This window comes from Lepidochelys olivacea, assembly GCF_965140295.1.
Source record: "Lepidochelys olivacea isolate rLepOli2 genome assembly, chromosome: 8".
Lineage (NCBI taxonomy): Eukaryota > Metazoa > Chordata > Testudines > Cheloniidae > Lepidochelys > Lepidochelys olivacea.
The window spans coordinates 24882382-25026560 of record NC_140418.1 but is presented as its reverse complement, the minus strand read 5'-3'; the positions used below and the strand labels follow the sequence as shown (position 1 = coordinate 25026560).

Here is a 144179-nt window from a genome sequence, read left to right as displayed (position 1 = left end):
AGTTAGGGCCTGATTCCGGGAGACTCCCAGCAAAACCAGAGTGGTTGGCAACCCTAATAACAGGCTCTCCTTGAACAACCAATTCCTACCCTAACCCGTGTCTTATCCAGACACAGGCAAAGTAAATGTTCTGAGTATGATGCAAGTGATATGTAGAGTTGCATGTCATTCTGCTGCTAACAGGATATTTTCATATCATATCTGTTCTTCAAGCTCATAGTCTGGTTTCCATAAACCAGGACCACCCAAATATTTCCCAATTCCAACTTTCTTTGATACCAGCCTCAGAGCTCCAGCCAATTTATATAACACTAACATAATATTTATAACATAACATAATATGAAACATTTTTTGCAACTTTGTTGCAACTTTCAGAAAAGAACTGGAGAACTGTTGGATTCTTTAATATTTGCCTCTTTTAGGAATCCACAGGAGTCAATTGCTTTCTTCCTTGCCAATAAACTGCCTTCTGTCATATCACTGTCCATTCACATTGCTGATCAGACTTTGGTGTGGATCATGCAGTTAGTTCGGCTGGAGCTACATAAAGCCCGTATTCAGCAAATCACTTGAGCACGTGCTTAACTTTAAGAACATACTTAACTTAGATGAATTTAAACACATGCTTAACTTTAAGAATGTGCCTAAGTGTTTTGCTGAACGGGGATACATTTAAATACATGCTTAAGTACCCTGCTGAATCTGGGCCTAAACTCTGAAGTAGATTCACTTCATTATATTCTTCATTTCTTTTCAAACACTGATTTCAGCACATGGAAGAATTTTAATTTAACTGTTGCCTGATTAATCAAACTTCAGAATATTCACTTACATATTTGTGTAATATATAAACATGTTAACATAACCAACATATTGTCTTCAGCACTTCTCAATTTTTTATCACCCAGACATTCACGTCTCCATGCATTCATAATATTCCATTAAATGATATGGCAGTCTGAAATTCTGTTGTTCTGCAAACCCTGAGAATGTTTCCTTGGAGATGGGACATATCGTTTTGTTAGGATCATAGCTTCCCTGTCATAGTGTTCTTCTTTCTCCTAAGATGTGGTGAGGTAGGAGATGATGACTTTGAAGAAGGAAACGTAGTAATCATTACAGTTGGCCTAATAATAATAGTAAATTAGAATTATTTTATGTAGAACAAATCATGGAATTCATGTATGTTCACAAATATTTGCTAATTTTTCATCCCTCCCTATAAACAGTGCAAATAATGAAAATATTCACCAACTTTATTTTCAAAAGATAAAAAAAATAAGTTGTCATTTGTCAGCTCTTGTAACCAGAGCGTCTTCAACTTCAACTACAGTGAAACACTGGGGTGAAATCCAGAGGCAATTTTTCCTTTATATTCTACACAAAGAAGAACACAATCACCAACCACTACTTAGCTTTGCCATGTCTGAAGCTGATGATAACTCATGTTGGGAAGCAAACATGTTGTTTGACACTGAACAATATGCCATACAAACATTCAACAGGTGTCTTTTCATTAGGGCTCTGGTGTTGTTCAGCAGTTCTGAAGGAAACCATCTATTTTCATAGTTGTTAAACTATTTTATGCAGCTTTATTCAGTGTCCACATAAAATATCTCAACACTTGATTGGTTTATGGCCAGTATGAGATGAATCAATGATGCTTAAAATAAGATAATTTGCAAAATTCTTGGCCACAATACTGCAGACAATTGTGTTTTTCATCTTTGTAATATACAAAAGCTTCCCAAATGAAGAGCAAAAGTAACTACTCAATTATACATCCTCCTTTCCCTCACCTCTTTTTCCCTTGTTTGTTTGATTCCTTGAATTTTGAAAAAGTGGTGCCTCTGGGATTCACTGCAGTATTTTAATTGGCTGTAATTCATAAAACGAGAGACCCAGATATTGGTTCTAGTCATTCTCCTGTCCAAACATAGCAATCCTTTGCATGACTTATAGAAAGCATTGAGAGTTGCTCAGTTATTTAACATTTGTTTTTAATAAGAACTTGCTCCTGTATGTTAATCACAGTCCCTCTGAATTGCAAATCAAATTCTGTAGGGGATTACATACTTACTTAGACTATAGTTACGTGAAAGCCCATAAACTGTGTGATTCAGGTTAAAATTGAAGGCTCAATATTGGCTTCTTTTTTTTTTTTTTAAGGAGGAATGTTAGGGGGAAATCTTTGCAAGTAGACCAGTGCTTTTATAAAATCTGAGAATAGCATTGCACAGAAAAAAATGTAATTTTCAGGAAATGTTCTTCTTCCCACCACTAAATTATGCATTGTTCAAGTAAACCATGGAAAGAGGGCTAGTCCGTACCTCCTAGCCTCTATATATTAAGTGGTTGCACTGCTGAATCAGCATTGTTTCTCACAAATTACAGGATTCAGAGACGATACAACTACTTTTCTAGTAGATTAACCTGTGGCAAAGAGCACTAAGCTTATTCTGCAGGTGCAGGATGGAAAATCTACAAGTGTTCCAGTATGAACTGATCCCAGTGTCATCATGCATAACGTTGCTCGAAACTAATGGGAAATGTCACTCAAAACAGTCTACACTTAAAAATTAGCTTGACCTAGCTACTTCACTCGGGGCTGTGAAAAGTTTTGCGCCCTGAGCACCATGATTAGATCAGCCTAACACCCCCGTCCTGTGCAGATGTGGCTAGGCCAACAGAAGAATTTTTATGTTGACCTCGCTACTACCCCTCTGTGAGATATATTAACTACATCGATGGAAAAGCCCCTTCCTCCAGTGTAGGGAACATCTAGACTCTGGCGCTACTGTGGGATAGGTGCAGCAGTGTCGCTGGGTGGTGCTGTAGCAGCTGTAGATTTGACATACCCCACGGTACATTGATACCTTCCAGGAGCTGAAGTTTTTGTGTTCCAAATCTTCATATTACAAGGCTAAAAAAGCCCACATTTTTGGACACGGAGGGATGCACTTTAGGCACTTTTCCCATAGACATTTCATCTGAGCCTTAATCTATTTAACAATACGCTGCTTCCATTAAACGGGCATTTTATTAATAAATACTACCTGGACATGCTTGAAAGCTTTTATGGTGTTATAAAATGTTTCATGACTGTTCATTTTATAGATTTGTGCTAGTCTCACTCTAACAGGATCCTCCTAACTATAAAGAGCTTTAGAAACTTATTGAGCTTATATGATAACAAATATTTGGTGGTGAATCAATAGGTCATTTTGTCATGAAGAATAACGTTAAATAGAATAGGCAAAGGTTACTATTTTCACAGCATGGCATGTCTTTTATGGAAGATCACCTGCTTCTCTTATGCATAGCTGCAGCTGGTTACAACAATACGGAGGATCTCACAAAAAGTGTGGCAGGTAAATAGGATGAACATAGACTGGCCAAATCCAGGCTGAACTGGAATGCAATGCAGCAACTATAGCTGACTTCAAGTGAAGTAAAAAAACAACCACGCAGTGGGCTTCTGACTAATAAAGAAGTTGAGGAGATAGTGTAACAGAAGCTTGCCGATCCCTGATATAGATGTTTTATGTTGTTTTGTTTTACTAGCAGATTGTTGGTAAAAGTTGGGAAATTGAGTCACAAGTCTACCCAATTTAGGCTTCATCAATTTTCGCCTTTATTTATACAATTTCAGACAGAATTAATGTCACTTACTGTGTCTGAACATATATACATACATTCATGCCAGGCAAATAACAGACAGGATAGAACTGGCACTGGGAAGTTCTTCCCCCTTCCTTGATAGTCATCACCTTCTCTGTTCCATTGGTCTGGTTCTTCAATCCCATCCTTCAGTTTCTGGTCTGGTGTGTCTCCAGTATGAGGCCATGTTCACTTAATCTGTAACATAGAACTGTATGAAAAAGCTAACTAATCTTTATCCAATTGCCTTTTATCACATTAACACTTTGGGTTTTAGGTAGCCCGTATATTACACATGTGCAAGCTGCAATTAATTAACTTCTGCATTTTTCATGCTGGTTTTTGCACTTTCTGAGTCATGTCATTTTATCACCCTGTCCTGGGTCTTTCTTTTGTTACAGGCTTGTCTGTGTTTACCTCAAAACTTCCAGCACAATATGTTACATTTGTTCTGTTATCAATAACATCATTTTAAGGAGCTTAGCAATTCTACGTAAAAGAAGATTTGGGAAAACCACACTTATACCATCAAGATCTTTTCCTGAGTGTTACCTCATCTGTACTCATTCACTATCCATAATTACAAATTATTAAAATAGATCTATCAAAGCTTTTAATTTTACCATTTAGCAATCCTTCATTTTATATTTCAATGTTATAAATCAGTATATGTTATCTCTTTTATCTGTTTGGGAAGGGGATTTTGGAGAGCACACTATGATTCTTTAATGTCAGCATTTCTTATCCTCTTTAAATATGGGTTTTCCATACAAAGTCCAGTTTTGTTTGTGAATCATTAGAAAGAAACTTCATTTGAGTTTTTCTTGTGCATGCATTTTGAGGGGTGTCTCAATTTTAGGCCTTGATATTTAGTTGCTTCTAATGGTACCCCAGCAACCATTTTCTCTGTATTTTTAACTAATCTTGTTTTAATAATTAGTATTGTATCAGGTATTTTCATGCAGATTACCCCCAAAAGAGATGAGAATCCATCAATGCTTAAAGAGAGATATTGAAGGATAAGGAGATTCTGAAACTTAACTCACTATTCCTGGTCTCAGACAGAAGAGGCACAGTATAGTCAGAAAGCAGGATCTCCTGCCTAGTTATTAGCATCTATGGATGCGGTCACACCTAGTGGATATGGTTCAGTGGGTGACAACTCTGCCTAGTGGAGGCATTACTCATGGCAACAACTTCACCTGGTGGATAAATGCAGAGAACAGTAGGAGAACCTGGGCCCTCCCACTCCACCAGGTTCCGACCTAGTTCCTGGGAGGCTGGTTCGGCTGCTTACCTGTAGGTGTCTTGTGTCAGCTTCAAGTTAGCTTACCAGGGTCACTTCCTACTTCAGTCTGCACCCTATCTGGCCATTGCCCATCCCTGGGAAGAGTTACCTTCTGGGTTTCTAGCCCCAGTCCTAGTTGCTGTGTGTTGTGGCTCCTCTGCTCACTGACTCGGTGTGGGCTTAGGTCATATTCTCCACTGGAACTCCCAGGGCACATCCTTCTCCCTGGTTTACAAGCTCCTGACTGAGCTGCCTGGCTGGCTTTTAAACCCTGCCTCCAACTCCACCATGCTCAGCACAGGTGGAAGGGTGGAGCCTCCATAGCCCAGAGTTGCTCATTAAACCCCTCCTATCCAGTGAAGGGCTTGTACGTCCTGTCACACATGGACACAAGTGTCCTTGCCCAGTAAAGTGTATAATCAAAAATGCAGCAGATGAACAAAGGGGAACACAGAAAGACCAGGTACATTTGTGAGTTGGCATGGAGTGTAGGTGACAAACAGCAGAGAATGAGGAGAGGGATCATCCAGTATCACCTTCTAAAAAGAAAGAATGAATGAAAGAGACTAGTGAAACGGCATGATCAACAACTTAGCAATATTAATTATGTGACAGCATTATCAACACCTTAGCGATTTTAATTATGTGACAGCTTCCAACCCACCTCTTCAAACAATTGTCTTTGTCATGTTAATTCATGACAATTAATTCACCATAGCTGTAATATTTGAAGTGTGAATAGATGCTGTTTAAAATGAGTACTTTCAGACTTGATTCCCTGTTTGAGTTGTAGAGTTTAAGGCCAGAAGGGACCACCTGATCATCTCGTCTGACCTCCTGCATATCATGCCACCAACACACCCACACTAAACCCAGCAACTGTCATTAGATCAAAGTATCACAGCCCATTTATGGGTTGTACATATTTAAACAAGGGGCTTCTAACAAAATGCCTCCCTTTAGCCACGCTTAACCCCATGTCATGGGACATGCACTTACAGAGAAAAGGGATGAGTGACTGAGAACTCTATTCATTTGACTTCCCATTTAAACAAATACACTTTCTCATAACCACAACCAAAGCTGAGGCACACCAGCTGTTATTCAAACTAATGTTAACTGCCACTTGCTAGAAATGTTTCTGCTTTGTTATTAAGAACTAGACTTACTGTTCAACTTCTGTAATTTAAGGGTCTCTTCCCTTTGAGATTGCCTGACACATGGCACATTCCACAGGCAAAATAATTGCTGGTCTGAATTAATTTTATATACACATGTGTTGGGATGGTGCCAAATTATTATTAATTGCTGTGATTGATACTAATAAATGTGGAAAGCATGAGTCTGGTATGGCTTGGTATGTCTGAACCTGAGCAGGATCTCTTAGCATTAGATGAATGAAATGGAAAATTACTAGAGGTGCTGAAACTGCACTGGAATGGTTTATAACGGCTTGATGGGCATGTATGTTTCAACCCCGAACTTTGGAATATCAGCAGAGAACCAGCTCACAAAGTAAAGAACACATAAAATCATTTGATTGGTGGGCTTGGTGCAGCTGACCTGGGTCAAAGTGACCAGTTCAGATGGCATCACGCTGAGAGCTTCAGTGAATGACTGATGAGAGGGTAAACAATGATTAAGCTTTGGTCTGTCTGTGTCCGCTTTGCAGTCCCTTCCAAAATATTAATTAGGGTATACTAGTTATAAACACCCACAAGGCATACTTCTGGGACATGTGACTCCTTTGAGAACAAAAGGTATAAGTTCTAAGCAAAGTAAATTAGTTAGATTAATTCCCCAATTAACATCTGAAGAGGATCATGATGCTGTGAGATAGAGGGCTCGGAGCTATGTAGGCTCCGCTTCAAGGGGTCTTTCTGGGATCCTAGAACCAGAGGGCTCAGATTAACCAAGACTCTGCTTCCGGGGAACTTGGACAGACCAAGTGCCTGAGAGGGGAAGAAAAAGAAGAGAAGGAGTCTCCATCTAGAAATGGTAGATATGCCTGCTTTGTTTGCCAATCAGGATACTGCGTAGAGCTAACATACTTACTAAGGGTTTATGCTTGGTGAGCTAAGACTTATAGGAAAAGATGTGTACTATGTAACCTTAATTGCTTGTGTGATTCTTTCTCAAATTAATTACTGTGCATTAAGCATATTTGTTTCTGCATTCTCACTGGTACCAGTAACATCTGCCCAGCTGTGGGCCATAAATGATCCATTTCAACACCATGGGATAATAGTCATCTCAGGCAGGGATGAGTCAGCAATATCCAGAGGCAAGGTGCTGGAGGGGAGAGGGGGGAGAGTAACTGGGCAGGAATCAAAAGTTGGGAAATCCCTCTGACGCTCCCTTCGACATGGCTACCAGATTTTAACAAAGGACTCCCAAAAGTCCCCTCCAGCGTATGACTGCAGTTCCTGCAAGGAGATTGGAAACATTCTGTCACTCCCAGGAGACAGTCCATTAAAATGTTAATGTAAATGACAGCTCTCCCAGTAAGTGGATGAAACATTAAGAAAAAAATCACAGACCTAGAATTCTTTGCTAAAGAAATTGATAAATAATATTAAATAATGAAATAGAGAAAAACACAAGTTGTTTATGGACAATTTGTGAATCTAAAAAGAGGTGACATTGACTAAATTATCCTTTATGATTTATTACTCAGGATGGATTGCATCAGCCAATCCAGAGAAGCAGAAGCACATTTTTGTGTCCATTCTAACCATGGGGAGATGAAAAGCATTTTCTTCTTTAGGGAGACACCTTTACAGCAAAAAAAGTTTAAAAAGGGGCCTAGTATCTGTCAGTTAGGAGTGTTTTAATATGGAGGATAATTACATTGACAGTTATGAAAGTGCTTACGTTTCTTTGCTAAATATAGGCAAGGGCTGTTGAATGGATAGCACAAAGAAAACCAGAAACTGCCTGTTTGACTTCTTCCCCACAAAGGGCAATCATCTTTGTGATGCAGAATATATACTGACACTTAAGCCCTGATCTTGCCTCCTGTGTTGCATGCAACTGATCAGCTTCATCCATGTGGTGTTGCATTGAAATTAACTTGACATTAATGATCCTCCATGCAGAGGCAGCTGTCCATCTGTACATTACACAGCACAGGACTGAGGCTCTACTTTAGATCTACCCACAATGGACTATTGAGTGAGATTAGAGTAAAGCTAGCCAGCGTGATAATAAACTAGAACACCTGGGGAAATGCCTGTGTGAGGGGAGTGTGAGCTGAAGACAAGCCAGGCACATTGACCAAATCATTGACAAGGGGGTTGAAAAACAGACCCTTCCCTGCTTCCCAGGATCTCTCGCCTCTACCGTCAGTCCTAACAAATTTCTAACAGGTTGTCTTTGACAAAAAAGGGGTAGGAGATGGGCATTGCTTTCTAGAACCACACTGCAACTAAGCTGAGGTGTCTTATCTTGGGAGACGTTTTAATCTAGATAGATTTGGCAAATCATTTCTTTTTGAGCTATAATGTTTTCTCTGTTTCTCTCTATAAATCTTAGACTTTGTGTAATTAATCTCCTCAAAGAGAGCAAAACTATCACCCTCTTGGGAAAAGTAAGCAAGGAGGTAGAGTGCCTGGAGCATGTCTCTTCTCATCAGGTGTTTCATAAAAGGATTCAGACTCAAGGGAGAAGTCCACCAGCCAAAGAGGTACTTGAGTAGTAAGGGTGCTGTGGCAGGAGCGCCTGAGAGCAACACAGTCTCCATTTTAGGAAGAGAACTCCGTTCATGTTACTGGAGTTTTGATTATATGCTTGAATTTGGCCCATATATAAGACTACATTCAGCAGTACTTTTAACTAGCAAAAGAGGAATAGCAAATAGTATTTCTATGATTAAATACTAAATATATTTGCAACTTGGTCAAATTATCATTGCTTTTGAAACTTTACCATCACATTATAAATAAAATGATGATTAAAAGGGATTGGAACTCAACATACTTAAATAGTTTTCTGCTCTAAAACTCTTTTATAAAACATTTTTAAAAGGTTACTGGCACATGAAAGATAGAGAGCTTACCTGGATGTTAGGCACCATGCCTCAATTTGCTTTGCTTGAGTTTAAGGCTAGTCCTTGGTAAATGAATAAAAAGAGACCTTGAAAAATAACTCTGGAGATTGATTTTGTTATGTTAATCCCAGTCCTTCCAGTATAAGTTGTGCAGATAGAAGGAGGAGTGAATAAATAATGTTTTCCTTTGTGCTGAGAACTCAGGTAAGTATACTTTATTATTGTGTGTTTGTGTTTACATTGAAGGGCATCACTTAAGGCAAGATGATGACAGTTCAAATTGATTTTTACACATTAATTTTATCTTCCCCAATGTTTCTTTTTTCCAAAAAAATATGACACTCTCTCCATCTTATGCTATGACATTTAACTTGCATTCATCACATTGGAAAGTTATGTAGGCAACACTCCAAAACTGCTTTAACTTTTATTGGCAATGCTTATTAGTGATAATTTCTCCATCAGGTACCTTTCTACTATCATGCATCAGCAATAACTTTCAATACCTAACAGCCACTGGGCAGTTGGCCCAAAATGTCCTTCAGTCATTTACAATGACCTGATTTTAAAAGTGCTCTGCAGCTGTAGCCCTCACTGAAGTCAAGGAAAGCTGTGGTGCTCAGCACCTTTGAAAATTAAGGCCAAAATGAGCTAGCTGGCATTTAGCCCATAGTACATTTTCAGCTGTATAAAGGATTTCAGTTTTGCTTCCAAAAAGATTGTCTTCCTATGTGCCTTCTTTTTGGCATGCAGTTCGGTGCAAAGCACCAAGTGGCTTGTCATGATCCTGCCATTTGTAGAGCTCAGTTATTTGTATTTTGGGGTCATTTCCCTAATGGATTTAGAAGCAATTAATTATGGGGAGAAGGCTTTACTGGACTAGAGTCAGAGTTTAAAGCTTTTCTAACAATGCATTTCTGTAGGTCTGTGAACTTTCTGGTCATAAAAGGTGAAAACCTTGACGACTGAAGTCCTGTTCGTCTATAGAACAGATGCAGCCAAGACGATAGTAGTGCTTGCTTGCCTTACACTGCCCTGCCAATATTCAACAAATTTAATTTGGAAGGCCCACTTCTTGGAGAGAGAAGGTAGTTCAATCTCCAATGCCCTTTTAGTCCTTGATTTTTCTCCTTGGAATCGCGAAGGTCTGAAAGTGCCGGACCCATTCTCACAAGTAGATACATGAATAGAGAACAGTGCTGCAAATTCATGATAGCAGAGTACACTGAATAGTAAAAGTAATGTCAGGTTACATACTTCTGGAGGGAAACTATCTAAAAATAACGCAGAAAATTCCAAGTGCTTGGATCTCTAATTCATTAATGCCATTTTATGTCCTGCAGCCTATGCAAAATGACCTTCAAGCAGCTGGAAGATGGCCATTGGAGAGTTCCCTCTGTGCAAGAGAACTCTGAGCATGTGGAGATCTGGTGGAGGCAGTTCCTGAGCCAGTCATCTTGCACAGACATGGCAGGGGAAGGAAAGGGCATGCTGGGGATTTTAAAGGATAATATTTGGCTGGAGGAAGAAGGGGTGATATAGCATGATGGAGAAAAACTCTGCTACACTTGATCATCCAGTGGCATAATGTCCCTGAGTAATAGAACTGGTCAGAACATTTTTGAAGAAATGAGCAGAAACCCTTCATGGGAAAGTGACAGTTTCAACTATATTTACAATGGGAAGGTTTCAGAGATCTCAAGTGCACTATCTGGTTACTTCCAGAGTACAAGAGAGACCTAAATTGAAAACCTGACCTTTTAACCTGAAAACTAACCTTTTAACACAATTCCATTTTGTAAAATGTTTGTTTTTTGTTCTGAAACAAAACATTTCAAAGTTCAAAACCTCAAAAGTTTTCAGGAAATGCAACGGTCTTTCTCTGTCCAGTTCTACTGAAAGACCTCTTGCTTGTGGGATAAGTTTATCACTGCCCTTGTGCAGCTGAGAATTTGGGAGTCTCAACCATCTCCTTGTATCCTCCCTTCTCCACTTTGTCTGAATCAAGCCCTAAATATTTATCTCTAGTTCTGTTCTTTCTGGGATAGCCAAAAGGCTGACAACGCCTGGATGATTTTCTCTTTTCTCTTCGAACATCAATATTCAAGTTCATATTCTGGTAGGTGACCTGCCTCTCACTCCATCTCTCTCCAGTCAAGGAAAAGCCCTGGAATTCCTGAGATTTGAAGGCAGCAAACAGCCAAGGCTGGCTACATATTAACAAACTGTTACCTAGCAGCTCTTGGGGAACCAGTAACCCAGCCTGTCTGACTCACGAAAAACCCACCCACCCCCGCCTCTACTTGAACCAAATCTGCATCAGAAGAAAGACTTACGAAAAGAAATGAAAAGGCAGGGGGAGACACACTTAAACCCTTGGAATAAGGATGACAGAATTAAGGAAACTGCACTAGCCTCATTTGCAGTGAAGATTGGACAAGGCGGCATCTCCATTATCATACAAAATGGAGAACAGAGATTCCAAGGCAAGAACAGCATGGACCTCTGGGACCAGAAAAGCAGAGAAGCACGGTATGATGGGGGATTTCTGCTCCAGATGTTAATGAACCCACGCCTGCACACACCCAGCTCAGTAGTTATCAGACCAATTCTCGTAATAAATCCTTTATTGGTATCCAAAATAGTAATGCTCCCTAATTGCATTATGAGCTCCCTCCAAGGAACAGAGCCCAGAGCCAGGAATGATCAACTCCCATATCTAGCCTGAACAAAACAACTTTGGTGTTCTCTCTTGTTTACACATAAACAAATCTAATGTTCTCCCTTGAACCATTGTTGTTTCTCTACAAAAACTCCTACCCATGCTCAAGTAAGTGTTCTGATGCCTGGATCCAAAATCTGCAGCAGTTTCATTGGGACTTCATCTTCTCCTGACTGATCATTCTGGGGGGTCTGCCTGTCTCCAGCACTCCGGACCCTCAGCTACCACCACTACCTGGGACCCCCAATCTATTCAAGCTTCACAGAATGGTGAGAACCCCGCTTTTGCTCTCTTTCACTCTCTTTCTAAGTATAGCCTTCAGACCCTGACTTGTGTGATCAGTTATAGTTTTCTAAACCTGACTTTTATAATCAAATTTAAGTTAAATTTAATATTATAACAGTTTTGTTTGTTTGGCTTCCCTATGGTTATTACCTGGCAATAAATAACTTTCACATTTAAGCTGGTTGCTTCTCTCTCTCTCCCCCTCGTGGGTGGTTTTTTTGGTTTCCTCATTCACTCTTCAGTAACACTCCTTGTAGCTAAGCTAAGAGTTCCCTGCAGCACCCAAAAATCCTGTGGGGTTTGCTCATCAAGTGGGTTACTTCCAGAACAATTGTAACATGAAAGTGGGGATAGAGACGTGCTGAACCTGGGACATATGAGGGTGGCAGCTTGGAAGTGCTACTCGACCCAGTCTGCTGAGTCCAGGGGCATATGAGGGGGTCTCATCATGCCAGCTGAAGGGAAGGAGGTGGCAGAGAAGCCATTATGTATGTGCCAGTGGAAAGTAGGATTCTTGTGTCTGGCTACCCTGGTTTTGGGGGAGGGAAGCTTTGCACTGACAACATGTAGAAAAGGGGCATGTATGCAAGGTAGAATCTGGGTTTATTCCTTTATCAAGCACTACTGTTAGGAAAAGGAAATAGCATTGTACTGATATGGAAACTGTAATACAACGATAATTGTATATAACTTAACCTATTTTCGAGGCTCCTTTCCTCCCTCCTCCCCCATACACTGCACTCTGGTCTTAATAGGCTAATCATCCTTTCTCAGGCTAGTCAAATTAATTCATGGGCATCCGACATGCCTTTTTAAATCATTTTGACAGTATAAAAAGGGGCATTCTCCCTGAACTGTACTCAGCTGTTTGATTTATTAAGAGCGTGAGAGTGACTGTCCTCTTTCTCTGGGATAATAGCCACTGCACTGATACAGCAGTACAGGCTTGGTAGCAGTAAAATAATGAGGCTGTATGGTAGACGTCATTTCAAGAAATAGAATCTCTGTGTCTCTGTAGTAGAGCAAGATACATAGTGAGAAAAAATATTTGTGAACATTTTGAGGACTTCTAAATAAAATTTTGCTTCCCCCTTTTCTTCTTTGTTCTTCATGAACATTTGGGTGAATGCTATTTTGTTTACATGCATGCTGATCAAAAGAAAATTTTAGCCCTGTAGCCAAGATTTGCTTAATGAAAAACTTGAAATAATTTCAATTGAAAGTGGAAGTAGCTTACAAAGTTTAGGTCACCCAGTCAGGGAAAGAAACAATACCATGTGAGTTACATGGTCATAATACAAGTACTGAATACTTGAATAGTCAAAAAGTGTAGAGTCCTGCTCTACCAGGAACTGTAGTGACAAAAGCAGCAGCATGGCAGGCCTCTACTCAGAGGAGCCAGCGTCCAGCCTGGGCAGCTCCTCCAGCATGGCTATAGGACTGCCAGCCTGGTCCGCTGGAGTGAGTAACAGGCTAACCAGCAGCCACTTGCACACATTAGCGTTACCAGGGTTAGCTGCTGGTGAACCTGATGCCCACCCCAGTGGGCAGGACAAGGGAGGGTACAGTCACACTGGAGAAGATGACCAGGTTGCGTGTTGGCTCCTCTGAGCTGTGGCCCAACATGCTGTTGCTTTCACTATTGCAGTTCCTGGTAGAGCTCTTCAACTCCACAGATATCCACTTTATATGCATGGATACCCACATCTGTAGAAATACATGTTGTGTCTGTGCAGGGCTCTAAAATGTGTAAATTTTGTGCTCTCTAGAGGATGAAATGTGCTTGTCCAAATGAATTAATGGGTGAATGAATTAACAAAAAATAACAGTTTATTTGATGGTAGGTTGGGAACAGAAAAACAGCTAAATTAACCAAATAAAGTATTCATTGCAAATTGTTTGCACAGTTCCATTCCTTAATATCACTGTAGTCCATTTGCATGTAACAGTTAAATTAGCAGAGCCTTTTTTCCCCTTTTAACATGTCTAGCTAATGTTGGCTACATCAAGTAAGGACGTTAAAGTAAAGTGAACTAAGCCATGTTCACTACATTAATAGCATACTTACAGTTATCAAGTGAACAATTGTAAAGAATATCCAGTGAGTACATAAAATATACAGTATGTCAAGTTAACTAAGAGAGTTTAGTGAAATAATATAGTGAACAGGACATTCCCTGATACATGAATAGGCAATATGGATATTGTAGTATTACTCTGTTTATACTTACAGTACACCAAACAACTTAGTGTTGGTACTGGATATTCAGACTGAAAGCAAACAGTTTGTTAAAATAGTTGTGTTACTATTCATGCACATTGACAACTGATACAATTCAGTTTCAACATCAGGCTGGTATAATATAAGTAAGGGGCTAATCCAGCATGCTATACTAGACATTATCTTTATAGCAAGATATAATATAAAGAAGAGTATGATCTAGTATAATTGAAGAAGGAGAGGAAGAATTGTGAGTTATCCTCTTTTACTAACCAGAGCCCAGATCCAGCATTGAAATCAATGGGATTGCTCATGTGTTTAAAATTAAGCACATGCTTAAGTGCCTTGTTCAATAAGGGCTTGGGTATATTTTGAAAACTTCCAGGCTCTTAGCTTTTATCTATAAGTAATGCAGTTGCATTTGAGTTCTTTATCGTGTCAACTACAAATGCTTGGGTAGAAAATGGAGCAACTGCAATAGGATGGGCATATCTATTAAGAAAACCAGCTATGTATAAGCAGCAGAAGTTTCAGAAGGCCAAAGTGGATGAGAGGTTGTTGTGGCTCAAACTACTTAAGAGAAATCCCTTATTCTTTGTCATGTGATTTTTAAGATGCAACATTTCAAAGCTTTCAACTTCCATATTTGGTGGAACAGAGCAAGCCAAGACCTATTCTCCCTGTGGTGAAAGCTATGAAACCCCATTAACTCTGAGAGGAAGAGTTCTCCTGACGTGGCACTGAGGCTGGGGATAAGGTGAATTGAGTTCAATTCCCTCTGTTGCCTCAGACTTTGTACACTACAGCATCTAGCAGAGCCAATGGGGGGGGGGGGGGGGGGGCAGGAGGGCCATTAGGCCTGGGCCTCAAGCTCAAAGGGGGCCTCATATTTAGACACTTGTTAATTTTTGGGCATATAAGAAGTTTCACAACTTGTTTTTATGTGCATCCCTATTGGGCCAAAATGTGACATACTCTCTCAGCTTACAGCTGCAAATTTAAGCAAATAAGAGATGTGATTTGGTAAAAGAAATCCTTTTTTTTGTTGCCCAATATAGATTTTTGTCATATTAAAGAGTTTAAAATGTTCATAAATAATAATAAAAATATATCGGTTCTGATGGCACAAGATTAGACCATGTGTTGTCATTTTTTATGTTTATTAAGGCTAGGGGCCTCAAAAGCTGGAAGTTGCACTGGCCTCTCTGGACCTCTGTGCCTCTGGCACAATGGAGTCTGGATTTCTGTTGAGGCTTCTTGGCTCTTTCCTACTGCTAATAATGTTGTTGTTGTAACTCGAGGGGATGGAAGACTACGAGGGTCGATGAAGCCCCCTCGCACTAGGCCCAGGTGTCCTTGCCCCCCCACCCCCCAGCCTGGAGGCACTCACAGCAGTTATGCTGAGGCTCTGCAACAATATGTTGCAGAGTCAGACTGCCTGAAACTAAGCAAGGCCAAACAGGGCAGATATGGAAGAACAATGCTGAATAAAGCAGCTTTATGTATGTATGTAAGAAATGATACATAGCACAAGGGCACTAGCTGGGAACTGGATTGGCTGGCTATATGGATACTTAGGGCAGCTTGCTATTGGATAAGTATGCTAGGAAAAAGGATGTATAAAAGCCTGTGTAATTTCCTGCTCTGTGTACAGGATTTGAGATCTTATTCTCCCTGTACCATTTTGCAGCTGCAAATAAACTTTTCTGCTTCTCCACCCCATTGTGATTATTGGGTGTAGCACACCGGGTAGCGAACCAACTCCAGCTGTTGTTTAGCCTCTCGGCACTGGGTGCCGGCAACATTGTGGTAGATGGTTGTAATCAACTCAGGCTCTAGAACAGGGATCAGCAACCTTTGGCACATGGCCCGGCAGGGTAAGCCCCCTGGCAGGCCAGGCCGGTTTGTTTACCTGCTGCGTCCGCAGATTCAGCCGATCGCAGCTCCCACTGGCTGCGATTCACTGCTCCAGGCCAATGGGGGCTGTGGGAAGCGGCACAGGCTGAGGGATTCTCCCTGCAGTGAACTGCGTCCAGTGGGAGCTGCAATCGGCTGAACCTGCAGACACGACAGGTAAACAAACCGGCCCAGCTCACCAGGGGGCTTACACTGGTGAGCCGCGTGCCAAAGGTGGCCGATCCCTGCTCTAGACCCCTAGATTCACCTAAATGTATACAAGGTTTGCTACTGTAACGCACACACCTCCTGGGTGTGGTGTTCTGTCCCATCTAGTGGCACCGAGACCACTTAAAGAGAGAGAGAAAAAAAATGAATCTGCTCTACAGTCTTAGCTAACAGCCAGTTGGCTTTTAGTTCATGCTGTAGAAGCTCATGTACTAAGCTCCTGAGGTTCCAGATTCGATCCCACTCACCAACGATCGGGGTCTGTCGGCATTACGCTACCAGCTTCTCCTAAATAAAGGCTAATCTCATGGTAGATTGAAGCTCTCATGGCTTCTCTGGATTACACGAAACATATGTTTCTTCTTTGTTTTATTTTAACAATATTGTTTCACTCTTTAGTGTTCTGCAATTAGTTAAAAAGAAAATGATAGGAATGGACAGCTTTAGTCTCTAAGGTGCCACAAGTACTCCTTTTCTTTTTAATAATAATGTTATTCTTCAATTATATAGCCATTGATTCAGGTCTGTTCCCTGTGTAAGTGCATGTCTGTAAATGTGTTCTTTGTTTCAAGCATGACTGCACAATATACTATTACTACAATGCTACTGGGGATTCTATAATTAAAGGGGAATTTGTCTCACAATGGAACATGCATGTAATTTTTCAGTCTACATACCAAAATCGTTAGTTTCTGAATTTTCTTTTGTCTACCAAATTTTTATGAAGAAATAGTAAAATATTCTGAGTAGACAATCCTCCAGCCATCTCTTCCACTTACAGTATGAACTTTTCTCATGGCACTCAGGCTCCGTGCACAACATTATATTTCAGTTTTGCCTACCTACCACCAGCCTCCATTGGTGGGTCTGTGTGGTGTACTCCTGGGGGAATGAAAACAGATCCCCCTGCAGATTTCTTTGCTTCTGTTTAAAAAGTGAGGGAGAAGCAAAGGGAAGCGCCCAGGGGTGGGTGGGTGGGTGTGTGTGGCTGGGAATGCCCATGGGCTTAGTTTGGGGGGCATTGCTCCCAAACAGACGTGAAGCATGGAGGGCCCACAGGGTCACATGCCACTGCCCCTCCTTTTTCAGTGGGGCAGCTCTGCACTCACAGAAAAGAGGGTGCTTCTCAGCTGAGCTCCCTACACTTAGACACCCCCTGTTTCACCCCATCCACCTTCACTTGGAAGTCCCTGCAGAGTCCCATTGCCCCTGCACTTTGAACCCCCCAATGATCCCCAGTGCATCCAGATCCCCCACTGAGCTGCTGGCACCCAGATTGCCCCACACAGAAACTTCTTACTCCCACCTGGATCCCCCCACACTAAGTCTCTCCGCACTTGGATCCTACTGCAGGACTGAGTGTGTCTGCCCACATCTCCTATGCCTGGTGCAGAGGGGCAGGGCTCCAGGGTGTTTCTGGGGCAGGCCTGGCCCTTTCACTGTCAGGGTCGGGTGCAGTCTCACTGCCGAGTCCCTGTCCTGGGGTGGGGGTGGAGGGAGGCTGTAGGGTGATCTCCCAGTCTATGCAACCAGTGGCCTGTGCTCCCCACTGTCATGCTGGAGCGTCCACATTTATTGGCAAATAAAATGCATGGAATTTTAAAATATTGTGCACAGAATTTTTAATTTTTTGATGCAGAATTCCCTCATGAGGTACTGTGCAGCTATGAGGTGGGTGCTGGACAGTGAGGGGTCTGTGGGCGGGGGGCCCTGGATGGGAAGTTTGGTGTCGAGGGCGCTGGGCAGTTGTGATTGGAGGCCAGTGTGGGAGGTCTCTGGGTAGGGGACCCTGGGCATAGCGGGTCCAGGGGGGTTCTGAGCATAGAGGACATCAGTGAGGGGGTGCTGGGCATAGGAATCCGTGGTAGAGGTCTTTGGGCAAGGGAGTGCTGAACATAAGGGCGGGGTACTGGGTAGAGGGGGCAGTGTGGTGCGGGCCCACCCCAGAGGGGAAGGGGCATGCTGGCATCACAGGGCTGGGTGGGCCATGTGCATCTGGCAGCTGTGGGTTTGTAAATGGTGCCCTCATGCTGGGCTGCATGGAGTGGGGCCACTCCTAGCCGTGCCATATCCTGCCTCATGCCCCCAGCCAGCCCCTCACTCTGGGGACTGACCCTCCCCCGCACCATGCCCCATTGCCCCCATGGGAGTTCACAATATGTTTGGCGCCGGATCCACAAAAAGTGATTCCGGCCCTGAATATAGGCTTCAAATTATGTTAACCTCACTTCCAAAATGTATATTGGTATGAAAACAAGATTAAAAGCAAGGTAGTAAAAGTAGATTAAAGTATATCCAGCAAACCAAATTAAAGTTATATTTTAGTTTCCTTCCTCAAGCTTTTCCTTCACCAACTCGAACCATCACTGGGGGATACACCCAGCAACAGTGAATGACTATTGCAGCCAGAGGACTGAGCTCTTTAACCAGTAATTCTGATTTAAAGAAATGTTTCATGATCTCTGTGTGTATATAAAGTCTGCTGCAGTTTCCACAGTATGCATCCGATGAAGTGAGCTGTAGCTCACGAAAGCTCATGCTCAAATAAATTGGTTAGTCTCTAGTACTCCTTTTCTTTTTAAAGTCACTTTAAGTCCTCAGATGTGATTGGGGGAGGGGTGAGAGTAAACCTGTAACACTTTGCTGGATGGTTAAGAGATGTCAGCACATCCTTTTTGTTATTCAGTGGTATATTTAAGTCCTGATCAATACAGGCTGATGGAATTTGGGAAATGGTACACTGAGCAACTGTGACAACAGATGTCAATGCGAAAGGGCAGCAGCTCAGTTCAGAGGCCCCTTGACCTAATGAGAAGGCATGTATGTTTGGGTGAGTAGCAGCTGCAATTACTCTCCCTTCCAATTTTCTAGCCTTTCTATCAGTGCCAGTGCATGAGGACAGGTTTCAGAGTAGCAGCCGTGTTAGTCTGTATTCGCAAAAAGAACAGGACGACTTGTGGCACCTTAGAGACTAACCAATTCATTTGAGCATAAGCTTTTGTGAGCTCATGCGCAAATAAATTGGTTAGTCTCTAAGGTGCCACAAGTCCTCCTTTTCTTAGTGCATGAGGAGAAAACCCTGAAATCTCTCCAGTTCCAAAGCTCATCCTAAATAATTGCATGCATCAGGGAGGGAAAGGCAACTTTCGAGGACAGTGGAACATGCAAAGCAAAATCCAGAAAAGAAGAGGAATGCGGCAGACGACAAATACATAAAACAAGAAATGGGCTCCCTTTGACCCTGTATTGTCTGTGCTCTTTGACTCTTATTTGAAAATTATTTGGAAGTTATAGTCTGAGGCCTTTCTAGGGAATCTTTCTTTTTTCAAGTAAATCCGTAAGGTGGAAATATTTCTAAAAGGTGATTTCTAGATATTCTTTTTTGTCCCCTATTGGCTCTGTTATTTATTTATAAACAAATGCCCAAATGGAATGTGTTCTTCATCTGTAAAATAGGGCAATAATCCTACTTATCAGTGGGACGAATGCTGTACTATGTCAAATCTCCACCATGAGTTGTTGTTGGGGACATAAAAATCATCTCAGATTCCACCCACACTTTGTTCAAATCATTCCCAAAATACATTTATACTCTGAGCCTCATTCAAAGATTCCCATTGGCTTCAATGAGCTTTGGATCAGGCCTTTTATCCATGTGTGCCCCTTTTTCTCTTTCAACCCCCCCCACCCCTTTTCGCTTGTATGTTCTACCCTTTACTTTTCTGTCAAGTTAATTTTTTATATCCTGATCATGTAACTTGCTCCATGCAGGTGGACCCTGCACACAGCACCACTGACTTCCCTGGAGTTCTGTATATGAGCAGGAGTCTCCCCATGACAAGCTTATTGCAGGATTGACACATTAAGGGATGGTTATATAGAGGGGGGTGTTATTTCACACTGAGTTTGAACATACTGGCTAGTGTGTAGTAGGTAACTTGCAGTAAGAGCGTGCACACGCACTACTCCCTGTTTCACTTCTGTTTCAATCCATATAATTGTGTACACATGACAGGGACTTTGTGTGGAATAAACATGCAACATTCTGGGTGTGTATCCCATGGTCCTTTGCCTTGCTTTTGGGCAGAGTGCATTCTGGGACTTTTCTCCCAGCGCATTGCAAGATACATACCAGAAGTCATAGAATCATAGAAGATTAGGAGGTCTTCTAGTCCAACCCCCTGCTCAAAGCAGGACCAACCCTGTCTTTTAGTGTTTCCTGTGAAACACAGAGCACATTTATGGATGCAATATAATAATTACAGGGCAAGTTAAAAGGAGAGGTAGCTCTAGGGAGGTTGTTCTAAATGGCAGAGAAAAGAAGCAGCAGGTCACAGAAATGAAAACAGGAGAAATGTAGCTGCAGTGCTCGGAACACCTGCCTTTATGTGTTGGATCATATTAAAGAAGTTCTGTATTAAAATCACAAAAGAGTTTGATTCCCCATAGTTTAAATTCCAAGGTATTACTAATTAAGAGGTCTCTTGGTGTTTGGTACTGTTTCTCTCCCTCTCTGTGTGAAACTTGCAAGCTGCTAATTGTGTTAGTACATTCTAAGATAGAGTCTGTTCTCAAAGCAATACTTTGTAACAACAACTATTCACACAGAGAAGGACTCAAAGCGATACTTTGTAACAACAGAAACAGCACACAGAGACTCCCTGCCCTTTTGTTATATTTATCTCGCTTTTTTAACAATTGTGATTAAAATAGAGATAGAGGATGTATGTGGATGGATGCTTGGTGTGGATAATAAATGAATGATCAGGGAGGTGCCAGCCTAAGAATCCAGTGTCTATCGGCCGAAGAAGGCGTCAAGTGGAAACAGCCAGAGGACCCCCGGAGCGCAGACTGGAATCCACCCAACAGCCTCAAGAATGGGAGAATCGAAGAACAAGATAACATCTGGCAGAACAGAGCTGTCAGGAATGTGCCATCTGCTGATTGTTTCAACCATAGCATGATGAAGCAATTCCCACAGACTCGCATAGGAATAAATTCCTATAAAAATTGACTCTAGAAACTGAGAACTTTGGGGTCTGATTCTGCAAACCAACTTCCAGGAGCGTCAGATGTGCATCTGACAAGGCCCTGCTCCCTCCTCATGTCCAGGCCACCTGGCCAGTGGCTTGGCATGAGCAACTCTAAGGCTGGTAACTATGATAACAACCTTGCAGAACTTGTGTGTGTATGTATGAATGAATGTGTGAATAAATATGAGATTGAATGGAATGTTATAGCTATAACTAACTGCTTACTATGATTCTTTCTTTATTCACAATAAATGTGGCATTTTGCCTTTTCCCCTTTAATAATATCCTGCTGGTTTTTATTTTATTAGTATAACATATGCTGCAAGGTTGTACACTAACTAATATTTGTTTATTCCACAGGCTATTTATAGACTTTGTGGCTTCCTTTAATTGCCTGAACCCCTGTACTGGCTGTAGGTAAGGGGCATGACAAAAACCTGTGCTAGAAATTAAGGATGAGTCACAAACCCATGATTTCAGCATTTGCCAGGATTCATCTGTGAGTGTTTGCAGAAATTTCTGAGACAACACAGCCTATTGATAACCCATTAAGATCTTCGCTCCAGAGAAACAACAAGCAATTGATTCAAAACTTGCTCTGCTTTTAGCTGATGCTTCTGGGTATCGACAGGGCCCCACAGAAACATACTGTAAAATGGAGTAACAATAAAACATATATTTTATTTGGAAAATGAACATTTAAAAGGAGAAAAGAGAAAAATGCAGGATTGAGAAAGCTAATCTTCCCAACACCATTCTCCTATTAGTGTGGCTGCACTAATATGTCGACTCACAACAGATAATATTGCACTGTGTCTTGCAAACTTGAAGGTCACTTTAAGATTGAGCATATGGGGAACAAACAATTCTGGCTAGGGGACATATGGCATGTCCGTGACCTCTCCTAGTTTTTCACTAAAGGACCACTTGGCAAAATGCAAGGGGAAAAAAAAACAGTTTAACTCAGCCAACCTTTCATAGCTATTGAATTTTGGCATGGGGTATGACAGTGGAGCCATGAAAATGAATGCCAGCAAGAACCTGGAATAGGTATCTTGGCTGTTGCAACCAATTAAGTAATTCACTAAGCTCATATTGAAATGCTTTGTAAAATGTAAAAGTCAAGGAGTGCCAGCAGAGTCAGTACATTTATAACATCCCATCTCTATTGAAAAGAAGCATCATCTTGAGTGCTGCTGGGCAATCCTAAAGGAAATCTGAATAATTTCCAACTCATAGCTTTATCTTTCTTCATCAGTGCCAGCAAAGAGTAAGCCTGAGATGAAACTGAGCCAAGTACTAATGTGGCCTCTTTCAGCTCTGAGTTGCTCAAATACCAGCAGTCTCAAGAAACCAGAGTGACATCACCTGTTCACCTCCAAATTACTTAAGCAAAATACAACTTGCTGGATTTCCCTCAGTGTTCCTGATCTCACTCCTGCCCTCCCAACACAGTTCCTTACCACATCACCAATGAGATTTGTTCAAGAAAACATTTCTTAAAAAACAACTCCAGCATATGGTGTTATAAAAGGATATACACTGTGAGTTCAGACAGAAGTCCAATATATAGAGAATAGAATCTATATATTTTTAAACAAACACAAATAGGTTTTTTATAAAAAAATGTTAGTCTCTAAAAACTAAACTGAGTTGCCTTCAATTGGCATACCAAAGATCCCACGTTTCATGTAAATGAAGCAAAAATGTAACCTGTTGAGCTGCACTTTTAACCTTCACTTAGTGCCTTTGGTATCCCATTCAGCATGACCAACATTTTAGCTGCACTGCTTGAGATTTATACACAAAAGGCAGCACTTTTTAGAAACTAATATTCTCCGCACTTGCTAAGTAATGTATCAAGTTAATATCCACCCAGAAACTGAAAGCTACTTCCTTGTACTGGTGATCGTTATCATTTCCACAACTTCAAGGCACTGCCTCTGTGATGAACAGAATATCTTTGCATTAGCCAGAAATATTATTCCAGTTGTTGAATGCTAACCCTCCACTTAGACCAGTTATTTACATAGATTTTTAATGTTCTTGGTGGGGAAAAAAAAGATTTCTGATTGTATTGGAAGAGGAAAAACCTGTATGCTCTTTCCCCAGCGCATTGAGTGCTTGTTGAGATGTTCCAGGTTTATTTTATTTGCTTTTATTTGAACAGAGGAATCATGGAGGCAGCTGTGGCAGTTTCTCCACATGACCATCAGTGCTACTAATGTGTTTCCACCTCACCTAAAGAGAATACCATGTTAGCAGTGACCAGGGTAGCTCAGTCTCCGTCCCATTCAATCCTCAGCCTCCCTGAAACTTCCATCAAGGGTGTCAATTTGTGTAAATGTGAGAGCAGACTTGGGGAGAATAGGACTGATAACATCCACACATTTTCACATGCTGTGGGCCACCAAACAGATCTAACAGTTTTGAGAGCTACTGTTAGTTTCAATTTGCATCTATGACCCAGAGGCAGAATGTTCCATATGCTGTTATCCTTAACTCAGCCATTCTCCTATCTCGGATAATTGTCACAATGTTTGAGATCCTATCATGTTTCTATCCACAATTGGATCTACCTGTTTTCTCCTCTTCTCTCCCCCCCACCCCCCATCTCCTGCTATAGTAGCTTTAACATCAAGAGAATAGAAATTAACTGATGTTGCTTGATTTAATATCACTCTAAAAAGCTTTAGGGCCTTGATCACTTTGAGTGATACTTTATTTGGTGTGTAGTCCCAATGAACTGACAGGAACATTTGTAGTATTTAGCACGGGTAGCAGATTCTCTCCCTTAATTACCAACTGATCATTTGTTCAATGGCATTTGTATGAAACATTAACTTCCTTTGAATAAGGATGAAATTCTTCATATATTTTTAATTAAACTGAAAGACTTCCACATTTGCATAACATGTTTTTTTTCCTTTCTATTTTGTATATCTTTGCCTATTCTTTTTAACAGTTTTAATGAGTTCTTATTCTTAGCCAGGAAACCTGCACGGCTTCTCTTTACTGTCTCTGAGCAATTTGTTGTTCTCCACAGTCTGATCCTCCCTGACAGTTTTCTTGACTCTATTTTCTGTGCACAAAGAGAAAAACAAGCACTTCGGTCTAGATTACTTTCATTTTAGATTAGGGAAAACAGCAATACAAAGTGAGAACAAATATAAAATCTTCATGAGAGAGAAAGCAGAGTATCTGTACAATTGGTAATGTAAAACACTCTGTAAATTCTTTCATCTCTAATCCTCTTGGAGCCCTGTCACTAGCGGAAAGGCAGTTGGAGAGACTTTTCATTTTATGGTGTAGGCAGGATCGTTGTGTAGATAAGGTCCAGGATTGGGATTGAGTAGATCTAGGTTACTTTCTCTGGCACGGGCTTCATGTGTGTCCTGAGGCACATCATAGACATTCTCCGTGTCTCTGTTTCTCATCTGTAAAATGAGAAGATTAATACTTCCTTTGTCTCTCTTGTCTATTTTGATTTTTGCTCTCTAACAATACCTGCACAGCAAAAGAAGAAATATCGGCCTGATATCATTCAACTATTACAACATGTGCCTTAAGTTGTTATAATAACTTCCCAAATTCAGCAAAGCACTTAAGCATATGCTTAAGTTTAATCAAATGCTTAAATCCCATTGACATCAATGAGGCTAAATTACCGTTACTGAATAAGGATGCTTTTCTGAATCAGTGCCCAAGATTGCAGGGCATTAAATACCTTACAGGGGAGTATAACACATACAAAATAAAACAGTGTGGTAGAGATAACATAATAAGAATATGAAATGTCCATAGCAAAATGTGTACACTAGATTTGTCTCCAAATTAAGGTAGAGTTGAAGATGAGGTGAGAACAAGGATATTTTCATTTGTTTATATTTATTTTGTGTTGCCAGCCCCAAACTTTAAACACAAATGAACTTTACCTTTTTGATGTTGCATGGACATATGCTGCTGTTCTGGAGATAGTTTCAATAGTTTGCAATTCCTTTCATCAACATGGTTCAAAAATTCCCACCAGAACCTGTTATTTTGACTCAAGGGCTACCTGACATACAGATAATAATGTTCACATTTTTGTTTGATGACTTGATGTTATCTCCTGCGTTCCTTGTACATTTCAAGGTAAATAATTTATTGTGAAACTGATTTTGTTCTCAGCAAAGAGGTATAATGTCTCACTTCATTTTAGCTCAGTTTCACACTGGCAAAAAATGTGCTTTTTGTATGAAAATTCTATGTTCACTGTTCTCTTTGAACTGGGTCACTTCTTCACTTTGTGGATCTGACCACTGATGTCAGGGGATCAGGCATTTGCACTCTGCATAGAGTTTATTCACTTAGCTGTGGAAGACTGCACAAGCCCCTCTGCCTTATTTAACCCTTCATTGTTCCCTCTGGGTGAGGGGGCTATGAGCAGAACACCTGCACAGGGGGCTCTCTTCAGTCGGTCAGTAATATTGCCACTTCAGCAGGATTCCTAAAAGTAGCAAGATGTCTAACTAATGTCTATAGAGATACTGCAGAGAAGGAGATATCCAAGAGAACACCCTCAGTGCCCTGAGCATCAGCACTGTGCTCTCTGCTGCATCTCCACCCTTGTGAATTCCAAAATCATGAGTCAGGCCCCTAAAAATCATGAAATTGTCTTAAAAACCAGAAAAAAAATAGTTATTTTAAAAAAATGTGTCTTCTGGTTTTCAAAGCTTTGGGATTCATGTTTATAGTTTTTCTCCATAGCCTTGTTGTCTAGAGTAACAGGTCTATAAACCCTGCACTAGCCTGGAAGGGGTTAAGGAGCTACTCTGGGATGGCGTGATCCTGCCTCTCTGCACCTGTATATCATGCCAGGACTGGAGGGGGAGTTAAAAGGAGGGAGTCCTCGTAAGGGAACAGGCTATTGAGCTTTTCCAGCCTGAAGACAGGGCTGGCAGCCTGCAGAGCTCCTGCCCTCTCAGAAGAAGGGTGCAGTTCCCCTAAAAGGGAAAAAGAGACTGAGACTTGCACTGGAGACCCAGTGAAAGCTGAAGTGGACAGTGATACTGAAGCCAGAGCCCCATATGCTGGCCGGAGCTGCCTGAAGATTCTTGCCCTCCCCCCCCCCACCCGCTTTCCTTTCCTTTCCCTTATACCCTTATTTCACTTCATTTGCTGTGTGCTATGTGTTGTTACCCGTGGAGCCACAAGAAGGCAAGAAATAGCCAAGAGGTCTTGGCCAAGGGGCTAAGTGCCCGGCTGCTAGAAAGACATTCCCCCTCCTGCAGCACCTGCTAGAGTGTGAGTAATCAGAATCACACGTGAGTGCTCCCCAAGTAGCCCCTAAAGGAGGCACCTTATCACAGACTGATCAAGACAGCTACAAACTTGCTTTTTTAGAATATGAATGTTGAGATTCTGATGCGATAACATGACGGCAAGACAAGAGCTGAGACTTGGAAAAAAAAGACCAAATATTATGAAATTCCCAATAACATTTTGAGTGTTGGTTCACATTCTGCCTCAGAGAGATTGTATATGTGTGATAAAACCGAACAAATAAAAGTTAGAGATAAAAGCTACCCACTTGTCTAAACTAGCTTCTAGAGCTGAGGCATGGGAATCTCTGAGTGTATGTCATGGGATTCTGTTAATTTAGATTTTAAAAATAAAATTATTTTCTAATCATAGGAAAAAGGGGTTCAGGAACTGGAACTAGTTTGCTAACCCTAAAAAAGTAATTTGTAAAATCTTGTACTCCACTATTTTACTTATCCCTTAGGACTGCATCTTTTATAAACGTGTTTTTTTCACCTGCTCTTCTAATTACTCTTCCTTATCTAATACACAATTATTGTTTTCCTCAGGGATACAGCTTTGGAATAACAAGAAGGAAGGTTTCCATTTGTTTTGAAGTATATTTTGAAAAATTACTGAGTATCTCTAGAAAACTGGTCCCTACTGTAGCTATAACAAAATATATTATGTATGAATTCTCTTTTTATGTTATAAATTGGATGGCTTTTGAGTGGTTAGCGGTATTGTTTCATTTACATATGGATTAAATAGCCCTATACATGTTAATGAGTTTTTTATTGATATAACTAGAAAATCAATTCAGTCCATTTTTATTTTTTGAAGTGTTCAGGGAACATAAATATTTGCTGGGCAACAGGACTGTGTCAGCCCATTCAATGGAACTGTAATAAATAATTTACACATAGTAGAATTACTTAATTGCACTACCACTAGAAAAGATGTAGGGAACTTCTGTTCTTTAAGGACAGGTGACACTCTGAGTTGGTGAAGGGTATTTAAGAACATGGCTTTTAGATATTCTATGTCTCAAATAGCAATTTTGATTACCGATTTAAGTTCTTCTTTTTTAATAATTTCTAACATACTGCTTCCTAGTTTTATGTGTCATCATTCTTTCTGATATTTTAACACTGGATAAAATGTAGGCATCTGTGAAAAATTAACCATGTCACATTATATTGCTCTTTTGTAACATGTTGAAGTGACAAAAGGAATCTTCCATGAATTTCAGATGACTAAAGCCTGAATACATCCTTTTTACAGGAAAGACAATCCTTTAACTAAATAATATTACTTAGAAAATATAGGGCTAAATCCTTGTACAGAGTTTTGCCACTGACTCTAATAGTCATTGAATTGGCACATCAATGTGCTTTATGCAGACAGCACCCTGGTATATTTTAACTACCTAATCCCTACAACAGCCCTGTGAAGTAAACATATATTGTTGTTATTCCCATATTTAAAGATAGAAAAACTGATAGATAGGAAAGGTTAAGCCCAAGGTCACATAGTGAGTGAGAACTTCATCACTTCTAGCTCATTCCTCCCATGTGTTCCTTCCTCAGAATGCTCCATCACAGGAGCTCCCAAATATGCATCTTATAGGGTTGGGGTGAATTTTGAGAACTTTCAGAGGGGCAACTGCACCTGTACCACCCCCCTTTTTGGCCCTGCAAGGACACTCCCCTTTTAGGGTCATGGCCCCAGCCAGCATCACTCTTGGGCAGAGACCTGCATCGCTCTCCTCATAACTGGGATTTCTCCAGGCTGCACAGTTCCCTGCCTACATTGTGTAATCCCAGCAAGCCAGACTGCCTAGACAGGCCAGTGTCTTTGTGCTTTGTCCACTGAATTCATCCAATGAAGTGAGCTGTAGCTCACAAAAGCTTATGCTCAAATAAATTTGTTAGTCTCTAAGGTGCCACAAGTACTCCTTTTCTTTGTGCTTTGCTTTCTCCTCAGAGGCTATAAACAGAGTAATTGCCCACAGTTATATGTTACCACACTGCCATTTCTAAGCAAGCACATGTACTCTTAAAGTGGAAGCATTACAGAGAAAATGTATTAAAAACGATAAAGGAACCTACACGCATGCTAATAATCTTATCAGAGATCACCCCTGCTCCTGCCAACTTCAGAAGGAGTCAGTTCGTCAAACCCCCGCCAAGGAGTTCTTCTGTGGTTACAAGTTCATAAAGCTTTTTCTCAGAACAATCACTGCCACGGATATATCAATCTCTCCTTTATATGGCTTGAGTGTTTGATCTTCAGAGTCTGGGGCTAGGTAGTCAGCAGACAATGGTTCTCTCTTCAGGGTATAGCTTCAAAAGGTTGGATGTTTGAATTACTGAGGTGGAATTTTGTATTCACCTCTCCCCAGGCATTTCCTAGAAAACCCACTTAACTTTGTTTGCAAAAGGTCATTCTTATCTAACATGTTGTTTCAAATAGTCTTTTCAAGTTCATAACACTTCCCAGGATTTACATTGGTCACATCTTCCCTCTAGAGAAGTTCCATACAATCCTACAGTGATAGATAAATTTTGTATTTTTAATACAATGGACTCCAAAGCTCATAAAACATAATTTAATAAGGTTTTTCAAGGACATTGCAGGAAATAGCTCAGGCTGTCACATACCCCATACACTCCCTGGTGGATGAGACAATACAAGAATATAAAGCACCAGACTCACAACTACTGACATGTTTGGGCAGAGCTATTCAATCGCTGTTTCTTGGGACTCCTCTGTCACGTAAGAGAATGGCTGTGCTGCTGTTGGTTTTTTCTACTGTGCCTGCTCCTAAACCCTCCCCCTCTACATGTCCCTTCCTACAGATATTACTATGAGAGACAGATTGGTAGAAGCAGGATCAATTTCTGTTGTGCCACCACTATATATTTTCATGCTGTAAACACTACCCATCATAAAATCTGTGAGAGGTGGTGTGAACCTGGGCCATGGCTGCACTGGGGCAGGAGTTCCTTGCCAAGGCAGCTACTCCCAGCGCAAAGGATAGACCGCCTCCAAGAGCAAATAGTTGAAGTCAACAGTCTGCAAGCAAGCCACAGTCTGAACATTGATCCAGAGCAGGGATCGGCAACCTTTGGCACATGGCCTGCCTGGATAAGCCCCCTGGTGGGCTGGGCTGGTTTGTTTACCTGCCGTGTCTGCAGGTTCGGATGATCACAGCTCCCATTGGCCGTGATTCACCGCTCCAGGTTAATGCGGGCTGCAGGAAGCAGCGCGGGCCAAGGGATGTGCTAGCCGCCGCTTCCTGCAGCCCCCATTGGCCTGGGACGGCGAACTATGGCCAGTGGAAGCTGCGATTGGCTGAATCTATGGATGCAGCAGGTAAACAAACCGGCTTGACCCGCCAGGGGGTTTACCCTGGCGGGCTGTGTGCCAAAGGTTGCCAATCCCAGATCCAGAGTATTCAGCAAATATTTATGAATATTGGAAATATTCCTAGAAACAGGATCATTTCACAAATGATCCACAAATAATAATAAAATTATAATACCGATAAATTGCTGGATTATTTGTTAGCAATAAATAATTCAATTACTTTTCCCCAGCTCTAGAATGTTTGGACATTATTTATTTATTTGCTTGGGTATATTGTTCTGTTCTGCTCAGTGTCTTACCACCATTGGATCTGAGTGTCTTAGATAGCTCGGGTGCCAGTAAGTCAGTATGTGTAGCACCTAAGAAATAATTCCGTAAGACAGTGAACAGGTCCTTCTGGTGGTGAGCATGGCTTCTAAAAAGAATTGCATCACAGTTAGGAAGAAGCATTTCTCCAGGATCTAAATGCCTGCACAGTCAGTTAAAAAGAACTCATAAAACTACCCGTGATGGTGCCATTTAGTGATTCTCAATAATATTAGAAATTTCCTTTGGGTCTTCATTCAATCATATTGTTGGATCAATGTTTTGGCTTTGTGTTTGTTTCTTTATGCAGGATTCAGGGTATAATTGATATTTTCCTTTGTTTAAGAGGAATTCAGGGACCACATTTATACAAGCATATACATTCACAATTATTTATAGAGAATGGGGGTGAGGGACTTTTTATTGCCCATGTCAATTTCCTAAGCAGATATCTGGGTTATATTGTTCTGCATACTTATTCAGAAATAACTGCAGAGCTGATATTTCTTTAATTCCCTGAGGGGACTGTCAGATCCCATCCTCCCAACTTCTTCCATTAATATAATCAGAGTGTGGGAATAATGTTGTGTTACTGTTCCGTACATTTTTAACAAAATTATTAGTACTCCTCACTACCAGTTGTCAAGATCCTATATTTCTATCATTTGTAAGGTAAGCTTGTGCCTAGCTAGTCTGCATCCAAGATTCCCTGACATTCTGAAGCCCCTTAAGAACCCTCCAGGGTACATTCTGCTTTTGTGTGTATCTTCCCTAACGAATAGTTGAAGCTTCATGAGAAACTTTGAAAAATTATTGAAACTAGAGAATATGGAGGGGGAAAATATTCACAGATTGGTTCACAAAGTTTAAAATAAATTCACTGTGTCCACAAGCAAACTCCTTTGTTTTTGCTTTCTGTAAACATTCAGGTGGTATGAGCATTCATGGAAAGGAAATGTCAGACTCCAAACCTAGTGAGGATTACTACTGTATCAGGGAAAAGGAGGTGTGGCCATAAATAAAGATGGGACTTTATTTGGCACTACATCAGGCCAATCTAGGATGTTTACAGCTGGTATAAGTTAGGACAGCCTCATATCTGCCCTAACACAGTGTGGAAATAGCCTGCCTTGCTCAGAGCTGACACCAGGATCAAAAGAGGACAAAGCCACTTGTGCACATATGTGCCCCGACCTATGCTATAGCTCCATCAATGATAGTCTAGGACAGTGGTGGGCAACCTGTGGGCCATGGGCCACATGCAGCCCATTAGGGCAAGCTGCTGGTGGGCCGCCAGACCATTTGTTTACATTTGCATGGCCGCTCGCAACTCCCAGTGGCTGTGGTTCACCGTTCTTGGCCAATGGGAGCTGCAGGCGGCCATGCAAATGTAAATAAACAGTCTGAGGCCCCACAGTGGCTTGCCTTCATCGGCCGCGTGTGGCCCATGGGCCTCAGGTTTCCTATCACTGCCCTAGGATCTAGTCCACTAGCTCCTAAAAGTTCACCTATTATTTCTCAAAACTTATTTCATACTATTGTTTCAAGGGATAAAATTAAGTTATTATTATAATTGTTGTTAAGTGCAGAAGATTCAGTATAGCTGTAAGGAACAACAAGAGTTGCCACTGGAGTTGTATTGGTTGTGTGTGACTGTTGGGGGAGGGAAAGTGGACCCAATAAAATGCATATGTCATTGCCGTTGTCATATGAATATATCATTGCCACAAGAAACCTCATTCTGGCAGCAGATTAAAGAAGTACAGCTTTTAATAGAATAGCCAATAGGAAACTGAGAACTAATAAGGCCTCTGATAGACTTTTGAGGTTAACAAAATGGAAAAGGCTGCTGGATTTGTTAAACTCTTTCCATTCTAGCCTTAGCCCTCCATGGCTTTAAGTGTGAAAATAATATAAAAACCTAAGGGACCTTGTGGAGTGTTCTTTTCAGTACAAGCTTGCAGGTTGTTTCTCATATAAAAGAGACATCCTGACATAATGTGAAGAGTGCTGACTTTGCAAGACTTCTTTTCACACTGTAAAGGAGCCCTTATTGAACAAACTCTCTGCATTCCAAGAAGCCAGTTTATAACCCATCTAAGTTAATATTTTTATGGGGAAACCTGCAATTAGTAACCAGTAACCAGATAGATGGATTATTTCATGTATGTTCATCATATAAATGTTAGGAATGAAATGACAAAGGATCAGCCTTTTTCTCTGTGAATCAATTAAGGTGATTTGTTTTCTAAAGCTCTACCTCATCCTCCAAAGAAAAAGATGGCATTGATCGTTCATCTTACAGCTCTCATCTCTAAACTGTAAGGAAAAACAGAATGGTAGTAGGATAAAACTAGGTCTTATCAGATATAGATTTCATTATGCTAGCAGCACAAAGCATGTGCCTGGTGTGAAGATGAATACTTTTAATGTGTTTTGATACTGAGTGAATTAAAGCTTTGTTAATTAACTTTCTTTCTTTCTTTGATACTAGATATTAATTTTATATAAGGCAAAATGAGAGATGCTTTTGCACTCTTGCTGTCCTCAGATTTTTTTCTATAAAAGAGGCAATCTTATTTACTTTTCTGAAGAAATTCACACTTGGGAGTGAATTATTCAAAAGGGCGTTAACTTGTAAACAGAACTGTAGCGCAGTGTTCACACATTAGTACTCAAGATGCCCGAAAGCACATGAACTTTCTCTTCTACAAGAGAAATCACTGCAATTAAAATTAAAAAAACCCAGCAACCCTCAATGATGTGTCAGCTGGGAATTCAGAGCTTTCCATGCATGGAATTCTCTGTATATGCTGAATGTGAGCACCCAAAGTGGTTATCATTGGGAACGTTGCTCTTGATTTTTGTGGGAGGAGGATCAGGCCAATAACTGACATAATGATACTTATTAATCTGTGAAGGCTTCCATGAGATTTAATTAATCATTGTTTGAAAAGCAGTTTGAAATCTTGTATTAAGGATCACACAGACATTTTAAAATATTATTGTTTCGCCTAGACTTTGGTTAGGACTGGTCTGATTTGGTTTGTGCTTCTTGCATTTGCTTTATTCTCATTACAAATGCATCTGTATAGTTGGATTCTGCCCTCTCTGGGTGAGGATTCTTCATGAAATGGTTTGTAAAATCCGTTATTTATTTACCATGGATGACACCACCATCCACCCAGTCACACCGGCCTGTAACTTGGTTTCATTTTTCACTTGGTCCTATCACTAGACCGGCATATTCAGGCCACTTATAAATGTTGCTGATTTTTTTTTACATATTGCTTCTAAATCTGGCCTTTCTTCCATGGCCACATAGCTTAAATCCTTGCCCATGCTTTCATCATTTCACATCTTAATTACTGCCACCTCCACGTTCCTGTCCTCAACTATTGCTACCTTGTTCCTCTCCAGCCTATTCAGGATGCTGCTGAGGGAGAATTAATGTGAGCAGGTGGTAAAGATGGTGGGTAATGAGATCAGAGAGGCAGGTGGGATGAGCGAGCCCAAAGCAAGGACAATTTTGAACTGAATTTTCATTTATCATTAATAATGGTAAAAACGTAAGTTCAGTCACTCTGTGTGTCTGTGGTCAGCTTCCCATCTCTAAAATGGGGATAAGAATAATGCTCCTTTGTCTGCCTTTTCTACATAATTTCAAGTTTTTTAGGACAAGTTCTCATGCTATTCATCTGTAAGCAACTGGCACAATAGGACCTTATCTTGACTGGGGGCTGTAGGCATTATCGGAATACAAATAACAAAGAAATAATTATTCTTGGCCATGCTCTTACCTACCATATGGACATCCTTAGAGATGTCCCAGTGCAACAGTGGCAGCCTGTGCCATATTGGGCTTGAATGTATTTTAGCAAGTGTATTCAGTCAACAGACAAAGCACTTCCCTGGAAGACAGCTGGCTATTTTCTGTTGCAGTAGATCTCTGTGGAGAGCAGAAAAACCTTCATTGAGCCCATTGAAATATCACTTTGCTTGTTGCTTCATGTTTGCTTTGGTAGCCTGACATTACAATACAAAGGTTACCTTTGAGTCTGTATTGAATAAGCAGCAGAGCACAAGTTCAGAGGAACGGGTCTATTCCTGCTCACTCTGGGACAGATTCTATTTCCCTTACTACTGCTGACTAGTATCTTACTCTGTGAATAGTCCTAGTGAAACTAATCAGGTTCCTTGAGGAATAAGTTAGTACTCAGCCCAATTAAGGCTACCAGGATCCTGGCTGTTAGGCAGTGTTCGAGATGGTTGTTTGTTTTTCCCCCCCTTCCTGTAGCTATACATGCTGAGATAAGGTTACTCAAATCTCATGCTTCAGGTGTAATATGGTTACCACAAGGTCCTGAAAGGGATATTTTCTTCACTTGTATCACTGTACACACTTGAAGGCTTGATGCATTATTGAAATGGGAATGTATTAGCTTTTATTTAAAACATTTATTGTCTACTACTGGAAAAAGGATGTCAGGCTTGATGATGGTGAGTGATCTGTTCTAGTATAGTAAATCCTAAATCATAATAGTTTTATTTTGGTCAATATTTGGCCTGATTTGCTCCTGCCTTTCACCTTGTGTAGTCATACTTTCAGATGGAGAATCAAACTAATATCCTTTTTTAGACCAATACATCCATTCCACTGGTTCTCAAGAGTGGGGTGAACCTAAAGTGGTGATCTACTTTAAGGCCTTGATCCTGCAAACACTTCTTCAAGAGCCCATTTTCTCATTTTGAAGTCAAAGAGCCTATTCACATACTTAAATTTAAGCACATGTATAAATGCTTTCTGGATTGGAGGCTAAATCATTATTATTTCACAATCTAGGCAGTTTAAAAATAAAGCCTTCTCGAGAGCAAACCGTAATACTGTTCTAATATGCTTTAAGCTACTTTTAACAAAGTAACCACAAGGATACTGGAGAGTGGAGTGCAGCAATTTTATTGAAAAAGTCCACTAGTGTGTGCAGTTCCTTTATTAAAAGGTTGTCAAATACATTGGACAAGGAACAATTGATGATCAAGAATTAGTTATACCTTTCTATACATGTTTATTTCCAAAACTATACAAACAGTGGAAAACTGTCTTTATGTCTCCATATAATCTATTAGTAATTGTGTAATAACATACATATACAGCTCTCATTGCAAATTCCAAACCCATTTTCCTAGAGTTGACATTTTACATCTTTGACAATAAAAAAAAATGTCAGTAATATTTACATGTGCTTAACGTTGCATAATTGAGCATCATACAGGTTCTGAAAACCACTGGCTAAATGAGTTTCAAGATTCACCCAGGTGGGTTAAATAGTTTTTAATACACATAAGCTATGCACATATGATTTATTAGCAAAGACACTCTTCATTTCCTTTTATTGTTTCAAGATTACCTGTAAATTGTGTGCTAGCCGGGGTTAGAATCTGTATTTTTGGAAAGGTACACTCAGAACAAAAAGCAGTACTGACTAATATTGCTGTTCAGAAACATGAATGGGTGGTGAATGATAGGTGTCTACATAGTGCAAAGTATAATGAACCAAAATGAACCTGAAGTTTACTTAGAGAATAAATATTTGTTGTGGTTGCTAAGAATCAAAGCTGTTTCTAATCCTTCTAATTAATTCAAATTGATTGTGTATTATTATTATTATTATTTATTTATTAGTGTATTTGTATTACTGTAGCACTTAGGTGCTCTACTCATGGGCCAGGACCCCAGTGTGCTAGGTGCTGTTCAAACACACAACAAAAAGATGGTGTCTGCTCCAAGGAGCTTACAATCTATTTCCCTAAAACACCCTCCGTGAGAAGAATAATCAAAGTTCAGGCTCAATATGGGAAAAGATTCATTTAAAACGTATGTATTAAAAGACCACAGATGATCTTGCAATGTATAATAATTGCAAATTCAGCTGAGACATAACAATGTTGTCACTGGAAAATGAGAGCTAAAACAGCAGCAAACACATACAGTTACTTTATATACTAAGTATTATATTGGTCATACAGATTATTCTGTCTACATGTTATTTGTTTCAAACCTTAACGCTTCTCTAACGTCTTACATGAAAGTGTTGTTGTCTGCTTGAATCTTCCATGCATGAGGGAGCGGGGCAATTTTTCCAGGGAAAAAAATTATCCACATTTCAGTTACAATAGCACAGCCAGAGACACAAAATAAAAGACAATAATTTATGGTACCTTTGCTTCATTTATTTTGGTCAAAAGAGATGCATGCACTAGAGACTTTAAGTACTACAAGGTATTGAAATATTTACAGCATTGTACATGTGTTCTTAAAGGGAAGGCATAGTGAAATGTCTATTTTTATTTGAGAGGGAAAGTTACTTTGCTAGCCTACTAACATTTATTTGAAATGAAAGGTGAAAGATGACTCTTCGAAAAAGAAAAGCCCACAGAGGACAAAGATATAGCATATTTATAGTAGATGCTAACAAACTGTACAGTACTTTACTTTGAAATTCTAGCCTCAGTCACTCATGATTGAAATGACAATATCCAATCATTAATTAAAGTTGGCATGTTTCCCTCCCTTTTCCCCAATAATGCTCTATTTGTTTCTATTCCAGCTGGTAGAGCTGCATGTTACCTGCTTTATTTTTTGTTTCAAATCACTTCAACATATTGAATGGAATTGTTTAAATCACAATAATTATATGATAGTTTTAGACGAACAATATGATATGATTGATATTTACTGGGTTATGGCACTAGAGAATTCAGACCACTATAAAGCATGTCATAAATACTTTAAGTGGACTTCAAAAGGAAACCATCTCTCTAAGAAATTCAGTGAGTAAGGCTCATATCACCTATTCCCTTTCTGATTTTAAAGGTAAAGGTAGGATACCCAGTACACCAGGTTAAACAAACAGAAGGCAGTTGGAAAGAAGATGCGGGCATAGGAGTCCATTTTGGCAACACGGATGTGTATTCTTCCATGCCGCCACGCCCCTGTTCTGCAATCCTCAAAGCAGCAGAAAAAGCTGGCACAGTCCTTGCCATCAAGACACTCATACCCATACTCTTCATCCCTTTCTTGGAGGTGTGTGGCATTGTTCATTTGAATAGTAGCTGATCTTGGTCGGATATCAATTGTAGGTGCCTGTGATGAATGAGGGACAAAATATGGGAGCAGGAAGAAAGAGATTGTTACAATCTTCATAACAAAACTTGATTTAGACTAATGGTCAGTCTATGCAAAGGATGGTTCTACTTAGGGGTAAATAGGGACCTGCTAAAGAATAAGGAGCTCTGATAGTAAATCTTTATTTTTAAACTATTCAAAGAACATTTTCATATATATATAGCTTAAATTCTGAGATAAGCAATGCAGATTAACATTACATATTAATAAATATGAGTAGGTAGGTTTATGCCAAATAAATTAAAATTTAGAGGGTAAAGGAAACATTCAGGAATGCAAGTAATGGCAATTTGGATTGCTTTTGCCTTTTATATAGTATTTGCATGATATATGAAGACAATTATTGATGTTGCACATGAAAGGAATTGCGGTAGTCAACTGGAAATGCAGGATTTTCTTTAATAAAAGTGTGTCCATGCTTCAGCATTGGCAAATAACTGTAATTTGCTGAAAAGAGCGAAGAGAATGTAAACTGGTTGATCTGAATCAAGGGGTTTGAACAGTCTATGTAACAGTCTCCAGTAGTTTGCTTTTATTAATCCATACAGCTCGGCATCTACCATTGTTCACCATCTGGAAGCCTCTACATGTCCAACACTGTATACAGTAGCTGTACATGTATGTGCATTTGCTATAAGTTGAATTAATTAGGCATTTTCAACTATCTTGAGCAATTGGTGAACATAGCATTGCATAATGCATGCCACCCAAACTTTTGGCTGACACCTGGCCAATTTTTTTTATGATTCTGGAATATTATGACCTGTCAGTTTCTACAGAATATGTCAATTCTATTCGCTTCAGCATAAATATCCTTCTTTTTTTCCCCCCTCGAACTCAATCTCTGCATTTCTGAATGAAGATCAGAGTCAGATGTAGTATACAGCTATCTATATTTGCCATTTTGGATAACAACAGCATGTGGATCCAGTGACAGTATTAGAAAATGTATGCATTTAAAACCCTTTCAAAACTCTGACATTAGACATAAGAACACCATACAGGTAATTAATGATGACAGTGAATTTTGAATAGCTCATCATTAGAAGAGATTTTGGTTTAGTTTATTTAAATTAGACCACAAAGTTTAAAGGGGGTCAGAGTTGAGTTCTAAAAGGGTACATTACTGGTGCTTAGTGTGGCTGGTGGTATTGGATCCATGGGTAATTGATAAAGAGAGAAATACAGATGCTTTAAACACATTAGGCTCTCTTAACTCATGCGATCCAAAAATGTTGGGCTCTCTTGAACTTCAAGTTCAAAACCGTGAGTGAGTCAGGGTTCGGGCTGCTGAATCAACTCTACAAATTTGTTTAGAAATCTGTAGCCATTCTACTTATTTAGGATATTGTCCTGAGTAGAATGCTTAAATGTCTAATTAAAAAGAAATAATCTCATTTAAGCTCTAATAGTTAAATTCAGCAGTCGCATGCAGTAAATTTCCATTCCAAAAACTTTATACCTTGAAGGAAAACATCCGAAGAAGCTTTTGTTTTGCAGACAGAAAAGAGAATCAGAATTTTTAAAAGAAAGAAAGAAAGAAGAGGAAGAAAGAGAAAAAATAATATAAATTAAAGATACTTTTTAAAAATATAGCAGGTAAAAAAAGAAGTAAATTATAAATAGGAAAGGGGGACAGCCTTTTAAATAAGAAACTCTGTTATACTATGGACAAGAAAATATTTCTCTCATCTCAGTGACATGTAATTAAAGTGGACAAAGCCATAAATAGGGAACCTGGTTTCAATCTTTTCATTGTTCAGGGGAATTAAGAGCTGTCATTTCGGTCATTCCATTTTAAAATTAAGGGCTATCTGCAAAGTTTGAATTTACATTCAGGGCCAAAGTCTCTGCTACTGGAAATTGGCCCTTCAACTCACCACCCTAATGTTCAGGGTTTCTTTGAGCCTTGATTTAGAATCAGGCCCATCCCTACTTCTGATTTGAGGAAAGAAAACATAATCTTCTGTTGGACTGAAGACAACAGTTGTAAATGTCCCCAAGTGCCCACAAACCTTACTGTTTACATGACTTCTGTTTGGTTATTTATCCAGGACAAACAAATTCATGTTTTGTTTTGTTCTTTTTGGTAAATCAGCAGATCAGTGACAAGCTTTTAATTAATGTAACAAAGTTATTTACAATAAGATAAAACTTGCATTACAATGACAAAAATGTTAATCTTTATTTGCTCTCCTGTTTATTTGCTCTCCTATGCATAAGTGCCTAAAGGATTTAGAGTAGCAGCCGTGTTATTCTGTATCCGCAAAAAGAACAGGAGTACTTGTGTCACCTTAGAGACTAGCAAATTTATTTGAGCATAAGCTTTCGTGAGCTACAGCTCCGATGAAGTGAGCTGTAGCTCACGAAAGCTTATGCTCAAACAAATTTGTTAGTCTCTAAGGTGCCACAAGTACTCTTTTTCTTTTTTCTAAAGGATTTAGGTGCTCAAGTCCAATTGATTTAGGTACATTTGAAAATTTCTATTGGTTTACTCCACGTACCATGAGTGTGTGTAGAGGGAATGCAGAAGAGAAACTTCAAATGCATTTTCTTTCTTTTTGTATTTTGTCTCTTTTGGTTCCCTCCCTCCCACACATACTTAGATTCTGTTGCTCTAGAAGAACAGAGTTTTGCTTCAGCATGGAAGGGTAAGGTACCAACCTCACTGAAACCAAATAGTCTGCAAATACTGCACTGACAACAGGGGATTTCCAGTGGCCTTCACCGCAGCTGTTATAAAGGCTGTTATCATATACTTGTTACTGCTAGCAGGTAAGGCTATACGTGTTAATAGAATCACATTCTGAGGTAAGAAATAAAAAAGGGATTCAGGAGAGAGAGTACAGTAAGGAAAGAATAGAAAGGAAAGAGAGACAGCAATTTGCAAAAAATACATTTTGTGCTTTGAAAATAAAAATTAAACACTCAAGTGCTCTGTATGCTTTACATTGCCTTTGTCATTCCCCATGAAGTAATGGTACATAAACAGGTATTTTTCCCTACATAAATGAATCTAATGGAGAAAATTCCCATTGTGACCAAGAAGTTTTGATAATCATGCAACAAGATAGGGACAGCAATAAAAAACAGAATAGCTTAATTTTTAAATCTGCCTTGTGCAGTAAAGAAAAGATAACCATTTCAGCATACAAATAGGAAGTCACTGTATAAGGTCACAAGATACTGGCAGAGCTAAGACAGAGAAATTGATACTCATATCAGTGACTCTATTTACCATAACATGAAGGCATGGTTTTGGTAATAGTTGTAACTTACAGAACACTTTGGTTAGATGGAGCCTGCCACTAAGAAATCAATCTCTAGGCTCCCAGACAACTGTAATATATCAACTATTCATTCCCCATGGTTGACTGAGTTTGTATTCCCATTTACGTCTATGAACGGTTTACAGCTATAGCACAGTATAACAAAAAGACAAACACAAAGTAGGATTTAAATGCTCTCTCAGAAAACATAACTGAGATTTATATAGGGAAGTTTTCAGTCTTGACAGTAAAACAATACATACTGGGTTTTTCTTCTTTTTGTCTTTATCCTTGCTTGGTTTTCTGTTGCTGACAAAGTAGTGCAGGGTCCCATACTCCACCAGTGCAGAAAAAACAAAAATAAAACAAACCGACACAAAAAGATCCATTGCTGTCACATAAGAGACCTTGGGAAGAGATTTACGAGCAATTGTACTGAGGGTGGTCATTGTCAGAACAGTTGTAATACCTGGTAAGGAGACAGAATTGAACCAAAAAAATGTTACTACTTAAGGTGACAAAGTAATTCTGTCACTTGCCACATGCTGACTGGCTTTGAAGGATGCCCTGGAGTCCTGGCATATAGTGAGAGTGTTAAAAAGGTTTCAGAGTAACAGCCGTGTTAGTCTGTATTCGCAAAAAGAAAAGGAGTACTTGTGGCACCTTAGAGACTAACCAATTTATTTGAGCATGAGCTTTCGTGAGCTACAGCTCACTTCATCGGATGCATGCCGTGGAAACTGCAGCAGACTTTATATACACACAGAGAATATGAAACAATACCACTAACCAATTTATTTGAGCATGAGCTTTCGTGAGCTACAGCTCACTTCATCGGATGCATACCGTGGAAACTGCAGCAGACTTTATATACACACAGAGAATATGAAACAATAAATTTATTTGAGCATGAGCTTTCGTGAGCTACAGCTCACTTCATTGGATGCATACCGTGGAAACTGCAGCAGACTTTATATACACACAGAGAATATGAAACAATACTATGTTTCATATTCTCTGTGTGTATATAAAGTCTGCTGCAGTTTCCACGGTATGCATCCGATGAAGTGAGCTGTAGCTCACGAAAGCTCATGCTCAAATAAATTGGTTAGTCTCTAAGGTGCCACAAGTACTCCTTTTCTTTTTAGTGTTAAAAAGCAGCATGCTAAGCAGGAGGGACTTGTGTATTCAGTGAGAGACTCCAGGCAGTCACAGGAAATACGAATTACAATGCATTGTTTCCTACAAAGGGACTCCCATGCTGTAGCACCTGAAGAATATTAGGAAAAAATATAACTTTTCAGCAGAGGTAGCCAAACTCAACTGGGGGAAAAAAAGATCATCCTCAACAACTTTGTCCATCCTTAGAACTGAACTTTTTGAAGGTTCTTTATGTTGAAATAAGTTTCCTTCATTTTCAGTTTCTGGGCAGTGCTGAAATACCCAAAGAAAAGTATTAGAAGCTATTACAAGAAGTGGAAATGCCTAAAATTTCTCAAGAAAGTATTATGAAAAAAAAAGTGGAAAAAAAGGGGGGCTAGAATCTTAAATGTCAACAAAAAGCCAAGACCTCTATTTAAGATGAATATCTTATATGAATGAGTTTGATGTTCATTAAATGAGGGATTAAGGATGCAATCCAAAACTCCCACTCTTCTCATTGGGGTTTGCATCTGTTCTTCATAGCAATGACCAACTGACCACAATCAAATATGTGGGGAAACTTGCACCTCACTATCCACTGTAATTCTGACAATTCACCTTAATTGTAACTAATCCACCATCTGTGGGACTATTTTATAATTTTAAAGTTTTTGATGCAAAATCAGGATTTCTATAGGGCCTAATTCAGAGCCACTGAAATCAGTGCACAGACTCCCATATGCTATGATGGGTTTTGGATCAGGTTCATAAAGACTTAACAGAAAAACAAACCCCACAATTTAATCCCCATTTGTGCTTTTATGGATTGAAAATAAAAAAAAAAAATAGGAGAGATAAGGGAAATTACCATTTTCCCCAATTACAAAACCTCGAATTATAATAAATAATTATCAGCTTGAGCCTTCACACCTGCCTACATTCTTATATTTTGAGTTTACATTATGAATACCTATATATTTTGAGTACAGAAAACTGCTCATCCACACACAAGAATTGAAAGCCAACACTGATCACCAAATAGAGACCGAACTTGTATGTATGTGAAGTGACTTCTTCTGTATAATGTTGAAGGTGAACATGAATGATGGTTTCCCACGGTTGAAACCCACATACAAAATGACAGAATCTCTGCTGATCTTTGTATGACATTAAGAACCTCTGTGTTCACACCCTGAACCTCTGTGTTCACACGATTGAAATAATCTTTGTACAAAATATGTCTTGTGAGGTATCATTAAAAAACTAACAACACACCGATCATTAATGTTCTTCTGTGATGTATGTATGCAGTGGGGTATTAAGAGTTCTGGATGTATGTATGCTAGAATTATGACTAAAGTGTGTAATCCTGGAAGGTCAGGGGGAGTTGTTAAACAGATCTATGTCCCATTGTTAATAATTTTTTTTGTTTTGTAAAAACAAAACAAAACATAACTCTGTGCTGTGTTTAATTGGAAGGGTGTACTTATTCCAGGTAAATTAATAAATTGTGATGTGCTTTTGGGTCTTTAGAGGAAAGAAATGAACCCTATTATTTCTCTAAACTGTTCCAGAGGATGCTGGACATTTCAGAAAACACAGTTCTGTGAACATTTAGGACTGGGAGTGTGTTGGGGTCACCTTTCTGGTTGTAACCAAAGTGGGTGGAAGCCAGATTGGGGCTGTAGACAGGCTGCTGTAGTCAGAGCTGCTGAACCAGGCCTGTCTAGCATATGGACACTCAGGATGTGATCTGCATGTTTGTAGGTTGGCTAAGCAAATCCCAAGCTGGGAGCTCCAGCAGCAAAGCATTGTAAAGCACCCAGGGTTGCAGGGCAAGTGGTGATACAATCCCTCACTGGTCTGGATTGTCCCACTCCCACCCTTGAACCCCATCACACCCTTTGGTAGGGAATGACTGGCACAAAGCCAAGATCCAGCACATTTGCAACAGGGAGTTTCCTTTTAACAGGGGAATTCTCTGCTACCCATTCATGGTCAAGTTCTGGTCCCTTTAAGCCTCCTGAATAGTGTAAACAGGCCAGTTCTCAATAGAGAATCTGATCCATGTTGTACATCTCAAAAATAATTGAATTCATTTACTGATTGTGCACACATACAACATTATTTTAAAACCTTCTGTTCTGCAAATCCTTGATAATCCAGTTCTGAGTCTCCATTGGAAAGAACTTTACAGTCGTGTTTGGCTAACCTGTATTGTGTTTTTGTGCAGAACTGAAAATTAGGTTGGCAAATCTAAATTCATTTTCACTTATCAGGACTCAAATCCAGGTCTCTGAAAGTGAAAAGTAGGTGGCCACAATTTTATCATCTAACCACATAATTTTACCTTGCATTTTTAGTGCCATCAACTGCTTCTTAGAAACAAGTTATATTTATCCATCTCTTAGCTTATTAATAGGCCAATTCATGTAGAAATTGCTAATTGTAACTAATTGCATGAGAGACTTTTGGGACAACATATGATAAGAACTCTGATGACAACTTAAAATTCATTTGATTTATAGTTGAGAGGACTCTGTTCCTGTGAAGTTTCCCTCTTACTTTTGCCAGACCCAAAGGTTTGGAGATTCTTAGAAGGCTGGTCTGAATTTTTGGGGGGTTTACTTGAAAGAAACCCAAACTTGGGGCTTTAGAAGTTTGCCCATCACTAATGTAAAATCATGTGATAAAAACTGCCATGAAATATTCCAGGTACATTTCAGAAATGCACATATTCACATGCCTGCCTTCAAAGGTGATATGTCTCATTCTGTAGGTGAAATAAACCCCAGGGATGAAGTTCATCCCTGAGGGAAACTTACAAAGCATAGACAGACTGCTGGAAGTACACCGAACCCTGCTGAAATCAATGGAGCAGGCTGGCTGTGCATTGTAAATTGCAGGATCACAGCCTTAAAGTCTAATTTAAGACCTTAAAATAGGTCTTATATGATGTATAGGCCTTGTGTGTGCATTCTGCTGAGGGCTGTCTGAAGATGGGTGATGTTCAGAGACAATAACATTGACAACAGCTGAATATTTTTTGTGGGAGCAGGGGGGCCAGGAGAAGTCACATAAGCAAACAGTCAGGTATTAAAACACATAATCATACAGAAGTAAGTATGGAATTAAAATACAAACAACTGAGATACCAAAACATGGTGAACAATAACTCTTTAGATACAGACAAAAACAAACCTTATAACTAACATCAACTTCTTAATACAGGTAAAAGAACAGCTGATTTTTGGTGCTTTTGAGACATACATATGATATTTGGTAAAAAGAAAGAATGTCCAGATAGCAAGATAATAAAAATAGGTTTATCCTTTAGGGCAATAAATTTCTCTCATGCATGTATGGCCTTTACTGAACCAGATGTTCATACAAGGAAACTGGGGGTTAGGCTATTGTGCAGTTATCAAAAGAAAAAGGATGGAATCCATTTTTCTAGAGGGAACGTCACATCTTTTTGCAATAATCTATTGTTTCTGCTACCATTTTATTAAGCAGGGAAAGGAGGGTAAATATCCATTTTCTTCATGAATACACATGCACTACAATGGCCAGTACAGATGTGACAGGGGAGATCTCGCAGCACCCTGATGAGACACCTAAGCAGAGAAAGCTCAGGTCTTCACACATGATACATACACCTCTGCCATGCATGTACCTTTGTTCACCTTTGTTCATGGTATTACATGGATAACTGGCCAGATTAACTCTTCCTTGGCATTGACTATATTGACAGCATTGGATGTTTTTGTGTAAAAGCCAAGCTGCTCAAATATCAGAAAAATGTTCCCCAACATTGTTATGGCAAAAAAAGGATGAATTTTCAACTAGCTCTTCAAAATATGCAAGATCTTGAGTATAAAATGGAATCCAGGTGCTCTTGAAACTCACTGCTGTGCAGGCTTCCACTGCAATTATTTGAAGTATGCAGTCCCTTTGCAGGACCCAATATAGTAAAAGGGGAAAGGGGAAGAGATGCAAATGTTGCTTGACTCACATTATATCTTGACAAGAGACATACATTCCAGTTGCCATCTAAGGCCTGGTCTACACTGGGGAGGGGGGAAATTGATCTAAGTTACGCAACTACAGCTACATGAATAACATAGCTGAAGTCGACGTACTTCGATCTACTCACTGCGGTGTCTTCACTGTGGTGAGTCGACTGCTGATGCTCTCCCATCGACTCCGCCTGTGCCTCTCGCGCCAGTGGAGTACCAGAGTTGACAGGAGAGCACTCGGCGGTCGATTTATCGTGTCTAGACTAGACGCGATAAATCAACCCCTGCTGGATCGATCGCTGCCCGCAAATCCAGCGGGTAGTATAGACAAGCCCTAAGTGACAAATGCAATTCTTTCACATGTGATGCACAGAGAACTATACTAGACTTGCAGCCAGATGCTCCCCTATACTGGAGCTCTGCTAGATACATAAATCATATCATACATGCTGGAAGACACAGCAACTCACCCAGAGATGTTCTGGCTGGAACTGCATCCTTGTTAATCCAGAAGGAGACCCAGGAGAGCACTACAATGAGTGTGCAGGGGATATAGGTCTGAATAGTGAAATAACCCATTCTTCTGCTCAGGTCAAAGTAAACTGACATGACTACGTAGTCCCCTGTAAAACAAAGATATACATAGAATAGCATTTAAAAACCCTTTAGATTTACCATCTGTTACCTAGGTATATACATAGTGAATTGTGTTCAGCATGTTTGGATAGGTGTTCTAGAAACAGGTACACACACACATTCTGTAGAGCTGTGAGTTTGGTTTCCTGCTGTTCTTTATTAACTGAACCCTGTTCGCTTTTGGGGTATGGAAGGAAACATCCCCCATGACCCCACGTGTATGATGAACTCCAACCTTCAAGAGGAACAACTATCTACACAGTACAAGGTGCTCCCTGCCCTACCATTTTATTCCCCTCAACCTACTCTCCTTTCAGCTGGATTTATAGACCAATCTGCAAATCCCTAGCATAGTGCTTCATGTATCCTAGCACCTGTCTCACTAGTGGTCCAGCATGTCTCCAATCACTGTATTCCAATGAGCCAAGTGTTTGTGCTCTCAATTGTGTTTTAGAGTGCTTTTCACACCTATACTAGTGCAAAAAATTTGGCGGAAGAAGATGGCCCGGGGCCCAACAAAGGCTCCATTCCAATTTGTGGAATCTATGTAAAGAGAAGCCCAGGACTAGAATAGCAGGGAGGATTGTTAATCTATATTGAGGTACATTTGCAGAGCTGTAGGAGGGTAGGTCAACCAAAACTTACTCTTGCTCAAGTGAGCATAGTTTGTTGTTCATTTTGAATACTAAATTTACAAACATATTAAAATTAAAAACCTGTTCTTAATCTTCACTAGAATAATCCCTAATAAACTCTAAACATGAAAGAGTTTAGAGGTAACCTTTCCAGGAGCAGTGTTTTTTGCAATAGAAATGTCACCATCCTAGTCATTCCTCACTGCCCATACTAACCAGATTGACTATAACTGTTATTATAGACTTTATCAACTAAAGCAACAGAAACCTCCTTACTACCATTAGAATACTCACAGACTAATATAATATATATCTGGTATATACTGACGAGTCATGGCTAAATGCTAAGGATCTGTTTTATTACTTTACCCTAATTCTCGTATCATTTCATGGACAGGCTAAAGTTAAATATTTAAAACACACATGGTTAAAGAGAGCTATACAATCAAAACCCATACAAATGTAATATTAATTATTCTTATCTCCTGTGAGTCTAATGGCCACTTTGTGAAAGGTGGTTATTTTTGTCAATTTGAATTTTAAAATGAGGCTAAAATCAGAAGAGGAATGAGAGGTAAAACAAAGACCAAAAAGTCTGACAAGGAACATAAACACAACACGGGTTCATGATAGAACTAACGGAAAACCAGTTTTCCATGTGCCTAGATAACGCATCAGAATATTAGAGTCCAAAGATACATATCCAAGGATATACATAGATCATAGATCCTATGAATGTTGAAAATTGTATTTATATTATATAAAAGTACAGCAGTCCACCGCATGGTTTCTTGTTTCTTTCTTTGAAATTGCTGGTCTTGAGCCAGTATGTTGGAATGGATGGACTGGTATGTCACTAATTATTAACCCCACATTTTATCCTAGTTTAGGATTGATCTCTTTTGGCCCAGAGCTCCAGAAGCTGCAGCATTCTCAGCTCCAAGCACTTTTTACTCTTAAGAATAGGAAATGGCATGGCTAACTCATGCAAACACCTTTTTTTTGTAGACCTTCTAGGACAAAATCTAGACCTCAAAATCCATCCTGACAAGATGGGCACATTAACTTCACCTACCCAGGTAGCAGAACTGCTGTGAAGTCCCTGTGCAAAGCATATTCAATAGGACTTTATGCAACATGCCCCCGACTCCCTCCCCTTACCCCAACTTACTGGGTGCGGGAGGGAGGAATGACAGGAGAATATACGGTTACCTATATTTCCCCAGATTGCCCAGGTCCTACGCTGTGTGGTGAGAACCCCCCTATACAGCCATCCACATCCAGTCTTCTATTGTGGTACTACTATCTGGGAGCTAGAAGGATAGGGCTTTGTTTGCTCCTTAAGGCAAATATCAATTATTACTTTATTATTATTTTATAATAGTGCATTTAATGGACACATTTTCTTATTTCTTTAATAAAAAAAAATAAAATTATGTCATCCCTCCATCCTCCTCTCCCACCCCCACAAAAAGTATATAAGGAAACTCAAGAAGTTAATAAACTAGTATAAGTCTTAACCCACTGAGCACCATTCAAACATCACTCTGATGTCAACAGCTCCTTTCCATGAACAATTTATTTCTAGGGAAACGTGAGTTCACCTTCATCTGGCACTTGCTATACACACTGGGGACTCTCCAGGGGCTAATGTTTTGTATTTAATTTATCAAGAGTTTTTGGTGCTTTTTCTGCTGCTGGATTCCTGAACTGGAAATGTTGGTAAATGACACATTTCAGTCAACATGTTCCCTTGAATCAGACACTGATCTAAGTTTTTAGATTTTGTTCTCCCTTCACAAACAGCTTTTTCTCTTTCCTGCACTAAGGATCTTGATTAGGGTCCCTGAATGCATCAGCTTGTGGCAACATCTGCATAGTTCCCAGGTCTCACTGCCAAATTCTGGGTGAGGTTGGGGGAAAAAAATCCTTAAGGGCCGAAGCAGCTGCACTCATAAAGGTAAAATGTGAGCTAAAGTCAATGAGAATTCCACCTGAAGAAGGGCTGCCAGACTACAGCTCCAAAGGTAAAGAGTGTTTATATCCATGCAGCTGCTTTGAGGTGTTTGTGGGGAGTTGATGATGAAGGACTTTCTACCACCCAGGGCACTAGCTTGGCATTCAGGAAAGCTGGGTTCAATTTCCAGCTCAGTTACAGATTTCTTGTAGAAAATGCTGGCCCTGTTGAAGTCAAGATTTTCCATTGGCTTCAATAGGGCCAGGATTCCACCCCATTAAGTGAAACCCATTTATTCTAATCTATCTTGCCTCTGTTGTCTATTTGTAAAATGAGGATAATACTTCTCTACTTCACAGTGGTGCTATGAGGATGAAATCCATTAATGATCACACACTACAGTGGGTGGTGATGGTTTATATAAGTAGCTAGTTAGGGAGACCCTCTGCTGTATATTTATATAGGACCAAGCTTTGTGACATATAGACAACAAAGTGTTCTTTACACTGTAAAGATATTAGTAGTATCAAGGATCACTTTTTAATAGCAGCCACTGTGAGCCCACACTGCTAAAGCCCTCGGTTTGAGATGACAGGCTTGATTCTCCTCTCATACCATTTTCACACTAATATATCACTCTATTGACTGCTCTGGAGTTATTCTTTATTTCCACATGTGTAAAAGTGTGAGAGGAGGACAATGCAAGGTATCTTCGCAACAAAAAATAACGTCAACACTTCATCCAAAGTGCCACCTGACTCCCAGCCCAGTATTCTACTCCATATGTAATTCCGTAAATTAAATATATATTTGCCTATTTTATCTTGAACAAGGAGTGAAATTGTACATACTGATAAAGAGAGCCCAAACTGTGCAAACATATACATTGCAACTAAAATATTTCTCAGTGAAAACTCTGGGATAATTGGTCCCATAGCATGAAAAAGAAAATAACTGTTCACTTCAAGAATGTTCACTTCAACTGTCCACTTATATTTATAAGCAGCTTCTTGAGTGATATTTATTGGTAGTTGTTAAAAGCCAGGATGCAGTCATTTGGGATATTGCTAACACAATCATATTTGCACCCACGTATGAACACTCGACAACATATCTTATAAACATACCAAATGCTAATTCACTTCAATTATTTTAATAAGTAGCTCTCATATTTTGGTCAATAAAATTATGCTTGCCTTTTGTTCAACCCTAGATCCAAAGTGCAGGCTAATTACATACCTGTGCTGAAAGTGTAGTCAGAGGTAACAATAAAATATTCTTTTTATGCAGCTTCTTTCAGAGTACCATATTATTGTGACACTAGAAGGGCCATTAATTAGCCTTCATCACTGTTAGCTATACACTGTATCCCCATTTCAGAAGAAATTCTTCAAATGCTACCTGCAAACTCCTCTTTCACAATTGTCTCATTTTCCATCCAGCGTATGTTTGGCTTTATTTTTAGATTTCTAAAATACACCTGGAAGATTCTGTCTGAGCACAGGTGTATGATATGAAAAATAATTGCGCAACTTGCAGATATTCCAGCTACCCAGATTTCTAATGTTTCTCTCCCCACACTCCTTTTATTTGAAACTGAAACCAAAGGAAAAAATAAACATGATTTAAACATTTTAAATGTATGTTTGTTATGGAAACATGGAGACATAGTTAGGAATAACATTTTATTTCAAATTAATAGGAACAAAAAATGAATGATTTAGAATGTGTGGAGAATCCGTTTTTTTTCAATTAGTATGGGCTATAAATGCTAAAAGTTAATCACTAGGAAATATTTCTGCAAGAATACATGTTTTTGACCACAGGAGGGCACTGTCACCTCAGAAAGGAAACAGGCAAAGACCATAAATCTGTCAATGGAAAACGGAATCTTAAAGTTATCAGTGACTACTCCTTAAAATGATTTGCATAAACACAGCAATGGTATGACACATTCTGTAAGTATATTGACATGGATGCTACTCCAAAAGAATGTACTACAGCTCTAAGACAGCCCAAATCCTATGTGATAGAAATGTTACTAAAGTAATGATGCTCAAATAAATTTGTTAGTCTCTAAGGTGCCACAAGTACTCCGTTTCTTTTTGCCAATACAGACTAACATGGCTGCTACTCTGAAACCTATCATAATATCGGTAATTGAATATAAACTCCATGTAAATTGTAAATGGGAATATTGTCCTGTGGTGGCAGACCTTACCTTCATTTTCCCCATAAATAACTAAGTTAATGGGCAATAGGTCCATCAATAGTTATTCGCCAAGATGAGCAGGGACATAATCCCATACTCCAGTTGTCCCTAAACTTCCAACTACCAGAAGCAGGGACCTGATCACTCAAAATTGCCCTGTTCTGTTCATTCTCTCTGAAGCATCTGGCATTGGCCACTGTCAGAAGACAGGATTATGGGCTAGATGGACAATTGATCTGACCCAGTATGGCCATTCTTATGATCTTAATAGATACATTTTTGATCTGTCTCTTTTATTGTTACCACTACCAAAAAAGTCTACCTCCAGCATACAAAGATTCCATTTCATACAGGGTTTAAAGAATTAACTGATTAGGCAAAATACTAGGGTTTAATGGAAAAGGCATATTTTGTTATTTTTAGGATATATTATATGAAAATACCATCACTATCTGAAGGGTTGGCTTTCATGAATATAGCCTTTTCAGTTAGAAGTGATAGTTATACTCCCTTAATCAAAGCAATCCTGGACATCACTCTGAATAAAACTTTTAGCCAAGGTAAAGAAAAAAGTGTTAAGTGACTACAAAGTTCCCTTAAGGGTGAGCTTGGAACACAATTTAAAAGGCTGTGAAGCCCCAGTTGTGGAGTCCATTGTGCTAGGTGCTGTACAAACACCAAACAAAAAGAGAGCTCCTGCCCCCAGGAGCTTACAAGGTAAGTAAAAGATGTGCGTAGACTTCAGTAGGTGGAGAAATTAGAGTGTAAACTCTTTGGGACATGGATCCTCCATTTTTCTCAGTGTTGGTGCAGTGCCTTATGTTATCAGACTGGGGTTTTCAAAGGCACTGAAGGGAGTTAGCTGCCCAAATCCCATTGAATTCCAATGCGAGTTGGTGCAAATCTCCCATAGGTTCTTGAAAATCTTATATTAGTGCCATTGTATTGACTGGAAAAGTTTGGTGCCATTGTGATATAAATATTCAATATTATATCTGACAATTATTGGGAAAGATTGTTGAGGGAATGCAAATTCCCCCCTTACTCTATGGAGTCAGTATGCCAGACTGCCACTTCCAACTCATTGGGGAGTAGAAGGATCATCACAGCTGCTACAATTTCCCTTCTCACAGGAGCAGATGGGGTGGGGGTGCAGCCTTGATTCCACCATCCCAACAGACCTTGAAGCATAACTCCACTGGTGCATGGGGGACTGTCTGCTGTGCTAGATGCAGGTTCAGTGCAGTTTGTACCTTCTCTAGAGCACTAAGAAGACTGGGAGGGAAGCTGTGCCTCCTTAAATCATAATATCCACTCTCTCCCAAGCTGTTCCAGGGTCAATGCAACAATGTGCTGCCCCTTGTTACGGGCTAGATTGCAAAGTGCCAGTCTAACCCATTATTACTAATGACATAAATCTGGTAAGATCTGATGCATCTGCCCTGATGTTTCTTCACTTCATCTTTAATTATTACATTTTAAAAAAAAATTGAAAACCAGAGTCTCTCCTACTTATTTCCCAAGACCTATATATGTTTTTTTTGCAGGAGTTTGCTATATTTATGGGGAAGCTGGTGGGAACTCCATAGTTAAGGTACTACTGAAAAATGCAGTTAAAGAGACATGGTGGTTTTGCAAGAAAAATAAAACAGTTATTTTCCAAACTCACACAATTTACGAAAGGGATGAAGATTTAATATCTGTGAAAAATGTAGACGATTCCACTGAATACGTTAAAGTTTAGAAGCTGTTCAAAATGACCCATATCTGATTTTTATAAGTTTTATAAAGTTCTTAGTTTAATACCTTTGAAGAGGTGAAGTGTCAAATTTACCATGTGAAGAGATATTGATAGTATCTTGTCTAATGCAGCATGGTTTTGTTTGCATTTTTCACCATAACTTTTTTCATTTCTGCCAAAGCATTTGATGGATGGATGGATGGATGGATGGATGGATGGATGGATGGATGGATGGATGGGACAATGAAGCTACAGTGAAGGTGATATATAATGCATTTAACCAGGGCCACTGCCAGGATTTAAAGAGCCCAGGAAAAAGAACCCACCAGCTGTTCCATCTGCACCCCACCACCAAGTGGCAGGCCCTACAGTCAACCTTATAGCCCCATCCTACCCTTACTTTTGTTTCTGTCCCTCACAATAATTTTAATTCTGCCCCTCAGTCAAAAATGACTATTTTACTTACTAGTTCCAGGCTTCACTGTATTTGTTCATTCATTCATTTTTCAACCACATAAGAACTAAACAGCTTAAAAAAGAATTAAAACATTCATCTGCTGAAAAAAAAATAACATTCCCTTTCCTTACAGTTGTACTGGTGCCAAGCTTCAATAAAAGACCAAACAGATTTCTGTTTTTGGAGAACATTAATATCTTGGGGAGTGGAAATCTGCTGCAGCACTGAAGATAGTTGCTTAAAACAAAATAAAATCCCTCAGAACCTCTGAAATCCTACAACCGAATGTTCAGTATTTGGTGTGTCTGTCTGTTATGTAAGGGACAAGGCAACACGTGATTATCATTGATGCTGCATGGCATCTGTACTGAGTGAGTTCCATCCCTGTCCATTTCAAAGCCATGATTATAGTTTGATTATGTAATGAAGTAAAACAACATTAAGGTTTGCAGTATAGTCCATTTATAGAAGATTATCTCTGGGATTCAGCTATCCACAAGCCTGGTTTTCAATTTACATTCCAAAAGATGAATGAATCCTAATTACCTTCTACAACATGAAGAGAGAGATAGGTGGGGGGGGGTTGTTTTAAAACAAATTCTGTGTGTGTGTGTCTGACAACAAACACATTCTGATCATGAGGAAAAAAACTGGTTTGTGATTGTGTGTGTAATGACAACCCCAGCATATGAAACTACTGCAAAATGAGAAGAATCATATGGCTATCCAAAGAAATGAGATAACTGTACTACTGGCTACCAGTCTGAGAATTCATGGAGTTTGTTCAGTCCTTGGCCGCTCATTTCATCTTGGATTTTGACATCTCATTTCATTTCACAGATGGTGTTCCAATGCCATTTAGTGTCTAATTATAGGAGGGACCACTGTAATGATGCCAGACTGTAGCTAAAATGTCCATCAGTTTCATTAGTGGAACTCTCCCTTCTCCACTTTGAATCTATGGGAACAAAACGCAACCATAAGAATTCACTGTGGCCTGAGAATGTTGGCATGTGTGGGGGTTCTCATTGTGGATTGTGCATGTGTGTGTTTTAAATAGTCCATATTTGAACACTAAAAGTTTGAAGAAATCTTGACGGTGGGTGGCTTTGTATAGTCCAAACTATTTTCAAATGCAATTCTGTGAGTACTTTTTCCTCCCTGTTTGGGACGTAATTAAAAACAAACTAACTCTTTTATTTTGAAAAACAGCAAAGCAACTGAGCTGGCATTAGCAAGCACTTTCCAGCAAAAACAGGAGGATTTTTCATGTGCAGGATTAATGTGCATGTGTGGCAGTGGCATTGATGTAATAGATTGTAACCACTCTAAAAGAACGATTCTGTGTAAATAATCTGCAAATTAAAGAACCTTCTGCTTGCTCTGCCTTCCCCCTTCCCACTAAGCTTCAATGTAGGATGAGAGCTCTGTGTTTCACCTCTGAGCTGTTCAGATTGGTTAGAGTATTTCTTTTCTCGTTAACTTCTGGGACCCACAGCGATAAATTAAATAATGAAGCAAATAGCTTAGCAAATTTAAAACAAATGCACTTGTATATGACTAACATCTGCAGTTACAGCAGCTAGAATAAAAATAATATGGACAGATTTTCAAAACAGCTCAGCATGTAAAGTGTGGAGTTCTTTTGCAAATCTGGCCAGACATGTCACATTGGGTCCTCAGCACTTTTGAAAAACTGGCCCCTATTTAGATGCCTAAATGAAAGCTAAAAGAAAAGGAGTACTTGTGGCACCTTAGAGACTAACCAATTTATTTGAGCATGAGCTTTCGTGAGCTACAGCTCACTTCTCTGTAAACCTGGCCTGAGGGTGGGTGCTAAACACTTGAAAATCTGGCCTTGATTTATTTTTGACATTTGGACCAAAAGAGTTACCACTGTAAGTGTGAACGCTCCAAGAGATAACGCAATTGTGAATGTGCGTAAAGAAGAAATATTCTCCGATGATATAATCTTGCATAGTTAGAAGCTCTGAGGTGGAGTTCCAACCTTGCTGCTGTTACAGGGAGGTGACGTGGCTGGATGGATTATTGTGGTGGTCCTGTATGGATGTTTCAATGTTCATGAATTTATTTACTGTCCTTGGTGGTTTAGATTAGATAATATGCTAGGATTATGGAACTGCATGGGATGGAATTTGTAAAGATGTTATTAATTTTGTCATGATAAAAACATAACTGTTTCTTTGGATAGATGGTGACAAGGAAAGAAATAACCTAAAATTGTGGGTTTTTTAAAAAATTGGTTGGGAGGGTGGTAGATGAAGCCAAATTATTAAGAGATGGTATTATGGGGGAAGTTTTGCATTTATGGATTTCCTAGACAAGAATGTATTTTTAGGAAATATTTGAATGACAAGAGGGAGGGAGTCCACTGCACTAAGGGTATAGAGATTATTCTGAGTATAGCAGGATGCTTCGAAGAAGGCATGGAGGTAGGAGTGGAACAAACAGAGCAGGAGAAGACTTGGTACTTCCACAGAGGAAGGGGTCCAGTTGTGTCTAGTTCTTGCATCTGAGAATGGCAAATGGCAAATGGGGAGGCTTCTTAAACATAAATTTCCCCATGCACGTCCTTCCTCATTCTTGCCCAAAACCTCAGGAGACGGTGCTGTAAAATAAATATAATGCTGATCTCCACAATAGGAGAAATCAAATTCGCTTCTGCTCCAACTAACAAACCACTTGCATCTAGTGTCAGCAAAGCTCCCAAAAACCAGCATTACTGTTGAATGAACAGAATTTTGTGCATGCCATGAGCACAGATGTGACCATTGGTGAGTGATACAGTTCATATAATATTGCCTCGCGGAAAGATTCTGGGATGCAAGGAGGAACATAAGATGCTTTATTGTTTGAGTGCCTGAATTTTTTAAAAAACAACCTCAATTTCATTTATTTTTGGCTTCCTTTAAATATTTTAAAAGATTACATCAGTGTTTCACTGGAATTTTTGTTTTAAACCCCCAGGAAACCAATCTAAGCTACTGAGAAAAGAGTAAAACTCACCCGGGTATGAGATCCTGGAGGGCAAAACATCAAGGAGCAAAAGTATTTCAGATCAAAACCAACTTTCTCCAAAGCTGAGCATGATCAGCTCCTAACTGTCAGGCACTTCAGAGAGCCAGGACAGATCAATGATAAAAGGAGATGAATTTTAGCACAAGTACAAAAACCAAACAAAGCTAGAGAGAGTGAAAAGTGGATTGGTTTCTTGCCGGGGGAGAGGGAGAAATGCAGGACAAATACCGCAAGGAGGCAGTGTGCACTAATGAATAGGGCTCTGGACCAGAGTTCAAGAGTGCTGAGTACTAATCCCATCTCTGCCACTGACCAGCTCCGTGACGTTGAGCAAGTCACTTCATTACTCTGTTCCTTCACTGGCCCCATTGTTACTTCAGAATATAAGCTCTTTGGAGGAATGAATATCTCTATTATCATAGAATCATAGAATATCAGGGTTGGAAGGGACCCCAGAAGGTTATCTAGTCCAACCCCCTGCTCAAAGCAGGACCAATTCCCAGTTAAATCATCCCAGCCAGGGCTTTGTCAAGCCTGACCTTAAAAACCTCTAAGGAAAGAGATTCTACCACCTCCCTAGGTAACGCATTCCAGTGTTTCACCACCCTCTTAGTGAAAAAGTTTTTCCTAATATCCAATCTAAACCTCCCCCACTGCAACTTGAGACCATTACTCCTCGTTCTGTCATCTGCTACCATTGAGAACAGTCTAGAGCCATCCTCTTTGGAACCCCCTTTCAGGTAGTTGAAAGCAGCTATCAAATCACCCCTCATTCTTCTCTTCTGCAGGCTAAACAATCCCAGCTCCCTCAGCCTCTCCTCATAACTCATGTGTTCTAGACCCCTAATCATTTTTGTTGCCAAAAATGTGCTTGTACAGTGCCTGGTAGATTGGGGCCCTAAATTAGATGGTATTTTTCACTGAAAAAAGTTTCAGCTGCAAAATTTTGCCCAGCTCTAGTGAGGAGGAGATTGTTTTCCTGGCTGCCAGGACTAAGGGCAAGGGTGGAGGCTGTCTGTACTTTCTGAATTTGCTTTTGTGTCAGCGTTCTAGGGAAATACTCATTAGTGGTATGTGCTGAAGAATTGTGAAGCACCCACTAGGACATCTTTTAAGTGTGTAGATTAGTCTTCATTAGACATAGAAATAAGCTCCCATGAGGGAAAGAAAGATAACAAATCACAGTCTAAACAGCTTAGAGGCCAGTAGTTTCGTCTGTCAGAACTTTCCTCAGCACAGTTATGTCTAATAACTAAGGTACAGATGCAAGCTCGAATATCAGATGCAACAATCTTTTCCCTGTTCCAGCCAAAACCAGGTATTTTTATTAACCCATGTCTGCATTTTTGTCTATAGAGTCTCACTTGAGCATGCAGAACAAAGGTGTCAGATAAGCATGATAAAGGTGCAGTCACTAAAAAGAAATTGGCCACTGTGATTTTTGCGGATCCTCATCTCCTGGGCATTGCATGTCTTTGTAACAGAAAGACATGGTGGAAGGGTCAGGGAGAAAGGAATGATAATACTTCTACTTCCCTCTCAATGATTTAGTGGTTTTCTGGGTAATATCAGAGACCACAAGACTGAAGGAGTGAGCAAAGCAATCAATAATATAGTGGCCTTCAGAATCATTATGTAAGAACTACAGGGCTTGAACCTGGGAGGTTGTGGGCCACTGACACCTCTGCATCACCTAGGCTTAGGCTAGGCTCCCACAGGTGGACCCTGTGAGGCTGGGCTCAGCAGGAAGTAGCACCTAACAGGACCTTAGTGGCAGCCCCTCACAGCCTACTGATTGGCCAATACCAGTACTTACACCAGGAAGCCATGAAGTAGAGCTGTCTGAGCAACAACACAGACTGCCTGCCTGTCTCTGCTCCAGACCATGCTTGTGATAGATCCTAGGCTTTGGCTTGTCACCCTGGTTTTTCCTCAACTTCACTATTTGACGGCTGCCTGTAACCTGGCACCTAACTCCAATCTATTGATAACCTGATCCTGCCTGCCTCCTGAGGCCTGATCCTTGGTTTGCTCTCTTGCCTGTCTCAGACTGTGACCTCCCAGGACCTGACTGGTCTGACTTCTGCTGTGACCACCCACATCCCAGTTGTGACACATTAAGTGACTTCAGCTATTGGACCCATTGTTAGAAACAAGGAAAATAGCCTAAACTTTCCATATTCTAGCCACATACAAAAGGTTGTCCAATATGTACTAGGGAATGTGGACTTTTTTGAGGTGATCATGTTGTGATTTTTTGACCAAAAATTTTACCCTTAGCAACTGTGAAAGTATATGAAAGTTCATAACATGTCACAATAACCTATGACTTTTTGTCTGCCTGAGAATTAACCTTGGAGAATAGGTCAAGTTATTTTCAATAAATAAATGTTGTGAACAGGTTCAAGAAAGCTAGAGAGAAAAATTGAATTAGTTCAAACAAAAATGGCCTACTGATATAAGTCAAGGACTATGGTGAGAGCATTCTTAGTAAACAAGAAAATGTGGGGATGAAGTTACCTATACCAAGTTTGGCCTTATGGAAATGGATTTACTTGGTGGACAAAATAATGAGGATAAAATATGCCACCCACTTTTAGTCCTTAAAAAGAGACTTTTAAAAATATCATCTTCTTTCCCCATGTCATACCCCGACCTGACAGCATTGCAACTCACGTTTACTCTTCTCAGCTTCCTTGACTTCAGGTCAGAAGGAGCAGATCAGGCTAAGGGCTTTTCTTTCAAAGAGGAAGGCCAGCTGGCCTTGCTCTTGTTTAAGGACTTTGTTTTCACCTGTGAGTGATGAACGCCATCACATTATCATGACATCTAGTTCTCAACCCATCAGTAGGAATATTTAGTTGCCCGCACCGCAGAGACACATAAGATCCTGTATTGTCCTCCCTTCCCACATTTTATTGTTTTCCGCCTTGTTCCATCTTTTCTACTAATCCTATCTCTCATTCCCTTGGCTTTTCATCAAATCCTGAAATCAACTATACTGCATTCATCCAAACCTCCCATGTCTAAAGAAAAAGGATCAAACCAAATGATGTCCTTGACCAGAATGTGAAACAAGATCCAATCAGCAGGTGTCATAGTAAACTTTCCAAAGCAGCCTAATTACTAACTAGCAGCCCAATGTTCCAAAAACATCAGCAAAAGCTGTATCTCACCCATCTTTTTTATCCTGTCTCACCTTTTGTCTGTCTGTTTCTTAAAAACAGGATAAATGAATGCCCTCCACACATCAGGACTGAGACTAAAATGAACATGCTCATTTTCATCAAAGAAAGGTTATTAATGAAAATAGGAAACTTTAATATTTTAATTCCAAAAGGATAAAAACTTTAACTGGGTCCAAATAAAGCATGTGTTGCATAATCACACAACCACAGTTTCAATATAAATGCTGGTTTTAATTTCCTGGTTTTTTTTTTTTCCTGTGTGTTTAATCAATCAACTTTCAACTTGAATGAATGTTTGTGTGCGTTGGCCAAATAACCAAGTAAATCCAAGATCTCTGTAAAAATAAATAAATAAACAAACAAAACATAAAACTATCACTGGTTAATCTTTGATAGTGCAGCCCATGCAGATAGGGCTTGCTTATGTTTATATAGAAATGTGTTGCAATGTAAGTAGACGCAAAAAATCTATTTCCTAAAAATAGGCTTGACAACAGTTAAATGAGGCCTGGTAAAATTAGTGCAGTAAAGTGAGACAGCTCAGAGGCAAGTTAGAGATATGTTAGGATATAACCCCAGGTCATGTTGTAAAAACGTTCTGGTACTAAGTGGTTTTTACAAATGTTTTTGCATTTTTGTAAACATTAACAATTTACCTATCTATGTTAATACAGTTATTGATTAGCCCCAAAACATTATTTCATTTTATCATGCAAGTACAAGTTAAGCAAATGGGCATTACAATATAACCATAGAGTGCACTAACTATTTTATATTAAAGAGTTTTTTAAAAAAAAATTATAATTCATTGAGTCATTCACAGTCCTCCAATAAATTAAATTATCTGTAACTGCCCTGGAGGCTCGACTCTTAAAGAATTCAATTTGGTTTTACTCTTCATTTTTTAAATTACTAATTGGGAACACATACATTGAAAGTTACAATCATAAAGGTGTTTATAAACTCTTTCTCCTCTTGGGCATTTAAGAGCACTATCGATACAACATTTCTGGTGCTGTGACTCTAGGCAATGATAAAGCTGATCTACTTGCCAAGGAAGGTGCACTAAACAGAGTGCCACAGGAATTTACATGATCTGACCAGGCATCTCCTGTAAAATTCCAAGTGGGAACATTGACTTGAGGTCAGGGAAAGAAAGCACAAGCTACTCTGATGTCACTGCTTTCACTTCTGCAGGTGGGAGTCTGTTAGACAGAGCTGGTATGACCTTTATCAAAGATGACCCCAGAAAGGATTTGGTCCAGGCCCACCTGAATGATCCAAAGGTATCCATTATGTCCAAGATCCTGTTAAATATCCTATTACAGATAACAATGTGAAACGAAATCCAGTACTGCAAACAATGTAATTTAAAATTCAGACTTGGCATTAAAAAAAACCCCATTGTTTAAAAAAAAACAGACAAAATTAATCAGGACGGTGCCTTGGTTCCGGTGGTGTCACTGAGCAGAGAACTTAGTGGTGGGTAAAGAGCAACAAGAGAGCTTGTAGGAGCCCCCGTGAGGGATCAATTACTCCAGTGAGCTGTCAAAGACAGCTAAACATGAATGACCTCTGTCCAGCCAGGGGGAAGCAGGGACTGTGCTTCACATGGGGATCTCCGAGACACAATATCTCTCAGGGCTACTTCTGGGTGGATGCAGCTTATACGTGACTCCTTGCTGAGGGCTGTGTCTAATTTACACCACCTTAAACAACTTTTCAGAATACGTCCTCCTCCAATCCCCTACGAATCTCAGTTAACTCCATGTCTCTCTGCTCACTTCTGTGTTACTGCTGCACTGTGACTCAGTACAGTGCCGCTGCAGCAGTCTGTAGCTGTTTGTGACTATTGGCATGAGTTGATCACACCTGGGCAGTTCACTGTGTCAGTCTATGAGCTCCACTCAGTCAATTATCTTGGTATCTGATTGCAAGGTGTGTGTGCGTGTGTGTGGGCTGGAGTTGGGAGAAGAAGGGGACCATGTTCTTTTTATCTGTTTGTACAGCAATGAGCATTTGTCAATGTTCATGGAATAATATCAGTGCTGGTGTTCTCTGCTCTTACTCTCACTCCCGATATGCAGCCAAGTGCAGTCTGTAGAATATGTACCACTGAATTCCACACTGTGTCCTTCCTACAGTCTAGCCAAAGGCAGTGGTGCAAATAGAAATCGTTTCTTGCTGGTACTGCACTCATGGGATGGACACAAGGAAGGGCATGTGACCTCCCCACGTGACCCTCCATGTGACTTCTCCCTGCCCCGCCTCCAGCTCGGGGCCCCCAAACAGATGCAGTTGTAAAATGATGCTTTAGGCCCCTGCTGCCACCTGTACTTCCAAGTGTCATTGAGTATCCAGCAGCACCCCAAATTGAAAAAGTCTTAAATGAAAGAAGGATAGGAAGGACAATCACCCCACTTTCCCTTAACACACTATCAGTGCCTCCCTTACGTCCAAATTAAGCTTCTTCCAGCTTGCCTGTATCCAAGAATTGCTCTCTATCATGCACTAGGACAGCAAAGAGGCTGCGCCATCTCGGTTTGATGGAAAACAGGCATAGAACTGTGTGCAGTTTGTACATCTTGATAGAACTACAGCCCAAATTGTTTTATTATTTTTCTCAGCATGACATACAGGAGGGGCAAGCAAAATCAGCCTGGCAGAACATGCATGAGAACTGTCTCCGGACAGATAAGCAATTGATCAAAATCACATTCTCTGATCTCTTGGGGCCAAATCCTGTTCCCATTGAGATCAAAAAGAGTTTTGCTATTGAGTTCAATGGGAACAGGCGTTAACATTTGGAAAGGAAAGAACAAAACCACTCAAGTAAGGGCTATGTTGCTTATACCAGAGGTATCAAAGGCTGCTGCCTCATGTGAGAAAGTCATAAGAATCTGATCTTCGTCTATTGCAAGGGAGAAATCAGCAATCAATGGGGCTAGAGCAGTTTCTGTACCATATCCAACTCATAAGTCCATCTGCAAAGGATCAAGGAAATATGAAGGCTCCAGATTACCTTAAAGTCCTCAGTTTAGAATGTATATGTTCATAGTCCAGAGGTGAAGCAGAAAAGATGCCAGAGCAGGAAAGAGGCAAAATGGAGATGTTTCCAGGCCAGGGCCTTTTGGCTTCTGCCAAGTGCCAAGTAAAGGGAAATCCGTTCTTACTGTGAAAGATGGTGTTTGGAGTCACATGGGCAAGTTACATGTCCATCACCCCACCCATATTCTAGTTAGAACGTTCACAAAAAGTCCATTAAGTGCAGACAGGCATTTTCCAGGGTCCATTGTGAGCTAAGTGTTCCTTAATGGGCTATTCAACTTGACTTGTCCCTTCATGTGCTGGCTAAATACTTTGTGAGTGTTACCACAGGAGCAAACATAGTAAACATAGCTAATATTCATAACTTCAGATACCAAGATGAATATACATAATCATAAGTACCAGCTATTTCACCTACATGACTATTCCCAAAATAGATTCTGAAAAAAATCACACCACGTACCTCAGACCCTATATGCCAGCACCAGGCCCCACTGGAGTTTTGTTATCTGTTATGTAACAACAGAGATGGAGCCAGTGACATGACTCTGTTTAGCTTAAAAGAGCAAGGTTAATTTTTAGCTGTTCAGGTGTGACTGCACCTTTAGTCCGTGAGGGCATATTTGCTGGAACACATTCAGGTTAATGGGCTTCGGTGTTCCTTTGCAGTTAACTTTTTAATGTTCATAAATCTGGTATGTGCTGAGGTGGTTTAAAGCATAACACAGGTTTTTAGGTTTGCAAATCTGTGAACCTCTACCTCTTTGAGATTTTTATTATTGTTATTATTATTAATTATTATTATTATTATTATTATTTGGTGGTCATGATATGGGAGGTGTCATAAATATAAAGGGAAGGGTAAACCCCTTTGAAATCCCTCCTGGCCAGGGGAAAGCTCCTCTCACCTGTAAAGGGTTAAGAAGCTAAAGGTAACCTCGCTGGCACCTGACCAAAATGACCAATGAGGAGACAAGATACTTTCAAAAGCTGGGAGGAGGGAGAGAAACAAAGGGTTTGTGTGTCTGTCTGTAGTCGTCTTGGCCGGGGACAGAACAGGAATGGAGTCTTAGAACTTTTAGTAAGTAATCTAGCTAGGTATGTGTTAGATTATGATTTCTTTAAATGGCTGAGAAAAGAATTGTGCTGAATAGAATAACTATTTCTGTCTGTGTATCTTTTTTGTAACTTAAGGTTTTGCCTAGAGGGGTTCTCTATGTTTTTGAATCTAATTACCCTGTAAGATATATACCATCCTGATTTTACAGGGGGGATTTCTTTATTTCTATTTACTTCTATTTTTTATTAAAAGTCTTCTTGTAAAACACTGAATGCTTTTTCATGGTTCTCAGATCCAAGGGTTTGGGTCTGTGGTCACCTATGCAAATTGGTGAGGCTTTTTATCCAACATTTCCCAGGAAAGGGGGAGTGCAAGTGTTGGGAGGATTGTTCATTGTTCTTAAGATCCAAGGGTCTGGGTCTGTAGTCACCTAGGCAAATTGGTGAGGCTTTTTACCAAACCTTGTCCAGGAAGTGGGGTGCAAGGTTTTGGGAAGTATTTTGGGGGGAAGGACGCGTCCAAACAGCTCTTCCCCAGTAACCAGTATTAGTTTGGTGGTGGTAGCGGCCATTCCAAGGATAACGGGGGTAATATTTGTTACCTTGGGGAAGTTTTGACCTAAGCTGGTAAAGATAAGCTTAGGAGGTTTTTCATGCAGGTCCCCACATCTGTACCCTAGAGTTCAGAGTGGGGGAGGAACCTTGACAGGAGGGTATCCTCTCTGCCTCTGCTCATGAGGTTATGTACGTGTCTTGTAGCATTCTTCTGAACACCAGTTGGAAGGCATTTTTTTTTCAATAAGTGCAGACTGATTCTTTTCTCTCAGAAGGCATGTAATTTTTTCAGGTTCACACTGATTAACACAGAAAACAATTCGGGCTGTTAAACTTTCTTCAAATTCCATAGAAAATTAAGTTCAGCTATATTTTCCAGTACAGTGATGAAATGAAATACTATATACAAACATCAGCATGCTTAACTGCTCACTTTCCCCCAAAACATGTAGTATTTCACTCTGTTTATATGGAATATGGGGAGTTGGGTGAGGAGCCATTTCAGCATATGTATGACTTATTAAAATACAAATTTTAAGTAGACTGTATCTAAACTGCATTATGGTATTCTACCCAAGCATTGCATTTCAATGGGAGATTGAACTTCCTTTACAGGAACAGAACAGACTCCTGAAACTCTTACCACAAAAGTGGTCCATAGACATGCAAATAGTAAGAGTTCCAGGATTCTGTTAGACTAGTTTAGCTGCAAAGAAGAATTCTATGTACACTGGGGACAACACCTGGGGACAACACCTGATACCTATCAGGCTGCAGAACTGGGCTGACATGAGAATCCAAACATCCTCTGGTAACTGCAAGCAGAGGCATTCCTCTACTGATTTGGACTTGATGTGTTGCAGTATGAATGTTCTGGATAATTCAGACCAATGGGAAGAAACAGAATAAAAACCACTGTTTAAACACCTTCCATCCCCCCCTCTCCATCTCTCCCTTCTTGAGGACTCCTGACTAATTTAAAAGCACAATACATATGCTAACAAACTGAAACAAAGGACTTTTGCTGTTAAAGCCATAAAAAGAATGAAAGCCCTCCCTAGCCATGTTCTGCTCCTTTAAGGAGCCATATAAAGCCATATAAAGAATGAATGCCCTCCCTAGCCATGTTCTGCTCCTTTAAGGAGCAGAGCGCAGCCCTAAGTCTTTCTGGTATCCCGTACCCCCTAAAAATCTCTTGTCGGTACTGCGTACTGGAGAGTACCCCCCTACTTGCACTACTGGCCAAATGCAGCTTCTGTCCAAGATTCTCAGTGCTGGTACTGCTTATTTCTGGACACTGTCATTATCTCTCTTTTGCCTAGAGTGAGTGTTGTACTCCACAGGGTGGAAGGAATCTTTAATATTTTCAAGAGATGGATGCTGCTGGAGAATGACGATCAGGAAACAGTGCATGGTTTCTGTTTCCAGCTGACACTGGCTATATAAGGTGTCCATGGACCCTATAAGGATGCTTCCAAAGTGAGCTAGGAAAACAAATTGCTGATATTCTGCTTGTCTGCCTCTGATGCCCATTCTAGTGCAAAATTATGCAACATTTTGTACTGGAACTTCAAATCCACCACAGCAAAGTGTCACTGACATAGTCTTGCATACTGGTGAGGAGCTAATGTGGCTCAGTGGCTGGGCGGGGGGATTTGGCATTTGGGAGGCAAGGGCTCTGCTCCCAGGTCACAGTGTGAACCTGATCAAGTCATTTAATCTCTAAAATGGAGATAATGATTCCCACCCACATTGTGTAAAGTGCTTTGGAATTTATGGGTGAAAAGTGATATACAAGTTTTATGCATTTTTATTATTGCAATATTTCTAAATATTTCCTGAATAATAGAACCTCTGTATATAAATTTTATCAACTGAATATAAATATTAAGCTATTTGCCCATCCCTAATATAGCTATCAGGCCAAATCCTCCTCTGGTGTAAAACCATTGCAGGCACTGGCAAAGGATATTGCATGTTTCACACAGTAAAATGTACTATAATCTCATGAAAGTTTGAAAATTCAGTGAAAAAGCTAACAAGCAAAAATCAAGGAACAGGCATGCCAAAATTTGATTGGAACTATTTTGATTGAGGTAGATTTTAAAACAATATTTTCAAAAACCAATTCTAAAATGTACAACTTACCTAAAGGAGATGCATACAACCTTTGTAAAGAGTACCAAGAAGTATACAGACAATGGGGATGGATTCTATGCTGTATCAGAACTCTGCTTAGATGCTTGCACAGCTTCCTGATTCTGAGAGCCTGCCATGGCCAGACTGCCACTGCCATAAGGTCCTTAATGAGTCTTAAGCCAGTGCAGAATTGGTGTAGTGGCAATCCACCATCACCCCTCCTCAACACACCCACTACACTGGAAGGGAGGTTTGGCAGAGGTGTAGGACCAATTAACAACATAGAAGTGCCAGCAGGGAGTTTCCCTACATGGTGGGGAATTCTTTCCTGGTGATTTGTCTGTGGATTATGATCCCTGTATGCCACCTGAGTGGCACAAAGTGGCCAAAACTGGGCTGGAGAATCTGGACCACTATGCTGACTGTCATGTAGCAAGCCTTTCAGAAGCTGGATTGTGTCAGAAAGTATATTTTCCCTCCACAACTGTATCAAAAAGCTGGGGTATAAATATAAACTTTGGAAATAAAAACAACTGGGCAAAAATATGTCTCCAGATATGTGTTTCTTTCTCACTCAGAAAATGAAAGCCCCAACTATCTCAAGATGCATTGTCTTCATCTGAAGATCTTGCCTTTTCAGCCTTAATTATTTTCTGAACACAGACAAGAAAAGAGGGAAAAGAGGAAAAAATAGCATATGTACATTTTTAAAGAATTTGCTAGTGCTTATTTCTTCACTGGATTACATGCAACCATGCACAAATATGTCCATATACCAGTGAGAACCTTCGATTTTATTCATAAAACAGAACTTTTAACTATGAATGATATTATATTGCTGTCCATTTCAGCAGTAATATAATTCTTATTATTAGTTACATTTGCTTTGGGTTAGTGCCTAGAGTGCCTAGGCCTTCTAGGCACTCTTCAAACAAAAAGCAAAAAGACAGTCGCCCTCCCAAAGGCCTTACGAGTAATAGTAGTAGAGGTAGCTTTTGCTCTGTCTCTTTTGTCCATCTAAGCTATGTAAAGTGCTTAAATGTGTACTTGCATCATTCTCATCACTGCAGTATCTGACTGCCTACAGTTAAAGCTGAAATTCAACTTCCATTATAACTCCATTTTTCAGATACTCTTAACTCTTTCTTTCAAATAAAACCATTTGGGGCTGGAATGTCCCCTGTTTAGTCTCTGCTCAGAGGTGAATTATTCTGAAAAATGTGAAATGTGTTCAGGCACATTGTGTGTGTGTGTGAGTGAGTGACAGTGTGGCTAGCCCCTTTAAAGGTCAGAGGCCTGGAGAGGACAGCCCCAACCAGTTAGCTCTGCCTGCCACACCTGGGATGAGGTCTTGGATTAATTAGCAGAACCAGCTGGGTATGGAGCAGCTGAGTCTTCTTGAAAGAGCAGCAGGACCCTGAAGAGAAGGGTGTGCAAATGCCAATACTAGGAAGCTGCAGCGAGAGGGAGAGATACCTGTAGGGATGACAGTGGGACCAGGGAAGTTACTACAATAAGGCAGGGCTGGGTGCAGCCTGCTAGGGTAGAAAGGGCCTAGAGACTTCAGAGGAGTTTGGCTGTGTCCAGCTTAAGGTTGGGAGGAAGACTGTTGTGTAAATTTTGAACTTTAAATTAATACAACAGCTCCTAAGGAGGGCTGTTATCATGAAAGTCTCTGTGGAATTTATTTAAAACACCTCTTGAAAGGTGAGAAACCAAGGCAGACCGCCTGCAGAAAAAACTCTGGCCATTATGGGTCACTTGTCATTGGTTGGCTACCTCCTGAGTGGCCTCAGAGTCTCCCCTGAAGGAGCCTCGCTTTCTCTTTACAGCCTCCTGCTGCTTTTCGTAGAAGCTCCACCATGCCCAGCTAGTTCTACTAATTAACCCCACACCTCATCCCAGGTGTGGCAAGAAGGGCTAATTGAAGGGCGCTGGCCAGCTCTAGGACTCCAGCCCTTAAAAAGGCAGGCCACCCTCTCATAGTGTGCTTATGTACATATGTTACATAAGTTCTAATTGCAAATTTTGCACAACCAACTCCACAGCAGTTAGTACACTGTTGTTCAGATTAGGAAGTATTGCATTCTGCACATCTGAGGAGCGGAGGGACTCCCCTGGGGGCACATGGGCCCAAATGGGGCATGGATGGGCCAAGATTAGATGATCCTATTTAGTTAGTTAGTTAGCTACACAGGAAGAGCAGGTTGCACCCTTGAAAGGGTACAATAGCGTGCATGCTGTCCCATGCATCAAGTTGATTTGGGTGGGAGACATTCTGCCTTAAAGCAGGACTGTGCCCACCAGGCACAATCTAGCCCTGATTTTTATAAAACACATGGGCAGTAGGATTTTGTTAGCTTATTTGCTAAATTGCTACTGAAGATGAGGGGTTTTTTTTGTTTCCAATCATTAAAAAGCAGCTTCAAAAGTTGGGGATGCTGTGAAAAAAATAGCTTACACTAAATCTGCAAAGACTTCACAAACTTCAAAACCTGACTAAGATTTGAAGAAGCCTTGTGTATTATATGTTGTAAAATAAAGGGAGTATGTGTTTCCCTAGAGGACATTAGACACAAAAGAAAGAGCATAGAGATTGAATCCTAGAACTCAGTATTACATTTCACTTACATAACACCTTATGCAAGTCCAAGAGAAAAATTGGGCTCTCTAGTTAGCTGAGCCTTGTAGAATGTATATGATGTAGGGAAATATCTTTCTTCCCCATTTACAGATGGGAAGAAAAAAGGTTAGAAAGGGAAAGTTATGTGAACCTATGTCAGACCATTCATCAGCATCAAAACTAAGATCAGAGCTCAAGTCTAATAATTTAGGCCAACACATAACCCATAAGACTGCGATAGTTTCCAGGATAGTCACTTAAACACTATAGATTGTATTTGTAAACTGGGGATGGTAATTAACTGGTGTTTATATAATGCCTTTTTATCTGTAGATCTCAAAGCACATTAAGGTGCTATAGCAGACTCTCCGGGATCTTGGAATTTAGTGTTTTCAGACTTCTACCACTTTTAAAGATATAACACTTGAACTCATAGTTCTGACCTCAGTATTCCCACAGTATTCTTGTCAGCAAGTTAAGGAAGTATGGGCTGGATGAATGCACTACAAGGTGGGTAGAAAGCTGGCTAGATTGTCGGGCTCAACGGGTAGTGATCAATGGCTCCATATCTAGTTGGCAGCCGGTATCAAGTGGAGTACCCCAAGGGTCGGTCCTGGGGCCAGTTTTGTTCAATATCTTCATAAATGATCTGGAGGATGGTGTGGATTGCACTCTCAGCAAATTTGCGGATGATACTAAACTGGGAGGAGTGGTAGATACACTGGAGGGGAGGGATAGGATACAGAAGGACCTAGACAAATTGGAGGATTGGGCCAAAAGAAATCTGATGAGGTTCAATAAGGATAAGTGCAGGGTCCTGCACTTAGGACGGAAGAACCCAATGCACAGCTACAGACTAGGGACCGAATGGCTAGGCAGCAGTTCTGCGGTAAAGGACCTAGGGGTGACAGTGGACGAGAAGCTGGATATGAGTCAGCAGTGTGCCCTTGTTGCCAAGAAGGCCAATGGCATTTTGGGATGTATAAGTAGGGGCATAGCGAGCAGATCGAGGGATGTGATCGTTCCCCTCTATTCGACATTGGTGAGGCCTCATCTGGAGTACTGTGTCCAGTTTTGGGCCCCACACTTCAAGAAGGATGTGGATAAATTGGAAAGAGTCCAGCGAAGGGCAACAAAAATGATTAAGGGACTGGAACACATGAGTTATGAGGAGAGGCTGAGGGAGCTGGGATTGTTTAGCCTGCAGAAGAGAAGAATGAGGGGGGATTTGGTAGCTGCTTTCAACTACCTGAAAGGGGGTTCCAAAGAGGATGGCTCTAGACTGTTCTCAATGGTAGCAGATGACAGAACGAGGAGTAATGGTCTCAAGTTGCAGTGGGGGAGGTTTAGATTGGATATTAGGAAAAACTTTTTCACTAAGAGGGTGGTGAAACACTGGAATGCGTTACCTAGGGAGGTGGTAGAATCTCCTTCCTTAGAGGTTTTTAAGGTCAGGCTTGACAAAGCCCTGGCTGGGATGATTTAACTGGGAATTGGTCCTGCTTTGAGCAGGGGGTTGGACTAGATGACCTTCTGGGGTCCCTTCCAACCCTGATATTCTATGATTCTATGATTCTATGACCTTTTATAATTATTTAGGCATGTTTACAAATAAAGAAAAAAACCTAATACACTTGTATTTTAAAGCGAAATGTCTCACTAAGATGGACTCTCCCTCGAAAATACCACTGCAGACTCCAGCTGAGATACAAATAAATGCCATTACTCATTCTCATTCTCTCATCAATCTGCCTAAGGATGATGCCTCCTCCGTCTGTAGATTCCAAAGTAATCATGGTTTGTTGAGCATTTTGTCTTGCAGGAGCCAGGTGCAAACTTTTAGCAATGTGCAAATTAATCTTGCTCACAATCACAACAGACATTTAACAGCACAAGCAAAAACTGTCAAAAGGAGGTGCTGCAGAACAGTCCACTGTATGATTGGTGAGGAAAATGAATAGAGGGAACTATCAAGTTTAGCTTTAACAGAACAGTTATTTATGTGCCAGGAAAGGAGACAATAAATGTACTTGGGTATATTTTTAGCCTTCTTGAGATTTTTAGAAGGATATTGTTGCCAGGTGGAGAGTGAGCAGCTTTGGAAGAAAGAGAGAGAGAGAGAGAGAGAGAGAGAGAGAGAGAGATGCCAGATAGTGAGTGAAGCTTTGAAGGAAAGAGAGGGAGAGAGAGAGGACATGTCAAACCCAGAATCCCTACAGATTTTAGATAAAAAAAAAAGTTTTTTGGATGTGGGGAAAAAATTGGAGCGAGAAGAATGGGCCCTACTATGGGAGAACAAGAAGGGATGATTGCACATAGCAAGGACACAATCAGAAAGAGATGGTTGGGGGAAGGAAGGAAGTATGAAGAGGGTCTAAAATGTACAAAGTAGTAGAGACAGATTGAGCCAGAGACAGTGAGATAAACCTGAGACCTTGACACAGCAAATCCTAAGGAAAGAATGGAGAGAGAGTGTGTTTTGCTCAGGGATAATTTCTCAAAAGATCCAGCTGAAGAAACATCAAGATTTTATATTCAGTATTATCCTTTAAGGCAGAATAGATCAGTTTAGGATGTGAAAAGTCCCCATGAGACTACAGATACCATCTTGGACTTACTGTTTCTGAGTACTCAGAGTTATATTAGAACATTAAGAGCTTCCAAACAAATACAGGCATTCACTCTTCAAAATAAGACTCTTCAAAAATTCCAGGAGAATGTTCAGAGTCATGCAAAGTGTGGTCATACGGGAACTTATGGCTTATATTACAATGGGAAAATGATGGCATTAGATTTGTTTTCAGGACACAGATTGTATCCTAAAAGAAACATGCATTTTGAGGTTCATGTGAACCCAAAACTCAAAGTGAAACTTGGGCACCCAAAATCATAGGCATATCCTAAAAAGAAATATTCCATTGTGAATGAGAATACTGACTGGAATAAAAAACAGCTTCAAAATGTTTTATTTTGGGAAGCCTTTAACAGAGAAAAACTCCCTTTAGTCATTGTGAAATTGCTGAGATTTTCCTTACTGAATTGGAACAGATGAAGTGAGAGGCAGAAGGAAAATCCAACATAAATCCCAAACATGACAAATAGATGAAGCTAGAGACAATACGACTATCAGCACAAGCATTATAGTCAATGCCAGGATCATGCTGCATCATATAGTCCAAGTCTAGCCAGATAACACAAAGGTTATGCCTCCCCCCATGTCATGTGGGTCATACCACAGTTTTGGTCTATTGATCCTAGGGCTCACGGCAGCTGAGCTCACAGAGCTGTTGCAAGATTCTTACTCAATTCACTGAGCTTTGGATCAGACTTTTACTTACATATTGAGCTCAGTCCTGACTTAGTAGTGTTTTACACACACTTTGCACAGCTCTGTATGGCAACAAAAGGTATATGCAGTGGAGAATCAGGTGCAATGTCTTTCTTATCCAAGATGTGATTATGCATTAAGACAAAGTTAAAAAAAATCAACCAACCAACCAACAAAAAAGCCCATAAGATGTAACACTTGAGGCACAATTTTGCAATCACTGGTACATGTGGGCACAGAATTGTGAATGCAGTTATTTGTGCTCCAATACAGATACTAACTATTCAACTACCAAACATAGGTCAGCACTGGAGCTAAAATTAAGGGCCTAAAAGTCAGTGAAAAAGATAGTATGATGTAAAGATGAAGTCACTAGAACATCTACATTGCAATGTTTTATACCAAGATGTCAGTATTTTTGTGGCAGAGAAAAAGTAAGGGTATTGTTATGCTGTCATAACCCAAGTTAAAAGCCCTTCCAACAGTGAAGTGAGTATTTCTGTACCTTTTGAAGTATAAAAAGAGGAGGTATTCACAGTGTGGGGAGAAGGACTGTTTAAAATCAATACATATTTCCTCCTAGAATATTAACTGTTTTAAGAAGTAAATTCTCTCTCTTCATTCCATTACTAACATAAACACAATCACATGGTGTCATAAATATAAAGGGAAGTGTAAACACCTTTAAAATCCCTCCTGGCCAGAGGAAAAATCCTTTCATCTGTAAAGGGTTAAGAAGCGAGGATAACCTCGCTGGCACCTGACCAAAATGACCAATGAGGAGACAAGATACTTTCAAAAGCTGGGAGGAGGGAGAAAAACAAAGGGTCTGTGTCTGTCTGTGTGATGCTTTTGCCAGGGACAGAACAGGAATGGAGTTTTAGAACTTAGTAAGTAATCTAGCTAGATATGCATTAGATTATGATTTCTTTAAATGGCTGAGAAATTAAACTGTGCTGAATAGAATGGATATTCCTGTCTGTGTGTCTTTTTGTAACAAAAAAGGTTTTGCCTAGAGGGATTCTCTATGTTTTGAATCTAATTACCCTGTAAGATAGTTACTATCCTGATTTCACAGAGGTGATTCTTTTTTACTTTTTACTTCTATTTCAAAAAAAGGAGTACTTGTGGCACCTTAGAGACTAACCAATTTATTTGAGCATAAGCTTTCGTGAGCTACAGCTCACTTCATCGGATGCATACTGTGGAAAGTGTAGAAGATCTTTTTATACACACAAAGCATGAAAAAATACCTCCCCCCCACCCCACTCTCCTGCTGGTAATAGCTTATCTAAAGTGATCACTCTCTTTACAATGTGTATGATAATAAAGTTGGGCCATTTCCAGCACAAATCCAGGTTTTCTCCCCCCCACACACACACAAACCCACTCTCCTGTTGGTAATAGCTTATCTAAAGTGACCACTCTCCTTACAATGTGTACGATAATCAAGGTGGGCCATTTCCAGCACAAATCCAGGGTTTAACAAGAACGTCGGGGGGGGGGTAGGAAAAAACAAAGAGAAATAGGTTACCTTGCATAACTTGATTATCATACACATTGTAAGGAGAGTGATCACTTTCGATAAGCTATTACCAGCAGGAGAGTGGGGTGTGGGGAGGTATTTTTTCATGCTTTGTGTGTATAAAAAGATCTTCTACACTTTCCACAGTATGCATCCGATGAAGTGACTGTAGTTCATGAAAGCTTATGCTCAAATAAATTGGTTAGTCTCTAAGGTGCCACAAGTACTCCTTTTCTTTTTGCGAATACAGACTAACACAGCTGTTACTCTGAAACTTCTATTACAATCCTTCTTTTCAGAAACTGAATGCTTTTTCATTGTTCTTAAGATCCAAGGGTTTGGGTCTGTGGTCACCTATGTAAATTGGTGAGGATTTCTACCAAACCTTCCCCAGGAAGTGGGGTGCAAGGGTTGGGAGGATTTTGGGGGGAAAGACATTTCCAAACAACGCTTTCCTAATAAAAATAAACCCAGATAAACGTTTGGTGGTGGCAGTGGAAGTCCAAGGGTAAAGGGTAAAATAGTTTGTACCCTGGGGAAGTTTTAACCAAAGCTGGTAAAAGCAAGCTTAGGAGGTTTTCATGCAGGTCCTCACATCTGTGCCCTAGAGTTCAGAGTGGGGAAGGAATCTTGGCACATGGACTTTACAATCACAGAGTATAATGAGCAGCCTGGTGCTATCTGCATCGCATAGTGTGTTGACGAGATCTGCACTGAGCCTGTCCCAGCTCCTCTTTGAATGAGTGGAAGGACTAATGTTGCCTTCAAGAGGAGGTGGGCGGAGCCATAAGATGTGGATGTTCTTATTTGGGATGGTGGAGAGAAGCTGCATGTCGGTTTCAGTACTCCCTATGGAATGAAGCAGCTCTGTAACCACTGTCAGTCAAATACACTTTGACTTTCAAATAGAACTCTCAGGTATTTTGCTTCCAATAAGGTGGGGCTAGCTGCCATCTCCTGAATAAACATAATACACTTTTGCCAATCCAGCAGCCTTGCTCCAAGACAGCAAGATCTGAAAACCCTGCTACAGAGTAACTCTTATGGTCTCCTGTTTTCTGAACTGGAGTGGAAGTGCCAGCTCACTCTCTCCTTCTTTCTCCCCTCCTGCTGAATATCTTCAGGGCAACGCTGTGGACTGAGAGATAACATTCAGAAAATCCAGTGAATCCCCTCTGCTTATAAATGTGAGGGTTGTGCAACCCCTTTCATTGTTTCAGTTCACTAGAGCCCTTGCAGACCTTATTAGAGAGCTCAGTGCCTATGATTTCTGGTGCCCAAGTTTCACTGTGAGTTTTGGGTTCAGATGAAGCTCAAAGGGTAAGTTTTAACTTAATTTTATCTTATTAAAACAAAATTTAGCAAAAGCCATGCAAACCTAGGCAAGCTTTGCCAAAAATGATACTTGCAGTGCTCTTCTCTTTGGGTCTTCTGTGGGGCTCATTATTGGCACAGGGGTTAACCCACACAGATTCAGATTGGGGCTGAGGTGAATTTCATCTGGTTCAGGGTTTCACCAGAGAAGGAATTATGACACACACACAGAGAGAAACAGCCTCTCTAGTTGCTCACTTTTTTCTGGATGAGGAGGAAACTACTCCACCCCTTTTGTTGGAAAAGTCTACTCCTCCCTGTACACCCAACCAGTTATTTTAGCCAACAAGAAGACGGGACAGAGCTAGAGCTCCATGCACTTCTTGACTTCTCTGACTGCTCCGCACCCACTTCCTCCAAGTAGGGTCTATCAGGTGAATAGCACCAATGTTCTCAATTCAACCAGAGTGACTACCTGAGCAGAGCAGTGCAGGGAAATAAGAGGGAGCCTTACTCATTATTATCCTAGGCACAGATAAGTACAGCCTGAGACAATCTGGCCCTTAGTAAGAGGGCAGAGGTCAGGTCTGCCTGTCATTGAAGAATTCTATAGTAGAAACTTTTGGAGATTGGTCAAAAAAGGGGCCCCATTTTTCATGAAATTTTTCGCAAAAAATTGTTCTTTTCCCCTCCAAAAAAAATTTGAAATTATTCAGTCAGCTCTAGCACCTTTTATTTTATCCATTAGTTCTGAACTCTGAAAATTAACTTCCAAATATGTCTCTGACTTATTAAATTTAATGGTATTTTCCACTGTAAAGTCCTTATAGATTTTAGAATGCATTTTTTCCTTTCCTCACAAATAGTACAGGAGCTGCTAAACATAATTTTATAAGGTCTTCCACAGGTCTCCAAGGCCTTGCCTTTTTTCTTAGGCATCATTAAGGACAGACAACAAAGACTTTTCATATCCCCATAGCTCAGATACTATAGTGATGAGGGACATATAACCACATAAATGGAGACTAATATTGGTATGAAGGATAATAGAGAAGATTCTCTTGGAAAATGGTTTCATTCATCAGGTGTATGCGAACACCATAATGGAGCATTGGCTGCTACTTCTAAACTTACTGAATCAGCAGCAAGCGGGCAGAAAAAGCTGCTTTAGCTAAAATATGAGCTGAGCCTAATGGGAAATTCCAATAACCTCCAAGAGGCCTCTTTTGGTTTCAACTGGAGTGTCAGTATCTTCAGAAACCATAAGTCCCTGGAACCAGTACCATCATAGACATGTTGTTTTCCATTAAAAGTTAGTTACACCAACTGGACCAGTTTAAAATGTTCTATTGAAAATTCGGAACCATTTCTTAAAACTATGCTTCTGAAGCCTGTTTGAGGTTCTATAAAATTGTGGTTAAAGCCACCTGTCTCCTTTGGTTCCTGCTATTCATAGTGGTGGTGGTTGATGGCTTGCATAGCAAACAGAATAGCTGGTGCTATTTCATGTCTTAGTTAACATTTCTACCTTGTTTGATGAACAAAATGGGAGTGGTGTTGGGAATGAGGGACAATTCACATTTTGGAAACTTGTACCCCAGATGTTGACTTCCCAATGCTGAATATGGAGATACATTACCAATTCCAAGCAGGGATGGACCTATGTTTTGCAGGACCCTATATGAGGCAAATGGGTCTCATCATCCCTTCTCATTCTATACACCTATGAAACTCAGCCTGTCTCCTCCTTCCGGCTATAAACCTTTCGTGTATGGTATTTCAGCCGCTCCTAGTGACCCCCTAAATGGACTGGAAAGCTAGGAGATGGAGCTGGTGCCAAACTGCATTCTTGCAAAAATCACTTTTTGCTGTAATTTGCAGCAGTAGAGTAAGGCAGAAACACAGAGAGGGAATCAGGGATGGTGCTTGTCCTGGCAAGTTGGATATGTGCATTGTAATACAGAATCTATGGAAGTGCAGGGTCCTGTATAGTAACATAGGTTGCATTGAGCTAAACTGCCACTGTGTTCATGTTATTCATTTTCTACAGATAAAGCTGTCAATGTGACTAAACAGATTAGGATGCATAAAACAGTCACCCAAGCTCGTTCATGTTTATCTTTCTGTGGAAGACACTATCATAATAGACCTGAGGTTGAGATGATTGGTTGGATGTAGGAATAATACACTGGCTATTCGCTTGCAGCGGGAGTCCGTTACTCATAGCCTCTAAGTGAGGCAAAATCAGTCATGATGTTGAGTCAGTTGTTATAGCTGAGCAGGGTACATAAAAAACAAACGAAGCGATAAAAATCCCACTGATAGCTCATCGTACACTACATGGAGGTATTTGTTTAGCAGAAGCCCAGGAATTTCCTGGCAGGGATGTGAAAATGCTTCTTTATTACTGATTGCCAGTGTCTTTAGACAAGTTGACATTCCTATAAGGACAAAGGAAGCAATCTTCCTTCAACAAGCTGTCTGTCCAGCAGCACGTTTCTTTTTAGCCTCCAGTGGCACCATTCCCTAAGAAGCATTTACCATTAATTCACACACTGCATACAGGAGAGTGAAGTAGGAGCCAAGAGAGTCAGCAGCTCATGTAAAGCACCACAGTAAAGCGAAACAAGACAAGTAAACAATTCAAAATGACCACAGGCTTTAACTGGATAAACCACAGTAATGGTGTTATTAAATTGCATCCCAAAGGGATGCCAATGAATCTGAAATATTTCATCTAGTTTGAGTATAAAAATGTCTCTGTTCAAGAGAAAGCCTTTGTGTCTGCTCAGCTTTGTGGGCCAGATTTTGGAGCCCTTATACCCCTTCATGTACACTTACTCATGTGAGTAATCCTATTGGAGCCAATGGGACTGCTTGCATGAGCAAGTTCTCACAATTCTGAGCAAGGGTTCCAAGATCGAGCTCTTTTTTTCACCTCTATTACTTATTTGTATTGCCATAGAACGGAGGAGCCCCAGTCCTGGAGCAGGACTCATTGTGCTAGGTGCTGTATAGACACAAAACAAAAAGACAGTTCCTGGCCCCAAAGAGTTTACAATCTAAGTAAATTATCACTGAAACTTGTAATATTATAATTCAGAAAGTAAATTTCTATTCCTTGTGATTTTTCTTAATTCTGGAACATTACTGAGTCGTTCCTTTATATTTATTTAGATACTGTACACCCAGTTTTCAAACTTGGGTGCCTACATTATTACCACCAATTTTGCATTCAGATATTCATACTGAGAGTCCCTAAATTTACCTTTTGAGTTCCAGTGTTGACTTTAGCAACTGCAGGGAGCCCTAGCTCAACTAGTCAGTCGCCTGGACTCTGCAACTGGGCTCTGCAAATGAATTCTAGCATTTCTAAAAATGAGAGAAATCAGCACAGGCAAGAGATAGGGATAGATATGGGATAATTTGTTGTGAAGGCTTTTGTCTCAACTCTTCTAATGTACCGTCATCCGGACTGGAACAGATCGATGATTATTAGACAAACAACATATTTTGCCTAATTTTGCATGCAGAGCTCACTAGGTACCCAAAATCCTGGATGCTTATCTGAACCATATCCAAACTACATGCATCTCTTAGAATTGAAAATTTAGGCTGAAAATTGCAGAAGAGTTCTATATTTCATGCTTTCAGTGTATATCCAAAAAATGTAATGGGAATACACATAAGGTATTTTGGCTTTTCTGGCTTGAATCCTGTCTGGAAGTTGAAGTTGCAGAGTCTGGAGAAAATTAATTCAAAACAAAAATGAACTGAACTTTCTCAAGACTCATAAATGGCTCTGTTTTGGAGCTTTTGTTGAAATTCTGAGTCATGTATTACTTTAAAAAAAATCTAAACTCAGAGAGACACAAATCCTCTGATCAACTTGCATACATTTATGGACAAATGTGAATGCACTACAGAGAGGAATACAGGGTAAGGAGCCCTTTTCACCTACCTCACCTGGGAGCATGCTTATGTCTGTTGGATGGGTTGAAACTAGTGAGGTGTGCTAAGAGCTCCAGAGGGGGAATGCCTGCTTGTCACCAGTAGGGTGTTTTAGCATTACAATCTTGAGGAGTTGTGGTAACTAACACAATATTAATCATGACTTAACACTCAGCATAAACAGGTTTATGTGATACCAGATGGGTTTACCTTAGCTTAGCCAGCTGATAGGACATTAAAGAGTGACAGTCCTTGTCTGCACTGAGTGTTTAAAATAATATTACAGTGACACTCAAGACCATGTTTTAATATGAGCTAATTGTCTAATGAAGTCTTATGTTGGGTGGGATGAGAAAGAAGGGCATCACCCCTCTCCTTTGTGCGCCAACAGAGATACACTAAGGGGGACACGCAGAACACTTTGCAAAGGTGTAACTTGAACCATTTCCCAAGCAGGTTTCCCTCAGTGCCCAGACAGCATTATGCCTTCCGAAGAGTTAATAGTTCTACATACCAGTTCTCAGACAGTGCATCTCCTTCCCATCTCCAGCACAGCTCAGGCTTTTAGAATCCATAGTTGTACCCTTAATGTTTGTACCATTCATTAGCAGTGACTTTCTCACTGCCAAGTTCTTGTCTCTTCTGCTCAATTCAATGAGATTTTGTCTTCACTAGGAACTGAGGGGCAGCCACAGGTGCCAATAAACCATCTGCTTCCATGCATAGTTGAACATTTATTAGTTCTTTCTATTTCTATAACATGCCTGTTAATAAGAGTTTTGGGGTCTTTTAATGATAGAGATGGTGGGGGGAAAGTCCTTTTGTGTGAGACAGTAATATCTTTGGTTTTCTCTGGATGGCAACTAAACACTGCTACTAAGTTGTTTTTCAAGGAGTCATGATAAAAAGGACCCTTGGCTCTGGCACAGCGGCAGAGGCAGCAGTAGTGAAAGATGTTCTAATAAATTACCTTTGGTTACTGCTACTGAACCTGCACTTGCAGTGTGAGTAAGAGCCATCGTAGTGGCCGAGACATTACCTTTCTTCTTTGTGATTTTACCTCGTTATTCTTGATAGCTTTGTTCCAGATTAGTAGTCTAGTGCAGTGAGCTGAGAAAATGGACTTTCAGTGAGGGAGGCTTGGAAGGATTCCGTTTTTAAGAATTTGAGTGGATAACAGCAGATTATATTCCAAGAAAATTCCCCCCAGTTTTTACTAACTTTAATTTTTGCATAATTTAATATATATACTAGGACCACAAATAATAATTATTTATTCAAAATAAAAAGGCTTCTGCTCTCATTTATATTGGTTTTTAACTTATTTAGTAAGGAAATTAAAAAATAGCATATGACCAGTGATGACACAGGTTATATGACAAATCAGCGATAGGTCAAACTAGCATTCTCCAGGTGCTCAAAACTCAGAGTGAGGAAAAATTGTTAGATGAGCTACAACCTAAGTGATCTGAAAAATAAGCATTTTTCCAGCCATACGTATTATTGACTTCTAAGGAACAGAAATTTGCTGACTAGTACCACAACCATTTTCAGCCTTCACAAACCAGGGAGTTTGTTCTTCATGACACAGTAAGACCTGTCCACTTAAAAATGGGTGTTGTGAGGCATAATTCATTAGCTTGTAAACTGTTCTGAGATTCCCTCATGTAGGGCATGATACAAGTGGGAAGCATTATAGCATAACTTTATCCTGCAGATCTTTAGAGAATGCTATATTTTATTTATTATACTATTCTAATAATTGTACACTCTGCTCAGTGGCAGCAGGGAACTAATTTAATGGACTGTATTTTCTTTTTATACAAGTGGCATATATCTCAAAATGAAGAAATTATGCCCTATTTAAAAGGAAATAAAGACATATGGTATTTGCAATAAAGAATTAATATTACCAGCAGAAAGAAGGCCAGTTCATATTCATTTATTAAACTTGATTTCATAAGGATAAAATATTGTTTACCACTCAGAAGGAGAGATTACTGTATTTGTTTCACTCTTGTATTTCCCTGCCTAGGAGACTCAGCCTAAGAAGTTATACTAAAAATGTTACCAAAGCAAAATGATCTCATGTGTGGAACTATAGAGTACATCTACCAATAAATGTAATATAACAGCATGTGCAGCATTTACCTACGGGTAGCTATATTATAGGGAATTCTACTAAAAGCCTGCACATTGTGTGCCCATTTCCATTTAACTTCCTATTTCTATTTTCTTTTTATTTCTAACACAATTAAAAGTAAACTTGTAGACCCAATGGAACTATGCTAATTGATGTCAGCTGATCACCAGGTCTCTTAAAAACCTGATGGTCTTAAATTTATTTTTCAGACTGTTTTTTCATATGGAAATATTTAAGTTGATTTGGTTGTTAACACGTATTGACATTGTGTGACTCTGACACGTCTGTTGCACTGTCATGCATTTAATCAGTCTCTTCACTTATATGCACTCAAATACAGTGATGGAAAACCCACAGCACCTTAGCTAAGTAGGTTACCAAAAATGCTGTGTAATAACATGAAGCTGAGAAGCTAGCAATTGCACTTACAGAGTGAACGGATTTAATTGGGCAAGAACAACCTTGGAGGCATATGTGTTTATTATTTAGGACACATATACACCAGAGGCAAATCCAAATTTATTTCAAATGAGCAATCCCTCCATGATGCACACCATCCGCATCAAGCTATCAGTGCCTTCACACATTCTTTCTAATGCTAATTTTTAACCAAGCAATTTAGGTTTGTTAAAGCCTGATTCAAATAAATTACTCCAGCAGCAAGGGGAGCAGGAAGTAGTTGAGGAAGGAAGAAGTGGAGGGGGGGAAAAGAGAGAAGTAATCATGGCTGAAATAATTGTACAGTGAGTCGGTTGTTATGTTTGGACACATGGAGTTTCCAGAACTAAAGCATGAGTAGGGAAGAAATCCAAGAATCAGTGCAATGTGGATCAGCATGACATTTACCTCGCCTACTTCATGACTCCATAACTGCATAATAGCTTTAATTTCAAGAGTTCAGGATATCAGAGTAGATTTACATCCTACTTCTGTTGCAGAATTGTTTAATGTATCAAGTTGTTTAGACATGGAAGTTGCTAGGTGCTGAAAATTCGAAATAGCATTTCAGGCAACTCACCAGAATATAGCACTTATTCCTATATAATTTTTAATGTGCCCTTCTATTCTACAGAAAAATCTTCCAAAATAGAACTTAATATACAGACTCAGAGTAGCTCAAAAGTAATTATGAATCTACATTTTCTTTAGCCACTAAGCCATTGCATATAATCTTTTTGAACTACTGATTTCCCATCACAATTCATTTTAATTAGATCCATCTCCAACTGCAAACAATAAAATTACAGTGATTTTCTCTTGTGATACTACAACAGTTTCCATGACAATCGATCATTCATATGAATACTATGATTTTACTGCAAACAGGAAGGGGAAAAAAGAACTGGGCTGTATAGGGGAACTTTCATTTTATATGCATAATGTGCCTCAAAGATTCATCAGTACTTACAGAGCTATATTCACAACTGTGCTAAGGACAACATGATTGTTTTTGTGATGTCTATAAGTAGTTTGTGGAAAATGCTTCTGAAGATGGGATCAGACTCAGGATTTGCTGTTTTTATCCTTAGAAAGGAAAACAGTCAAGAAGCCTTTTTTCTTTCTTTCTTTTTTACAGGTTTAAATATCATACTTTATATGATCAAATTATTTTCCCTACTATTTTAAATAGGTGAGTGATTCTTTTTCTTGAAGTCACTGTTCTCTCAGATCAGAAACAGTCCTATATTTATATTTATTACAAAACCAATTCTTGCATTCAGCATCTGTGCTTTTCTAATTAGTTCTGCACGAGAAGCAACTGAGATGTTTATAAAATCTGGCAGCTCCTTCACTCTGATTGCTTGTATATTAATCTCTTTTATCCGTACCTGTCCTTCCTAAAGCTGTAGTAAACCATGCTTGCAGGGCACATACATAGAAAGGCAAACTTGAGCCCAAAGAGCAACTGCTCAATAGGGCACTCGTACTACCTGAGGGTAAGAGCTCTTTCATGACTCAGCTACACTTCCTGCCAGGGGAAGTCATCTTTTTACTTTGTTGGGGTGAGTCAGGCAGCATTATAGCCATGAATAGGCAAGACTGATCAAGGAATAAGATGGCTAAATTTTGGTCACTGAAATTTCAACACCCATGTTATTACTGAAACCTTTAACCTTCCCTAAAGAGAAAATCTTTATCAAAGAGCCTTTCAACTCTCCTTATAGCCACAGTCAGCAGCAAGCAAACTTGAAGCAGAAAATGGAAGTGTAAAGTTCTCAGTATCTTTGTCAATGCAATCTTGAATAGAAAAGTACATCTTTCAAAGTAGAGGAGTTCAAAATATATATTTCCATAAGAACACAGGATTTTCCCCATCAGTTCAGACCTTTAGTCCACAAAGTCTAAATTTCCACTGTAAAAAGATAGTTACAAAGTTAGGAAGTCTTTTTGCTCTGAATAATTTTATGCATTAACAATGAAACTCTGATAGCCCTTCAAACTCAGTTACAGTTCAGTTACAACAGCCGTACGTGGCTAATGTATCTTTTATAATTCAGCCTTCTTGGCTCTGTGCTCCCTCCCAGCACTTTGCATTGAGCTGTTTTCCAATAGTCCAGTTCATTGCAGACAACAAAATTATGGAATCGTAGCATTCACTGATGCAACTATCATGGTCACATTAGCCCCAAAGTTCCCACTGAGAGTTATTATTACTGAAAGAATGACATTTATTTTTCTCCAACCAGCATGGCAGGGCTGCATCACAAACTTTGCTGCACCATGTCCAAAAATAATAGGCCTCAATTAATTATATTTCCTGGATGCCCTGGCTGTCCTGTTGGATTTCACAAATGTGTGTATTAGAAGCTTTTGTTCCCTAACATGGAGTTTGACCTTCACCGCTGAAGTCAATATGAGTTTTGTTATTGACTTCACTTGCCATGGGGTCAGATCCATGGTGATTACAACAACTTCAGATTATAGTACAGAATGTCTTGGTGAATGGTCTTTACACACTGTTGGTCATGAGGTGCTGCTCACCTGCCTAAGGCACCTGTCAGAAATAAGCAGATTTGAATTAAACTGGCTTTGATTATTCCTCCTGGCCAGTCCCCAGAAGGTCATATTGGGCAGTTGATTCTCCTCCCCAAGGCCTGTCATCTGCAAAGTCCCAAGAGGCTTAATCATGTCTCATCTGCTCTTCAATATATATGTGAGACTTCTAAGGGTATTTGTGAAATGTTATGGACTTCAGTACCAGCAATGAACCAGTGACACCTTGTTTTACAGCATCTTCTTGTCAAATACAGAATGTTGTCACACAGCTTTCATAACACATGAAAGCCATTATCTTGCACAACTGAGGAACAGAAGACTGGCAAATCTCCAACCAGGCCAAGACAAAGGTGATTAAAAGGTTAGAGGGAACGTTTTGAAGAACAGCATCCACTGAGGATGTCTCCCCTCCACTCATCAGGGTGCGGTGGACTCTTGGGCTCCCGATGTATTCTTTGTAGCTCCTAAACACCATAATAGTAGCAAAAGCCAAAATATCTTTAGCCATTTTTCCTAGTCAAGAGGCATCAAAGGAATGAGCTTCTCTACCATCTGTATATTGGGTTGAAACTGAACTTTTTGGAAGGATGGTGTAGCAGAAAGGGCACTAAACTGGGGCTCAACAGAACCTGGTTTCATTCCTGGATCAGCTACAGACTTCTTCTATCAATTTGAGCTAATCACTTAATTTACCCCGTGCATCAGTTTCTGATCTGTAACAATGGAGATAATAGTTCCTAAACTCAACAGGTGTGTCATAAGACTAAATCCATTAATGAAGTTAAGGCACTTTGATATTACAGTGATGAGGGGTGTATAAGTATCTAGACTGATAGGTCTTCTTGGATGTATATGTGACATCCTGGCACCTCAATATTCACCACTGTCATGTAATTAGGATATGTTTTGTACAAAGTATGCCTTGTGAGGTATCATTCTAAAAGTCTTGATCTGCTAGACAGTAATATCTCATTGGATTGTATGTGCTATCATCATATGTGAAATTATGAAGTTTGGCTATGTCTTTGTTACTGAAACATGTTGTGAGGTTGAAAACACTCACAAGCAGCCTTTCAGGTACAATAGTAAAAAGGCCAAACAATGATAATAGCTTATTGAGGAAATGCACACACACACAAGGATGATGGTTTCTCATTCTCCCTACAACACACCTGGAAACACCTGAGGGGCAAGGACTAAACTGTGGGAAGTGATGGTCCCAGGCTAGAGGTATTTTTAGCTTGTGTATAAAAACCTGGGAAAGCCAAGGCAGATTGTGCCTTAAGAATCTGCCAGCCTGTTTATCACTCAGGGTGAGAATTTGCTAATCCATATCTAGTGTGTTAAATTCAGTCTGTGGTTTTGTTTATTTACTAAGGTAGTTTGCTTTGATCTGTTTGCTATCACATAAAATCTATCTTTTGTACTTCATAAACTTGTTTTGTTCTTAAACCAGTGTGTGGAAATAATAACTTGGGGCAGAAAGTTGTTGCATATCTCTCTCCACATTGAGGGAGGGGGTGAATTTTATGAGCTTATGCTGTTCCATGTGCAGCGCAAGACTATATAATTTTGGGTTTACACTCCAGGGTGTGTGTTAGCAACTGGGAGGTGCCTTAACTGAGCTTTCCCATGCAGAGCTGATCTCAGCATCTGTGTGTGAAGCTGCAGCTGGGTATGTCCCTATCTGTGTGTGTAGTATTAGGAGACAGAAAAAAATCAGGCAAAAACGTAAGCATGTGTAAATTGGTTCATCCATGCAGTTGAGTAAATACATTTATAAATATTCGTTTGTCACACAATTAACCAATTTGGATGACCAAAGGTGGGACATGCAAAAGATATATTTTTGTGCTCTCACCTCCACCTTTACTTTCTGAACAGATGACCCTCATCTAGAGCTGTACAAATTATCCACAGTAAACAAATGTTCCTGAATTTCTACAGATGTGTTCATTCATAATTGCTTGATTAATAGTTGCATGACTAAATTTGAACTTTTGAACTATTCAGGAAATGGTTGCTATGGAGATTCACTGATCGTGTTTGCTATTGTAGGATTGGTCACATAAATCACATGGTATTGTTTCTATTTCCTGTTTGGGGGTTCTCAATTTTATAAATAGGAAAAGTCCTGTTTCTGTTCACAGATTTATCTAGAACTTTATAACTGCTGTGAAACAATAAAAAAAACAAATATTTTGTGTGAATAATAAAAAAGTTTTTACTGAAGAATGCATCCAGTGTGAATCCACTCACAAGTATTATTGTATTAATGGCAGTTTTGCATTCTGCAGTGTGACAAAGATCTGTCCTTGTCTCCGTGGGTCGTGCGTTTCCTGGCAGATTTCACTAGCCTCAGAGGCTCACTGTGACCCTCCACGTAGCCCTTCTCTCTCTAGAGGCAAGTGTCACAGACTATTGAGCCATTTTCATCATAAGCCAGCAAGGGGGGTATGGAGAAGCTACCCTCCCTTGCACAGTCTCTGTTGTCTTCCAGTCTCAGTGATTAATTGGAGGCAAAGGAAAGGATGCCGGGCCTGCCTTCTACTCCATGCTCCAGCCCAGGGACCCTAATAGTATCAGCTATGGTAGCTGACTTTTTAGAAACAGGATGCATACGATTCCCTGGGCCACTACCCCACAGCAGCCCCCACTTCCTCAAGATCCACTTCACCCTTACCGCAGGGCCTCCTTCCTTGTGCCTGATATGGTTTGTATTTGCTCAGTCTCTCCAATAGCACAACTTCTTCCTACAGCTCCTGACATGCACACCCACCTGACAAACTGGGAGGCTTTTAACTACTTTCAGCCAGCCCCTGATTGACTTCAGGTGTCCCAATCAACCTAGCTGTCCTCCCTGCCTTCTGGAAAGATCTTAATTGGCCGCAGGGTGGCTTAATTGACCTGGAGCAGCTGCCATTTGCTTAACCTGGTAACAGGGATTTGTTTAGCCTGTGGCTAATATATCTGTCTTCCATTACTTTACTATAGCCATCTAGCCTTGCCCAGTCACAGCAGATATTATTACGAATAAAAAATTTTCACTTGAATATGCACAAATCAATGAATAAAAGGAGGGTCTTGTATGCCATCAATGAACAGGTTTTGTTAAAAAAATATTCACTAGTATTGTTTATATTCACCCAGCTCTACCCTAAGGATTACTTTCATAGGCAGCAAGACAAGGAAGACTCCTGGCTGATTCTCTCTGTATCTTCTGGAGTATTGCGTCTAGTTCTGGACACTACATTTCAGGAAAGATATGAACAAATTGGAGCTGATCCAGAGGAGAACAACAAAAATTATTAAAGGTCTACAAAACATGAACTATAAGGAAAGATTGAAAAAATGGGTTTGTTTAGTTTGGAGAAGAAAAAAACTGAGGGTGGACATAACAGTTTTCAAGTACATAAAAGGTTGTTACAAGGAGTAGGGTGAAAAATTATTCTTGTTAATCTCTGAGGGTAGGACAAGAAGCAATGGGCTTTAATTGCAGCAAAGGAGGTTTAGGTTGGGCATTAGGAAAAACTTCCTAACTGTCAGGATAGTTAAACACTGGAACAAATTGCCTAAGGAGGTTGTGGAATCTCCATCATTGGAGGGTTTTTTTTAAGGACAGGTTAGACAAACACCTATCAGGAATGGTCTAGACTTAGTCCTGCCTTGAGTGCAGGGGACTGGACTAGATGACCTATTGAGGTACCTTCCAGTCCTACACTTCTATGATTCCTTAGGAGTATTCAGCCAGAAATATTTAAACTGACAGAGAACGTAAGAGTTACTGTACCACTGGGGTGCTGAATATCAAGATTTGGGGTTTCAATCTGTCTTTTCTGCCTGCAGCTTTAAATGTTCCATTGTCCTACAGAGAAGATATTCTTTTGGCTCTTGTGTCTTAAGTCATCATTTAGTATTGCTTTAAAAAAAAAGCAAACAAGGGTTGCGAAATAAATATCCTCCTAAAGCATTAAGAAGGGACCAATAAAGATCCCAAAGATGATCTCAGACACACTGGTTGTCCACTGCCTTGCACCTGTGCAATGTGATGTTTAGGTGAGTGCTGCCTACTGCTAAATCAGAATACAAGTATTTAGCACATATTCACTAGCTAAATTCTTCAGCTTTTGCCATGGAACACTTGGTACTGCTCAGGAGGGATTATGTGCATAGGTGGTTTTAAAACCCCCTCCTCACCACCCCCAGTCCTGTGGCTGCTGTTCACTGGGCTGGACCATCAATTCAATTTAGAGCAATTTAAGGGTTGCACTAACTTGCATTGTCTGCCTGAGGCATTGCTAGGTATAGGGACATTTCAGCCATAACCCTTTGCCCCTGTACTAGGCTGGCTTCTAAACAATCTCAGGATTGTGCTATGTAGAGAACCACCTGCAGCCATGCAAGCCAGTTTTAGGGTAGCCTTGAAGCAGAAGAGCAGTTTGAAATCTTGCCTAATGAAGGAGAGAATTGGGCTACATAAGTCACCTTTGTACTTTCCTGATCCTGGGTTGGGTGTGCCAGCCATGGTCATGTCCCATCATAAGTTAGAACAGACTTAGGCTGCACTAATGTTCACTGGCTGCTAGTGGCCGAAAACACTGTTATGGTAGTTGGGGATAGCCACCCCATAACAAGGCATTGGACATGCCCCTGTCTTCTAAACATGCCACTATTAAATTGAATACTGCTAATCACTGCATGAAGCTGCCATGGAATTGCAGTCTCATGTCTGCTGGAGGACATCAGTTTACTCCCTGGTAAATATGATTTAAAAGATTATCACATGGATAAGAAATATCTCTGTGAAGCGGCGACCGGTACATCCCTCGGCCTGTGCCGCTTCCCGCAGCCGTGATTGGCCGCACCTGCAGACGTAGCAGGTAAACAAACCGGCCCACCCCCCCAGGGGTTTTTCCTGAACAAGCGGCATCCCAAGTTTGGGAAACAGTGCACTGTGTGATGGTTTGCTGAGTTTACATGAGCATCTCCATTTCCCACAGAGACCTCTAAATATGACATACAAAGTATATGTGTCAAGACCATAGTTCAACTTAAAGCAGAATCATGGGAGAAAACTGATGACTGTTAGGTGCTCTCCATGACCAAGGAGGATTGACTGCCTGCCAGCTGTTCACTTCATTACAATGGTGCATCAAGATCAAATATAAGAGCATGTAAATATGTTCTGTTTAACAGAACAATACCTCTGACCAAATTTACTCATGCAAGCAAAGAAGGCTGCGTGGGGGAGAGAAGTTAGTTTCCTACCTGAGTACAAAACATCAATACAGGTTGACTGAGATTTTGTGAGATGGACTGAGGTTCATGGACTGCATGAAACCTCACGCCCAAGCTCAATTCAATATGAATATTTCATACAGCTGTGTGGTAATGGCCTATGGACACGTGAAGTATTTTATTGTAAAGAATGTGAGCTAAATCACTGCTGTTCCAACAACACAGATCTCAGGAAACAAAAACTTGATTCTCAATGACATTCTGCCCCTTTGCTCAACTCCACAGCACAGGCAGCTCACTTCACCCATGGCTAAAACATAGTTACTTCTGGTGTCGTGCTATAGGTGGCAGCCACTCTGTACCAGCATCACAATAGCTTTTCAGTAGGGGAAAAAATAGTGCATCCAACTGAAACTACAGGGGAATATTTGCAGGCAGAATGCAATTATTTCCAGTTAAGAATCTGATGCTGAAGAGCTGTCTCCTGCTGCACAGTGAAATCATTTGGCAAATGAATTAACTGCCTGAAAGCTTCCAAATGTTCCAGGTGTATCCACACAGAATGCACTGGCTGCGTCTCTGACTGTTACTGTGCTACTGAGAGTCTAATGATCTATTCATGTCAGTGGCATATTCGTAGACAACAGCAACAGCAGCTTAGCACCTTTAGAGTTAATATTTCTTCCTTACATGAAACAAATTGTGGATGTCATCGGAGGCTAGAACCCATTTGCTCAGTCATCACTTGATTTTTTGGTTCCATGTGACTTTCCAGGTAAATTAGAGATGGTTTGAAAAGTTCACTATTTATGGGAACAGGTTCACAACTCAGGATGACTCGTTGCATTTAAAAGGAGATGATAGATTGGCTTGTGATATTCTAGTAATTTTTTTTTCTTTTGTAGGGGCAATATTCTAGGGCCAGATTTCCAAATTTGGGCTATCCCAATTGTGTGCTGATAGGTGTGTGGGGGTGTGTGGGGGTGTGTCTAACATGCTGGTTGTGTGCATGCAGTCATTTAGGCAGGGCTGTCAGGTCTTACACATCTTATGTGACACTTATTGTGATACCCAGGCCCCATGGGTTGTTCACTACTCTGTGTCAGCAGCTCCTGTGAGGCCTGACGCACTCACCACACCTACCACATTGTTGTCATAATCTGTATTTAAAACTTGTCATGTAAGACATCATATCAAAACTCTTAACATACTAGTCCTGAAAATCGTGTGGTGTATGTATGGCATGGGTATAAAGGGTTATAATTATGTTCTTTAAATGTGTTGGGCAACAATACATAAGCCCAGTCTGTCATAGATAAAATAATGTGAATTTGCTTATCTCATCAGGAAGAGATAATGGAAGTACACTTACGCATAAGGTAACAAAGCTATCAAGATAACAAGCAGTGGGGAAGACAGCAGCAGAGAGAAACTTTGTCTGGGCTTACTTTTCAAACAATATATTTCAAAGGTTTGCTGAACTATAAAAAGAAGGGGAGAGAATGCTATAGTTATCCTTCACCTAAAGCAGGGGTGGCCAACCTGTGGCTCCGGAGCCACGTGCGGCTCTTCAGAAGTTAATATGCGGCTCCTTGTAAAGGCACCGACTCCAGGGCTGGAGTTACAGACGCCAACATTCCAATGTGTAGGAGGGGTGCTCACTGCTCAGCCAAAGGCCCTGACCCCACTCTACTCTACTCCACCCCTTCCCACTCCCTCCCCTGAGCCTGCCATGCCCTCGCTCCTCCCCCTCACCCCCCCCCCCCCCGGAGCTGCCACAAAACAGCTGATCGGGAAGTGTAGGGGTTGGGGGAGGAGGCGCTAATCAGTGGGGCTGCAGGTGGGCGAGAGGTGGTGGGAGCAGGGCGGGGGAGCTGATGTGGGGGTGGGGCTGCTGATGTATTATTGTGGCTCTTTGGCAATGTACATTAGTAAATTCTGGCTCCTTCTCAGGCTCAGGTTAGCCACCCCAATCTAAGGAGTCAAGGAAACCAAGTGCTTTGAGCTCTGTCTGTTGTGTCCTGGGTAAAGGTTTAACCAGCCATGCTGGAAGAAAGTCCATGGTGAGAAAAAACTCCTTTGAACAAATACCTTTGTTTGTTAAGTTGAGTTTTAATCTTAGAAACATATTTTTACTTTGTGTTTGTTTGTAACCATTTCTATCCTTATTGTTTATACTTGGTATCACTGAAACCTATGTCCTTTTGTTAATAAACTTGTTTTACTTTTACCATAAACTAACACGGGAGCTTGACTGAAGTGGAGCATTTGTCAACTCCAGCTAATAAACTGCTGTGTACTGTCTCTTCAAAGGAGCAGCAAACTTGACTAGGTTTTCTAGGTGCTACAGTAAGAGGGTCTGGCATGGCAGAGAAAGAGGTTTCTGGGAGAGAAAACAGGGCTGGAAGAGAAGGTTCCCCTGCAAAGAGTAACTGGGCAATGGAAGCCAGTGTATGAACCTGCATGCTTGTATTCTGGCTGTTGGTGTCAGGGCTGTGAGCCACAATAGCGTAGCTGTTCAGGCACCCAGAGCTGCAAAGCAGGTGTTGACTGAACCCCTTACTGGCCTGGGTGGACCCTAGAGCATCATCTGCATTCATCTATGTAATGGATTCATCTGCCGTGCTGTGCTTCCTCACAGCCCAGCTAAGAGCTCGCACTTTCAGCTGGGCTTGGCAGGAAGTGAGGTATCTTCCCTGGGTCACAGGGGGCCGCCCTGGCACCAAGTTTTAGGGAACCTTTCTGCTTCTGCTTAGTCTGCTCCTACTGATGGAGCCAGGCCAGCATAGAGTGCTGGGAAGCAGGAGGCAGTGGTGGTTCTGGCTAAGAGGTAGGGTTGGACAGAATAGGAAATGTGCTAAAATGAAAGAAAAACAGATTTGGGGAGGCTGCTCCAGACTCCTACTGCCCTAGAACAACTCCCTCGGTGTCTTCCACATCCAACTCTCAGGCTGTGCCAGTTCCTCCAGCCACTCAAAAACTCTTTAGGCTCTCTCCCCTCCACATCCAATTAACAGATTTTCCTCCCACCCCCCACCCCCGAGTATTGTTCCCTCCAGGTCATAGCTATTCCTCAATAACCTGAACCCTATTGGCTCCTCCAACACACCAAGTTGCTCCCAGTTGCCACTGCTCTAGGGGCCCATGAAGTAGTAATCAGTGACTGTTTATCAGTACAGAGAAATGGCACACATGGAGCTACACAAAATTTGGCAGCTATGGTAAGGCCTTGACTACTTTAGGGAGTTTTTGCAAAAAAATTCCCAATGATTGTGCCACTGATCTATGCTATGGATCCACTACTAGGACTGTCACTAGTGGAGGTGGATAGAGTTCTAGGGACCAAACAGGCCAAGCGTGTGCCCAAATGCCTGACTTGTGCACACACACATTGGGGATTTCTTCATATAAGTTAGCTATATGCAAATGTATCCATGAATGCTTGAAATTCTGACTTTTAAACTCAGTTGAGGAATAAGCAGCATGAAATAAACACATAGGGAACAAAGGCATTGAATTTTGGACCCTAGGTAGAACAGCAGGAAATATAGCTTGGTTGCATCGCAGATGTGTAAGTGTGGACCGTGGTTACAAATGGAATGCATTTAAGAATAAGTACACTGAGGCCTGGTCTACACTGGCGGGGGAGAGAAGAGGGAGATCGATCTAAGTTATGCAACTTCAGCAATGTGAATAACGTAGCTGAAGTTGATGTACTTAGATCGACTTACCGTGGTGTCTTCACCGTGGTGAGTCGACTGCTGCCGCTCCCCCGTCTACTCTGCCTGCACCTCTTGTGGAGGTGGAGTACAGGAGTCGACGGGAGAGTGCTTGGGGGTCGATTTATCGAGTCTAGACTAGACGTGATAAATCAACCCCCACTGGATCGATCGCTGCCCGCTGATCCGGCAGGTAGTGTAGACATACCCTGAGTAGAAATGAATCTTATGCACCTTGTCGTAACGGCAATTCTCAGCCTGATAATAAGGCACTTAGCTATATGCTATTATCTTTGGCCTTCTGGCTCATGCAGTAGCAGTCATACTGATGTAGGAGCAGGATTCCCATGCTAATTTTGTTTATACGTGCGACCCTGCACACCTGCACTGGGTTGAATCAAGGCTAGACTTAGTTTTCATGCAAATAGCTCTAGCAATAAAAAAAAACGGAGAAAAGAAAATAGCGAGAACAAGTGATAAACACAATAGGAAGGGGATGCCTATGAAAACAATGTTTTTTCAAGTTGTCTCTGCAGCCCCAGCAGGCCTTTAAGAGAAGCACGGCAGGACTAAGTTGCTTTGGAAAGCATTTCTTGTCACTGATCTAGTGCTGGCAAAAGTAGGTTTTTACTGACTTTAAATGCACAATTAATATTGATTACTTTATTTGTTTAAGTAAATGAAAAAGGGCAATGTGCATCAGCATATTAATAAAAAATATGAACTTTAAATTTTATTGGTTCTCTCAGAGCACTACCATGGTTTCTCAGACCAGATTAATGGTCCCACAAGAAGAGGTTTTTGTTTTGTGAGAATGCATCATTTCTTTCAATGAGCACTCTCTTAACATTACAAGATACATCATCAAATGCCTTGATTCACAAATGCAGAAAGCAGTGGAACAATGGAACTGAAGCTTGTAGTATGTTTAAATTGTATTACTTTTCCCTTCCAGCCAAATATTCTCCATTAGAGAATGGAAAAAACAAGGAAAGGGAAACAGCAAATAAAAGAAATGCAAGTCAAGTCTGAGTGATGTCAATGTGAGATTTGCTGCAGACTTTAATAGGAGCAGGACCAGACCCTTGAACCATCTACTTATTCATTGCTGCCTTTTGTGGATGTGCCGGTTTTAGGGGCATGACTGAGGAGAGATGCTTGCTGTTTTTGCTTTGGGCATGAGTGACTCAACCATGCCTTACACAATGCAAGTTATTAGTAACCATGTTCCCCCACTCTCCCCTTGCCCTTCTTTGACCTTTCATTGGCCAGGAATGGTGAAAGGTCACATTTCCTTAATGAGATGACAAAATATTTTCTACAGCAAGGATGGTAGAAAGTGCTTTAAGACAAATGTGACCACAGGCTAAGAAGCATCAGTTCTTTCTTCCTACCCAGAAGACTAAATATGTCATTAGTGGTTAATATCCACTTTCTTGGGAACTAGGAACCTGACAAATCCTGAACTGCATTGTTTGAACTGTGTATAATGTACAAGCAGGCAGCTTTCAGCACTAGCATACCTCCTTTTGATTATGCTGGCAATGCGACCCTTTTATTAATAATGGTCATTAATTATTGTCAGAAGCCCACAGATCTCTTTGAACTTGTGGAATAAAATTTGGTATAATCAAAAGAAACCTCTTTCATTTCAGCATTCCTTTTGAAAGTAAGAAAAAATTACAAAAGAAATGTTTATGCAAGAATATTAGTATGCAATACCCTTCTGGACCCTTAATAACTTCCACCAGTCTCCAAATGGCTAATTCTTTCCACCACCAATGCTAGAGTGTGTGTGTGTTTCTGACCTGACTTATTAAGTGGCATGCACTTTCCTGCCTAGTTAATGGAATAATATTTAAAACGGTGACCTTCTTACTTTATCATTTTGAAGTCTATTACACATACTGAAGGAGGGTAACACAGATAGAAATATGGAGCAGAACTATCTGAGACACACCGTATCTAGTTCATAGTAGCTTTTAATAATTCAGAGTTAGCCCTGAGTAAGGGGCAGTGTGCAGCTATGTTGCTGCAGCAGGGACTTGTAACTTTATGTGACAATTCTCTCCCTGGCTACCCCCTTGTTTTGAGGGGTGGAGGGACAGGTATCATCAAGTATGGCCCAATAGTAGTTTATTATCCTCTGCACAACAGCTCAGCTACACAGCCTAGTGTCCTCAGGGGGTACAGTCAAGGCTCCACTTATTCTCTGCTCCCCATCCACTGGCATTGGAGGGGGGACTGTGGCGTCCCAAAGGCTGCTCTCTCCTTCCTGTACTGCTGAGGGTGCAGGGCAAACTTGTGCATGAGACAGCACTTCATTTTGCAGGATACATGAAGATCTGGTGACTCTTAAGGAGTTAAAATCAATTTGTTCTATTAATTGCCAGTGCTGAGCTCCATACAATCATCTACCTTTTTTAACATAAAATAATTTGAATGTAAACAGATTATTAAAAAAATTGCTTATTTTACCTGAGGTTGTCTTCACCACTTCAGTAGAATTTCTCAGTCCAATAAAAGAAAACTGGTAGAGCCTCCAAGATCTGGTGTCTCCTACTTCCACCGAACTGCGTTTCCACTGGTAAATAATTTCTTCCCTGGGGTAGCCATCTTCAAGACAATTCCAAATACAGCTTCATAATCTTTTTTTTTTATTTTAATTTAAAAATTTACTTTGTAGGAAACAGCTTCATTTTCTATTTATCCAGAAAAATATGGATCAACATAGTCAAGGGAGTGAGGGTAGGTTAGTTATCTTTCAATTCAATATTTTATTTATTTTCCAAAAGTGCATTTTTGAATGCCTCCTCTTCTTCCTCCCCCCCACCCCAGCTTGAGACATCTAGGACACAATCTGGCCCTTCTAAAGTCATGGTCAAATCCATAGCCTGATTTCAAAGACGTCAATCCACATGCCAACAATAGTCAGTGGAGTGACACCCATATGCAACAAGCATGACAAAGATCCAGATCACAACATCTATTAATAAAACCTAACTCTCATGGCAAGCATAATTAAGCATTATGAATATCTGTGTATTCTCCTCTATGCTATATGTCTCAGAGCACATAACGTTCTCAAGTATCATTATTATACTATATCTGTGAACATATACAATGTGTACACTTTTACAAAATAAATTCCAGATCCTCCCTGATCCAAATCCAATTGAAGACAACAGATTATGCTGATTTACCCTAGCTGAGAATCTGGCCCTGAGTAGGTCAATGCAAATGAAGGTGGGATAGGTAATTTAGCACACTGCTTACAGCTTGAAAACTCCAGAGGACAGGAATGTTCATCCATTGGGAAGTTGTGCAACTGCAACTGACACTCAGCATCTATTGTCAACCTAAAGAGAAGAGATGACAAACGCTTAGTATCAAAATTTACAGCGCATGCCACAGTAATGTCTACTATTATAGCAAGATTCTTATTAACATGCCCCTAGCATACAAAATGTACAACACACATAAGCACTGTATACAATGGGTATAATTAAAACATGATGATGTATTTATTTGCCTATTCAAAGTGTAGGAATATATGATGGTTATTGCATGTATCTGAGCAGTGAATATTGTGTTTTTCTTTTTAATTACACTCCCTACCCACAATGCATCTATTCATCCCTTGCAAAAAAGAGAATGTGAAATGTGGCGTGTTTTAAAGGATTTATTGGAGTGAGTCTGAGACGGCAACATTATTTATGAGTAGCAATGCCATGAGTGAGTTATGCAAGTCATTTCAAATGGGTGCCAGCAAAACCTCTATATCATAGCTTGTCATTATATTTATATAGATGTATTTTATAAGAAAAAGTCTATTTTAGAAATGCTCTAGAGAGTTAAAAATAATCTCTATTTCACATTTGACCTCTTCAGCATTGCCAGTTGTACATATATCTCCACTATAGGGCATGCGCTGCATGGTACATGCATTGGAGGGAATTATTCAGTAGGAAAGAAGAGAAGTCTTTGAAAAGCAGTGGGAGCAAGGAGAGAGTAGCAGAACATAGTGCTACCACTAGACTCTTCTGTGAAAGCTGCAATTTCCATCCCACCCTTATGAAACCCGTGGTGATGGCATTCTCTGTTGGCTGGTGCATGTCCAAGAACCATTCTCCAAAGCCATATTGCACCCTGTCTCCTGCAGTCATGCTTTCTCTATCTCATGCTTTGATGATGATCAGAATGAAAGATGTAGGAGCCATCTGCCTTCCAGAGCAACTGAATCAGAAATGCACACTCTCCCCACAGCAATGATAGAGGAACCTATCCCAATGCCCTTGAAATCAATGGGAGTTTTGCCTGGGATGGAAATGGGAGCAGGGTTGGGCATTTAGTAATTATTTGCTGAGATTACTGCCTTTTTCTTCCTCTCACATTTCATCCCTCGACAATCCGACTTCAAGATCACCGGATATATACCAAGAAGGCAAAGCAATCTGCTCATCAGATAATGATATTCTTATCTCTAAATGATTTTTTCACTGGTGTCCTTGTTTAAAACTGTTTGAATTTACCACATGGTCCATAAATTCAGTGACAGTTTGGGTTTGTTTTCTGTTGTGGGGATGTTTTAATATCACTCACTAGCGTGAGTCCAGTTGGTTCTTTCAGGCTTGCAGAAAAGCTTAAGTCTGTGTTAGTAATTTTGCCGCAAGGGGCAAGGTTGGCTAGAACATAGTCACACAAATGCCAAGATTCTCACTATTTTCATTAGAAAATCACTTAAGATTTGTTAGGGAATATAGTTCTCATGAAAGCGAGTGACCACCAGTAGTGGCTAGAGCCCGGCATAATTCCAGCAAGCTTCAACACGCAAGCCTTTACCAATATACCATATTTTTGTCACTTCCAATACTCCTTTAATATGGGATCTCTCAAATTGTGTGCTCGATTTCTGAGGCACATTTTGGATGAGATGATCACATTTAGCTCAAGCTAAGGTTTATTATTAGAATTTGAATGTTACTGGCACTGATCATGATATTTAATAGAACTACTGACTACAAGTTAATGTCAGATCACTAAAGAGAGAAACTGAGTGTTTTGAGGAGAAAAGTAGTGAGGTCTGAAGAGAGAAGAGAGCATGGTTTGAGATATTAAGACCTATTTAACATTTCAAAAGCAGATGTAGGATGTGATTTATCAGACTGACTTTGATTCACGCTGGATTTAAATTCCAATCATTTTCTTATCTCTTCTTCAAAATGTGATGCATAATGAATGTAAAATAGCTACAAAATAACTCTTGTAATTCAGACATTTCTTCCAACATCAAAAAAGATTCTTAAGCAAAGAAGAAAGAAATTTTTTAGTAACCTCTAAGAAACCAAAAGGGAGATATATGAATGGATAGATATGTACACTGTCCTAACAAAACTTTGATGAATATAAACTCAATAGGTTTTGGATCAGACTCTAAATGACTGATATTACCTCACCCATTTTGTCTGTATTTCCACAAGGATTTCCAGAAATTAAACATTTTTCACCTGGGAGCTTTATCCAGCTCCACCGACGTCAAAAGGAGCATGAAATGGACTTGAATGAGAACAGGAAACTTTGATGCAAATTGGTCATAAATACTGATTAATTCAATCAGTGATTTTAAAATCTTCTAATTTAATAGCTAGAAGAGAAAATTATAAGACTGGCAAAACAACTGGTAAGCAATAAATTGTAAACACAATGTTCTTCAGGGAGAAGATTGTGTTACCTTATATTGAATAGTTCCTTACTCCTCATGTAGTTCCATTTACTTTAGTGAGATTCCTTGTGGAATAGGATGTTAAAATCTGGATGAAAATGAGACACTTAAACTATGGCAATATCCAGCCTTCTAAATAGACAAAGTACAAATGATCTATGCATTTCACATTTTCCAGGACATTTTAAAATTACAATCAGGCAAGTTACGTTAAGTTATGCATTCCAGTTATGTTTAAACCTCTCCTATGATTAGAAATTTATAAGGTATTTTTTATTCACATTACAATTGCATAAAATGTACTTCTTTGCTTTTCCATGAGAAACCAAATTTAAATTCAAGTGTAATACCTTAATGTATATAGCACTCTGCCATCATTCCAGATCCTGAGCATCCTATTGGGCGTTGTTATCCAATGAGCATCAGCCTTCTTGGAGTTTCGGAAAAACGTATCTGGTATCCAGATCTTCCCAACCATGTTACTGTTCAAACGGAGCACTTTTATCGTGCTGTTGAATTTCAGACGTCTGTCATACCAGGTTTGGGCGAAAAATATATCGATTGTATATTCCTGTTCATTAATCAGAAATAGTAGTGAAAAGATTGTGCATGGTAGGGTCAGAGTTGCACATTTAAAAGCATTTCTCTGAAAAACCTGAAAAAGTATTTGCAGTCACTATGAGAGGGATTGATGCTAAAGCTGGTTGAAAAACTTTGATAAATTTTGTGATTTTTATTTTCAAAAATAAGGTTTGATGCTGTTTTTTCCCATTATTCACCCAAAGCTAACTGATAGCTATTGGTTGTATCTTTTTCAAGTCAGTGTGTCCCTCCCACTCTCCAGCCAGTCTTAGTTGGGAGAGGTGTGTGTTTGATCAGTTTGGTAGGGGATACACAATCCCTAGGGTCCTGTGAGGAGGCATGGAAAGAAGGGGAAGGCTTAGCTAAGCTGGAACCTCCTCTTTCTCTTTCCCTGCCCTGGCACTCAGAATGCACATGGAGATCATGTCTGATCAGGGAGTGGAGTCAGTGGAAGGGAAAGATTTCTCTGCCTCCTCATGCCTCCCGTTGGCCAGTCTGTGGAAGGAAGGGAGACTTGATTGTCCCTTATGCTTGTCCCCTTGCTCCATATGAAGCTCTTAGGGAGTGCAGCAGCCATTCTGCAGCTCTTAGAGGTATAGTTTGAACTGTGTTTCAAAGAGGCTGTGGGTCTGGCCAGTCACTAGTTTGGGGCATGAGGAAAATATTTGTTTCATATGGCAAGACTGGCAAGGTGTTTTGCTCCTTCCTTGAAGCATCCTGGAGGTCCAATTCTAGGTTAGTTAGGAGAGAAATTTAAAAGCTTTATGTTAATAGTGACATTTGTAATTTTGTTACAATTTGCACTCCCTGTGAAGATCAAAGGGGCCAGCTATCACAGGTAAACGTAAGAGATCCAGTAGAAAACCGGCAGACCCTATCAGTGTGCAGACCTTAAGTCTTCCCTATCTAACTTTTCATGTACACGTTCATTCCACCTCATGGGGAGAGGGGGAAGAGGATTCAGAGGTGTACTGAATCCTAGGGATCAGGCTGAAGGGGGCCACCTCTAACTATGGGATATTTGACATCAGGTCATTTAAAACCATACTGGATCAAAGTAAATGTCTGGTATTTCTTGAGGAAGGCCTATTACCCTCCAAAATTAAAAGTTAATTAAATTGCAGATCCATCCTTCTACCTCTGTTTCATTCTACTGTGTGTCATGATCAATGTCTGTATTTCTATACCAAACAATGCCTCTAACACAAGTGTTATGAAGTACATATTACACAGGCTGTTTCTGGCTGTGAGATGACAAGAATACTAAAGTGTTGGTCCATCCTCACCCAAATTAACATGTTCTGGACTGGATCTTGCAAGCCCTTGTATGATTAAATAAGGGACCACAACGTGGTTGCACAAGTGTGAGCTAGTAACCATGTAATAATGTTATTAAGCACGCTCATACCGGTTTCTGATGTACGGAAAACCTCCACTTCCACCCACAACCATGCCCTACTCTTCTCCATGAGTTTGATATAATAAGACTTTTAAAATAAAATACATGCAGTGCAGTGTCAAAAATAATGGAAACATAATTGCACTGCAACTATAAAGGAATTAGTGCATACATCAAACCGAATATACTGATCATTAAAAGTGTAGCAAAGTGTTAAAAACAGTTACCTACCATATTGATAGCATTCACTGGACCGATGCTATTTACGTACATGTCAGTGTGAATTACTGTTGGTTTCACTGCAAGGAAAACAATAAGAATTGCTGATACAAATCAAGGTCAAAATCCACTACATAAAAATTACACATAAGGTTATTATTTTGGAGTGTCTATTTTGTGTGTGTTTGGGGGGTGGGAGGTGTGAGTGTGAGTGAGAGAGAGAAACACACATTTCCAAACAGCAAATACAGTAAAAAATAAATTTTACAGCAATATTTCTAGTTACTCAATAGACAAAGATACTTCAGCAGCAGACTCTGATCACACTTATACTGGTGTAAATGAGGAATAATTATGGGACTCAAAGGCAATACACTGACGTGAGTGAGATCAGAATGATGCTATGCCTATGTATTGTTGTCTGTATAGGGGACTTTGTTTCTCAAAAACAAATTTTATCAAATGCAACTCCTTGAGAAAACACACACTTTTTTCAGAGTCCTCTTACACTGTGTTTCAGCACTCATTTCACATGATGGGACTCAATGCAACGTGACTGACATAGCCTGAAGTGATGTCTGCAGATAAACAAACATTTCATGAGCCCAAAACAACATTTGGGGCTTGCAAAACAGGAATGGAAAACAATTGTTAGACTAGTTTAGTTTGAAATATTGTTCTCCCGCTTTGACCATATTAATTCCAGACACCCCTAACAAAAACAAAATCAATCTTCCCAGATTATTTTTATGGATGTTCCACTCCTTTTATTCCCTAAAGTCTGGGATTGGGAGAACAAGCCATACAAGTACTCTGGTTATGTGTGTTTCATTGGGAATTCCTCTGCTAATTTTACAATGTGTACATAAGTATTATCAGTGGGTGTTACCCACATAAATACTCATGTTAACTTTCTTTGTGGAGTATAGGTAAAAATTGTCGTTCTTGGTTTTAAACTTCTTCAGACTTGCTTGAGCTAGCCTATTTCATGGAGCTTCCTGCCCCCTATTTCCTTTTGTTTCTCTAGCCCATGACTTCTCTCTGTTCCTTTCCACAATCTCATTATTATTATACGAGACCCTTCACTTCTGTAGTTTTTATGATCTGGGATAGGCTTCATATGTTGCCTCACTTCTTTAACTACTCCATTGCTGTTCTAAGTTCATCTGAAAACTCATGAGTGAGAGCCTCAGTTGATGAAAATGGATATAAACCTTCAATGATGCTATTCTCATTACTTCATTTTAGGGTCTTCTAATCCATATCACTCCCTTTTTCTATACTCCTTTCTATCCTCTCCATCTGCTGCTATGTATTATTTGTAACTTTGTGACTGTATAATTTAACTATATAAAGCATTTAGTGATACTCACCAACATTTACAAAACTGAATGCCTAAACTTAAACTCCTAACTCCATGTTTAGGCACAAAATAGAAGTGGCTTGATTTTCAAAGTAGTTGAGTTTCTGGCTTCAGCAATTTCGATGGAATTTTTGGGTGCTCAGAACTATTGCAGATCAGGCCATTTAGGTGCCTTGATATGGATTTATCGGGCCATCCTTATACACAAGCCTCACTTACACATCTTGGCCAAAGTGTTTATGATAAATGTTATAAAAAATGAAGTTATATTGTATTATATTTTGTCTTTATACCTTTTGTGTGGATTATGTTTCCAATACATATATTGCAATGTGAGGATTCTCTTCCTCCAGCCCCCATTTCAATTAAAAATAGGTTAGAAAACACACCTCCTATGTCAGGTCTCAGTTTATTGTCATATCCCTCCAGCAATCCATTTAAAATAAGGGTGACATCACTCTCGTGGACTTTGGGAGTCAAAACCCATGTTTTGTTGGATGTATAATCTTCATAGTCATCATCTCCCTTTTGGCTAGAACTGTGAGGGAAAGAAAATTGAAGAGCAAGAAAGTCTTGAAAAACCTGAATGTTGGAATTACATCCATATACAGCCCCTTTTGAAAACATGCTATATGAATAATCCTGTCCTAATAGCACTGCAGTACTTCACAAAGTATTACAAAATGTTGCCCATTTTATGACAGAGATATTGTAGTCAGGATGTTGCGTATTACCTAAGGTTAAAGCTCACTTTAGTGAACTTTCCTTTGGTATAATAGAGATCATGTCCTGTGTATTCTATGGTACATCAATGCTTCTGTCCTTTGAGACATCTGTTTCTTCTCCTCTTGACTCAGATGGGACATATTATAGAACACAAGAACATATAAAAAAAACCTCTTGTCGTCACTTAGTTTATGCAACACTCCAGTAGAATATCACTTTGAATGGACACCATGTACTTACATTATTTCCCTTTGAGATGAAAACTTGACATATCCTATTAATGACAGGACCCAATAATTACATGAATTCAGACAAACTGTCATGTAGCCTCACTGCACTATGATGAGCCTGAGTTTGTTGCGCAACTGGAAAGTTCAGCACAAATAGTTTGGGACTTGGTTTTCATTTTCACTTTTGCTCACCAGAGGCCAACGAAAAATAAAATAGAAAAAAAAATGCAGATTGGCTATCACCAAACTAGGACTCAAAGGAAATCCAGTAACCCAACCCTAATGCTATAGAAAGGGCAAGTCAGATGCTGAGAACTGTAAATCACAGCCTATGCTTTCTTCAAAATGCCTGGTTATAATACCAAATAAATTATGTTATACTTCGCTGGCACAATGTTAGCAGATACTATGCAAGCTCTTTCACACAGTTCTGCCAATGCTCCTCTATCCTGAGCTGCTGCAAGGTTCTTTCTATTCCATCCTTCAGATCGCTCTTGATTTGAGACTTTTATTGGTGCTGAAAACATGCTAAATTATATGGTGCAGTTGGGGTGTTCACAAATAGGAACTAAAAGGAGGTCATCACACTTTTTGCTTGAGAACACAGTCTCATATCCATAATGTGCAAATTATAGCCACACCTGTAAGAGCCACTAGTGGGGGAGGGGTAGAGGAACTCTATCTGCTGGATCATCAGCTATGCTGAACTCATTCTTGGAGAGGCAACCCTGGTGCAAATAAATGTGGCCACGGGATCCCCAGTGACTACTCTACTGGTCCAGAACCGCAGTGAGCTAAGAGCCCAATCTTTCATCCTTAGGTCACCATCTCTCTGCCTCTGGCCCACTCTGGAAAACCGTTCTGTAGAGGGAAGAAAGACTGGGTGGCAGTAAGCCAACTATGCTTACTCTATGCCACTGGGGGATTCCAGCAGCACAAATGAGATTTAAACAGGGCTGAAGATCTGGCTCAGTTTCTCTTCCCTTCCCCGTACAATATCATGGGAAGAAGCCTTAATGAAGCTGCTTGCTTTTCCCGGTCGAGATCATGCAAGGTGCTTAATGTCTGAGAGAAACTGAATGCCCTGCCCTTAAAGGGGATTTAAAGGCATTTGGCATCTCTCAGGAAGCAATGCAGGACTGGACCTCAGAGTGGAAGACAGGGCTATTTGGTGGTGCCGCCAGAAGCAAACATTCCAAAGGAGATAAGGCTGGGACAAGGTCAGCACTGCCTTCCCTGGGCAGGAGCTAGCACCCAGAAGCGGATACTGGAGGTAGTACATGCTATACCCTTTAAGCATGTTCAGCGACACCATTGCTGCGTGCACTCCCCCAGGTAACCCTCCGTGATGCTAAGGCATCATGTGCCGGCAGCCACCAGCGGCCACATACTACATAACCCTCCTCCGCCCAGCCTCAGGGAGATGCACATAACTGAGCCTTTCATGTTTATTGGCAATCGAAAGGACAATTTTTAATTGGCACTCTGCTGCGTAACTCTGCTATGTAGAGACAAACTGGCATGGATAGTTAAATTGGTGAGGGAAGCTGCTTTATTCAGCTGTCTGGAGTTGTCAAACATTTAACTGCAATTTAAAGGAACAAATCTCAGGCACTATACACCCTCCTGTATGGCACAAGAATCAATATAATCTATATTGCAAACACGGGATTGGATTATGTTTTTTAATCTGTATGAAATGCATAGAAAACCCAAATTAATTTATCAAAGCCATGTGTCTTTGATGTAATCAATTAAAAGTTTTTTCAGAGATCCTTCTGAAGCAGAATTTTCTATTTCCTACATGAAAAAGAAACTCTAAATACAATATCTCTTCACTCACAAAACACATTTCTGAATACAAAGGAGATGAACAAGGTTTAAAACTTGAGCTGCTGATTACAATGGTTAGAATGACAGAGAGAATCAGCATTCTTATTTGGCCTAAAAGGATAAAACTGAAGACATAGTCCAGGAAAGACTTTACAGTCTGGATTCACAGTTTTACATTCTCTGCTTCATATTGCTCTGATGACACAAAATTGCCATAAACCCAATTTAACTGACCAGTGAATCCAAGTTTATTACAGCTGTGTTGCATCATCAGATCAGTGCAAGGCAGCCAGAGTGAGATGGTGAATCTAGCTCCAGGTTGTCAGTGGACAATGAGTCTTCAGTAACTGTATCCTTGTCTGAACTAATAGTCATTCTTTTATGGGTAAAGCTAAGCAGAAGATTAGAACAAGTAGAAGTTTTTGTTTAAACTTGTTTATTTTTAATGTTACTCTTTGATGCCCTTCTTTTACATTCTTAGAATTTATATTTTTGATTAAGTGAATATAGTGTGACAAAGCTCTGTACTTGTCTCCATGGGTCCCACGTTTCCTGGCAGATTTCGCTAGCCTCAGAGGCTCACTGTGACCCTCCTCGTAACCCTTCTCTCTCTAGAGACAAGGGTCACAGTCTACTGAGCCATTTTCATCATAAGCAAGCGAGGGAGGTAAGGAGAAGCTATCCTCCTTTGCACAGTCTCTGTTGTCTCCCAGTCTCAGTGATTAATCAGGGGGGTGGAAGGTGCTAAGGGGGGAGCCCAGGCCCGCCCTCTACTCCGTGCTCCAACCCAGTAACCCTAATAGTATCAGCTATGGTAGCTGACCTTTTAGAAACATGACACATACAATTCCCTGGGCTACTTCCCCACAAAGGCCCCCACTTCAAGCTCCACTTCATCCTTACCTCAGGGCCTCCTTCCTTGTGCCTGATATGGTGTGTACTGCTCAGTCTCTCCAAAAGCACAACTTCCTCCCACATCTCCTGACAACCGCACTCACCTGACTAACTGGAGGCTTTTAACTAATTTCAGCCAGTCCCTGATTGGCTTCAGGTGTCCTAATCAACCTAGCTGTCCTCCCTGCCTGCTGGAAAGTTTTTAATTGGCCCCAGGTGTCTTAACTGACCTGGAGCAGCTGCCATTTAACTTATCCTGGTACCAGGGATTTGTTTAGCCTGGAGCTAACATATCTATCTCCCACTACTTTTCTATAGCCATCTGGCCTTGCCCCATCACAATAGATACATTTTAAAATATCCACATAAAAGCTGGTTTACACAAAGGCAAATATAACCTGGTAAATGTTGTCTGTGATTTAATAGCAGATTTTTTTTAAAAATGCATTTACTAGACAAACAGTGATGAAAGTTTAATATTGGGTGTGCTCTGGGTATATAAGAGAGCAGCTATTAAATCATGACCCTGACGCATGGGGCTGGTCATGCTCTGATCGATGCTGGATGCAAATCAGGGACAAACATGCCCCCCGCTGTAGATGTTAGTTTTATGATCAGAAAACTTGCTATGTAAAAATGGCATCTCCTCATAGAACAGAGTTGCATCTTGTGTCACTGAGAGCCAAAAATCAAGTTTTTGCTACCTTAGACAGGAAGCATTAATTTTTTCAGACTCCACAGTTATAAGATAATGAGCTACAGTGCATCCTGCTCATACATCTACCAGAGAAACATTCATCAAAACCATGCCATTTCATGGATATAATACAGTTTGGCCCACCAGATATTGCTGGTGATGATGCACTAGCCAAAAGTTAGTGTTTCAGTCCTCAAGATACATTTTAAGGACTAATATGTAGAAATGAGTTCAGTCTTTTTACTTGTTAATTAAGCAAATGTGGTATAAAAATCCTACAAAGAACAATAAACCTGGGAACCCCATGATGCTATTTTTAGAGTGACTTTTCAGAATAGAGCCTGGCTTTAAATTGAATAAATTCTCGTATAGCAATATTTCCACAATCATATGAGTATTTATTTCAGAGATCTAAAGTACATGTCAAGGAGAATTTCTCTCCTAGCTCTAAAATGAGTTTGCTTCATTGTGTTTCTGTCTTATTTAAATAATGTATGACTTCCAACTTCTCTCTCTAAAGATCATTGTAGGGGAAAAAAGAACAATTTTAACAGCTGTCTCTTGTTTATTCAATGTTGAGTAGAAATTACAAATTTGTAAAAATTCCCTTTGGCAGTACATGCAAAAAGAATGTTTAGAACTCTTTTTCCTTGTGTGTTTTATATATTTACAATCTATTGGTTTGAATTCTTTAATCTGTTTAAGATGAAAGTATGCGCAATACTGCTAATCTGTCAATTATATTTAGATATAAAGGACATATATAGCATTTTATAAGACCATGTCTATTACTTGATAGAAAAAGAAAATATAGTGCAGAGCCAAATGTATAAGGAAAATAAAAACTTTCAAAAGAGAAGAACTGGAACACAGTGGAGGATGCAACAGGAGTTAGAAAGCTAGAGGAGCAATAAGACTTCTTGAACTATCATGCATAGTTATTTATCTAATTAGGCTGGAAGCTCTTCTGGTCTGTGTTTGTACAGAGCCTAGCACAATGACCCAATTTTGATTGGAGCCTCTAGGTGCTAATGTAATACAACTATATTATTAACTATTCTGATATGCTCTTTTAAAAAAATATTTAAGTAGAGAACATCTCCCCACAAAGCAATGTTTTCTGTTCCCAATTGACAGTTCCTGAGTGGTGATGAGCACCCATAGCTCTCGTTGACTTCATGGGGAGTTGCAAGTATTCAGCACCTGGCAGGATCAGGCCTAATAGTATTAAAGGATGGGAGAGTGTAGGACTTTTCAGATTTTTTTTTTAAGAAGTCTACAGATAACTTTGTTGATTGGCAGCCCACTAGTACTAAAGATTCCATCTCATCCTTGATGATGAATTGCAGGAGCGGGACTGTGATCTGTTTGCTCTCTAGGGAGATGGTGTCTACTAAACCTTCATCAGCTGCCACTTCTGACCATTTTGAAATCCCAAACCTAAAAGGAAGTGAAAGGCTTCAGAAGTGATTAATGAAGGGACAGTCAGTCTGATACCTAATGAAAGTTATGTTCCTAAAGCCCCATTCATATTCTTAAAACCCTCTGAGCCCATATTATCAGAAACAGATTGGTCTATCTTCCAAGTGTTTTCAGGATCATGAAACAAAACTGGTAAAACTCTCCTATCGAGATTATTTGGAAACACTTAAGAAATTATCTTTTTTATCCTTATGAATACTAGAGGACTTCAGATGGAATATTCAAACAAGTAAGCAAATGTGCATTCCTATCTTGCTAATGTGCATTAAAGCATACTTTAAGAAATTAATTTTAGTCATTTTGACACAATGATATGCCCTCCTATCCTGTTAACAGCCTGGAAGAATAAAATAAACGAATTCAAGCCATTTTATTAGAGGGTATTTGTTCTATTATTTTGAGGTAGAACTTCCTGAGTTCTAATCCCTGCTGTAAGACAACTCCTTCTCTAGTAATGGACAAGCCACTTAATGTCTCTACCTCGGTTTTCCCATATGAAAAATCCAAATAGTAACGCCATCATAGGTCAGACTCTGATCTCCTAGCTTAATATTTAATAGTACTTCAATTTCAATGGGAGTACTTCTGCAGTAAAGTACTATTTAGTGTGACTAAAGGAGTTATAATCAGGCCCTTAGAAACTGATCCTGAAAACACATATGTTCCTATATAACCTGCCACGCTCGAAGAGTTACTTATGTGCATGTTTGCATGATCCTGTTTGCATTTCAGTGGAACTCCTCACTTGACTCAAGCTACTGACATGCATGTTTGCAAAGTACTTTGAAGATGAAAATTGCTAAGCACTAATTATTTATTAAATTAGATCAGAGAATGCATGAATTCAGATCCAAAGACATGTCATCTGGGGGTCACAACATAAGACTGGGAATCAGGAGATTTTAATTGTATTTATTTAGATGTATTTAAATGTGTCTGTCTAAAGCTCAAGGCACACACGGATGAGTCCACAAATGCATACAAAATTAAGAGTCAATTCCCAGTGTTGCAGATTTTGGACTTTGGGTAACATAGCCTTTTTTGTCTCAGCTTTCCCAACTCTAAAATGTGGATGGTAATACCAACCCTACCGCAGAGTGGACCTAGTAATTAATTTGCAATGTTCATTAAGCTCTTCAGACGGATGGCATTATAGAAGTGCAAGTCTTATTCAAGCTGTTAACTATTATGGGCCAGATCCTCAGGCCGTATGCTGATTTAATAGAATCATAGGGATAGACGAGACTGCAAGGATCATCTAGTCTAATCCCCTGCCAAGATACAGGATTTGTTGTGGCTAAACCATCCAAGACAGGTGGCTATCCAGCCTCCTTTTCAAAATCTCCAGTGAAGGAGCTACCACAACTTCCCTACCAAGTCTGGTCCATTGTCCTGCTCTTCTGACAGTTAGGAAGTTTTCCCTGAGATTTAATCTAAATCTGCTGTAAATGATGTAGTTTGAATCCATTACCTTTTGACCTGCACTCTGTTGGAAGAGAACAACTTTTCCTCCATCTCTTTTATGGCAGCTCTTCAAGTATTTGAAGACCACTATCATTTCCCCACCTTAATCTCCTCTTTTCAAATTTAAACTTACCCAGTTCCTTCAGACTTTTCCCATATGGCTTGCATTCTATCCCTTTGATCATCTTTGTCGCTTGCCTCTGGATCCTTTCCAGTTTCTCTACATGCATTGACCAAAATTGGACACAGTACTCCAGCTGAGCCCTAACCAGTGCTGAGTACCATGGTACTATCATGTCCCATGACTTGCATGCTGCCAGGGTTCCCTCCCTACTCTGAGCTCTAGGGTGCAGACATGGGGACCCACATGAAATACCTCTAAGCTTATTTCTACCAGTTTAGGTTAAAAACTCCCCAAGGCACAAATTCTCTCTTGTATCTTGGATTAGGCAACACTGCCACCACCAAGTGATTTAGACAAACTCAGGGAAAGGACCACTTGGAGTTCCGGGTTTTTTTAGGACACTAAAAAAAACCCCAATCAGATGCTAAAAGAAACAGAACTTTATTATAAAGAAAAAAGGTAAAAGAAGCACCTCTGTAAAATTAGAATGGCAGATAATCTTACAGGGCAATCAGATTAAAAAACACAGAGGATTTCCCTCTGGGCCAAACTTTAAAGTTACAAAAAGAAAACCAGGAATACACCTTCCTCTCAGCACAGAGAAAAATCACAAACCAAAACAAAAATAAGCTCACGCATTCCCTTGATAATACTTACTAATTCTAATGGAGTTGGATTGCTTGCTTTCTTGATCTGTGTCCGGCAAGCACACAGAACAGACAGACCAAAACCTCCCCCTCCCCAGATTTGAAAGTATCTTGTCCCCTTATTGGTCCATTTGGTCAGGTGCCAGCCAGGTTACCTGAGCTTCTTAACCCTTTACAGGTAAAAGGATTTTGTGCCTCTGGCCAGGAGGGATTTTATAGTACTGTATACAGGAAGGTTGTTACCCTTCCCTTTATATTTATGACACATACTATGCCTCTATTAATGCAACCTAAAATTGCTTTTCCTTCTTTTACAACAGCATTGCGTTGCTGACTCATGTTGACATTGTGATCTACCACAACTTCTCAGCAGTGCTTCTCAGCAGTGCTGCTGCCAAGTCAGTTTTCCCTCATTCTGTATTTGTGCATTTGTTTTTTTTTCCATAAGTGTAGCATCTTACATTTGTCTTTGTTGAATTTCATTTTGTTTTCTATAGACCAGTTCTCCAATTTATCAGGGTCCCTCTGAATTTTAGCTCTATCTTCCAAAGTGTTGGCAACTCCCCCCCGTCCTCCCTCAGCTTTGTCTCATCTGCAAATTTGATCAGTGTGCTCTGTATGTCTACATCAGGTAACGCATTATAGAAGGTAAACAACACCGGACGGAGAACAGATCTCTGTGGAAGCCCACTTGAGATGTCATTCCATTATAGTTATTCTTTGTGGTGGTTTAACCAGTTATGTATCCACTTAATGGTAGTTCCTCCGAGCCTGCATTTCTCCAGCCTACTTATCGGAATGTCATGTGGGACGGTGTCAAAAGGTTTTGTGAAGTCCAGGTATATTATGTAGGTATATTACCTCATATGTTAGCTAATCTTGTTATCTGCTTGTAGAAAGACTCATCCACTTCTGGTGGTCTACAAGAGACTCCCACCATAACATCACTACTATTCTTTTCCCTTTTTATCCTCATCCAGAGACTCTCAGTAGGTCTGTTGCTCACTTCCTCTTGGACCTCAGAGCAAGTGCATATATTCTTGACTTACAGTGCAACACCTCCTCCTTTTTTCCCCATACCTATCCTGCCAGAACAAGCTATATTCCTCCATGTTGGTACTCCAATCAGGGGAGTTGTCTCACAAAGTCTCTGTAATGCCAATTAGGTCATAGATTTCTTCATATACCATGACATCCAGTTCATCCTGCCAGTGGCGCTGGAATCTTTTTAATAGTGGGGGTGCTGAAAGCCAGCTCCCTCACCCCTGTCAGTGCCCCCCCTCCCCACAGCTGGGGCCAGACAGGGGTACTGGGGCAAAGTCTGGGGATGGACATGGGGTCAGAAGTGGAGCCATGCAGCCAGAACCCCATGTACAGAGCCAGCAGCAGAGCCGCAGCTGCGGGGCCAGCAGCCGGAACAGAGCCCTGGGAGTAGGACCATGGGCTTGGAGCCCTGGGTGTGCAGCCAGTGGCTGGGAAGCAGGTCCGTCAGCTGGGACCCAAGCCCAGGTGCAGGGCTAGGAGCAGAGTCCCAGGAGCAGGGCCCCAGGCACAGACCAGCAGCTGGGGAGCAGGGCCGGCGGCTGGGACCCAAGCCGCAGTCTGGGGAGTGGAGGCCTGGGTACGGGGCTAGCAACCCCGCATAAAACGTGGGGGTGCTGCAGCACTCCCTGCACCCCTAGTTCCTGCGCCTACGCATCCTGCTTGTAATACCAGCTGAGGATCCAGTCCTCTATATTTATTGCAATACCAACTGTTCACAGTGATCTGGTGATCACTATTCTCGGGAGGGCAAATGTAGTCTCTATATTCCTAGTTATGAAGCCTTTTGATGGTATAGATGGTTCTCTTGTGCAACCAGATGAGGTTTGCAGCCTTTAACTAGAACAAAGCCCAATTCCATTGACATGTTCTCTTCCTCAGTGCATAAGAGTGGAGGATAGCAGGGTTAAAGGATCATCCCTTCCAAGTATCCTGCTCCCATGGTGCAATTGTGTTGGTGCTATGGGGAGTTACTTCATTTAGTCAGTGGGCTGATGCAGCCTGTGCAGAGCAGCTCCACAGCTCTTGGGAGAGGATACTTTCCTCCTCCTCTTCTCTGGGCTGTCTAGGGAGACACCCATAGTGCAACCCACTACTAACAGACATGGCCAGTGTGCTCATATGCTACTCTTTAAATATGAGGAATGGAAATGCACATCTTCATTGTGTATCTGCTCCCGCTCCTAATGAAATCAATAGATATTTCCCCACTACCATAAATGAGGTTAAAGTACGAGAAGTGACCTCAAAAATGACATTTCAGTGTCTTAAATATATTCTCCCTTAGAGATTTTGTAGTTGAGTTTGTTTGGTTCACAATTCAACATAACAGGCCTAATTATCTATTCCTATACTATCATGATTTATTTAGTTTCTTATACAATGCCCATCATTACACTTTACACTTTTTGATTGCCTCTTTGCTAGCCCTCACTTAACCCATGACCATTCAGGTTTCTGTTTGCAAAGAGTAATGTATGTAGCTGGCAGTTTCCTCAAGGGGAGATCAACTCCTGTTTGAAGTTTATTTGGAGTAACTCTAATCAAGTCAAAATTATCCAAATCAGAGACAAATTAGTGTAATTGAGAGATGAATCAGACATACAATTTTTTGGCCAGCTACACCTAGCATGTGAAAATCAAGCTGCACTCTCTGATTTCTATATTATCATGATCAACAATAGTAGTTTTGGAATCTAAATCTAGGGACAGATTGTTAACCACATACTTCTACTGGTGATCAATTAATCACGCAGGTAATCCCACTGAAGTTATGCAAGCAACTCTTAACTGATGGGAGTAAAAGGTTCACAATCTGGCATTTAGCAAACAAGTTGGTTGGTGTTTCAGGAGGTAGAATGGAACGCCACTCACTTTTCTCTAGCTGTAATGGCCCACACATAGCCTCAACATTCAGACCTGGGGCCAGATACTCAGCTGGTGTAAATCTGCATAACTTCCACACACACAATCATAGAACTGGAAGAGAACTCGAGAGGTCATCTAGTCCAGTCCCCTGCACTCATGGCAGGACTAAGTATTATCTAGACCAGGAATCACCAACTAGTATATAGTGAACAAGTAGTCCATTCTGGAGCCTCTGACAGTCAACTGTAATCTCTGGCCACTAAAAATCCAGTGGCACAGTGGGGCTAAGGCAGGCTCCCTGCCTGCCCCGGCCATGCACTGCTCCTGAAATCTGCCAGCATGTCCCTGTGGCCCCTGAGAGAGGAGTGGGGGTGGGGAGGAGGTCTCTGCACTCCACTCCTGCCTGTCTTCAGCTGAGATATAATGATTTAGATCAGCTGTAGATCTGTCCCTTGATTCTTTGGCCATGTCAAAGTTTTCCATTAAAATAAACTTCAAACAGGAGTTGATCTCCCCTTGAGGAAACTGTCAGCTACATGCATTACTTTTTGCAAACAGAAATCTGAGTGGTCATGTTGTGCCTGAAGAAAAAAACAGATTCAGTCCTGGACAGTCACCGACTAATTAGTTCAAATCTACTAGAATATATTTTGTTTGGTTGGTGGTGGCTGTTGTTTGTTCACAATCTAATCTTTTATACCAAACTGGCCATAAAAGCCATAGAACCTGAAGCAGGCAGTTAATCTACTCACACATATAGTAAATCTTCCACTAAAAGCACTGCTGTTTTCTCTCTCACACTGAAGGATTGCTGTCTTCCTTCATAATACTGTTTAACTTAATGAATGCAAGTAAACACAGTCAAGCTAAACTCATTCTCTGATACGTTAAAAAAAATTATCCCAATCTGTCTTTCATACATTATTCATAATGATAATGTGCTCATTCAGAGGGAAGGACATTTTCCAAGTTCCCATTGCAGATACAGTAAGGCATGAGACACTGTGGAGACTGGAGTATTTGCAAGAGTTTACAGTATCTCTGGAGATATAGCCACATTTGTATCATTTCTGGTTGATTGCAGATCATATTCTATGTAAATCTAACTCAATTAAAATGAAATATATGTTTACATAAAATCATGGGTCAAAAATTCTATCTTTCTATCTTAGGTACATAGATAGTCACCACTGCCCCATTGAGTCCCCCACAATCTTTAAGTCTTAGGCTAGTGCTTTAACCACGGGACAATGTTTCCTGCACTACCCTAATTCTTTATTATTATTACCAACACTATTTCTACAGTCCTGTCTTGAGGCTCCAACCCAGTTGTCGTTTGGAACTATACAGTCATGTAACACAAAGATGATCCCTGTCCCAAAGGGCTAACTCAGTACGTAGCTCCATCGAAATCAATGGAACTACTTGCAGAATACAGACAGGCCAATGGTCAAAACTTTTGAAGGTGTAGTAATGTTAGTCTTGGGTGTGATTTTTTTACAGCATTTTTATTCTGACAAAAGCCACAAGGTAGAAGCAGTTAAACCTGCAAAAAAAGTGCTTTCACCAGCATAGCTTTTTCCTCCTGGTACAAGCTGTGTCCATATAAGAAGAGTTTGCTGGTAAACCTATATAGCATTTAGGTACTAATGATTGTCAGTAAAGGTATCATAGTCTGTCTGCAAATGAGACCTATTTAGGCAGCAACATGGAAGGGTATATTGAAGTGGCTGATCTGATTTACAACTCGAGTACTCCAGTTTTACCGTGGTATAATTCTCTTGAAATAAAAATCAGATCCCCCAAAACACAGTATATGTATTTTTTCTAATTCTCCCCCCTTTAGAAGAATAACTATGAATCTGTGAATGGCTTTTTTATTATTGTTTGGTCTGTGATCACATTCACCACATAAGCATGTGACATCCTGCAATTACAACACATTACATTACACACAACAAACACTGTCGTTCCTTTATTCCATGAATTTTTAACCAACACAGTTACATACTTCAATCAGTCATGCTAGCATAGAAATCGATTAATCTTTCCAGAAGCAACTAGCTAATTCCCAAGGTAACACACATTCATATGACACCCGCATTGTTTCTTCTCAGAAAAGCAGGATATGAACTTAAAAACAAACAAGCCATTACTGTCTCGGCGGAAGAAAAATGTTCTCACAAATCTTTTAAATCTAACAACTGATTATTGGGAAAGAAGTTAATGTCTGTTCCTTTACTGCTGCTACCAAGATAAAAGGGTGATGAGCAAATTGGTTCATAAAATCCTAAAATCATAAAAATTTAAGAGGGAAAAGATGGTGCATATAGTTCAACATCTCTGCCAAAGTACAACTGTTCTCAATGGTATATTTTCCAGGGATATGACACCCAGTGAGCAACGTGTCATAGTCTGAACCATTCAAATCATTTCAATATCCAACAAAAATATTATTGAACTTTGCAGATTTATAATTAAATAATCAGATTGAAACTCAAGATGTCTAACAGTAGTAAATGCTGTTGAAACAGACAAAAGATAAATTAGTAGAGTTCCCCCAATTGTAATTCAATGCAAAGAACTATGAACAATTGTCAGAAGAAAATGCTAAGGGAAACAAACAATTGGGGAATTTCTGTCTTATTTGTCTGTCTATATATCTTGTCTGTCTAATTGTGTTCACCAGCTGTTAGCTGGTCCTGTCATTGCTCTTTCTTCAGATATGGATATTCACAACAAGCCTCAAACTGTTTCACTTCATTTAAACATTTATATGATTATAGCATATGAAGCAATCCTTGATTTAATTTTGTTGACTACTACAAGATTTATTACATTTAACATTGCAATTTTACCATAGTCTGCAGGGATCTTTAAGCAGCCACACTGTATTTCCTTGATATTGCTTGTCCTCATCTGAATTAATACATTCAGACTTTTAAGAAAGTCACGTTCAAGAGTAAGAAATTAAACTTCAGAGTTACACATATAACTGGGGTTGTTCTGTTAGATATGGATTTTATTTGGCTCCTAAATATGATTTATCTCCTAATGTTAAAAGACAGAAAGAGCTTTTCGTCAAATCACTGAACTAGTAAATAATGTGACTCTTCTGGATTAAGACAGTATTGATAACCTGAGGTGTTCAAAAATTATAAAGTGTGCCCTCAAAAACTCATAAGATTGACTTAAAATGCATGAGACTTCCAAAATATATTTGGTGTTTTTTTTTTTTAATTTACCTTCCAGTTTTCAAGCTTTTGAGGCACACATTTTCAAGCTCTTCTCTATCATGAAGATTATAGCTTTTCATTACCATGAAGATTATAAACTCACTTATGACTCATGATTTATGTCATCCTATGGCTTGAGACACAGGAGCTTTAAATAGAAAACAACAACAAATATTGCAAGACTCACAATTTAATAATAGATACATAGATTCTAAGACCAGAAGGTGCCATTGTGATCATCTAGCCTGAAGTCCTGTATAACACAGGCCATAGAACTTCCCCTAAATAATTCCTTGAGAATATCTTTTTTTTCCTTTTAAACCCTATCTTGATTTAAAAATGATCAGTGATGGAGAATCCACCACCACCCATAGTAAATTGTTCCAGTGGTTAATTACTCTCTGTTAAAAATGTATACCTTATTTCCAGTCTGAGAACAGCAACATTATTTACAATGAAATGGGGCTCAAACCCACAAAAATCACTGAATAATCTTCCTGAAACTAAAGAGAGTTAGAGGAACCCAGAGGGGTATTTCTAGCAGAAGACGCTTAAATCAAGGAAGGAGCCTGGAAGCCTCTTCAGAGATGGGTCCTGGATTTCAAATATGCAAGGGTCATGATTAAGACAGCTTTGCTTGGTTACAGTGAGTATCCCTATGGTTTTCTCCTGAATATGGCAATGTCTGTCAACTCACAACTATAAAGATAGATCATGCTTTGGGTTCTACATGTCTTTTGACAGTCATTCAGCCTCACTGGCACTAATCAGCGATCTCTAGCCCAACACCACTGTTAAATCTCTTCAGTGACTCCTGCTAAAATATTGCATGACATTCAAGACTTTATTAGTCACTATAAAGCTGTTACTCACAAAGGACTGGTTTATCTTTCAGTCATTCTGTGTCCACCCCCAAGACATTCTTTCAGATAAGCAACTTCTTCTTAACCACATGATAAATGTAAGTCCCTCAGTAGCTGGGATTTAACCAGCTATGCTCCACATATGTGGATTCAAATGAGGTTCAAAATGCAGAATTCAGTTTTGTTTGCTTTTTATAATAGTTCCTGGGATTACTTTTTATTAATCCCCTTGGGAACACATGTGAAAAGTGTTGTGTCAATACATATTGCATTTTATTGTAAGCTGTGGTTTGTTGTGTATTCATTGAGATGGAAAGGAGACATAAAGAGACGAATGGCTCAAAGGATTGCACTGGGCTTTGGTGCCTTTCATATCTATGCCATTGGTTCAACTCTAGTCCAGACTGGTAGTGACTGAAAGTAATGACTGATAGTGAAATGTGCTGGTGACTTCTGGCCAGTTCCTCAGTTGTCACCACATTACTGGGAATGGACACCACTGTTGGCAATCTCAGCAGAGAGGTCAAAGGTTAAATGGGAACATAGCATGAAATGCAGCATCCCACCCAAAAGAGGCATCAGCAGCAGAAAGCTGAGGTGCACTGGTTGAGGGAGTTGATGCTGAGGACTGTGATAAATAAAGGGCTTTTAATCTCCAGTTCTGTCACGATGAACTTATAGATGTAGTCAACGTTGAATTATCTTGCAATGCAGGACTCTCTGACAGAGCTGCTTCAATAAAAGCTATGCTAGCAGGTCAGAAATGTTTACAGCATGTAGGGAATGGAGTATCTACAAGGAGAGGTTTAAATATTCAGTGAGCTGCAAAAACAGTTGTACCTTTACAGAATCTGATGGATTTGTAAAAGTGAACAAGTGATTCATACAAGCACCCACAATATCAGATGATTATTTCAACTTATCATAGGTATTCAAACTGAGCTGAATATTTTATAAGAAAGTTTTCTCATATTCTATTTCCTGGAAATTATATAAGCTACCCACCTTCCTCAGTTTTTCTTTTTTGTCTTGTTTTTCTAATGTGCTTATCTAAGCGGCAAAAACACAAGAGCAATATGTCACCAGATTTGATTCCCATTTGGCCAGAAAAAGGAAGAATAGACTCATAGAGTTTAAAGCCAGACAGGGCCACTAGATCATCTAGTCTGAGCTCCTGGATATCACAGGCCACCACTATCACCCTTCACCCGCACACTAAACCCAACAACCAAATAGAGATAGTGTATGGAATGTATGTATGTAAGGAAATGAACAAGAGGAGAAATAAGTGTTGGTAACCTTTTCACTCTAAATTCTTACTTTATTCCAAATTGTTTGCCTATTCCTAAGCATACAGTCATGACCCTAAGAAAATTATGATCCTCAAATGGGTATTTCCAGTTTTTGAGCTCAACATTTTCAGAAGTGGTGTTTAATTTTGAATGCCCCTAATTCTGTGTGCCAAATTGAAGATACCTTCAGCCTGACTGTCATAGTTCCCATTGCTGAGCTTTCATGGTGTGACATTTTGAGGATCATCCAGATCAGGAATGGGTTCTGTCACCACCTGCCCTGTAACCTTGGGGTGCATTAATACTGTGTTTCTGTGGCTCAGATCCCTGACACCCCTAGCCTGTCCACAAGCACAAGGTATCATCCTGGCTTCCACCAACCTAGTTATTCCTTGCAGGGTGACACAAACAGCCCTTCTGGTCCTGAGTCTCCCCAAATCCATCCTTCCTGAGTTCTTCCCTACCAGACACTTGGATTTTTCTCCTCTGGTTCATCATCACCAAAGTCATGAAACCAGTCACCCAAATACTAGCTTACTCTGTCCCCTAACTCCACACAGTTTGCACAAAAGAGACCTGCTTGGGGTAAAAATAAATTTAATAGAAAAATCACAGATTCAACTATGAACTAGTAAGGGAAAGCAAGCATATACAAGTTACCCAGAAAATAAATATAATGACGAAACCTCAGGCTTTATATTTCCATATTAGATAAAATCCTTTTTCTAATACAAACTACCTATCGCCTTTGAACAATTTCCCAGTGGACCCCCAATCATAGGGGGATCCAGCAAGGCTAAAAGTTTCAGTGCACACATTTGGGCTCGGGCTGGAGCCCAGGCTTGGAAATCTGACCAGGCCATGGGGATCTCAAAGCCCAGGCTCCAGCCCAAGCCCAAATGTCTACATTGGAATTTTTAGCCCTATAGCCCAAGTCCGATGAGCCCTTATCAATTAACGCAGGCTGGGACACTCAGTGGCATGGGTTTTTTATTGCAGCGTAGACATACTCAAACATGCCTCATTCCAAGCCCTGGCCTATGACTCTTCCTAGGATAATCACTACTTGTTGCATAGACTCTAATCAAACATTCTTTCATGTTTAGAATCTCATTTTGGGGCTATAAATGTGATGTTTAAAATGAGTAAAACTAAAAAAGTAATCTAAATATTAAAATGTAAATGCCTTATGTGTGTGAATTTCATACATTCTCATCTTCCATGCCTCACGGGCTGGCAATATTGACCAGAGTATAGGTTATTGAAATGGGACTCAGGAGACCTGTGTGCTTATCCTGGCTCTTCCATTTATTTGCTGTTTTATAACACATTGTGATCTGTGGATGACAAGCACTGTGATAATTATTATAAATTATTGGAAGGACAGTTGAGAAGGAAAAATCTTCCTTGTCCTGCTGATTTCACAATGGATCAGTTACCCAAGTTGTTTAGCCAAATACATAGGTGCTGAGGTTTTCTTTTCCCCTGGGGTGCTCCATCCCCAGTCTGCCCTGAGGCCCCACCCCCCACTCCACCCCCTCTCCTGACACCTAAGAACCCTGTGAGGTATGTGGTAAGAGGTTCAGTTATTGGCAGGTTAACAAAAAACAGTTTTCCATAGAAGGAAAAAAGACTTTCTGCATATTCTGTGTAAAGCAATGTTCTTTAAAAAAGTCTTATAAACTGAGGATTATTTATATTTCTTGGGTGCTATCATGATAGTTGACTGAACCAGGTAACACAGTCCAAACTGGAATGATAGTAGAATGCAAACATAGGACCCAGGGGCTAGCCCTACACAAAGATCACATAGCAGTCAGAGGAGACAAGGTCTCCTCATCTCCTTACATGGTTGCATTTGTGTGTTCCCATTGTGGCTTGGGTGCAAGGGGAAGAGAGCAGGGGCTGCACACCCAGCACTCCCTCCATGGGAAAGTGAACTGGTCGGGATGGAACCAAGACTATAGCCTCCTTATACACTGGACAGTGAAGCTGGCCATATACAAGGAGGGAAGCACCTTTAAAAGGGAAGTAGTAACTTACTTCAGAGCACAGGAATAATTGTCTGTAAGTATGAATCACAATTCCATCCCAGTGCTCCTCCTTGGGTGTTGCTCCTACATGACATCTCAAACTGAAGCCTGAGCCTAAAAGCTCAAGCAAGCTCCAGATGAGAAAGGATCCTGAGGTATGATTTAAAAAGCAGTGCAGAGAGGGCTTGTTTGTTTATTTTTGTCTCATTTCTTGTTCCTTTCAGCTCATGGGAGGATTTTGATTAAAATACTTCTCTCAAGAAGGATGTTTTGAGGAGGGATCTGAATGAAGAGAGAAGGCTGTTTGGTGCATCATGATGCGCTTATTAAGTCATCATGATGTTAACTCATTCACAAAAGTCCAAATGAACTAAGGCTGAGCTATTTGAATTCTTTTTTAAAATACATTTGATTTCACAACATTTTGAATACACAGTATGTAGTAACTCATGTGTGCCTATAAACCAATTTATATCATATACGGAATGGCCTTGTTTGCACTCATGTTTAAGGAAACAGAATGTGCAGAGGCGGATGTGGAGTTTAGTCCTGATCACAATGATGATGTGTGATACTTTAAGACGACAAATGGTATTTAACTGGCTTTGTGTTGATGAGTAGGAAAATGTGCTTTACAAATATATGCATGTGTAGACACTTGTTTCTTGTTTACTCTAATAACATTGCCTGTGTTGTGCTTATCATGGATCTCTGATGTACTTGGTTGCTTTGTATCGATGATGACCTAAGAGAAAAGGATGTCAGTCACTAATCTCACAATGACTGTGTGGGCAGTAAGCCCTTTATGACATCTCGATGAGGACCATCAGTGCACTTTACATAAATGCAGATATGATTACTCAGGGCCCAATTCTCCCCACCTGTATTCCGACAAAGTAGCACCTTATTCTGCAAATAGTTTGAAAGGCTATACAAGGAAGGAGCCATCTTTCCATCCCTTTCCCTTGCCTGGTATGCATAAGGGTCAGCCTGCAAGTGGGGAGCTCAAGATCATCAGAATAATAGAATCATAGACTTTGTGGTCAGAAGGGACCATTATGATCGCCTAGTGTGACTTCCTGCACAATGCAGGCCACAGAATCTCACTCACCCACTCCTGTTACAACCCCCTAACCTATGTCTGAACTACTGAAGTCCTCAAATCATGGTTTAAAGACTTCAAGGTGCAGAGAATCCTCCAGCAAGTGACCCGTGCCCCACACTGCAGAGAAAGGTGAAAACCCCCAGGGCCTCTGCCAATGTGCCCTGGAGGAAAATTCCTTCCTGACCCCAAATATGGTGATCAGCTAAACCCTGAGCATGTGGGCAAGACTCACCAGCCAGACAACCAGAAAAGAATTCACTGTAGTAACTCAGATCCCACCCCATCTAACATCCCATTATAGGCCATTGGGCATATTTACTGCTCATAGTCAAAGATCAATTAATTCCCAAAATTAGGCTATCCCATCATACCATCCCCTCCATAAACTTATCAAGCTTAGATCTGCTACTTGGATGCTCTGCACTGAGAGCAACTTTCCCAAAGGAGAGTGGTAGTGGCTGAGATTAGGCAGAGCAACGGTTTCATCCTTTCTGAGAGTGAATCCTCATGCTGAGAAAAAGCTGCATGGCTCAAAGCGGTATAGCAGATTGTGCTCCCTCCTATAAACCAGGGCAATGAGGGAGCTCAAGGATGCTCATTCTGCCTCCAAATTACAAGTGTTCCCCTCGGGGTGGTGCAGATCTGCAGTGCCACTTCCTGTGTATTTGGTCAGTTGAACTATATTTTTCAAACAAATTATACAGCAGACACATTTAAAATTATTCACTGAACTTTAGAAATACTATTTAGTAGACCTCCCTACTTGTAGAGCACTTTGTAATAGAGATATCAAGGTTGATATTAAGAAACCTTTCTACAAGCCTGTAGGACCCTCAATAAATCACAATTAACTCAAGTGATTAACACAAAACAAATTAACTAGATTTTAAAAAGTCACAATTAATCATGGTTTTAATTGCACTGTTAAACAATAATATAATACCAAGTTAAATTTGTTATAAATATTTCTGGATGTTTTTCTACATTTTCAAATATTGTTTCAAATAATGTTCTATTTGGAATGTTCCCCTTTAAAGCTTGCAGTAGTTGTACCTAATATGATATCTGAGTCACTGCTGAACTGTCTTTCCCTACTGGGAAACATGGCAAGGGAAGGAAGGAGCGAGAAGTAGAGTGGAAAGCAGTGCTTCCAAGACTTCACACTACCCTTCTTGGCCTAATGACAGTACAGCCCTGAAGGAGACTCTCCTAATGATCTCACTCCATTATTGAAGAGGTGAATACAAACCTAATACTAGGTCAGACAGTCATAATTTTATTTATTCACTTCAGATGCAGAACAGATATTCACCTATCATCCACAGTGACCGTGAAGAAGGCAGGTTTCCAAGACAGCCACAGAGGGACTGGCCCTGTTATACAGCTAATGACAGAACTCAGAGAGCCCCCATTTTGGGCACCACAAATGGCAACCACACGCCTGAATCATGGAGGGTCAGAGATTCAAATCTAGACTAGGTAGTGATGAAGAGTTGTTAGCATCTGATACTACTAGCCAATCTTGAATTAGTTCTACATAAGCTTTCCTATTAAAAATAACAAAATACCATATTCTTCGTTAACTGACAAACACATTGACAGTCTCATCAGGGAGACCAAGAAATGAACGGGCATTAAGTCAGTGGAAGTCTTTCCAAGGACTTCAGCAATTGATTGATCAGGCTTTAACACTGACTTCTCCTCTAAAGATGGTCCCTGGATGAGAAATGAGGCACTTTGGTGGTTCTATGATTGGAATGTCCTATTGTGTCTGAACAGCTTCTCTGTGCCAAACCACCAGGTTGTGAGGAGGATTTCCCCCTGCCCCATCAACCCTTTTTTGATATCCTGCATAGAGCCTATTTAGTCTTGATTTGTGTGGAGCAGGAATATTTGTCCCTAAGGATTTAAAGTGATTTAATCTCATGTGCTGCAGTAAGGATTTACAAAGGAAGGTTTATTTATTAAGGTGGGGTTTAAAGCATTTTAGCCACAAGTAATGCCTAAAATCCTTACAGAGCTTAATCATGAATTTTAGCCTTTTCTTCAAAAAGAAGGGAAATGCAAATTAAAAAAAACCCTTTGTTAATGTACTGTTCATTGTAAACTTTTTGAGGCAGGAACCACATGTCTGTGTTTGTCCAGCACAAAGCACAATGGGGCCTTCATGCTGAGTGTAGTCACTTTTGGCACTACCCAATGGAAGCCTTATTATGTTTTTTTTCCTCCAGAACTGCAAAACATTGACTACTGACAACCTTCCTCCTTCCTACAACCACATCCCCTCCAAAAAATAGTGATTTCTGTTCCATCCCCCACAAAAAAGTAACCTCCCCCCCAAAAAAACACCCTGATTCTGGTCCACAATGCCCAGTCAATGGGAATGAAAATCACAGTTCAGGTGTTCATAGAGAAATGAATATGGTAGCCATGTATTCACCTGTTCATGTCTGGATTTTTAAACAGAATATTGTTTTGTTCTGTTTTTCATAAACCCAGCGGAGAAGCGTTATCTTTCGTCCGAAATATTCTCTTCTTCCCTCCTTTTCTGTCACTCTTAAAACATCACCATCCTCTCCATCACTCAGACCCACAACTTAGGGTTTTATTTTTGATTCCTCCCTCTCCATAGTCCCAGAGATCCAGGTCATTTCCAAACCTGCCACTTCTTCCTTCTGAACATCTCCAAGATACATCCTTTTGTCTCCATCCCCACAGGCAGATCTCTCATTTGAAGCATTGTTATAATCCTCCTTGATTGCTGTAATGTCCTGCTCTCTCGCCTCACAAACACACACATTTCCTCACTTCAGTCCATACAAAATGCTGTTGCTAACCTCATGTTCCTTGCCCACAGGTCTGATCATGTAATTCCCCCCCCCCCCCCCCCCGAATCCATTCATTGGCTTCCTGTTCAATAGAGTATCAAAATGTAGGCTTCTTGTCACCAAATACAAAGCTCTGCATAATGCTTCCCTTCTCAAATAACCTCCATTCCTTCTTCCTTGCAGCCTTCTATGCACGTCACAGTCTCCCCAGGTTCATCCGCAAGTAGGGTGACCAGATGTCCCTACTTATATATATAGGGACAGTCCCGATATTTGGAGCTTTTTTTATATGGGCTCCTCTTACTCCTCACCCGCATCCCAGTTTTTCACACTTGCTATCTGGTCACCCTATCAGCAAAGCCCTTACTTTGTATACATTTAAGTCTCTCTTAAAAACTCACTACTGCTGTCTGCAAGTTGACTTGTATATACACTATCTGTTGTATTTCCTGTTCCCCTGACCTCTGCCTACTTGTTAGTCTTTAGATTGTGAGCTCCTTAAAGCAGGGACTATCCTTCTTAACTCTTTGGAAAGCACATTCTATAAATAAATAATAAATAATAATAATTAATAATAGCAGTGGCCATTGGAAAGATCCACTGGTAAACTGTGCTGTTGACCTTGACAGTCAACGTGGTGTGACATGCACCTAAGCCCCCCTTTTCCCCACAACCCTAGTGTTGTCCTACAATAGTGCTGCCACCCTGCCCTTCAGGATACCTCTCCCCACTCAGACTAGCCTTTCCCTGCACATAGAATCAGATTCAACTGGGCATTGCTGCAAGTTCTGAGCCTACAAGTGGTACACCTCCAACACCATCACCATCATATGCAGGTGGCTACTGACTACCAGCTGGTGGCCATACTACTTCTCACCATTTTTGTAGAACAGGGGAACACCAGGTTGTGTCAGAGTTGGAGAGGGACAAAAGAGAACAAGGTGGAGAGATAGAACTATGAGTACATTTAATAGAGAGATGTAATAAGTGTGTCAAAGGGAGAGTGAGAGCTAAGGAGGGAAAGGAAAAGGAAGGTGAGAAGAGAATGAACAATTGCATCCCACCAGCACCAACATCTCCTCCAGACCCAGATACCTTTTTTCCCCTCCCTTTTGTTGCACTGCTTCTGCAAGTTACCATGTACAGGAAGGGATTTGGACCTTTATCATTTCTTTCTTTTTGGAAGATAGCACCTTTTTTTTTCTAAAGAGCTGCTGAAAATGAATTACCCCTCTTTTTTCATGATGGGAACCCACAGAAGTACAAAAAATGGAAATAACTTATGTTTACTTTGACTTACACACTTACTTTGACACATCTCTTGTCAGATGTGTGTAGCACAGTGAATCAGGGCCCTAAAATACAACAGTAAGTGTTTATTATAAAATGTTGTTTACTTCTTAATGAGGTGTTCTTATATATATAACCCTCCATTAATTATGCTCTCTCTCTCTCATTGTTTGCAAGATTTTATAAGGAACATTTTGCTAAAGAATCAGTCAACTGGAAATGCAATTTAGTAGTTAATCCTCAATCTGCCAGGGTGCACAGACATCCGTTTATTTCTGAAGATATCCTGATGCAGATTAACAAAAGCCTTATATGACCAGAACATGCTATTTATATTACAAAAATATAACATTGAATCATTATTGAGGAAAAAATTCATGTTCTGAGTTTCTACTTATTCCTAAGAAACACTGCACTATTTCAGATGGGTTATTTAGAGTAAGCATGAGATACCCTTTAAAATGTGTTTCTCTACATAGGTTTATAGTACCATAGATATTTCTTCTGTAAAGCATGGAAAGTTCATAAAGGTTAAGATGATAAATGGCTCAGTGAATTGCCAGCCTTTCAACTCAAGGATTTGTGCTGAAGTCCAAGATGAGGTCCAATAAAAAAAAATCACAACTTCATACAAGGTTAGCAATTTCATACGAACAGGCCTAAGGTAAACATAAAAAATGTATCTTCCCCCTCTAATATTCATTTCAAATGTTCCCAATTCTCTTTGTCTTTCTTAAGGGGTTTCTTCTCCCTTCCATGTGTATGAATAAAGTCCTTAGTTTCATATTTTCCACATATAAAACAGATTATAATGCCTTATTTAAAAGTGATATTTACTTTTCTTAGGTAAAGGCCAGATTTTCACAGTTAGGCATGTACTTTCATTTGGACATGCCTAACTTATATCCCAATAGCCACTGTATATATGCCTTCAAAACACCTAAGTGGCTATGTACATATGGAAATATCAAATTTGCGCATACAAACATTGGCTATTTACTCATATATATAATTTACTTATTTTGATATAAAAAGGTTCCTATTTCAAGTTCTATTCACCTTTGCCATCTCTTTGAAAATACACATCACAGAACAGAAACAATTCCAACAGAAACCCCTATAAAACCTCAGGTAAGTGTGATAATCACCTATGTTTTTGTAAGGTTGGTTAATTTCTATTATGCTTCTCCTATCACTGCCTTATTTGATTTGATCTTGAGAAATTGACAAGTCTGTTTATTTATTTGGTACATTTTTAAAAGATAGTCAAGGGTGCCCAGATACTCTCTTCTTATGCTTTCTAAAAAAACAAACAAAGAAATAAATGATCACTGATACATGATGATCCATCTTCTATTTTTACCACACTCCCAAGTTATAGGCTCTAGCGACAAATGGTTTACAACCTACCAACACCACCTCTGTTTTCTTTGTTTACTTTCTCCACCAGTTAGAACATGCTTGTGTCCTTGAGCAGAAATCTTTAAAAATGGCCCCAAATGATGTTTTTTTCCTGTATTATTTATATTTCTATATTTTCAGAATTGGTCAAAAGCATGGTAGGCTTTATATAGCTAGCTAATCACTCTCCCCTCAAAGGAAAAGATTTTTCTTACTGATTTATTATCTTACTGCTTACTATAGTGTTCTGAAAAGTCAACAATATTATTTTCTCATTTTCAAAGAAGACAGAGCTTCCAGCTTCTGGCTAACTGTATTTTGATTTGAACAATAAATCTGAGGCAAGTTATTTTTGGACATCATTGGTGAAATCCTGGGCCTACTGACAAGGCTCCTATTCACTTCAGTGGAGTCAGAAGTTCACCTAAATGAGTAATTAAGTTTAGAGGGTTTTAAAATTGGTGTAACTTACACCGTCTGACACCACCAATGTACGTGTTACCCCCAATTTAGACATACCCCCCCCCCCCCGGACTTACTTAAACTCCATTATATTTAGTTTGTTACTTGTGTCATGATACAGCAAAAAATGGAATCTCATGCTGAACATTAAGCATGTAATTAATCCCATTGACTTCAAAATCTGTTTCATTAACTTTAAAATTGTGTGTGTGATTCTAAATGTGTCTAAGGACTGATCCACTTATAGCATGGAAGCATACACTTAACTTTATGTCTCATTGACTTATAGTTAAGAATATAATAAACAACAATAATAAACAACAATTAATAATATTTATCTCTTATATAGTCATATTCAAAGAATTTTATAAAGGAGGTCAGTATCATTATCCCCATTTTACATATGAGGAACTTGAAGTACTGAGAGGGGAAAGTGGCCCAATTGCACCCAGCAGGTCAGTGGCAGAACTAGGAATATAATCCAATTTCCTGAGTTCCAGTGCTTTGCTGGAACAGGTTCTTAGTTACATTTAGATTCACATGCACAACTTGTAATTTATTGCTCCAGTTCACACCTTATATCACATCTGAATTTGTCGCAGTGAATCTGACATGCTGTAACTCATGTGCCAAGGGGCCAGAACAAAGAAGCACAGTAAGAAAAACAAGTTACAGAGTGTTGTTGGAAGTATCTTATCTTACAACTTCTTGTGCATTCTTCTGGGTTTTCAGCATATAAATTACAAGAACTTAGACTCTTATATCCCCCCTCCCCTCAGCAAGTGGATGTAATTAGATCTAAGGAAATATAAATAAGTATAAGGGAGCAATTTTATACTACTTTACAAATCACTTCTGAATTTGAGCCCATGAGCACAAATCCTGTTCCCTGGAAAGTCACTGGGAGGTTTCCTATTAATTTCTTTGGGGATAAGACTGGACCTGTTTGAATATCTTTCTTTATTAACATCACATATTGTTCACAGTCCATATTTCACAGGTTTCAGAGTAGCAGCCGTGTTAGTCTGTATTCACAAAAAGGAGGACTTGTGGCACCTTAGAGACTAACAAATTTGAGCATAAGCTTTCGTGAGCTACAGCTCACTTCAGATACATATTTGCAACTTTCACTCAAAGAATGCAAGTTCTGCACTTTTGTGGAGAAATTCTCTCATCTCCAGAGACAAAACAAGACATATGCATTGCTTAAGTCCCATTTAAGACCTACTTTGTTAGCAAAAGTGGAATTTAAGTAGATGATAGGCACTAGGCTGGCCTTCTGTCCAGACTGAATGTGCCAAATCATTTCCCTGACCTAGAAACTGAGAACTTTCTACGAGTGAAAGAAAGAAAGGAAGATTTAAGTATAAGTTAAACAAAAAGCTTGAGGAAAATGCTTTGTCCAATGTAATGTATTATGATTACATATTTTCATCCATCTATAGTGTATCTTAATGTTATTTCCATGTTCCCATTTATGAAAACATCTCTAGCTAAAAGAAATTATACTATATTGTCCAAATTCTCCTCTGTTATACCTGTGATATCCCACTGACTTCAATGGATATAGCACCAGTGTGAGGAGAGAACTGGGTCCATGGTATCCATTGCAGATTTTCAGTCACCCAGTGGATAAGGATGGCCAGTTCTCGTTAGAAATTAATGGGAACTGAGCAATCAGTTCCCACTATCTGTGTTCAAAGGAACTGGTAATGTAATAAATGTCCATAAAATATGCTGCACTGTCTAGTCTACCTGACATGAAAATTGAATGATCTTAAATAATGCCCAGGTGAACAATTTTATATATTTATTTTCAAATCGCAACTCCACACTCCTTCATCGTCCATCCTGCTAGGAATGGCTACTCAGGCACTCGCTACTGCCACTCTCACTTTTGACCATGGACTGTTGGTCTGTCTGGAGCAGCTGCTGTGTAAGAATTCTGGGGGCATCTCCAGAGACCTATGATCACTCTCTATGTTGTGAGACAGTGGTTCTTACTACAGGGAGAGAGCAGAGAAATTCAGATTGCAGTAGACTCTAGTTAATGTGTTAAATAATGTTTACTAAAGGAATAATTAGACAGTTAAATACAAACTCTTATTGCTTTAATACAGAGCACAATACACTGTCTATCGCCATAATACCTGTGCACATAGGTAGAGATATGACATGGTAGCAATATGGAACAAAAGCAAAGAAATAAAGCCCAAGGAGTGCATATACAGTACTCTAGTTGATGTGCTACATGTCCTCCTCTGTGACCAATCTGCAGAAGATATGAGTTTGTTACAGCCCTATCTTTAGCTTAAGCTGTATCAGCTCTGGAGGCCACCAGCCCTTGTTTGCTGGACACGGAGGCATAAGAGGGGGCTTGTCTAACATTTAATTGCTGTGGGACTCACACACTTGGGATGAGCTTTCTATGCCCAGAAGTATGTGAATTCCTACCTTTATCCACTCCATTGAGAACCCTCTTCTATCCACTGAATGCAAGTCTGAGAATTGTGTGGAAGAATATCTCTGTATGTCTTAACTGCTGGGATGGAGTATAAGCAGAAAAGGGACCAAAGTAACACAGATCCCTCTACACCAGAATCAACAGCTAAAAATGAATCCAGAAACAAGCTGGAAGGTTGTGGAGCCTGTGGCTCACAGATGTAATATGAACCATATAAGAAACATCACCTAATAAGAACAATAAAAAGGGTAGATTTGTTTATACTCTACTATACTGGAAATTCTGTTTGTTGCTGTGTAAAAATCAAAGATCACACTTTTCTTTTTTTATTAACACTTCTTCCCTCTCAGAGTTTGAGAGATTAAGGCTCTCTGAAAGACTTTCCGGCATCACTTTACATTTCCACCAATGTAATTTGGAGTACACTAAAACAATTTAGCTTGAAAGTTATGGACAAGTAATGTAGTTGCTAAAGTGGAAGTTACTAAAAGGGCTTATCTGGTTTCTCAAATCCCTTATACACTTGCCAACAGGAGAATCATAGAATCATAGAATATCAGGGTTGGAAGGGACCCCAGTAGGTCATCTAGTCCAACCCCCTGCTCAAAGCAGGACCAATTCCCAGTTAAATCATCCCAGCCAGGGCTTTGTCAAGCCTGACCTTAAAAACCTCTAAGGAAGGAGATTCTACCACCTCCCTAGGTAACGCATTCCAGTGTTTCACCACCCTCTTAGTGAAAAAGTTTTTCCTAATATCCAATCTAAACCTCTCCCACTGCAACTTGAGACTACAGTCTTTCCATGGGCCATCTATAATCTTTTAAGATATGAAGTTAATGATAATGGGATCCTGGTGGGACTTTCACCTCCCTATTAATGTTTCAAATCCAGCTCATGTCAGGCTGTTTGGTGGTCTAAGTTTGATAAATAGAGGCTGTTCCTATTCGTCTGGTAACCCCATCACAAACTATCACCATAATTGATGCAAACTACAACCCTTGCCAGAAGCCTCAGCAGAAGGACCAAGAAAGAATGGGCATGAAGAGCTAAACAACACTTGAATTCAGGCATGCTGTGTCACTGTCCCCGAACTCTAGAATACTTGTTGGATGGGGAAGCTCACACTTACTCTCCCTGTGCTGTACCAACTCTGGACAGTCAGAACCCTAAGTTCACAATAATCTAAACAATTATAATACTAAAAAGCTACATTTTTAACAAAAAAAAAATCAGTTCAATTTTCCTGTAGCCATTTACAACATGAAATTTCTTACACTGCAGTTTTCTATGTTAGTAAGATTCATCCTGTGCCTTGTCATGGGGCCATAGCTGGATATCCTGCTCCTGCTGAGTAGCACCTTACTCCATGAATGGTCCCATTGACTTCAGTAGGACCTTTAATTAATAAAGTGCTCATTGGTATTGGTGAGAGTATCAGAATCTAATACATAATCAGAACAGCTCTGTGAATACTGCAAAACCAAAGTTCAGCAATATTTACTCAGTTTCTGAATGACTGTTCAGTTCCACAATAGTCACACCCATTTTTACTTGCTATATACTCACATTTCATGTGTTTTGGTTTATATTAATGTTTGAGAAACATGTTCATATGAATATCCATATTCACATGTGAACAAGAGTATTTCTGTACCAACGCATGATGAATATTTGTTGTTCATTATTTGCTAGTAAGCATTTGTTATTTTCCTGCTTTAACCATCCAGATACAGAGCAGAAATATTACCATGTAATGAGGCGAGCAATCTGACACCACAAATAAAAGAAGTGACTAGTCAAAGTCCAGCATTTCACAAACGACCAATACTCTGAGATTTGTTCACATGAACAATTTCTACAACAACTAAGAATAGTGAAAATTCAAAAGCTGCTCATGAACAATATGCAAACAAAATAGAGTCTAAATTAGTGAGCAAACTTATTCACAGACAATAGCTGCAGTAATTCGATATACATTGGCTTGTAGTTCCATGTGCAAGGAGTTTAATTAAATGTTTGTGCTCATCACTATGGTGTCTCTCTGGAACAAATATGTAATTATTGTAGGAACATCAAATATGTCATCATTTGTTAATCCATTTAACTTTTTAGAGCTACAGTCAGTTAATTTTGGTGACCATAGCATTTCTATTTGGCATCCAGTATAGGCATTTTTAAAAATTTACAAAAACAAATATTTTAATGCACAAATTTGATATGAAATATGAACACTGAGCCTGATTCTTGTCTCACTTTCCAGTAGTGAAAGTAACTCTACTTAAGTCAATGGCATTCCACTCCTGTGAAACAGGTGTACATGAGAGGACAAGCTGAATATGAAATACAGATATGAATGTTATGAAACTGTATACAAGCATATCTTAACACATTAGTGTGTAGGGTAATAAGAATGTGCTTTGTAGAAGTGCAGAAAAAAAATCTAAACTAATAGATGTTGTGAAACTGTAGTGGTAAAGTAGTCCAGTGTTGTAACATAACAATTGTTTTGAGACAATGAATGAACTCCTGGTCCCACTGAAGTCAATGGGAGTGGAATTTCATCCAATAACTTTAACTTACTTTATTATTCTAAAAGTCTCTCTTAAAACTTTCAAATGCCCACAAAGTGCAACAAGTGAAATTTCAATTCACACAAGCTGTTTTATGCAGCTATTTGCATTCATAGTAAGAAATACCCTCCTGAGAATTTTTTAAGCTATATTTTCTGTGTACTTAATTATTTTGGGCCAGATCCTGCAAATACTTACTTATTTAACTTTACATTTCCACTGAAGTCATGTGCTTTACATTCAGGACTTATTTAAATTCTTAGCTGAACTGAGATATAATCTCCAAGTGGTTCAGAACAACAGCTACATAAAGCAATGACAGACAAAAAAAAAGTCCCATGAGTTATTAATGTCACTAGAGTGTCATACAAATACTTAGACACATCTTATTATGAATAACTGGTACTCAGGACTATGTCTCCACGTACTTTCAAGACTAATGTTTTAATATGAACATTGTCTCCACAATAGAAGTAAAGAACTTTCTTAAATTTTATTTAGAATTAAAGTTACTCTTTTATGCTGACAGAGTTTAATGAAGTGATTAGTACCTTTATTTTTCAAATACTAATGTAATAAAATATCAAAGTTAAGATGACTCTGTTATTTACTCTCTAGAATATGAGATCAGGGAGGGGAAGGGACTATTGAATATCAACTGGTTATTAGCAAAACACAGCACTTTTTGATGGGTCTTCAGATGTAATTTTAAATCATGAATTCACATCTCAAAGAGTTTTATTTATTCTTTTAAAAGTTCATTAGGAAATTCATCTCCGAGAATATGGATTCAGAAAATCCACCAGCAAGAGCAAAGGAATGGGGAAAAGGGAGTTAAAACAAATTTTCTGGTTTTATTTTACTTGACAAAAGATAACATAGTCTGGAACCCTGTGTGTATGTAAACTGTGCACATTTTCCAGTAAAGAAGAAGAAAGACACACATGGAAGGATATAAACAGAGACATGGTCACCTCAAAAAGAAGGCTTCAACATTTATTCAGGGTGTTTCTTAATTTTAAATGCTGTAAAGGTTCATTTTCATTGCTTTATTCATGGTAATAGTAAAACATTCCTTAAGAAATCAAAGAGACATTACACATCCTTACAAATAAACAAAATGCTTTTCCTCGTGGGCTTATGGTGCTTCACATCACTATTACACCTTTGCTCTATTTCTAGTTATTTTACTTTCCATCTGGGATTGTGTGAAGCTCAGTCTTACAAAAAGATTTTTTGTTTGTTTGTTTTCCTACACAGAGAAAACCAATGGCTTTTCTGCCTAGAAAGAAAAACCCAACCATTGGAACTGCTCAGTCTGATTTCTATTTAAAATCATGATAGCCTGCTTTCAATACGGCAGTACATGGGGGGTGGGGGTTAAAAAGAGAAAGTACATGTGAAATGGGAGCCCATCTGTTTTTCAATATTATTAAAATATAAAGGGGAAGGGATGCTACCTGCATTAATACACGAAAGAAAGGAGCCCTTATGTGACTGTGGGAATATTCTATCAGGCCCATGAATGGCAATATACTTTGTAATGCCATGATACTTTGTCACCTAACCTGTTAAATGAGCAGTCCACAGTTTTCACAAGAATGCCTGGTTCAGCATAATGCTTTGCAATGCAGCAATACTGAACCCCCCGCCCCTTATATCCTCTCTATACACACACTCCCTCTTTTTCCCTCTATTACTAAGATATTTGTTTTCTATTTCCATTTATGTATGCAACAGACACACACAGCAAGCATAGGTCTTCTGTACTGTACACGTCAGTATCTATGTGTGAGGAATACACCGGTTATCATGCCAGTGTAAACATTTGCCTAACATGAGTGACTATATGGATAACATACACCCTGATACTACATCCCACTGCTGACTGCCTCGGCTTCAAATACCATCAATAACAGAAATACAGATCTGTCCTGGCTTCCTCAAGCCAGCAAGATTTGCATATGAAAGTGGATCTCTGTCCTTGGTCCTGATTTCTTGCACTGGTTTTGTTACCTTGGTACTGAAGAAATGTAAATACAGGGTCTTGGAGACATACAAGCCCAAGCACAGCCATGATGTGACTGCTTAGGAGGAAGCAAGGATGAATACAGTGACAATCTGCCCACAAAACACAGCTATATTATAACTCCATGCACTGTAGCAAACCTTAAACCAAAGAGAAAAGGCTTCCTGAACGTGGCATCAAATTCCACAGAAAAATCAGGCATGTACCACCCTTCACTTAGCCTCCCCATTCCTCTCGATGCAAGAATTGTAAAGCCAATAAAACACAGCAAGATCCTAGCAGCAAAGGAGATCGATGGAGTCAATGCTACTCTCTAAACCTTCAGCATTCACACAATAGCCCTGTGCATTTGAAAACAGTATCTTCGTCCCCCCCCCCACACACACACACACACAAACACACACACAACCCTCAGCAAACAAGCAGAAAAGCACATCTTACCACTGGATGAGGGAGAGAAGCATAAGTGCCCACACCATCATTTTGAGCGAAAATGCAGGATTCGAGCTTCCCCGGCTTGTTGGATTTGGAGGACACATCTCTCTTTTTCTCCCCCCCCTTTCCTCTTGGTTGCAGATGGATCCGTCCCTTTCCTTCTTTATTTTTATTTTGTTGGTGGTTTCCACCCCACCCCCCCTACGAGGTCCCGTCAGTGGGATGATACATTGCACCCAGCTGCAGGAATTAATATTCAGAGGGGGCAGAAATTAGACCTGCCCAAGCCTTTTGCAGCTACAATATAAAAAAGTCAGTTTAGACAGCTTCCAAATCTAGAGAAATAATATAACTGGGAGGAAAAGGATGGGAGAGAGGGAGAACATACACAACACAAGCAGGCAAGGTAAGGAGAAGCACACTCATACACAAGCACATACTCACACAGACACCGGTACACAGACAACACAATCCATCAGCACAGGAGAAAGGGAAAGGAGGGGGGGCAAAAGGGGGGGGGGGAAGAATAAAGCAATGGAGCTTCTGCCTGAATGCAGATTAACTCTGAGGTCAAAGTGGAAATGATGCACACTGCTGCAGCACAGATTAACACATGCGTGGTGTCAGCCGAGGTGCTTTTTAACCTTTGATTACACATATGCAGGCAGCCCGGGTTTTCATTCTGGAGGCAAGAAAGATCTGGCAAGTACAGAAAGGAAGGTTGAAAGAAAAAGCTTCCCCTATGATGCAGAGCATCCTCATTGCTTTTAACAGCCTAGAAATCATTACTGGAAAGGGTAAAAAATAGAAAGGATGGATGGTGGGGGGAGTGAAAGAAGGGAGGGATGGTTGTTGCTAAGTAACTCAGGAAATGGGGAAGGCAGCATGGGTAGAGTTGCTATGAATGAGGTGGTTTAGTGTGTGATAGGATTAGGGAGAATTCGCAAGGATCTGATCTCCCCTCCCCCTAATAAAATCAGACTAGACAGATGCAGGAAATGCCCTAAAAAAAGGCTAAATGGATAGGGTGAAGAACAATGAGTGTGTGTAAAAGCTGGACCTTGCTAGATCCTGCCAATTTGTGTCCCCAACCTCCCAAATTCCACTGGCCAAAGAGACAATAAGTCTAGATACTTTTTTGCCACACACACAAATTGAGACCACAACATATCCCAGTGCAAGAATGCCATAAAAATCCCAATCTAGCACCTAGATTCTGCCAGATCCTACCAAGTTTTGGTTCCAGATTCCACTGCCTAAATAGAGAACAAGTTTTGATGCCCTTATTGGATACACAACAAGAACAAAAATCAGGATAATTCAATTTCTTAAATAGAGAACAAGTTGAGATGTTCCTCATGAAGCAAAAACTTCTGGATCTTACCAACAGCTAAGATACTTAGATCTGGCATCTGGATCCTTCTGGAAAATGCCAATTTCTAGGCCCCCCCCCCAAATCCCACTACTAAATAGAGAATAAATCTAGCTAATCCAAGTGTACCTAAAATTACAGATATTGACACATTTTGGTGCAACAAAGCCTCAAAAACCCAGATCTAACCCCTGGAAGCCAATTTTACTTCTAACTCCCCCAAATATGACTACATAAATAAAGAACACGTTTAGCCACTCTGAGTGCATAAAAATATCCTGACTCCGATGTAGCCTCAGGCTATGGTGCCTCAAAAACTTATATTTAACACCTAGATCCTATGTTTATCATTGATTTACAAATTATGGTTATGATTCCTAAAACCACTGTAACTTGATGACTTCAATGAAAATACTCTTGATTTATACTAAAATAAGTGAGATCACGTTTAGGCCCTACACGTATAAGAATCATTTCACCCACCAGTGTCCTGCAGCCAGGTCTGAGATAAATGCTGCAAATTATGCTACCAAATCTGTCAGTATCTCAATACGTATATATTATACATATTTATATTTGAAACCCAGTTCACAGTGCCCTTGTTCCTCTCTGGTAGAATAAAGGATTGTAAACTGGCCAGATCTGGCCCATGGGGAATATCCCCAGCATTAAAGCGTTCCCAGACTGCTGTTGAACTGCTGCAATTGACCTCTGGTATACTAGACCCTGGGCCAGAGCACAGCTGCATTCCATCTACTCAGCTGTCAGTACAGCCTTTTGGGAGTTCTACCTCTGAGAGTAATTTAGAGCAGCCCCTAGGCTGAGAGTCAAACTGGCCTCTGGTTGTCCTAGGAAACCAGGGGATATAAAGGTGTTGTTCAGCCATCATTGTCCTACCCATTGGCTGCTATGCTGAATAGAGCTCAGCAACACCTATGAATGCGGCCCATCACATTTATAAGGCACCCTTCATCTTTTTTTCCCCAGTGTCAATTAACAGACTGTTCAATGGACAACAGTGAGGCCAGCAGAGAATTCCCCTATTGGAGGAGAAAACCCTAGCTGGTGTAAATAAACTGCTGCAACTCTGCCTCACCTTTCCAGAGGAGAGGGCATGTTTGGCAATTGAGGATGGCTGCTACACTAATCCTCCACTGGCTTACAGTCCATTAAGGATCCTACGTAAGTGGCACAATTTAGAGCAGCCTGGCAGCAGCTGTCTTGTCAGAGACAGAACTGGCCCTTAGAATCAGGGAAGTATAACTGTGTCCCTGACACCTCCCCCACCTTCTATCCTGCCCAAGCAAACCTCTAGTGCATGAATGAAACTTACCCTTCAATGGCTATTACCCCAATGGCTAGTACATTAGTTTTACATTTCATCCATATTGTGGCACAATATTACAGTACTTTTGATGGCTCTAATAGCATAACATGCATTCAAATGTATCACATCTATTTTTTAAAATAAATTTGTAACTTTGGGGTGGCTATATACTTTGAGTGATTTTAGGGACAATTTTTTACCCCAACTCCACCCGGTTTTGTGCCTGGGCATCCATGAGGGCACAACTAATTAGCAGGAAATTCCAACCTCTTCCCCATTCCTGGAGTCCCCAGGTGAGGTCACTCAGACATGAAAGTACTTGACCACAACCATTAATCAATATTTGGGTATCAAAGCAGTAGGAAATGTGGGGGCACATAATTATGAATGAAAAACTGTTCCTGAAATTAAGGAGACGCTAGCTATTGAGTACCTGGCCTTTCACATGTTTTAGTGCTCTAGTTTCTGGTTATATAGACAACTTTTTCTGCAAATAGGTTGTTTATTTGTTCCCAGTAACAAGTAATGTAGCATCTGCTGCTAGCTAAATCTAGGAGGCTATTTGCCATTTATATACATATTGCCAAAGGAAATGTGGCCTTCTAGTTTTGCTGGCAGATGTGCTGGAATTAGACTGTGAAGTTTTAATAAGATCTTATTAAATTAACATGAAGGACCAAATTCACAGCCAGGCTGTGATTTAGTCTAATTGTGTGTGTGTGTGTTTTTTTCCCCAAGCTCCAGTATGTGTGAGAAATTAACGCCGCCCTCCCACCCCATATGAACATGGCATTGAATTTTCAATTGAACATATGATGACTGCACAATTTTTATGACTGTATTTATATATATCTTCTGAAAATGAAGATGTAATAATTACACAGGTGGGTAATTATGATAAAAAAATTCATTCAGAGTTAGACCAGAAGTACAATTTTTAAAGTGCCTTAGTGATCTGTGAACCTAAGTCCCATTTTCCAGAATGCAAATGCAGGTTAGGTGCCTAACTCCCAGTCCATCAGAATCCTTCCATATTCTATAAACCTGTACAAATATCTAGTAATTGCATGATATTTTCCAAGAAAGTTTAATTATTATTATTTAATTTTATTATTACTTTCCTCTGAGAATCTCAAAGCAAATGAAACAGTTGGGCAAAATATAATTACCCCTATTTTATATAGGGAAAAATGGCATAGAGGAGTTAAATGACTTTACAAATGATACAGAGCATATCACAGTATGCAAATTGGAAATAGAATCCATGTCTTTTGTTTCCCCCTAGATAACTATTCACTGCTCCTGAGTGGGATAAACTAATATCAAAATACAGAAACAGCATAATAGAAATTAAACTTCTAACTTATCTTAAAATCATATGATATTTTATAAAAACAAATTCAAAGCAAAGAAGAGGGTTTCAAAATATTGATAGTTGGTTGTTTGTGTGTATGTATGTGCTCTGATGAGTTTGAAGAAACTTCCGTGAAGAAACTTCCGAATTGGACTTGTCAGAAAAATAGACTGGAAAGAGGAGCCCACAATCAGATCTATGGGTCTAGTCTCCTTTCAGTCTATCTTCAAAACACTGATGAGCTTTCAGAGGAGCTATAGTACACATGTGAACTAAATAGAAAATATATCCAGTAGAGCGAGATTAAAATCTCAGTTCTGAGATGATTATCCACTTCTTAATGGACAGGATTTCTAGGTCTTGCAAAAAGCTCATTAGATCAATTCTTCCTGAACACCACTGCAACTGTCAGGATTTATACATTTATATTCATACCAATTGCTGGGTCATGTGTTGCAAATTACTACATTTTATATATAAATTAAGTGAACACTGAAACAAACACACAAAATATTGCATTAATTTATTTAATTTGATTTTGTTGTAAATTAAAAAAAATGTTAGTTATTGACTAAATTCCCCTACCATCCTTGGAGTGCTCAAGTATTTAATGTTACAATCTCCTAACAAAAACATACTCTTATCCAAAATTGCTGATTTTACCATTAACATCTAACATCTCCCCATCCCCAAACTCTCTGGATAAAGACTCTTGAGAGACCTTCCTAATACCTGGGAGAGAAGAAAAGCTTTGCAACATGTCTGGAAGGTCTGGTTGTATGGGACTAAGGGAAGAAACACATTCTAAAGTGGTGGGGTCATCACACAGAATGCCCTACCAGCAACAGTCAGCTCCAGCCTATAAATAATGGGGTGGTTTTGAAACCAATTTCACCTACTGCTAAGGACTGCAAGTGTATCAATATGATTTGCCCCACCTCAGGAGGAGCTCTAAAAGGCATGGTGTCTACATATTAGACACTATTATCAACTACATTGCACTCTGTTAAAGGGTGGGATGGTACTGTACATTCATCTCTATATCTGGAAGGTTCTGTTGGCTGATGGAGTAGTTCCAGCTCTTCCCTGTCTTATCTGGAGTAGCTAGTGTCTCTACTTAAACTAGCTTAGTTCAGTCCTTGCCCCGAAAGTATCACCAGCCCCTGGTTGATGCTCTGTGCACACTCCCTTGGACACCCCGCCCCCCACACATGATTTTATCACAGTTTAGCTCATCATGAACTAAGCTGCACATTGTTAATAACAGGAAAATAAAACATGGTGTAAAGGTAAGACCAAGTAACAAATTCAGGAAATTAAAAATGAATTATAAGACTTGAATTCTTAGAGCCTTCCATGGACATTTTTTGTCTTTGAAATACGGTTTTAAATAATTATTTTATGGTATTTGATGATTACAATGACCCCAATAGATTATTTAATCATTCGTGAAGTAATTTAGGAATCAGCACTTCCTAATGGACTGATATGTCTGCCAACACATTCTACACCTCCCAGATGCTCAAAGTGAGCACTGTCAATTTGGACTTCAAATGATTTAGTAATGTTTTAAAGCACCGTGTATATAACAGTGCAATCTCTCCTGTCAGTTATTTAACCCAGCTAATGGTCAGTTTGTTACTGTATTAAGTCCACTCACTTTTGCTGTAGTGTACATTAAAGGTCAGGCTGGCTAGGAGGTGCAGGACAGACTCAGGCATTATTTTTTCACTTTTTCAGTTCATTTATTTTCATTTGCTTTGTGGAATTGTGGTGTTTAATCTTTTTATGCTTTTGGAAAATTAAATATGTAAGGACTTTCATGGCTTACTATAACAAAAATGGGGCCTTTGAGGATGCTAAAATGCCCATTCTACACTTTTGTAATATTAGTCTTGTTCCCAAATGAAGAATAAAAATGCAAGTTCACATTAACCAAGAAAACTTTCTAGTCATTATCTTCTCTATCCTGCTTCTCTATTCTATCAGACAGCAAGCAATGTAGCATCACCCAATATTTAGTTTCTGCAGAAATGCAAGAAAAATGTTATGGCCTCAAATATCCGGAAAGCTGTTATTTAATTCAGGAAGAAGGCATCATTTTATTACCCTTTTCACCATCCTTAAAGACAACATTGTTTCTTTCCAGAGAAAGTAAAATTTATAATTTTCCAATTTAGACTGCAATTCAGGAAAACATTTAGGTATACACTTACATTTAAAACCATGTATAACTTCAGTGGACTTTAATGTGATTTAAGCATGTGCATGAGTGGTATCTTGAGTAGGGATGCTCTTCTAAATCAGGACCTTAATTAGCAGACAAGGATGCAGACTCATGATTAAGATGGTGAAACAAAGGCTAGTGTTCATAGTAAAATTACTCAACCCAAAATGTTGGTGTTTATCATTGAGCTACCATTATTTTCCTAGTGAGAACAAGCCATATGTTATTAAGTTGCTTCGATGCCACATATATGGATTTACCTCATAGCACTCTAAACTCAGATCTAGCAGCACTAGGAAATAACTACTTTTGTTCTTTCATGGGTCCCCTAATATTCCTGTTTCTCACCTCTGTAACATATTGAACATCCCTATGACACACCCTCTTATATCTGAAAACCAACTATTTGTGGACTCTTGTGGTCATCATCTTTCTGGTGCAGAAAAAAAAACCCAGTGCAACTCCCTTCAAACCCTATCAGCCTATGTTGAGCATCAAGTAGACCAGAAGGGTCACTTAAGTGTGATTCAAGAAATATCACAAAGAATTGAGCACATTGGATCCAGTCATGTCCCCATTAATTCAATTGCAAAACTGCTATTGACTGAAATGTTGCAGGACTCTGCAGCAGTCGTAGCTCCCTGCCATCAGGAACTGATCCTTGGTCTTGCACTTCCCTATTTGGTTAACAGAGATAATTTAGAAACCTTCCAGACTATTTGGGCTTCTTTCCTAGAACTGTAAGATTAGTTCAACATTTCTCTATTTAAAGGGAATGAATTTATGGACTCTTACTAACAGACCTGCTGGCTGCCTCACAGGTGTTACTACAGCCCAAATACTGTTGTCAAGGCTTCAGCTCCTATATATCCCCTTCATAGACAATTATAGCTATTGGGTCCATATATTTTATCATGCACCTAGTGACCACATCCTATCTCTTAGCAGACTCCTTAATTCCCCTGCAAGCTTCCACACAGAGAAAGTCACCACAGAGTAAGATCTGAGAAGTCACCTTGTGTAGATCCTTCAGGGACTGAGGCTTTCTCTCAGCATAAAGTAAAGTCCAACAGTATAAACATTTTACAGAAAAAATGCTCTTTGTAAAGCATAAGGATTTCCTTGCTAAGTCTTCTACTCTTGGGATAAGGTTGTAAGAGAGTCAGCCCACTAACAGCTATTAATGAAAATATGATCTGGGAAAAGCTACCTGCAGCGGTGCAAGGACTCACTGGTGTGGTGTCTCCTGCTGGTTGTCTCAGGAATTAGCTCTTCCAGCCTGGAGCACCCTCTGCAGGCCAGTGTCTCAGCTGCTGCTGGCCCCCGTGTCCCTCCCGGACCCCAGTGCCCCTTTACTCGGCGTGCTGCCCCTGGCAGTGCACCCACAGTCTGGGTCTCCCCTTCTAGGGGAACCCCAACCTTCTATCCCCTCCTTGCCTCAGTGGCTACTCCAGTGACCATCTAGCCCCTGCTCAGTGGGGCAAACTGCAGTCTGTAAACCATTCATCATTGGCAAGGGGGTTGGACTAGCTGCCTCTGCCTATTTCCAGGCTACCCCTCTGAAGCCCCAGTACCTTTCCTGGCCTTTAGCAAGGCCTGTAGCCTAGGGGTTTTCCAGGCTGAAGCTTCCCAGCTCCTCTGGCCTTCCTCCTGCCCTGCTCCACTCTAGGTACCCTGCTCAGCTCCCAGGCAGCCAGGTCCCTCTCTTTCTACAGCTAGAGAGATACTCTCTCTGCCTGAGCTCCTGGCTCACAGCCCTTTATAGTGCCTGCTGTGGCCTGATCAGGTCGTGGCCCCACGTGTGGCTGCCTTCCCAATCAGCCTAGCCTTTTCTCTCAGCCCCAGTCTCCGAGGGCTGGCTTTAACCCTTTCCGAGCAGGAGCAGGGTGACCATCCCACTATGCTACCCATCAATTCATTCTGTAGTATACATCGCACCAGGGTTCAAAGTTTCCTTTGGGACACAGTGTAGTTGCTTGAGACTCTCTAGTGTAGGGATCAGCAATTTTTGGCACTCGGCCCATCAGGGAAAGGCACTGGTGGGTTGGGACGGTTTGTTTACCTGCAGTATCCACAGGTTCAGCAGATTGCAGCTCCCACTGGGATTCCAGGCCAATGGGTGTTGTGGGAAGAGG

The 144179-nt window shown here is 40.0% G+C and overlaps 1 protein-coding gene across 3 annotated transcripts; it reads right to left on the bottom strand.

Moving 5' to 3' along the window:
- Positions 1-35295: 35295 nt before the first annotated feature.
- Positions 35296-136540, bottom strand: GABRG2 (gamma-aminobutyric acid type A receptor subunit gamma2). 3 transcript variants are annotated; one of them, XM_084636384.1, is made up of 10 exons: positions 135771-136540; positions 103139-103287; positions 101399-101466; positions 99537-99757; positions 96741-96823; positions 95943-96080; positions 46431-46583; positions 41062-41267; positions 38992-39015; positions 35296-37487 (listed from the first exon to the last, which is right to left on the bottom strand). In XM_084636384.1, the coding sequence occupies exons 1-10, from the start codon at positions 135866-135868 to the stop codon at positions 37212-37214; spliced, it is 1416 nt and encodes a 471-aa protein (XP_084492510.1). In that variant the 5' UTR covers positions 135869-136540; the 3' UTR covers positions 35296-37211. The 3 variants fall into 3 exon arrangements, with proteins under 3 accessions (XP_084492510.1, XP_084492512.1, XP_084492511.1); XM_084636386.1 differs by having other exon boundaries at positions 136209-136540; XM_084636385.1 differs by lacking the exon at positions 38992-39015 and having other exon boundaries at positions 135771-136537.
- Between the last annotated feature and the right edge of the window lie 7639 nt (positions 136541-144179).

Bases quoted from the DNA above. Each gene is read 5' to 3' on its own strand.
- GABRG2 (XM_084636384.1), bottom strand. From the start codon at position 135,868: ATGTGTCCTCCAAATCCAACAAGCCGGGGAAGCTCGAATCCTGCATTT. The intron at 101,467-103,138 runs GTGTGTTTTCTA...TTTTCCTTGCAG, and splicing joins ACTGAGACCTGACATAGGAG to TGAAACCAACAGTAATTCAC. The intron at 46,584-95,942 runs GTAAAATAAGCA...TTTGTTTTACAG, and splicing joins AGTGGTGAAGACAACCTCAG to GGGACTACGTAGTCATGTCA.